The 144,179-nt window shown below is 43.9% G+C and overlaps 1 long non-coding RNA gene across 1 annotated transcript; it reads left to right on the top strand.

The window, feature by feature from the left end:
- The first annotated feature begins 3,624 nt into the window (after window positions 1-3,624).
- LOC137324246 (uncharacterized) lies at window positions 3,625-115,624 on the top strand. The gene is made up of 3 exons (XR_010963568.1): window positions 3,625-3,715; window positions 114,649-114,766; window positions 115,308-115,624. It is a non-coding gene; the product is annotated as an uncharacterized lncRNA (long non-coding RNA).
- Window positions 115,625-144,179: the final 28,555 nt, after the last annotated feature.

A 144,179-nucleotide genomic window follows, 5' to 3' on the forward strand; every position in this document is an offset into this window, starting at 1 on the left:
CATAGAAACAGGCTATTCAGCCCCTTCAGCATGTTCTGCCATTCAATTAGATCATGGCTGATCCGAGGTCAGTGAGGGGGCACTCACACCGGGAGACCGCCCCTGCTCTTCTTCAAATAGCAGCATGGGATATTTTACATCCACCTGACAGGGCAGATGAGACCCGGTTTAACGTCTCATCCAAAAGACAGCACCTCCGACAGTGCAGTACTCCCTCAGTACTGCACTGGAGTGTCAGCCAAGGTTATATGCTCAAGCCCTGAAGGGGGGCTTGGACCCACAGCCTTTATAACTCAGAGGCAAGAGTGCTACCACTGAGCCAAGGCTGATAATTTCATTACTGTCTGTATCAGGTGCTTAACACGTAAAAAGTGAACTCTTTCGGTTACATGTATCATCTAGATTATCCAAATATCGGGTAAAAGAAGTATATTTTAAGAATTAAATGTATAATATAAAGAGAGACAGAGATAGAGAGAAACGGAGAGAAGGAATTCAGAAAGATTTAGATAAATCTGGAGAAGAGTACAGAAAGTTAAAGGAAAGAATAGCTTGTGAAGCAAGACTTTGAACTTTAGCCAAAAATAGACAAATCTTTAAGTGTATCATGAGCATATAAGAATTGCATTTCCCTGAGAATAAAGGAACAGAACAGAATAGAGTTTTAGTCCAAATATAGCTACCAATGTACAAGTTTGATCTACCCAAGAGAGACAAACAACCCAGGAAGGAACAGATACCACACCTACGGCAGAGAGCTTTGCACCGACATCCCAGGAGGTGAACCTGGGTGACCAGAGGGAGGCAAGTCAAACAACTCGACTACAATAATTGGGAAGGACGATGTTGCGTGAAATTAGGAATCATTTAGTTAAAGCTAGAAGTTTATCATCAATATGCTGAACTACACTTTAATATATCTGGCACACTTGATTTCAAGGCTGTTAACTTGTCAGCTATACAAGAAATCTAATTGTAAACCTAACTTACCAATTTTGGACATTGAGTGTAACTGAATTTTATTTATAATAAGTAATGAGCAGTTGATGCAGAGTTATGGGGATATGCTTGAACTGCCTTTCTAACCTTAAGCTTAATGATTTTGTCAGTTAATTATATTGTCTTAAGATCCTTACATATTTTTAATGTTTCATATTAAAATGTTACTAATTGTGTTAGCATAAGTGTTGATAAAAAATATTAATTCATGATTTCATTGCCTGACTTCTTCATAAATGATTTGGCAAGAAGCAGTTCATGTAATTGCATTCCCTGTATCTTAAAAGGGAGAATGGTTTGTGTAACTGTTAATTTAACTTGGACCAGTTAATGTAAGATGGTTCAAGTGAGCAAGACCTCTGATAAACCCTAGAGTGGACAGTAAAGTCCCTAATTACCCCTTGAAAAGAAGTTAAGAACAAGGGGTTAAGGATTCATCAGGTGCCTTTTAATTAAGGTTCTTTAATTATCCTTACGTGCCCCAATTCAAGTGTTTCCTTGCTGGTAAGAAAATTAAGAATAAAAAAAGATAATAATTAAAATTCTTCTGAGGCTCACATTGTTTTTCTGTTTAAAAAAAGGTTCTTTTTAGATTTTCCTTACCCTTTATGAACCATTTCCCTTTAAGATAGTGCTGACGCACACAAATCTATTATATTACCATGGTTTTAAAATGATTTATTAGCATGAATAAACATCTGGATTCTAATCTACTAAGATCCAAAAAAAATTTGCACAGTTATTAAAGTTGCAAATAACACATTCATTTTAAATGAAGCTAAATTACCTCAGGGAGGTACCTAATCTGAATGTTCCATTGTCATTAATATATTACACAATTAAATCCATTTGTAATTCTGAAGTCAACCTTTCAAGCAATTGTATTATTATCATCATACACGCATGCAGCTAAATTCTATCTCGGTCCCATGAGGAAGTAATATTTACCATCACTAAAGAAAGTATTTACAGGCTAAATAAGTCAACATTTTTTGTACATTACTTAGAGTAAGGATTCTATTTGATTTATATCAGGAGAAATTAGGAGCCTTGAAAAGCTAATTATTTTCGCCAGGGTACAATAGCATTGACTCTTTGAGAGGTCTCACTGTTGCCCAGTCTCAAGAGTCAAAGGATCAGATTGTGTGAGGACATCTCTGTTTTGAAAGCATGTGTAAACTGGAGCTTTAATATTACTGCTTTAACCATTGTTCCCCCAGCTCTCCATAAACGTTGGGAACGTAGGAATGTAGGAAGCTAAGAGACACAAGTTAAAATTAGGAAATTAGGAGGAATAAGGGAATCAGGTGGAACTGTTTAACCAAAAGGGTAATAGAATTGTGAAATTAGTTGCTGGAAAAGGATGCTGAAGCAGACAATATGAATGGTTCAAAAGGCAATTGATGCATTTCTGGAGAGAGATGGGATGGAGGAATATGGTGAGAAGACGGTAATCATCTGTGGAAAAGAGATAGGCTTATTTGGGCCTAGCTATGTTCCTTAAAAATCTCATATCCATATCTTAACAAAATAATAATTTGATTTTTGTTTTATAAAGTGACTTAATTGACAGATAAATCAAAAAGGAATATAAGCAAAAAAAAAACAAATTAGGTTGTATTTTTTGCGATCATCAAAGTGATGCTAATGCTATTGAATGGAACAGTTTCCATTTCAGGCACTCAGTGTCACCATCAAACACTGTCAGGTCAGGTTTGGAATGTGTAGGAATAGAGTTCCCTCTACTCTTCCTCAACAATAGCCCCAACCTCAGAAGAGAACCCCCTATTACACCGCTGTGGGTTATTTTTTTCATTTCCGACACCACTCATTCTTAGGCCTGTCTGAGTGATATTGCCAATGACTTACAAATTAGGGCTAGTTTTGTGCTATAGGCTGATGCTCACTAGGAACTGGAGTGAGATTGCCTAGACTCCTTTTACATAGGATCCTTACAGCCAGAGGAGACTGTCAACCTGTCACTTTGGGCTGGATTTGAGCCCAAGTCCCCGAGGTGAATGGCAAGTATCTAACCCACTGCACCACCTCCATATGTTTCCAAGTGGATGGTACCAAATATATTTTGGTATAAGGTAAGCTTAGCTGCTGAATGTGGAAATGTAATAGTACTGTGAAAGCTACATTTTTGCATGGCTTGAAATTACCCTACGTTGGCAAAGGAATTCCATTTAAACTGTAAAACATTCGCGTGCTAATATTGCACAGTGTGATTTCAACATTTTTATCTTCTTCAAACTCTAGAAATCAAAAGATATTTTTAAACCCTTAGTCCATTTCAATTGAAATAAAGTGTTTTATTTATGCAATAAAGCTTTTATGGATAATAGCTTTTGACAAAATAACTCAACCACATTTGATCGGAAAGGGGCAGTGCATAGAATGCCAAACCTTCCTGATTCTCCGCAGTTTCAAGAATTTTGTTTTGGTTTATTTCCTGATTGGTTTTCTGCCTATTTGGATTATTTTCCTGCAGCTGGTTATATTTTCACATCCTCTGGTGATTTTTTTTTTTGACTGTTCATTGGCTATTTTTCGCTATCTAGTTAACCCACTCCTCCACAAGTGGTTTTCCTGTTTTTAATCAATTGCAAAGCCTGTTGATGTTAAAAGAAACATTCAGTCTGATGGCAAAACTCAGCTGAATAGCAGGAGTGTTGGGATGAACAATTTGTGGGCTGGAAACAACTCCAGACAGGTAGGGAGCAGCTTGTTAGGATTTTCAATAGAAGCCTATTGCAAAACTATCATTTTCACCACCCTCCTGCACAGGAACAGATGGCAGGAAACGGATTGCATGTGCCAAGTAGAAATCCCCCAACTCAGAACAAGAAGTAGATTCTTATTTTTAAAAAAAAAACCTGCACAGATATAGCTCATGGGGAATACGGTTCTTCATTTTTAACATAAATGTCCATTGGGCTTGTCTGAAATAGCTGCTCACGGCTGTGTGCTTCTCTAATTCCAGATTAGAATTATCAGTGTTAATTACAGTCCATTTCTCTTAATTAAAAGTTGTGTAATCCAAATGACCTGTTAATTTGAATTGAAACCTTGTAAAAAGCATAATGTGAACTTTTTTTTGAGCAAGAAATTAATTTAAATTAACAATCTGTATGACAATAAGAAATATTTTGCATGTATTGTATACTAAAAATCCTCGAAATACGGAAGATCCTGAGAGTGATGCACTTTAGAAATTTAATATGAGTTATCTGACCAAGTAACACATGAGTAAATTCTGTCGAGTCACTAATTATGAGAAACATTCTATCACTCCAATCCTGAGCCAGTATACTAATTATCCTGTGAATATAGTTAGAAATATCAGCTCTTTTAAGATATTTGATAGTTTTTAACCAATGTTTCTTTTACATTAAGTTAGTGTGGGCCATTTCTTTGGATTGTAATCCAACACAGGCCCCACTGTGCCATTGCCATGATGTGTTGCCAAGATTGAAATGGCCCTGCAAGGGCTATCACAGCAGTGGCATCACTTTGGTAGTGTCACATCTGGTGTTTAAAATTACGTTCAAGTGGTTGGTAAAATAAATATTAGACTGCAAAGCAGATCTTATCAGACTTATTAGAAAAAATCAATTTTCTGTTTCTCGTACAACAAATTTGAACTGAGCAGTGTAGTTTGTCACGTTACCTTGGAAGTTGTATACTTTTTCCAGCACAGAAAATTATATCAAGATGTCTATTCAATGGAGACCATGAAGAGATTTTGAAATTCATGGAAATATTTTTTTAGTTGCCTTAATTTAGTGTTGAGTATGAGAAATAAATAACTATTTTTTTATTCCTGGTAAGAAGCTTCTCAATCTTGTTGAAAAATCAAATGATAATATTTAAGATAATACTTGTGCAAATAGTGAAAAGGTAGAAATTCTTTACTATCAAGAGACTTATATATATATCCTTCTGATCTGTAACACCGTGCAAAAACAGCTAGACATCTATCTCTATTTGAATTAATCTAGTTGTTTTTAACCTGATGTGGGACTTCGAATAACATTCGGAATGGGCCAGGTGATAACTGTTGATGTGAGAACCTGGATAGCCAAAAAAGATGCTTGAATACAAGTTTCTGTCTATATCCCTGTATATTATTCAGTGCTAGGTTTCCCTTTAAATTATTCAGCTTTTTACACATTTTGCTAGATAAAGAATGTTCTACATTGCACACTACGGTTTGTCTTTTTTTAAACTGATAATTGCAATTATGTGATCTGAGAGAAGTTCAAACTATTAGTTTTATATTTAATTTTTTTTGCCAGAGGAGATAATTAGACTTTCAAACCACTAACCTAGGTTTAGTGTCAAATGAAAATCCAGGTTATATTAATCAATGATTCCCATTTGAAGGGATTTTATTTATTGTGCTAACTTGAAGGATTAACATCCGACAATGGCACTTGGAATGTATGTAGTGACCATACTCGATCAGTTGTCAAAGGATCGAGAAAAAACAGGGGTCTGAAGGGAATATATATTATAAAACTTAAAAGCGCATTTTGACAAAAGTCCAACTAGAATAAAGTTGAGAAACATCCATTGTGGGTCCAGCTGAAGACACAAATAGGCTGTATTCTGGGGATATAAAACAGGATTAAAGGAACATGAAACTAGATCTCTGTAATGAGTGTATGAATACTGTTTACAATTTCCTTCACTGATTTTGATACATTGATTTCTAACTATTTTTCTGTGTCTGCATGGTCCTAACATTTTAATCTGTGCCAAAAGATATTGCTGGTTTATATAAAGACTCCTCCAGTTCCAAGAAAAAATAACCATTGAGATGTTACTCACTGCTGGTGTTTGAGAATTGGATGGTGCAATGTTCTTGACCCAAGAGAGAACACCATGGGTACAATTTTATTCTAAAATAAGAAGCTTATTGATTGCAAGATGACTACCTCATGTGATCTTAGGAGCTCTTACATCTCAGGAGTAAAAGTGTGACATTTCAATGGATATTGTGTTATGTTGGAAAAAATTAACTTCCAAAAATGTATAATGAAAAAAAGCTGAAGGAACTGAAAGTAGAAAATTCACCAGGTTCAGACAGTATGAATCTCAGAATACCGAGGGAGGTGAAGGAAGAGATAGCAGAGGCACTAGCCATAATTTTCTAAAAGCCATTGGAAATAAGAATTGTGCCAAGGGATTGGAGGCTAATGTTATGCTCTTATTCAAGATAAAGAAAAGGGATAAGCTAGGAAATTATGGGCCTGTTAGTCATACCTTGGTTGCAGATAAGCTTCGACACCAGTAATTTCCGTTGGGCTCTCCTCATATCCTGCCATAACTTCTGCAGATATCAGAGGGGAAACCCTGGAGAAATGGCATAAATAGCCTTTTATACCGTTTCTGCATGGTTCTTGCCAATCTTCCGCCAAAGACCCTGCAGAAATTCTGCCCTCTAGAGTCCATAAAATAGGTTAAAATCCTACCAACTGCACAGACTGATGATATTAAATTAAGGTACATGGAAAACTGGGGAAGTATGCAGGAGATTGCAGGAAGACACAGTTAGGTCAATGAAATGGTCAAATAGGTGGCTTATGCAGTTCAATACAATGTGACATGGTATATTTTGAGAAAAAGAACAGTGAAAGGAATTTTTTCCTAAATGCCAAAATTCTTAACAGTGAAAGAGCAGGGAGGTGCAGATACATAGATCTTCAAAAGTAGAGCTACAGGTAGAAAAGGCCAGAAAAAGGCAAGTGGGATACTGGAGGAAAAATTCGATAGGGCCTATTATTGGGCAGTAGGTAGAGTGATCTGTTATTAACCAGTGCCCAATGGCCCCTGCGTAGGTAGGATGAGAACTTCGTCCAGCCTCAGTACTCACCGTCAATCTGCGTTGAAACCCAGGCCTTGCATGTCGACTCAATGAAATTTGCACTTTCCACCAGCATGGGGAGCCCCAATCACTTAAAGGGAGGATGTCTCTTCAAATCTCTTAAAGGTAGCTAGTACCTGTTATTTGCTAAGAATAACAGTCTGCTGTCTGCGCAGTCTGAATGGGGATAAGATATAGCACACGTAAAACACAGATGCAGGTCCCAACCCTATGCTTACACACTGATGAGTTGTGTTAAAACGTTGACTAAAGGTTGCACACTACTAAATCCCACATCCTCCAGTCTGCATGCCAGACCTCACCAATCTGTCGATCTGAGTTGGTACCAGGCCTGTGAGAGTGCATGCACCAAGGTTCTCTGCTGATGCACTACAGGTCTTAGTACAAGAGGTGGACAGAAGGAGGGACATCCTATAGTGGGGGGTGAGGGGGGGGTGGGGGGACAACAGGCCCTCCAGACATGTGGCCAAAAGGCTGTGGGAGGCAGCGGGGGATGAAGTCAATGCCAGGCGCACAGCACCACGAACATGGATGCAGTGCAGGAAGAAGTTCAATGCTTTGACACGAGTGGTCAAGGTGAATGAGGTCAACTGTCAAGAGGCATCTCCTACCAACTGCACCACTAGCCACATCCACTGTTCCATGGATTACAACCCCATGACCCACATACCAATCAGATGCTTCCTCTCACCCTTACACATTACCACTGTTGCAAGCCGCCCACCCACAACTCACAGACCACACACAATAGCAGCTATTCAACCATGACAGGCACATCACCCAGACACATGTCCTGTTTTCTTGCAGAAGAAGGTGGCGTATAACAGGAGACAGCAAGTGCCAGTGGCATTTAGCCCCTCAAGCATGTTCCTCCATTCAATGAGATCATGCTGGACCTGTGACCTCACTCCATATACCTACCTGAGCCCCATATCCCGTAATACCCTTGGTTCACAGAAATCTATCAATCTCAGATTTAGAATTCACAATTGAGCTAGCACCAACTGCCGTTTGCAGAAGAGCGTTCCAAAATTCTATCACCCTTTGCGTGTAGAAGCGTTTCCTAACTTCATTCCTGCATGTCCTGGCTCTAAATAATAGGCAACAGCCTGACATAGCCATACTCACAGAATCATACCTTTCAGCCAACGTCCCAGACTCTTCCATCACCATCCCTGGGTATGTTCCGTCCCACCGGCAGGACAGACCCACCAGAGGTAGTGGTACAGTGATATACAGCCAGGAGGGAGTGGCCCTGGGAGTCCTCAACATTAACTCTGGATCCCATGAAATATCATGGCATCAGGTCAAACATGGGCAAGGTAACCTCCTGCTGATTACCACCTACCGTCCTCCCTCAGCTGATGAATCAGTCCTCCTCCATGTTGAGCACCACTTGGAGGAAGCACTGAGGGTAACAAGGGCACCAAATGTACTCTGGGTGGGGGACTTCAATGTCCATCACCAAGAGTGGCACGGTAGCACCATGACTGACCGAGCTGGCTGAGTCCTGAAGGACATAGCTGCCAGACTGGGCCTGCGACAGGTGGTGAGCGAACCAACACGAGGGAAAAACTTACTTGAACTCGTCCTCACCAATCTACCTGTTGCAAATGCATCTATCCATGACAGTATTGGTAGGAGTGACCACCGCACAGTCCTCGTGGAGACGAAGTCCCGTCTTCACACTGAGGACACCATCCAACGTGTTGTGTGGCACTACCACTGTGCTAAATGGGATAGATTCAGAACAGATCTAGCAGCTCAAAACTAGGCATCCATGAGGCACTGTGGGCCATCAGCAGCAGCAGAATTGTATTCCAGCACAATCTGTAACCTCATGGCCCGGCATATTCCTCACTCTATCATTACCAACAAGCCAGAGGATCAACCCTGGTTCAATGAGGAGTGTAGAAGAGCATGCCAGGAGCAGCACCAGGCGTACCTAAAAATGAGGTGCCAACCTGGTGAAGCTATAACTCGGGACTACATGCATGCTAAACAGCGGAAGCAACATGCTATAGACAGAGCTAAGCGATTCCATAACCAACGGATCAGATCAAAGCTCTGCAGTCCTGCCACATCCAGTCGTGAATGGTGGTGGACAATTAAACAACTAATGGGGGGAGGAGGCTCTGTAAACATCCCCATCCTCCATGATGGCGGAGTCCAGCACGTGAGTGCAAAAGACAAGGCTGAAGCTTTTCCAACCATCTTCAGCCAGAAGTGCCGAGTGGATAATCCATCTCGGCCTCCTCCCGATATCCCCACCATCACAGAAGCCAGTCTTCAGCCAATTCGATTCACTCCACATGATATCAAGAAACGGCTGAGTGCATTGGATACAGCAAAGGCTATGGGCCCCGACAACATCCCAGCTGTAGTGCTGAAGACTTGTGCTCCAGAACTAGCTGCGCCTCTAGCCAAGCTGTTCCAATACAGCTACAACACTGGCATTTACCCGACAATGTGGAAAATTGCCCAGGTATGTCCTGTCCACAAAAAGCAGGACAAATCCAATCCAGCCAATTACCGCCCCATCAGTCTGCTCTCAATCATCAGCAAAGTGACAGAAGGTGTCGTCGACAGTGCTATCAAGCGGCACTTACTCACCAATAACCTGCTCACCGATGCTCAGTTTTGGTTCCGCCAGGACCACTCAGCTCCAGACCTCATTACAGCCTTGGTCCAAACATGGATAAAAGAGCTGAATTCCAGAGGTGAGGTGAGAGTGACTGCCCTTGACATCAAGGCAGCATTTGACCGAGTGTGGCACCAAGGAGCCCTAGTAAAATTGAAGTCAATGGGAATCAGGGGGAAAACTTTCCAGTGGCTGGAGTCATACCTAGCACAAAGGAAGATGGCAATGGTTGTTGGAGGCCAATCATTTCAGCCGCTGAGCATTGCTGCAGGAGTTCCTCAGGGCAGTGTCCAAGGCCCAACCATCTTCAGCTGCTTCATCAATGACCTTCCCTCCATCATAAGGTCAGAAATGGGGATGTTCGCTGATGATTGCACAGTGTTCAGTCCCATTCGCAACCCCTCAAATAATGAAGCAGTCCGAGCCCGCATGCAGCAAAACCTGGACAACATCCAGGCTTGGGCTCATAAGTGGCAAGTAACATTCGCGCCAGATAAGTGCCAGGCAATGAGCATCTCCAACAAGAGAGAGTCTAACCACCAACCTTGACATTCAATGGCATTACCATCGCCGAATCCCCCACCATCAACATCATGGGGGTCACCATTGATCAGAAACTTAACTGGACCAGCCATATAAATATTGTGGCTACGAGAGCAGGTCAGAGGCTGGGTATTCTGCGGCAAGTGACTCACCTCCTGCCTCCAAAAGCCTTTCCACCATCTACAAGGCACAAGTCAGGAGTGTGATGGAATACTCTCCACTTGCTTGGATGAGTGCAGTTCCAACAACACTCAAGAAGCTCGACACCATCCAAGATAAAGCAGCATACTTGATTGGCATCCCATCCACCACCCTAAACATTCACTCCCTTCACCACCAGCGCACATTGGCTGCAGTGTGTACCATCCACAGGATGCACTGAAGCAACTCGCCAAGGCTTCTTCGACAGCACCTCCCAAACCCGCGACCTCTACCACCTAGAAGGACAAGAGCAGCAGGCACATGGGAACAATACCACCTGCACATTCCCCTCCAAGTCACACACCATCCCAACTTGGAAATATATCGCCGTTCCTTCATCGTCACTGGGTCAAAATCCTGGAACTCCCTTCCTAACAGCACTGTGGGAGAACCGTCACCACACGGACTGCAGCGGTTCAAGAAGGCGGCTCACCACCACCTTCTCAAGGGCAATTAGGGATCGGCAATAAATGCTGGCCTCGCCAGCGACGCCCACATCCCATGAACAAATGAAAAAAAATGTCCCCTAGTCCTAGTATTCAAGTATAGGAGACCTCCAAAAACAGTTACAAATGTCTCGGCAGCCATAAGCAATAATCCAGCCACTAACCTGTAACTCCTGCATGGTCCCTTTAAATAGCACTGGTGGGGATCCTCCAGGCACCCTAAGACACGGTCAGATGGTCATGGTTAAGACCGTGCGTTGAGTTGAGCGTTAAGTCCCAAAATGGTGTCTATCACTTTAAATCTGCATTGCACCTGATTGCATCCATTTTCTCCTTACTTTACATGCTTCTGGCATTTGGTATTTGTGCATGCACTAACTCCTATACCAAGATGGCGTCCGGTGCATATCACGCTGGAAATGTGCGTGCGCAGCCAAGGCGCCATCTTGGATGTTCGAGGCCGCCGAGCGCTGTAACAACGTGCTGTACATGGCCTAATTTAGCACTCACAATGTTTTATACAAACAACAACTTGTATTTATACAAAGGAGCATTGAAGGCAAAAGCAAAGAAGCTATGTTGAATTTGTAGCAGATAATGGATAGGCCAAAGTTGGAGTATTATATACAGTTCATTATAGAATGGATATTAGACCCCTAGAAAAGATACAGTGATGATTTGCTAAAAATAAAAATTATAGTTTTGAAGAAAGGCTTGAAAAATTAAGGCATTTTCCTTTGGAACAAAAAAGCTTAATGGGATCTGAATAGAGATTTATAATAATATGAAAGGTTTTGAAAGGGTAGATAGTGAAAGACTGTTTGCACTGGTTAACAGATTGAATACAAAGAGGCACAAACTCAGAATTTTCATTTGAAGAAGGAAGTTAGGAGAATTTTTTTCTCAGAGGCTTACTAGAACATGGAGTGTTTTACCACAAATGGCTCTTGAGGCAGAGATTATAATATTGTTTAAAAGGGAATTGGATAAGTATTTCAAGGGGAAGAACATAAAAAGATATGGAAAAAAGGTAAAGCTATAGGATTGGGGTAGATAGCGCTAGATTAACATCGAGCACCAGCAAGGGTGCAAAGATTTAAATGGCCTCCTTCTGAGCTGTAATCTTGATGTTTCTGTTACATTATGCAAGTTGGGTGGATTGTGAGTACCACATTTTTTTTCAGAGAAACAAATAGTTTATTAAACTAACCTTTAACTTGATTAATATCCAGGCATCAGATAGGGCTGACAGGAGCTTGCATGTATTGCAATCCTGAGAGACAGCAGCATCATACGACCATATTCCAGCCGTGCCACTAGCACTGGGCACTGCCTCTACTTGGCCACTGATCAGCAAGAGAGCTGACCGAATGGTAGCAAGAAGCTCATTAAAGCCCTGAAATATGGTTGTCCACTGAAATGGCCGATCAAGCCACTCAGTTGTACAATCTCGCTAAAAAAAGTTATAATAAGAATAAAACCGGACGGACCACTCGGCATCGGACCACTAGGCACCGGACATGACAAAGGCAAATCAAGCCCAGTCGACCCTGCAAGGTCCTCCTCACTAACATCAGGGGACTTGTGCCAAAATTGGGAGAGCTGTCCCACAGACTAGTCAAGCAACAGCCTGACATAGCCATACTCAGAGAATCATACCTTTCAGCCAACGTCCCAGACTCTTCCATCACCATCCCTGGGTATGTCCTGTCCCACCGGCAGGACAGACCCACCAGAGGTGGCGGTACAGTGATATACAGTCAAGAGGGAGTGGCCCTGGGAGTCCTCAACATTGACTCTGGACCCCATGAAATCTCATGGCATCAGGTCAAACATGGGCAAGGAAACCTCCTGCTGATTACCACCTACCGCCCTCCCTCAGCTGATGAATCAGTCCTCCTCCATGTTGAATACCACTTGGAGGAAGCACTGAGGGTAGCAAGGGCACAGAATGTACTCTGGATGGGGGACTTCAATGTCCATCACCAAGAGTGGCTCGGTAGCACCACTACTGACCGAGCTGGCCGAGTCCTGAAGGACATAGCTGCCAGATTGGGCCTGCGGCAGGTGGTGTGTGAACCAACACGAGGGAAAAACCTACTTGACCTCGTCCTCACCAATCTACCTGTCGCAAATGCATCTGTCCATGACAGTATTGGTAGGAGTGACCACCGCAGAGTCCTTGTGGAGACAAAGTCCTGTCTTCACACTGAGGACACCATCCAATGTGTTGTGTGGCACCATCACTGTGCTAAATGGGATAGATTCCGAACAGATCTAGCAGCTCAAAAATGGGCATCCGTGAGGCGCTGTGGGCCATCAGCAGCAGCAGAATTGTATTCCAGCACAATCTGTAACCTCATGGCCCGGCATATTCCTCACTCTACCATTACCAACAAGCCAGGGGATCAACCCTGGTTCAATGAGGAGTGTAGAAGAGCATGCCAGGAGCAGCACCGGGCGTACATAAAAATGAGGTGCCAACCTGGTGAGGCTACAACTCAGGACTACATGCATGCTAAACAGCGGGAGCAACATGCTATAGACAGAGCTAAGCTATTCCACAACCAACAGATCAGATCAAAGCTCTGCAGTCCTGCCACATCCAGTCGTGAATGGTGGTGGATAATTAAACAACTAACGGGAAGAGGAGGCTCTGTAAACATCCCCATCCTCAATGATGGCGGGGTCCAGCACGTGAGTGCAAAAGACAAGGCTGAAGCGTTTGCAACCATCTTCAGCCAGAAGTGCCGAGTGGATGATCCATCTCGGCCTCCTCCCAATATCCCCACCATCACAGAAACCAGTCTTCAGCCAATTCGATTCACTCCACGTGATATCAAGAAACAGCTGAGTGCATTGGATATAGCAAAGGCTATGGGCCCCGACAACATCCTGGCTGTAGTGCTGAAGCCTTGTGCTCCAGAATTAGCTGCGCCTCTAGCCAAGCTGTTCCAGTACAGCTACAACGCTGGCATCTACCCGACAATGTGGAAAATTGCCCAGGTATGTCCTGTCCACAAAAAGCAGGACAAATCCAATCCGGCCAATCACCGCCCCATCAGTCTACTCTCAATCATCAGCAAAGTGATGGAAGGTGTCGTCAACAGTGCTATCAAGTGGCACTTACTCACCAATAACCTGCTCACCGATGCTCAGTTTGGGTTCCGCCAGGACTACTTGGCTCCAGACCTCATTACAGCCTTAGTCCAAACATGGACAAAAGAGCTGAATTCCAGAGGTGAGGTGAGAGTGACTGCCCTTGACATCAAGGCAGCATTTGACCGAGTGTGGCACCAAGGAGCCCAAGTAAAATTGAAGTCAATGGGAATCAGGGGGAAAACTCTCCAGTGGCTGGAGTCATACCTAGCACAAAGGAAGATGGTAGTGGTTGTTGGAGGCCAATCATCTCAGCCCCAGGACATTGCTGCAGGAGTTCCTCAGGGCAGTGTCCTAGGCCTAACAATCTTCAGCTGCTTCATCAATGACCTTCCCTCCATCATAAGGTCAGAAATGGGGATGTTTGCTGATGATTGCACAGTGTTCAGTTCTGTTCACAACCCCTCAGATAATGAAGCAATCTGTGCCCCCAAGCAGCAAGACCTGGACAACATCCAGGCTTGGACTGATAAGTGGCAAGTAACATTCACGCCAGACAAGTGCCAGGCAATGACTATCTCCAACAAGAGAGAGTCTAACCACCTCCCCCTGACATTCTACGGCATTACCATCGCCGAATCCCCCACCATCAACATCCTGGGGGTCACCATTGACCAGAAACTTAACTGGACCAGCCATATAAATACTGTGACTACAAGAGCAGGTCAGAGGCTGGGTATTCTGTGGCGAGTGACTCACCTCCTGACTGCCCAAAGCCTTTCCACCATCTACAAGGCACAAGTCAGGAGTGTGATGGAATACTCTCCACTTCCCTGGATGAGTGCAGCTCCAACAACACTCAAGAAGCTCGACACCATCCAGGACAAAGCAGCCCGCTTAATTGGCACCCCATCCACCACCCTAAACTTTCACTCCCTTCACCACCGGCGCACAGTGTGTACCATCCACAGGATGCACTGCAGCAACTCGCAGCAACTCGCCAAGGCTTCTTCGACAGCACCTCCCAAACCCGCGACCTCCACCACCTAGAAGGACAAGAGCAGCAGGCACATGGGAATAACACCACCTGCACATTCCTCTCCAAGTCACACACCATCCCAACTTGGAAATATATCGCCGTTCCTTCATCGTCGCTGGGTCAAAATCCTGGAACTCCCTTCCTAACAGCACTGTGGGAGAGCCTTCACCACACGGACTGCAGTGGTTCAAGAAGGCGGCTCACCACCATCTTCTCAAAGACAATTAGGGATGGGCAATAAATGCAGGCCTCACCAATGACGCCCACATCCCATGAACGAATAAAAAAAATCAAGGCGCCAAAGCTACTGGAGACAGCCCTCTCTGATCTGGTACCCCAGGCCTCAATGACAGTAGTCTGAGCAGCCATGTCAGTAGCTAAGACTGCACTTAGGACCTCTGGGAGGAAAAAATTAATGCTCTCTGGCTTCCATGATATGTAATCTATCCAGTTGACATCAAGCAAATCATTTTGGGGGTGAGAATAGATAGCTGGAACAAACAAGCCCAATCACATGAGGCTTTTAGTGTAAGGTTGTGAGGGAAGAGATGGTTGAAGGTAAATGAAGGGTTTTATATTGCCTCTTGTGCATTGGTGAAGCACTTTTAAACAGTGAAGGGAAGTTGGTTTTAACTGTAAAGCATGGTTATTATACTACATTTGTATAAGATCTCACAGCCAGGTTATATCTTGGCTGTCCTGGTGAGGTCATTGCATTTCCTGGGCACTGTATTGCACTGTGGGGGGTGAAGGAGGAGGTACTCACTGTCACCACCTCCTTGCACTGAGACTGGAAGCTTCTTTGGATGAACACCTGTGTTAAGTCCAAATATTTGATCTCTCCTCTGTCTTATTTGGGCCAGTAATTGCTCCACAGATGAGTCTGAGAATTTTGCCGATACGTTTTCATGAAATTTTCAGGTAGGGCTCTATGTATTGTGGTCCTTTAAGTTGGTGCAGTGTTTTAAATGGTGCAGCAGCTTCAGATATTTCCTCTACCCTTGTGACAAGCTCCTAGTAACAGGCAGTATTAACACACAAAACTCTGGTATTAACATCAGAATGTGCAGAATATCAGAATCTCTTGTTTCACCCCAAGAGTCCATATCAAAAACAAGTCATAATCTCTCACCCCTCAAGAAAGAACTTTAGATGTATCCCCCCACCAACCCCGCTTTGTAAACATTGAGAGACCTCACAACTTCCTATGTCACCGATAAATAAAGAAAGACAGAACTTGCATTTAAATAGCGCCTTTCATGATCTCAGGACGTCCCAAAGTACTTTATAACCAATAAAGTAGTTTTGAAGTGGAATCACCATTGTAATGTAAGGAAACACAGCAGCCAGATAGGTCGCACATAAAGCAATGACCAGATATTATTTTTTGGGGTTTCTAAGTGTTGATTGAGGGATAAATATTGGCTGGGACACCAGGAGAACTCCCCTGCTCGTCTTAGAATAGAGCCATTGGCTCTTTCACCTGGGGTCTCAGTTAAATATCTCATCCAAAAGATGGCACTTCTGACAGTGCAGAACTCCCTCAGTAAGCGTCAGCCTCGATTATGTGCTGAAGTCTCCGGACTGGTACTTGAACCCAAGGTGCCCTTGACCCAGAGGCTCGTGTGCTACCAGTATGCCAAGGCTGACACCTAAATTCTTTTTCTTCACTCTGGATGCTTCCTTCACCAACTAAACTGTGTTGCGTAACAGTCAAGGAATTTAGGGAGTAAAGTTCGATACTTGAGGAAGGGGGGAGGATTTTCGGGGGAGAACCTCCATAGAAGTTCAACATGGACTCCAGGCCCCAGCTTCACTACATTTTGGTAAGTGGATCTCTTGTCAAACTAATCGAGTATTCCTGCCTCACACCATCTCTTTAAGCTTTACTTGGAATCTATAAGAAGTTTCACTTCTATAACAACAAACTCAGTCAAAATATAATGCGACATAAATTAAAAATTAGGAAATTAGAAGTAGGAAGCTGACACCATACTAGGCTCTGCCCCTGACAAGGCCCGGTGTAGTTCACAACCTCAAGCAAGGACCTGGTGTATGTAGGTCCTGGCATAATTGTTGGCTAGTCCAGCACATTGCCACTGGCATTACAGCATGAGTGAGCTGGAAGGACCAAGGGTTTTCAGCCCTAAGTTGTTTAGACAGGTATGGGGCAGGGTGCAGGGTTTGCTGGGAGTGGATGTAGAAAACCTACATCCCTTCTAGCTCCCATCTTCCATAATGAGAAGTAAATGCTGGGGATGTGGCTTCACAAGAAGCTATAATAAACTTATTAAATTTAAGAATGAAACGTTTGAACAAGTAGCAATCATAAAGTAGCCACTTGAGGACAGTGCCTCTAATTTCAATTTCAAAGCCCAGAAAAGTCTCCATATTACTTACTGTGCTTAAAAAAATATATAATTAAAAAACACACAGTCCCAGAACTAACTGGATGCTGAGAGGGGAATGGAGACCTCTGCTCTTTTTTTACTCCATTTGTTACAGAAAACGTTCTTTCCTGATGACCCTGGATCCTCTGTAGAAGCACAACCTCTTAACAAGGCAACCAGCCTTTTCACAATCAGAATGAAGGAGGTGAAATTGGCCTTCATCAAGGTAAGGAAAATCAGGTGTGGTGTAAAGCAGGCTGCCAATTTGCTGTGAGCCTGTTTCATGCTACTGGCGAAAACCAATTTCACTCCCGATATCTCTAATTGGCCCCAATGGAAGGATCTAATCTATTACATTTAAGCACTGAAAGTGTGGTGAAATTCCTGCTCCATCGATTTTGGCCAACCTTCTGCTGGTGTATAGGAAATCCTACAAACAGGACTTATTTGCAAATTCATATCATTTAAATTATAGATGATTTATTCGCATTAATGTTTGAAGATGCGGGAGCTCCATACAGCGAGCAACAGAATTGGAAACCCAAGGGTACAGTTTCCTTTCTTTTCAAATATTGGGTGAAATGTCATTTCCATAGACGTTAACAAACAAAAATCAAAATGCAATTTTGCTGAAAATGATTTTGTGCTCACTCATTTGTTAGCGGGAATAAAAGAAAAAGGGTCAATCATGACTCATCTGTAATAAAGTTGCTAACAAGAGACTTAGCTGGTATAAATGGTGACTATTCCATCATCTAACTTTGGTATGGCTAAATCCATCAAAAAAATGGACCAACACCTAATGCTTTGCCAGCATTGTTCTTTTGAATGCCAAGCCTTGAAGCCACAGATCTCCAGGGCTATGGACAAAAAAGACTCAATGTCTATTTTATAGAATCATAGAATGATACATCACAGAAGGAGGCCATTTGGCCCATCATGCCTGTACCGGCTTTTTGAAAGAGCTCTCCAATTAGTCCCACCCCCCTGCTCTTTCCCCATAGCCTTGCATATTGCATCTCCTCATTCTTCCTACAAAAATGAATCACTTCACACTTCTCTGTGTTAAATTTCAACTTCCGTTTTATTGAATTGGATCTGGAGGACCTATGAGACCACATCTTTTGGCACAGGGTGGGGAGGGGGTGGGGGTGGAGGAAGGGGTTGCCTACAAACTTTCACCAGACTCAAGGAGCTTGACAGTGCGTTATGGACCAGACTAACTTGACATTCCTGACATACTTGTTGAGTCTTTTTTGTCCATAGCCCTGGAGATCTGTGGCTTCAAGGCTTGGCATTCAAAAGAACAATGCTGGCAAAGCATTAGGTGTTGGTGCTGTACCAGACAGAGTGTTTCAAATGGCAACTCAGGTGGAGGAGTCCACCAGCAGCATGTGCAGTAGAGGACCATTTAACAGCATTGCAGCCTACAGAGCACATGGCAGCTCCAGGAACATCTGCATGGAAGACCCCATGATTGAGAGCCTGTCTGCAATCTTTGCTTCCTGTGTGGAGCCTTAAACTGCTCCCTCTGAGGTCTCAGGTGCCAGATTGCAGAGGGCTGTCTCTTCCACTTTGGACAGGTTTGGCGAACAAGCATTACACAAGAGCTTCACTGATCTCATTGGGACCATTAGGCCTGTTTTCTCCCTGATCAATGGCTATGCAGAGCTAACGCCCAATACCGGTAGCATGGCAGGAAGGCACACAGTTGATAGTGCTGTCTTTCGGGAAAGCAGCATGTGCAGGCCCTCCAACCAGGCCCCATCCAATTCCTGCACACATGGCAGAGAGGAGGCAGAGCCAGATTACTTGTGTGGCTGCACAAGAGGTGCATCCTGTAGAGGGTTCAGACCAGAACTTAGCTACTTCAGAACCCAGAGGCTTCCCTAATGCTCAGAAACCAGCCACTGTGTCCACTTTCTTTGTGAAGTGAAGTGTCCACTGTTCCTTAGTTAAGTGCAGGGAAGAATGCCTCTGCCTGTATACTCTGGTGTCGAAATAACTTTGAGCAAGTGCCAAGTGCCTCAACAGTCTGGTTTCCCTCTGTTGCTTCCGAGAAGGAAGATGGAGTTGAATCCCCAATGGGAAACCCTGTCTAATTATACCCTGTCTAAAGGCACAGAGGTAGTTAGCAAAATAGCTGGCAACAGTGCAAAAAACCAAAAAGCCAACAAAAATAACAAAATAATCTAGTTTTAACGGCAGCAATCACTCAGTGCCCCGGTGGAGGGACATCAGTCAGGGTCCTAGCACCTAATCTGTATCCAGTGACCCATGTTGGAAGTGGATGTTGGCTGGGAACCAGACTGAGATCAGTTGTCATGTTCCCCACAGTCAAATAGCCATGGCTGACACATGAATAACAACCATTTGAGAAAAATATCAGAGGTTGCCCAGCAGAACTAGTGCCAAGCAACAGGTCAACAACTCCAGGAGAGAAGGGGCGGGGGTGGGAGGTGGGGTGGGGTGGGGGGAGGAGTGGCGGGGGTGGGCGGAGAGAGGAAACTGGCAAGAAAAGAGAATTTTTAAAAATGAAATAAAGATTCAGCTCTTCAGATGTGTAAAAAATTGGTACCACAGCTTCTCTAAAATATTCAGTGTTCCAGACCAAGGCAATTGGCTTCAATCCATTTCTATCCACATAAGTACAATACTCTACAGATTACAAAAATATTCCATGGTAGTTTTCCAAAGAATACAATTTACTCTTTGCAAAAATCTTTACCGCAAACCCTGAACAATAAACACTGAAGCTGTAGAAATCTAATGTAAATTAGACTCAAATGTATAACATCAAACATTTTACATTGATTTAAACAAAGTGTAAGTATTGTAGGCTCCTTATGCACAACATATGATTAATGGATAGAGTAGAATAAATAAATCAATTTTAAAAACATTTGGAAATACTGAACAATTTTGGAGATTTCTTGAAAACCTGACATTTACTTTTGTGGTAAAACGGACCAGGAAATATTTCAAACCTCCTGGATGTGTTTTCTGTCCTTCTCATTCTCCCATGTATTTTCTCTTTGTATCTATTTACATTGGAGCTATGTGTCTGAGTCAGGGTTTCTCCACAGGCGCATAGAGCTGTCCCTTCTCACAACTCCAACGTGCTTGTCCTTAACTTAGAACAATGACAAATTTGACTAAATTTGACTTTGGAAATGTTTCTTTCTAAGCAGATTTTTCTGCTTGCCAAACATATTTTTTTAATTGTCTAATGACTCATTATGCCAACTCATCAGCATCTGAACTATTTCTTCTGCCACATCAGTCATTTCAGCAGAGAGAATTCATTACGTCTTGGAGGCTTCATACATCCTGGGACTGTCATACTTAAATGACAACACAAATGACAAAAGCTCGAGATTTGGTTCCCAAAATGTGAGTGCTTCAATCCCTGTGGGAGTTCCTTGTATTTTACAAGATTCCTGGTGAAAATACAAACATAGACAGAAAATTCCCCAAATCGCCCCATCTGTGGGATCCCTGGTACTCATGCAAGCTGTCCTTTAAGAATCTGAGGGCCTATTTTGTTCCAGTGTGGGAGCACTCCTTAGCTCAGGGTCCTGCAGCAACAGGGATTTGAGGGCTTAAAACAAAAAGGAAAGGGGAAGATAAGGAAGAGAAAGAGCAGGACAGGAAGAGAACAGAAGCTAAAGAACAAGAGGAATAAATGCAACCGGCGGGAGAAGCAGCAGAAAGAAGCAAAAAAAGCACAGAAGTAGCAGAGAGAATTCAGAAACAGTAGAGAGTAACAAAAAACAGAGAAAAAACATAAATTAAAAAAGAAGCAGCAGAGAAAAACCAGAAAACAACTGACAGAAACCAGAAACAGGAGAGAAACAAAAGGAAAAACAGGAATAACAGAGATAAACTAGGGACAGCAGAAGAAAAGCATCAAAGCCAAAAGAAAAATAATCAGGAAGGAAAAGCAGAGAAGAAAGCCATTAAGGGAGTAAACAGTCAGATATTGTTATAATAGAACATGGGATTTTAAAATTCCTGCAAGCATAGAAGCTGAAATATGTAAAGTATAAGAATAGTTAATTTTTTTACTAGATGCTAACTAGTAAACAGAAAAGTATACAGAGGAAAACAGAACAAAAATACAGAGAAACTATGCTTACAGGAAACTCTGATCACAATATGGAAACACTGAAATTTTAAGGTGGTCGTCTTTGAATTGCCAACATGAAACTGATGTTAAGTAAACAGCACAGACTTGTCTCTAATTCATCTCTCCTGTATCCATTTGAAGAAAACATTAAATTAGCCAAATACAGCAGAGGATTGCTAATTTATTGGCCTGGATTTTGCTGGAGTGGGGCATCTCCTGGTGTGCCCCGTTTGTTAGATATTTTTTCTTCAGCTGGAAATATTTTTTGGCCGTAAATTGCTAGAATTGTGAGTTAATAACAAGGTCAATGGGGCATCTGGGACTTTGACGAATGGCAGGACCAACAGTCCAATTAAATTTAAGGATAGAGAAAGAAACAGAGGAAAGACTGAGAAAGAAATGGCGTGAATTAGAGTCAAATTAGTTATAGAAAGAGAAATAAAGAGAGGGAAAGAAAGATTGGATTAAGAGAGAGAGAAAAAGAAACAGATAGGAAAGTTAAGAACAAAACAATTAAAATTTTTAATTTTTAATTTTAAAAACCTCTAGGAGCAAATTGCTACCTGCAGGAATGAGACTCAACAGTTTTAGTTCCATTTTTTGTTCCATTTCTAGACCGGAGAGGTTGAGTGGCATTGCAGGAACATAAATCTCGTCATTAAAAGAGTCCTTACGTTGTTAAGTACCAGCCCTAACTTTCTGTGGCGAGTTTAATTCGTATTTATGGCGCAAATGCAGAAATTTCTTGAACCTCGCGGGGAGGTTAACGACGAACTCTGGGTTTTGCGAGGCCAACAGTGCAAATCGTCCAGTAATTTGTGGTGATTCGCAACTCATGACATATCTCTTCCTCGTCACAAATTGCTGGGTTATTTACATACTAATAATGGCGTGTGCATTAAACTCGTCGTTATTTTACCAGGAAATTCTAGTCTGTTGTATTTTCAGATGGATAAAATACTAAATCATTTTTTTTTTAAATTTGGAATCTTCTACTTCTACGATTAATTAACTCCCTAAGTGTTAGGGTAGCTGAACCCTGAAATCAGCTGACACTCACTTTCCAGATTCATGAATGAAGAATGATCATTTGGGCAAGGTACAGGAGGGCAACCATCAGATAGAATCATACTCTAGATACGTCAGGTCTTCAGGAGAGATAAGTGATTTTGCACTGAGAAAAGATTAGTACCAAGATTACCCCAGCAATTTATATTTTATTATGTTTTTCCTGTTTTCTCCTTCCTGCCATCTCCTCATGCTGTGCTTTATCCCCTTTTAATGTTTTAACTTGACACTGTGAGGTATAACAGGAGAGTCTGAAGTGATTAGGCCTCAGATTTTCTTCTCTCCATGCTAGCAAACTGCTAAATACCTCTTCATTAAGGGCTAGCACCATCAAAGTCATAGTGGACTGAATGGCCTCCTTCGATGCTGTAATTTCTTTGATTCTATGGCAGCATGGCCAAGGTCTTGTGTGGAGGTCTGAGCATAAACTCAAACCTTACTACTCTGTGGCACTGGCACAGTCTGTGGTAGCTGCAAAGGCCAGGTCCAAAAGGGCTATTCTTTTTTCTGCTTGATCTGAGCTTTACCTATCCATTTTCCCACAATACCTCTCCATCTTTCGTCCCTCCAGAATTGCATTTAATTCCCTTATGAACTTAGTTACACATCATGTCAGCTCCAGTGATCATCCCTGATAACTTATTGCAAAACTCTTAATCTTTGGATGAAATGTTTACTCTCAAATTGTGATAAGAGCAAATTTGGAATCATGGACACCATTTAGAAAGGAATGCTCTGTATTACCTCCAAAATTAGCTTTCTGCAAACTGTTTCTTAATTGAAATGTAACTTACATAGAAATTAGCCTCATTGCTGTTGAATTAACTGTGATGGAGGATATGCACTAAACATTTTCAAATGTGACATTAATCGAGTTTTTATCTTATCTGCTCGAAGAAGCATTTTGTTGACAAATTAAATCTTCCAAAACTAGACAGGGAGTCTCGCAATCGGTTTGCCTTTAAAAAAAATATGATTAACAAGAACTCTTTTGCCTTTTCTGCCTGTCCATATCTGTTGACGGGCAGATATGGTTTGTTAAAACAATGCACGTTGATTACATCTTTTGACAACTGAGAAAATGTGTGGGAAGCAAATTAACACAGAGTAGAATAACAGATAATTGAGATGTAGGTGAAATTTAGAGAGTTGTGTACAATTAAAGGTAAGTGTCAGAACCGGGTGTCAAAAGTACTTGCAGCCTTAAGAAAGGCTCAAAAGGCATTTCAATTTTGCCAAGGCTGAAAGAGGGAGCAGGTGAAGAGATGTTAGGCAAAAATGAAGTGAAAGGAAAGCTAATGTGCAGACACGAATTTAAAGGCTTACACAATGCAAGGAAATCTAAAAATTTAGCAGACTGGAAGAGCAATAAAAAGCAACAAAGGGATACAAAGAAAGTAATAAGAGGTGAAAAGAAAAAACTTGCAAGGGATATCAAAACTGTCCGCAAAAGTTTTAATAAATACATTGAGAAAGAGAGTGGTAAAAGGGGAATGTTGGCCCATTAAATAAAGTTGCAAGCGAGATTGTAATGGATAATACGAAAAAGAGCACTTGGGCAAACATGAACTGATCAGAGAGGGCCAGTATGGATTTGTAAAGGGTAATCATGTCGAACGAACCTATTGACATGGGTAGGGAATTGGTTAGGAGGTGGGAGACAGAGTAGGAATAATGATTATGTACTCAATTTGGCAGCATGTGATTAGTGGTGTCCCCCACTGATCCGTACTGCGGCTTCAGCTTTTCACTATATTTATAAATAAATGACTTAGATGAAAGAATAGAGAGCCCATATATCCAAGTTTGCTGATGACACCAAGTTAGGTGGCACACTAGCGTAGGTAGGAGCAGAAAGTTGCAAAGGGATATTGATAGATTAAGTGAGTGGGCAAAACTGTGGCAGATGGAGTTCAATGTGGGGAAGGGCAAGATCATCCACTTTAGACCTAAGAAAGATAGATCAGCGTATTTTCTAAATGGTGAGAAGCTAGGAACTATGGAGGAACAGAGCGATTCGGGGACAAGTACAGAAACCATTAAAAGCTAGTGGACAGGTACAAAAAATAATTAAAAATTTGAGGTTAAGTCCACTGAAAATTTCAAAACTAAGATTGATAGATTTTTGTTGGCAATGGTATTAAGGGTTACGGACCCAAAGCGGGTAGATGGAGTTAAAATACAGATCAGACATGATCTCATTGAATGGCAGAACTGGCTAAATGGGCTGAATAGCTTACTCCTATTCCTAGGTCCCAAAAAGCAGAGTTGTTAAATTAATACTTTGTATCTGTTTTCACATTGGAGGAAGAGGGCAAAATACCAGTACAAGGAACTAAAAATAGGTCTGGGGGAAGAACTTATTGGATTTAATATAAGTTTTAAAAAATGGCAATGGTGAAAATAATGGGACTTGAGATTTAAAAATTCTCCAGGAGCTGATGGGTTCTACCCCAGGGTATTAAAAGAAATAGATGAGGAAATTGAAGATGCTTGACTCATAATTTTCCAAAGATCTTTAGATTCGGGGATTGTGCCTTAGGATTGGAAAATTGCAAATGTCACCCCATTGTTTAAGATGGGAGGAAGGGAAAAACCAGATAACTACAGACCAGTCAGTTTAACATCAATTGTGGGGAAGTTACTGGAATCTATCATCAGAAAGAGGGTGACTGAACACTTGGCCATGTGTCAGTTAATCAAAGAGAGTCAGCATGGATTTGTGAAAGGTAGGTCATGTCTGACTAAGCTACTTGAATTTTTTGAGGAAGTCACTAACATGATGGATAAGGGATGTTACCAATATGGACTTCCAGGAGGCATTTGGTAATGTTCTGCACAAGAGATTACTATCAAAAATGATAATTGGTTGGGAAATAGGAGACAGAGGGTAGGGATAAAGAGTTCGTTATTTGAATGGTGGGATGTGACAAGTAGTTTTCCTCAGGGACTTGTACTACAGCCTCAGCTTTTCACCATATATATGAATGACTCGGATGAAAGAATATTGTATATTCAATTTTGCAGATGACACTAAGTTAGGAGGGATAGTAAGTTGAGTGGATGGGAGCAGGAAGTTACAAAAGGGACATAGACAGACTAAGGGAGTGAGCAAAACTAGGGCAGATGGAGTTCAATGTGGGGAAATGTCAGATCTGAGAAATACATATTGGAATATTTTCTTAATGGTGAGAGGCTAAGAGCTGTGGAGGAGCAAAGGGATTGAGGTTTCCATGTTCACAAATCACTAAAAGCAAGTGCACAGGTACAAAAAGTAATCAAAAAGGCTAGTGGAATGTTGGCCTTTATTTTAAGCGGTTGGAATACAAAAATGGGGAAGTGATGCTTCAGTTGTTTAGAACTTTGATAAGACCCCATCTGGAGTACTGTGTTCAGTTTTGGGCACAGAACCTCAGGAAAGATATATTGGTCTTGGAGAGGACACAGAGAAGATTCACCAGAATGATAAATTATAAGAATAGGTTTAATATACTTGCTCTGTATTCCCTTGTTTGGAATGTTGAAGGGTGATCAAATAGAGTTGGTTAAAATGAGAAAGGGATTCGATAGGGTAGATACACAGAAACTATTTTGTCTGGTGGGGGAATTCAGAACAAGGGGGCATAATCTTAAAATTAAAACTAGGCCATTTAGGAGTGAAATCAGGAAGCACTTTTTCACGCAAAGGGCAGTGGAAACCTGGAACTCGTTCCCCCGAAACGCTGTTGGTGCTGGGCCAATTCAAATTTTCAAGACTCAGATCAATAGATTTTTGTTGGGTATCAAGGGATATGGAGCAAAGGTGGTTAAATGGACTTGAGGTACACATCAGCCATGGTCTAATTTAATGGTGGAACAGGCTCGAGGGATTGAAATGCCTATCCTGTTCCAATGGCTGAAAGCCTATCCTGATTGTTTGAAATGGAGGTAGTGCTGCATGAGTTGGCTAGAATTAAAAGTATTACAGCATGACTGGAAGGAAGATAGCGACAGGTTTGAAGCAGTCTCTGACTTTTCTTGTCACCTGGTCTGCCAGCCCTAATCTGCATGTTGGCTGGAGGTGCACAGCTCTGCACCTAGCATACTGTGAAGACAGTTCCTCATAGTCATGGCCAGGTAGGTGCACCAATACCTACAGATATGATTGTTAGCATCTTGATATATGTGCCCAATCAATTTGTGTTGGCTGCTGCTCACCTTGGCATGCCTTCTTTCATGCAGTACCACTGAAAGCATGACAAACTGTGGATTTGGGATGTTCCTTAAGAACCTTCTGGCCATACTAATAGGCAGGTATTCTTATATTGCAGTTGTGGCATTGGGCCTACTGACATGGTTTACCATGGCAATTGGAGCTTGCGCATGCGTTAAACCATTGCCGTTGGAAGATGCAGGTGTGGATGCACCTGATACAGCTGACCAGCCTGCTGTCCTTAGTCAGAACTTCCACACCTTCCTCTAGAAAGCTGAGATGGAGGGATTCCCATTGGGAAACCCATTGGCGGCAGTAATGGATGTGTAGGAGCATTTATGACAAAGGTTCCTCAAATCCTAGCATAAGGTAACGTCTTCAGAAGAGGAGCGGAGCAAATTAGGGGGAAAAGGTGAGTTGTACCAAGAAAAGATTAGTACCAAGATTAACCCAGCAATTTTTATTTTATTATTTTATTTTTTTCCTGTTGCTCCTTCCTGCAGTCTCCCCTTTTGACTAGATTCTGTGAGGTACAACAGGACAGTTTGGAGTGATTAGGCCTAAGATTTTCCTCTCTCCACGCTACTAAACACTTGCCACTTGCTAAACACCTCATAATGAAAAGATAGCAACATAACAGGTGCAGTGGACTGAATGGCCTCCTTCTGTGCTGTATGATTCTATGGCACTCTCTTTCTCACTCTAGAGTTTTTTTGGGGGGCTCAACATAATTGTCCATTCTCGTAGTTGGGTCTTTGCTCCCTATGACCCAGAAAGTGCTTTCAATCACCTGGATATCTAGCTAAATGTGTAACCTGCCCAGGGATCAAACAGAGAGCCCTCCTCATTTTGTTTTGGCTTATTGGTTTTGCCACATGTCCTCACGTGACTTTGAAAGGTGGCAGAATAACACTATCCTTTAAATGACAATAAAATTATTAAACAGTAACGAATGGGTATAGGGTAGCAATAAAGCAGCATCCATTTTGTAATAGTTATTTTAGTTAATTATCTCCTCGAGTAGGTAGAAAATAACATATAGTTCACGATTGCTGCACTAAACTCTGTCTTCTGACATGACAGTTCTTTCCCTTCTCTCCACATCCACAAAAACTACCTGGACTTCCTATCGCTCACCAAAGGCCTCAGACAGAATCTCTGATTTGAACCAGCCAGGCTGAGAAATAAACCAGGCCCAAACAAATTTTAAATAACTGTCCTTTAAATTCAAAAATAGATGATAATCAAACACATATTTGAAAAAGAATTCCACCGAGATGCTTGTATTAATTTAAATGTAATGTTTGGCTTCCCTTTTGGACACCAGGCTCAGGCAAAAGACTGATTGCATCAATCGTATAAGTTAAACTCGGTCATTTTCTCTCCTATGAGCGAAGCTGGTTTTTAACCCTTTGTATACCATGAGCATTAAAGAAGCCAATACCATGATGCATTTAAGGCAAAAATGCTTTTTTTTGTCACACGGGAATCAGAGGCTATTTCCATGGAAATTTCCTTCAGGACATTAAATGAGTTCGACAGAGTTGATGAGAGGAAAGAACTGTGTCTGATTCGTGGAAGGATGGACTTGTTAAGCTGAATGGCTTTTTTGCCTCTTCCATGCTTCTTAACTTTCAGGATAAAATGCTGGAAACACACAGAATTTTTTTTCACTATCAGCATGTGGAATAAAGTGTCTGATTTTACATGAAAATGTGTTGAGACAGTAACAATGGAAACATAAATTCAGACATGTAAGGCAGTGGTGTGTGTGAGGTCTTGGAACAGGAGCAGGTTCTAGGTCAAACCCATCCAGGGTTTATTGTGGCCAATAAAAATCTGACATCAAATAGGCTGAATGTCGAGTTCCCACTCTCCTGACTTCACCATTATTCCTGGCTCTCAATTAAGATAAATCTCATTTTAAGCATATATTGTTTTCTCAGCCAGCATTCCTCAAAAGCTCCCTTTTAGAACCATTCTGTTGCTGATGGCCTAACTTTCAGTAGCCTTCCATTAAAACAGGTTATTACTGCCCTCTCGTGGTAGGGATGTGTAGCTGCAACAATTAGAAAGAAAAATTGCTATTTCTGTTGCTCTGTAAGGGCACATTATTTTGGTCAAAGATCACACAGTGCCTTTTAATTGTGATGCACAGTAGAAATTTTACTACTATGTGGTAATGAGCATCGTAGCAAGCTTTCACGGTTGCATCATTTGGTTTGCAAATGTGCACCATGATTTTATAAGAGAATATCATACTGAGTACATATCACGAAGATACAATATACTGTCTGCATTGTTCACGTCCTAGATTTTTCAGTTATAGTATATAGAAATGATTGAAATGCTCTGACATTGCTTCTAAATCTAAATGCTTCTGCAAATATAGTGAGAAATGTCTTCACTATTATCCGGGTGTGCTCCTTCATTTTCTCGATGTTTGAGAGGAGCCTGCTTTGATTCTGCAGGCCATCCCACCGAAGCTTGTTTGAAGTTGATTTTTTTTTCAAATTGCACAGGAAAGGCGAAGGTTATGACAGTAGCCTGGGGCTAACTGCCACCAGCTGACAGAACAGACTGAGTTATCTTGTAAGTAATGGATAATGATACTTTAAACATCTGTCAGGAACCTCGGACACAGAGGGACTGATTTTCATTTTTCAGGTCTAAGTTGGTTCTAAATTGTTTAAAACGGGTGCTAATCTTGCCCGGAAGATCAAGTGGCAAGTACCACTCAATTCTCTGGTCCAAGCTAATTTGAATAATTAGTCACAACTCCAGGTGCAAGCTCGGGTGGTTTACAGGCAAGACACAAGTGAGGAAAATTGTATGTAAGTTAAATTTAAGGGGAAGAGGACAATTAAAGAGGAGTGCCACATTGGTATGGGGATAAAAATTCAGCAGGCTTTTGAAGACCATTCATTTAAAACTATCAGCAGCCTTTGCCAATGCTAATGGGTTGGTGGATGAGGTAGAGGTGAGCAAAAGTGAAGGAAAAGAGAACCATAAATGTATGCACGAGTCTGCGGACAAGTAACAAAGCACTTGGCCCCCTGTTGGCTGGCCAATGAGGTGGTGCTGCATGAGATGCTTGCATGAAAGGCCGCTCTCTGTGCCGCTCCACAGCACCAACCCCGCCGGTCAGCATTGCAATATTTCTGCAAGGAAGTGCAGCTAATTTTCAGGTCACTGTTTATTGTCACCACATGTGCCAGGCCTCTGCTGCAAGGTAGCCATATAGTCCTTACAGCAGATGGCGACAGTTCGGCAACTGCCACTCTGACCCAGATCCTAAAAAGACAAACCCCCTCCCACCAAGGTCATTGGCAGAAAAGTGTGCCCGGGCCTACGGAAATGGTTGGTGACCTCTTGGCAAGCTGTGGCAATTAGGCAGTGAGCCTGGCTTGCCTTTTCTCATGCGGTGCAACATAAAGCATGACATGCTGTGATTAGGGTGTTTCTAAGGAGCATCAATCATAACAACTAGTCAAACACTACGGCATGTCACTGTTTAACCGTGTGCAGATACGGATGCCGACTGGGCATTGGGGGCAGGGAGCACAGAGCTCTTCTTGGACAGCTTGACCTCTATGTAGGTTCCCCTCTTCTTCTAAACATGTCAGCTGGGTGGACTCCATTGCCAAACCCATTGGTGGCAGGAAAGGGAGCTGGGTGCAACAATTAGACAATAACTGATACTTTTTTTTTGCCTGTGTAACAAGAAGGGTTCAAATGGTCTAAAGGCACTTATTTGAAATATTGTGGGCCTTTTAAATGCTCCCCCCCCCCCACCCAGAAAGATCTACCATGGCCCCCTTCCCAGCAGGTTTCCTCAGCATCCAGCAAGCTCACAGGCCATGAAAAGGAGCGACACCCTTCCCAATCTGTTTTTAATATAGTAATGAAACACGCTCCTGCTTCTGATAGGAGGTTGCAGTGCATGTTCCGCTACCCAACTGGAAATTGATGTGGGGTCGAAATTAGGCCTCAATCCTGTTCTGTCCAGAGAAGTGGAGAGAGCTTCTTGAAGTTGTTGCAGCTGCACCCGTGCAGGCAAATGGCGAGTGTTCCATCACACTCCTGACTTGTAGATGGTGGAGGAGCTTTTGAGGGGTCAGGAGGTGAGCCACGCATTGCGCAGCACCCAGCCTCTGCCCTGCTCTTGTAGCCATATTGTTGATGTGGAGTTCTCTTTAAGCTTCTAGCCAATGGTGACTCCCAGGATGTTGATGGTGGGGGACCCGGTGATGGTGGTACTGTTGAAGGTCAGGAGAGGTGACTGGGCCTCATTGGGCACCTGATGAGAGGGAGGTGGCCCATGCCTCTTTATGCTGGGCTACGATATGGCCCTGAAACTGGTGCTGCCACTTCTAATGATGACTGGTTGCTCCTGCCTGCTTTCTGGCACATCTATTGTCATTTGAGCAGGGAAGCTGGATGGGCCTGATGGGACACTGAGAGATAGTAGCCTCATCTATGCCTATTCAGCCATGCCCCTGCTGCTGGGCATTCCTCAACATGTCCACTGACCTCTGGGCAGCAACTAGGCTTGCGAAGTCCTGCATAACGGCTCTCTCCATTCAATCCCCGTGTATGTTAAAGCCAGATAAGAGAGCCTTTGTTACTGGAGCCCAAAGCCTCTATAGATTCAAAGTACTTGAAGGACCTGTGTCACTGGTGGCTCTGTTTCGGATTCTTTTAAAACGTCCACGGCGGGCTGTAGTTCCGTTAAGCGATCAGACATGACTGCATAGATGTGGGCAGTGGAATGGTCCATAGTCACCACTCGGGTGCTTTGCACACTCTCAAGTGACTGCATAAAAGCTTTGTACTCTTGTGAAGGGGGTGGAGGAAGAGGCAGAGGCAGAAATGGAGGGTCATGATGTTGAGGTAGGGAGAGTGCTTCAAAACTCAGAGAGAACTACTTCTGGTACGTGATGCTACTCCCACCTACGATTTTCCATGAAACTATGATATCTCACACAAAGAAGGATCCACAAATGGCATATTCTCTCCTCGTGCTGACCTGGAAAGATGCCGACACAAGATGTAGCTAACCCTACTTTCGGTAGATATTTTGATTGAGCCAGAAAGGGGTGGAGACCAGCTATCCCACCCCATATTCCTCCTGACACCACACACAATGGCAGCTTTGCACTACCAGCATCCTAAGAATTTCAGGGCTCAGTGTTCCCCCCCAAAACCAGAAGCAGCAGCATTCTTTTAAATGGTGGCCAGATTTTGTGACTGGCAGCCAATTAACTTGCAGGCCTAACTCCCTCTGCAGAAGGCTTGGGTAAATGAAGGGGCAGAACTTAGATTGCAAAATTTGGTGGAGCCACCCTCTGTGCTACAGTACAGATGTGCCTGTGACATGAACGTGTGCAGGCCCACTTTTTCTCTGGCTGCGACTGGGTGGGTAAGAGTGGAACCAATGCTGTGGGAAGGGCAGAAACATGATTCAGATATAGAGTTATGGGAAAGTTGGGAATGCTTTTGGGAGGCAACAACATGCTCAAGGACTTTGGAGAGGGAAGGGAGATTGGAGATGGGGCATTGTTTGCAAGGACAGCGGGGTCAAGTGTTGGTATTTTGAGGAAGGGGTGATGACGGCAGATTTGAAGGGGAGGGGGACAGCACCTGAGGAGAGGGACCAATGTCAGCTGGCATGGGGCCAGGAAGGGAAATTGGGTGGATTAGTGGAAATAGAATCAAGAGAGTAGGAGGTGGGCCTCCCAGAATCGAATTTTGCAAAGGGCATGTGAAACAGGCATTGGGCCCTTTGCGTCCTTTGAGCCCTTGGTGTTTGTAGCAGGCACGTGCCCTGAACGCCTATGGAGGAGCCCTAACCAATATGGCGGGCGTCGCACTTCCAGCGCAGAATGAGCGCACACACAGCACTGGAATATTGGACCCTTAGGCGCTTGTTTTATGCCTGTAAAACAGGCACAGCGTGATCCAATTTTTAGGCCATAGTCCCTTCATTGTTGCAATGTAGCGCTGTTGATTTACTCCAGAAGTTCAGATCTAAGGCAGCCATTTATCATTCTCCCAAGGTAAGGCTTTAAAAAGGTAAACCCTGTGAAGCTTCACCCCTGCTTTAACGGTAAAGAAACAGATTTCTGGGAGATTAATCCAACATTACAACTCACACCTATAGCACTAAGGAGTTCCATTTCCTAGGTGATTCATCTATAGTCGGAGTTAGCTGCATCACTTTCAGTAATGTTCTTAAAGGAGTTCATCAACAAAGCATTAACTGAATTATCTGGGCAATCCACCTATGTGCTATTTTGTATTTTCCCTTAAAGTAGGAAAATAGAGTACAAAGCTTTGGGACTGAACTAAGATCTTCTGGCATACAGAAAGATAAAGAATTTCTGCTTGTTTTTGGGCCAGATAATCTGCAAAAAAAGCCAGAGGGAAAGTAAAATCTATGAAATGTGTTAAAATTCAATGCGCTGTGCATTGAATGATAGAATGCAGGTTCGTGCCTGTAATTCCCTATATGGTGAGTTCCTTATCTCAGCTGTGTTGTCAAAGGGAGATGCTTCCCTTGAGAGGAAGGAAGGAACAAATTGGTGAAAGAGGCTTTTATCACACACCTTTTAACAGCAAGGCGTATGTTGACATTTGGCAGAGGCTTTAGAGCAAAGCACTGAGAAACTCAAAATAAAAATGGGGGGCAAAAACAATTGTTTTCTTCTGGCCCTGCCTTCATTGCAAAATTTCTACAATATCGTCATTTCCTGGTGAACTGATTCAATGTGAATGCTGATGGGGAGCAGTGACATCAAACAATGTGGCCGTCTGTACAGTTGAAATCATCTTTACATTGCTCGTACTGTCAATCCAACGAAAGTGATCGAAGACTTCCAGTTCTTTTCTGTCTCCGTGGTGAGCACAGTGCTCCTTTAAAAGGATTCCCCCCCCCCCAACCTTCTCCATTTTTTTTAAAGAATGAAATAGATACCCAATTTTCCGTTTTATTTATGCTACTTTCTCCAATTTTCTAAAGTCTCTTTGTGTCACAAATGTTCTTAACTGGAAAGAACAGGCTTTCCTGTTAAGAACAGGCCTGCTCCGAGGCCTAGCCAGTTGCTAGGGGGTGCATAAAGGTGACTGGTCTTTTGATTTCCCCTCCTTCTCTGTCAGGCCTTCCCACAATGGCATGACTGACAAATACTTACGGTGTGGGAAACCAGGAGCAATTCTGTTTGAATCCTTTCAGGACAGCAATAATTTGGTGAGGAGAATAAAATGCACTGTCAAGGAAAATTGATTGTGAAGTTATACTGCTTACTTGGTGTTATTACATTTTAAAAAATGTTCGGCATTAGAATCGTACAAAATGTTGCAACTGTTATGTTTGTTATAAGTTGGGAAATGTCTGTAACTTGAAGGCTAAAGGTGGGTCAATACTCAAAGGAATAGGCTAACACTTTAGTTCGAAGGAATGAGAGCTGCTGGCTCTTGCTGTATATTTTTGTATGCCTGGTTTAAAATAGTTAATCGTTGTTGCACCCACAATTTCTCTTTCAACGGGGAAAATGCCAATTTTTTTTCTGCTCATGTACATGTGGTCTACCAGATAGCTATCACATTTTGTAGAATCATTTGTTTGTAGACTTTTTTTTTCTGGTGACCACCCATGTTAAGCAGAGGTCTTGGCCTGGCTCGCACTGATGAGATTTCCAAACCTCATCATTAGTCAGGCAGATGCACGGCCTGCCTTAAAAGTCCCAGCCATTGAGGCCATGATATTTTTCCAGTTTGTGCTGGTTTCCCTTCCTCACCTTGATTCCTGTCAAAGTCACACATCTGCTGTTCAGGTCAGACAGAAAGGAAATGGTATTCCCATCTGCAGACTAAACTCTAGATGTAAACATTGAAAATGCAACGCACGCCATGAGCGGGATTTGCGATCTTACTCTGCTCTCTTCAGTTTGATTTTCATGTTTTGAACAACTTTGAGGTAGAAACACATTTTTACACAGTTGACTAAAATTCGATGGCCAGTTAACTGTGATTTTAAGGACTGAACTGCATCACTGTTGAGAATTAGACTGGAAATAATCCTGATTGGAAATCCAAATTAGGAAAAGGTATTGCAACATGATTGATAGATTTTATGTAAAATGGAGTGACATGGTGGTCCAATGTACTGGAACTCCAGCATGCTGTGCAACATGGAGGTGGGCTGGTGGGGGGGGGCGGGTGTTGGTTGCTGGCATAGGATATGGTGGGGGAGAGGGGAATTGGGGTTGCTCCCACAGTGATTTTGGATCTCATCCATGGTGTTTTTGGAGCTGCTAAGGCCAAACAGAGAGGGAGGCGTCCAAGGAATAGGCATCTGGTCCACTTCATAAAGAGTTGCTTATGAGGGCACTAGCAGCACGATGGGTGCAAATTTCTTAACTTCAGCTGCGAGTAATTTGTGCAGCAGGGAGATCAGAGGAGAAAATTATTAATGTCTAAAATAATTTTTAAATGTAACGTGGGATTTTAGGACCACAAGATGATTAACTCTTCAAATTAACTCTTCTTTTGTACAGCTTTCAAAACATACAGACTTCTCCTAACACACTATGAGCTGGATTCCTCTCTGCAATCCCACCCATAAATCAATGGAGAATGAGGGAATGTTCAGACGACAAGGTCAAATGCCACCTCACCGTCCTGACATTTGCCTCTCCCCGGCCCCACTGCTGGTTGCTCCTTCCCCCAGCGCTGCATGCGAATGGCAATAGGGGTGCGAGGCCCAAGTTCCCATGGGGATTTGCCATTGCTTCCCGGAGCCACCATTTGGAAGTGGCGGTAGCCCCCGAGAAGCAGCGGTGAAGGCCCCAAGATTCCTCAACCCTTGCAGAGGCCTCCTTGCCCTCTAATTTGGGCCAAGCACTTACCCGCTGGAGGTCTACATCTCGACCGAGATCCTCTGTGGGAACCTTAATGTAGTCATCGGGGTCCTACTTGCCCTGTAAGGTCTCTCGCCATCTCTTGTGCTGCAGAGAAGAGTTGAATAAGAGGCAGGTGCTTCCCCATATGGAGGAAGGGAGATCTTATAGCTGAGTTACCCTGGCCACTCTTGTGATAGGAAGCAGGTCACTTGGTTAGGGAATGAAACGGGACTTACAATCATTTAAAATGTACAATAATGTAAAAACGTTGAATTGGAAAGGTGGATGACGGTACCAATCATTGAAACAGATTACAACAAGATTAATAGAGGAATTTGGGGGGACAAGTTTTACATTTCTGGACAAAACAATTCAAAGCAAGATGAGACATGTAATAAAATACCATTGCTTAGGAGGAATGACTTCCAGGGTTCCTTTAGTCAGACTCTGCTTACTGTCTCTTTGGTAGGTTTTGACAAGCATATGCTTGTACTAATACTTCTTGCAGGCATTCAGAAATCTACCTTTTAAAAATAAATGTAAGAAAGTTTAGCAAAGCTACAGATTGTTTAGGATCCTTGCCCAGAGATTGTATAAAGTTAACAAACCCTACCGGTTAAAATGAGTGTCTGTAAATTGAAACTCCATTGGCCTACAACAATGCATAATATGTCTGTTCACTTTTTTTTAATTAGAAGGGTTCTTTTCTCCTCCAACTTTCTTCCTCCTCTCCTGAAGCCACTAACTCGTGCTTAGGTACAGGTCTACAGGTGCTACCCACCCCTCCAGTCCCTCACACAATTGGCAACCCTTCACCCATGAGTCTACGCAGTAGGGATAATTTTCCGACTTGGCACTGCCGTTGTGTAGCCTTGCCCGCTCGGAGTGCATATCAGAAATTCGGAAGCGGCTCTCCACAGTAGGAGCATGAAGCTGGAGCCTAGTCGTGCTGTTACCTGATGTCCACTATGGCGCACCTTCCAGCATGAGTCACTGGCTCGCGATTTTTCCTCTCTCTCTTGCCCAGAAGTGCTGAGTAAAATTGGAGCTCCCTTATCAACACCCTAACTGCAATCAGCATCCAACATGAGAACTTCCTGATCTGTAGCATTTCGTTCCACGCTGGGCAGTGCATTTACTAACAAGAGTCTTTGGAATGGCACATCTATGCTCCTTTATCCACCTAAAAGAAAAGCTTCATAATGGGAAAAGCTGCAGTAAATATACACCAACCAGCTGCAATACTGCGTTCAGAAAAAAACCTGTTTAATATTTCAATGGCTGATTTTATCCTATCATTGTGAATATAATTTTCTTTAAACCTCAGACATAAAAAAGACTTTAATCCGCTAACAATCTTTACTGCCAGAGTCAATGAAAGGTTTCTGTTTTGGAATCGTTTGCTTTGAAGTCATTCCTTTCCAAATAAGATCAGGCATTTGGTGATGATTTATTTCTATTTAGACAAGTGGTGAGCAGAGAAAGAGAAATGGAGGATTTGGATACACAGCATTCATATGAAATCACTGAGATTTTCAGCTGGGCTTTAGTGACCATTTGTTATATTGGCAGTGCCTCATGCTCCTGTTTATTTTATATTAGTGTTAGAAAGACATTATCTCACTTCTCCAGCCCACGAGGCTGTGGTTCATATTCTTAAGAAATAAAAAGTACTAAAACAACACAGTAAAGTCCATTTACTTAAAGATTTATGTGTTTTTCTTTCATTTTAGATTCTATCCTGAAACACTTACCTGGCCAATAAGAAATTAGGGGGTAGATTTTCGTGCCCCGGTTTTTTTGGTAGCGGGCCAGCAGAGGCGGGAATGTGATGGGCAATTGTTCTGCTGGCTCCCTGAGGCTCATCGCCACTCCTGGCGTTGCTATGGCAGCCAGGGCTATTTAAATTTGAAATCCTCCCAAGGGAATTGTGGGGTGAGCGACTCGTTTCTGCAACCCGCCGCAGACATTTTCCTCACGCGCTCTTGAGGCAGGCTCTCCTGCAAGGCCAGGAATACCATGAGCTCGCCAAAATCATGCAGCTAGTGCTGACTCCGGTAGATCCGCCAAGGTTAGTGGTCCAAAAGATGGATGGGCACGAAGCCAGGCCCCATCGCTTATTTGGCGGGATTCGCACCAGTTCGGAACACGTAGGCCCAGGAGTTCCTGGGGAGATGGCTGTAAACTTATTTTCTCATCAGTTTATAATACAGCATTAATAGATCCAAAGACATTCTCATTAATTTGCAAATTTGTGATCGCAAAGTCACAAAATAATTACGGATGAGGAAGGCCATTCAGCCCACCTTCTTAGACTCATACTGCATAGAAGGAGGCCATTCAGCCCATTGTGCCTGTGCTAGCTCTTTGAAAGAGCTATCCAATTAGTCCCACTTCCCTGCTCTATCCAGAGAGATCCTAACTTCACCCCATTATAGCATCCAATTATTTTTTATATGATTCCTACATGTTGATCACTCTGTGTGAAGAAGAATTTTCTGGTTATCAGTCCTAAAATTACCTTTTACTAATTTGAACCTGTGTCCCTTGGATCTACTCCCACAATTTAATTTAAAGTAATATTTTATGTTAACTTTCTCTAATGGTATATAATAAATTCAAAATCCAATGTAGATTTTGCTTTCTTATTTTATGAGAGTTTTCCTATATAATTATCTGCACTTTCAAAGTTACTGGGCAAAAAATCTAGTCCTGGGTTCAAAAATGCATTGACCCAAATTGTGTAGCATTATTTGGATGCAAAATCACCTGAACTACACTCAGACAAGAGGTGTGAGACCAGTTTAGGGAGATGAACTCACATAGTTTTGGCTTCACATTGCTGTATACAGTACTTGTGGTATAGCAATGCCCTTTTAGCCTTCTTAGCACAGATCCTGTAAATTATACTTGTTTGTAATGCACATGTGTATGAAGGCAGGGTCTTGATACTACAGTAAGTTGATCTATAGATTACTAAAAGAAAAGCAATAACGTTAAATTTTCAAAGCGATTCTGGCATATTTTCAGTCTGAATTATGATGGGTTTTCATAACTTGAGTCTTGAAACTGCATTATATTTCAAACTGTGTGACAAAACTGTATGCTAAACAATGTAAGATAGTGTGAGTGTGTACAGTATTGACAGTGATACCTATACATTGAAACAGGAACAATGTTGTCATCTTGCAGCTGAAACAATATAGACCAGCGGTAATAATAGATTTTATTCCCAATTAATACTTACATTATTATATCCCCGTTACTCAAATTTTCAGTTCAGTGCTACTTGCTCACTTCAGAGATTTGTCCTCATCAACTGTACTCACATATCCATTCAGTGAAAAATTTGTTGGTGATTAATTTTTATCGGGTTTACTGGTGAGTTTGCTGGACTATGCCAATAGCAAATGGTGACAATTGGGGAAGATTGATTGATTTATTTTAGTCGGTTATTGGGGAAAGAGATTTACTTCAGTTGGTTGGGAAGGCATGGTTGGGGGACGGGGGTCAAGTGCAGAAGGAAAATAATTATACATAGATGGGACGGTTTTGCGATCTATCAAATGTTCACTTCACTGCATAACTGGCGATATAAGATATCGCAAGGTAAATTGTTATGTTGAAGCAGCGAACAGCAGCTTAAATATGTGGATTTCTTAAACAGGGCCATCTGGTGAACAGACTGCGCAATTATCTCTATCTATGTATATACAGCCATTATGTAGCTGTGAGTCAGCAAGCAGTGAGATTACCAAAAAAAGGGTCTGAAATTCTACAACTCCCGAGAATTGACGATCTCCAGCCAGAGTTATGGTGGGAGACCAGAAGGACCTGCCCTCCACCCCTCCCCCCCACTCCCAGAATTTCAGGGCCAAATTGTTCACCTTTGAAATACAGCCTTAAGATTTCTCCTCAATGATTTAGTGAATCAGAGCAGTAAAACAGTTTCAGATTTTGCACAAAATGTCAACTCTTTGAGGCTGAAGCAAATCCAGCAAAAAGCAAGTTACTTTAAAACTTGAAAACTGTGATCTTTTTTGCCTCTGCTGCAGAAAGCATAGCAAAAAAAAATAGCTTAGAACTCATTCCTTAATCACTAATTTCTGTAGCCATGGTCACCGGCCCGCATTGCTCTCTCTGTGGTTATGAAGGTGATTACTGCACTCAACCTTTGTGGCACAAGCTCATTTCAGGCGGCCACAAGGGGATCTCTGTAATATCAACCAGGCTGCAACATGGGAATACATTCATCAGGTGACTGATGTACTCCACACGCGAGCTAGCAAATTTATCACCTTTAGCATCGCAGCAAGGCAGTAGCAAGTTAGGGTCATACAGTTTCACAGGGTTGCTGGACTCTAAAGACACCCAAATTGCTTTGTGAGCTCCTACAGAAAACCCCCTGAACCAACTCAACAGGAAGGACTTCCATTGCCTGAGTGGAGAGATTGTGTGTGACATCAAGTAAAGGCTCCCACATATGCCATATTCTACAATGCAAGATATGCTGGAAGTTACCACGATGCATTCATACTTCAAATTTTGGACCTCACTAAAGAAAATCAGGTGAACGGGTTAGTTGTGGGTGATAAGGCCTACCCTCTGCTCCTACGGATAATGACCCCACTAAGAGTGCCCTGAAGAGCAAAGGATGAGCGCAATAATGAGGCACATGCCTCTATAAGAGTGGTTGTCAAGAGGAACACCGGGGCCTTAAAGTGACACTTTCTCTGTCTAGACAGGCCTAGAGGGCTTTGCAGTATGTGTGCCATGCATAGTTGTAGTCTGCTGTGCTCTGCACAACATAGCCATACAAAAAGGCCTGAGCTTGGACGTCGCTGGAGATGTGGTCCTAGCTGCAGAACCACATGGAGGAGAGCATCGCAATGACCTGCACTCAGAGGACTCCTCAGTGACTGTTGCAAAGGGCATCAGAACACATCTCATCACTGAATCCTTCTCTTCTGGTTAACACAGTCTACCTTTGACACCAATGGCCGACCGCCATCTCCCCCAACTTCAAGTAAAGGAACAATCCTTCAATCCAGTACCCATTCAACAACAACACATCAGCCCTCTTTGCCCCTCCATGACTGTTCCAATAATCATCACCTGATTAAGACAGCATCAAGTAGGTACACCCTTTCCTTTGCGACCCTAACCTTCGTGAATAACAAAGCACAACATAATTGCACATTCGGTTTTATTATACCAAAGTGAACACAAACCAACCTACTCTTTTATAACATTATGCTTCCCCTGAGTGGCTACACATGCCTTTCTTTCACCTATCCTAGTGTTTCTCCTCTGTGCAACCTAAGGGTCAGTATTACAAGGAGTGGTTGGCTGCTCATGTTCTACAAAAGGCTCATTGGACTGAGCGGGCCTTCACTCATGACAGCTTGCTTTTGGCAGGGAGCCACTGGTGGCTGCATCTCTGGAGCTTGTTCCTGGGGAGCCTGGTGTCACTTCCTATGCTCCACTGGAGTGGTGTTCTGAGGGGGAAGGCCAAAGGCCTAGCATATACTGCTGTCCTGAGAGAAGGCAATGTAAAGAAGGGGTTAATTAGACTGTTCTGAAGTCTACTAGCGTTATGCTACTTGATTTCTCTTTATATTGTAGTAATGCTAACCTTTAGCGTTTGCCTGTTAAGCAAGGAGGTATAAGTCAATTTAAAGTACCACTGGGCTATTGGGCCAGAGCTGACCCTGTAGCAATGGTCAGTTTCAGGATGAAGTAATAAGAGGTTTAATTAAAGATGTACCAGTGCATTCTGGTTCCTACATTTCAGAGAACTTTAATCATTTGGTAACAAGTGCGGAGAAATAAGTTTAGTTTGGAAAAGGAAAATATCTGGGCGTATATTATCTTTTTAATTGGTACGAATGATTGGTACAAAGACAGACTTATAATTAAAGGTTTTACTTGGTAGAATAGCAATTACATGGAACAAGAGTGTAACTATCGATAAGATAACAAAGTAAGGGAGTTATACTTGTTAGCTCAACAGAAAAAGAGTTTGTTAAGTAAGGAAATCTAAAGTTATTGATAAGGGATAAGTCAATTAAATTATCCTTATATAGGAGTTGTATTTTAAATTTTATATAATTATGTAATGCAGAATTGTGTGGATAGTCACTAGAGTGAGAGAAATGTATGAAACCAAACTTTTTTTCAATGAATATTTGGATTCGCTAAGGTCTGATCAACCTGTATACCAACTGTGGAGTACAGTCAACTGTGACGTGTTTGAGTCCCTCAACTAAACCATTAGGTTTAGTTGTATGTATTATCTTTTAGTGTATGTTTAAGTATTATCGCGGATACTGTATGCTTAATAATGACACCTGATTTTCAATGTTAAAGAACCTTATTGAGAGGTGTAGAGGAATGTAGGGACCTTGGAGTGCATGTCCAAAGATCCCTGAAGGTAGCATGCAAGGTGATAAGGTAGTTAAGAAGGCATATGGAATACTTTTCTTTATTAGCCGAGGCATAGAATATAAGGGAAGTTATGCTAGAACTGTATAAAACATTGGTTAGGCCTCAGCTTGAGTACTGCGTACAGTTCTGGTCACCACATTACCGGAAAGATATGATTGCACTGGGGAAGGTACAGAGGAGATTTACAAGGGTGTTGCCAGGGCTGGAAAATTTTAGCTATAAGAAAAGATTGGATAGGCCGGGGTTGTTTACTTTGAAACAAAGGAGGCTGAGGGAAGATTTAATTGAGGTATATAAAATTATGACTGGACTAGATAGATTGGATAGGGAGGACCTATTTTCCTTAGCAGATGGGTCAGTGACCAGGGGGCATAGATTTAAAGTAATTGGTAGAAAGATTAGAGGGGAGCTGAGGAGAATTTTTTTCACCCAGAGGGTGGTGGGGGTCTGGAACTCACTGCCTGAAAGGGTGATAGAGGCAGAAACCCTCAACTCATTTAAAAAGTACTAGGATGTGCACTTGAAGTGCCGATACCTACAGGGCTATGGACCAAGTGCTGGAAAGTGGGATTAAGCTGGATAGCTCTTTCTCGGCTGGCACGGACATGATAGGCCGAATGGCCTCCTTCTGTGCCATGACTTTCTATGATTCTATGATTCTCTATGATTTGAGGAGTAAATTCAAAATGAGAACTGATCCTCTAACAGCAGCACCAGGCAGGTCGACTCCAACCATTGCTATTCTGCTGGGCCACTGATCAGTGTCTCCACTGATCAGTGGTCTAATGATGGTTATCAGATCCTGAAAGCTCTGAGAGACAGCGGCATGCATCACGGTTCCTAGAGTCTGGAAGCCGCTATGCAGGGTGCTGTCTATTCTCTCCTCTACTTCCACCAGTGTTGCAGTCTGTGCTCCTGCGGAGTGGGAGGCACGGACTGGTCCCTGGCCGTTTCTTAGGTGCAGTTTGCAAAGTAGCTGCCACATGCTCCATTGATGCCTGCAATGAAGTAAAAGCTTCCCCAATGTTGCCAAAAACGAGAGCCGCAGACGTGCCAGTTGCTGCACCTCCACAGGGACTGATCTCAGAGCCTGCACGTAGCAAAGATCTTCCTCAAACATCCTTCTTTTCAGGTGAGTACCCATTGGCTTTGGGTCCCATGACTCCAAAGCCATGGGCAGCCTTCTCCTCAGCCTCTGCTGGAAAGGTGGCATATCCTTACCCATTTACTACTCCTCCAGCTCCCTTGTGCTCTGTGACTCACCTTCTGCCACTTCCTCACTAAAACTACCTCATTCCCTCTGGGTGAAAGTAACTGAGTTGGCGTGTGGGAATGAAGAAGCAAGTGACGCAGGGAGTTAGTTCGAGGTGTTGGGGCAGAGGAACACGGGGATAGGAGATCTTTGCAGGAAATAATGGGTGGGTTTGCTTCTCCTTCATCTCTCTCTTCATCATCTTCCTCCTTGTCTTCTCCCTTGTCATTAACAATATTTATTCTGCATCCTGTAAACCTGCAATGTGAGGAAGACTTATTAAATTAAAAGCTCTATGTTTGTAGTGATGGGGAGGGAGTTGCTAGGGTAGGTGTTAAGTTTCTTTCTGTATTCCTCATGAAAGTGTCTCAAAGAGCCTTTAACTGATCTTTGTCTCATCCCGTCTCTGTTTTTAGATTTCTATTTCTGCTTTATGCTTTCCTGCCGTTTCCTTTCTTTCTCCCTGTAGATTTTTGTTTCTTTCTCTCTTCCTTTTATGTGCTTTTTTTGTGCTCTCTACTTTTGCCTTTCTTTCTGTTTTTTTGTTTTGCTTCGTCCTCTGTGTCCTCTTCCTTAAGGTGCTATCTCTAGCCCGCTGTGCAATAGTAGAACAGAGAGCAGGAGAAATGTTTTTACACTCAGGATTGTGAGGCACTACTAGAGTTAATTGAAACAAAGACCATGTCAAACTTTATGACTAAAGTTAGACAGGTGGTTGAAGGAAGGGAGAATATATTTGGTGGAGGATAAACACCAACACAGACTGGTTGGGCTGAACATCCTGTTTCCATGTTGTAATTTTATGTAATACAAGTTTCCCTTCAATCTGTGCTATCATCAAATGGAGAAGGAACTCTCCCCCCCCCCACCACCAAATAGGGGATGGCGGGTGAAAAATGTGCCTTAAAAATGGGTTGAAAATCAGGGGTGGGGCAGCTTGGCTGCCCCTTTGACGCCCAAGGCCCACCTGATGCGATATTCAGGCGGGTCAGTTAATGAGCGAGCAGCCCGCCCACCCAGATCAGGTGGGTTGGGCTGCTTAAATATGCTAATTTATGCTAAGAGGTTGTTAGCTGTGGCTCAATGGGTAGCACTCTCGCCTCTGCGTTAGAAGGTTGTGAGTTCAAATCCCACACCAGAGACTTGAGCACAAAATCTAGGCTGACACCCCAGTGCAGTACTGAGGGAGTGCTGCACTGTCGGAAGTGACGTCTTTCACATGAACTGAGGTCACGTCTGTCCTCTCAGGTGGACGCAAAAGATCCCATGACACTATTTCAAAGAAAAGCGGGGGGAGTTCTCCCCAGTATCCTGGCCAATATTTATCCCTCAACCAACAGATTATCTGGTCATTATCATATTGCTGTTTATGGGACATTGCTGTGCACAAATTGTCTGCTGCGTTTTCCCACAGAATAACAGTGACTACACTTCAAGAAGTACTTTGATTGCTGTAAACCGCTTTGGGACATCCTGAGGTCATGAAAGGCGCTATATAAATGCAAGTCTTTCTTTTTTAGGTGGTTAGTTGTAGGACTCTGATTGCAAAATTCAGGTACAAATGGGCACACGGTGTAACATGCATGCTCTGCCTAAATGTACCAGGCGATGAGCGGCCTAACCAGAAATCCTTAAAGGGACTGCTGGAGGCCACGAAAAAGAAGGCCAGGGAATTTTGAGCTTTTAGTTTTGGGGGCCCAGGAGAAGCAAGAGTGCTCCTCCTGGGCCCACAGAAATCTCCGGCCCTCTGCCGGCCCTATCAAAACCCCTTCCCCAGAGATTGCCTCCCCACCATCCAGACCCAACCTATCGGCTGGCTCAGCCTAGGAGAAGGCCAATTTCCAGCATCCACAGCCGTTTGGCATCCACAACTCACCGGCGGCATTTAAAAGAGGCCTCAACCCCAATTTGGTTCAGGCCTCGTGCCAGCACACACGGTTAGGTGGAGCGGTTGGCCGCTGACTTAGTGCCCATTTCAGTTGACTTCTCACTACCACTACGCTAGCAGGTAACCAGTTGTATTTGGGACATGAGTGTGCATTTAAATATTGTAAACAATTTTACAACACCAAGTTATAGTCCAGCAATTTTATTTTAAATTCACAAGCTTTCGGAGGCTTCCTCCTTCGTCAGGTGAACGATGTGAAAAACGATGCTGGACTATAACTTGGTGTTGTAAAATTGTTTACAATTGTCAACCCCAGTCCATCACCGGCATCTCCACATCATGCATTTAAATAGGTTGAACTCTTACTTGTTATTGTCACAAGTTTCATGTCTAGTCCAGATATTCTGCTCCGTCCGGTAACCACATAACAATACATAGAAGTTACAACAGGGAAACAGGCCATTCGGCCCAACCAGTCTGTGTCGGTGTTTGCCCTCCTTGCAAGCAAATAGTTCCAATCACATTTACTCGCCCTGTTCCCATATTCCTTCAACCCCTTTTCCTTCATCCACCTATCCATAGTTTCTACTTCAATCACTAACCTTGGAAGTGAATTCCACAGCCTCACAACTCTTTGTGTGAAGATGTTTCTCCTGCCTCAATTCTAAATTTCTAATATTCAATCTTGAATCTTTGACCTCTCAATTTTGACCCCTGAATTTCTGGAAACAGCCAGCTTCTAACTACCCTGCCCCATCCTTTCATGATTTTAAACATTTCGATCATATCGGTCCATAACTTGTGTTGTTCAAAGGAATTAAGACCCAATTTTTCAAGTTTCGCATTTGTATTTCCTAATACCAGGCAGCATCGTAGTGATTTGAGTGGTCTGAGCATCTTACATCTAAGAGTATGCCCAATATCTAATTATATAATAGCATAGCCCGTGTGTATGTGTGTAGAACAATAGCACCCCCTTAGGATCATGTATTTCACATGGACCCTCACATGCACTGCCCCCTAAATTTTGGAAGACGGACTAAGAAACACTTGTTGAGACAAATCCAATCCTTGAGCTGCTTTATTTCACAGAAAGCAAGTTATGTAACAAAATCCCACTTACTCCAACCAAATTCCGTTCCCTGGTCATGAATAAGAAAAATAATGAACCAGTTATTGAGTTAAATACACTTGCTTTTAGTCTGTCTTAGCGTTGGATCAGATCAAGGTCAGGTCTGGTCAGATTTCTTCTTAAGGCAACCTGCCTGGATCTTACTGGCCTCCCTTTCAGCAAACCTCACCAACTGACCTCTCAACATGTGGGTCTTTGTTCTCTTCTTTCCTGTCCCACAGGAAGTTGGGGCTTGGTTGCTGACCGCTCCCCCAGTCCAAGGGTTGGCCATAAATGCTGCTAATCAAGGCTGCTACCCTTTGAAATTAGTTTTGTGGAAAGCACGACAGGATTATTCCGACCCCCCTATGGTGTGAATGCTTACTGGGAGCACCTGAGATGAAATACTGACTCCCCTATTGTTCCCGATCGTCATGGGTAACAGTATCAAGATCTGGCTCATTAACATTTTAATCCCCTCTTTGTTCCAGCAGCTTTATGTTGGAGGAGCATTTCTAACCTTGGTGAACTCCCTTCTAAATTAAAACCTGAACATTAAGCATAACCATTTCCATGAAGAAAAACACATCAAAAATCTCAAAATGTGACTGTTATAAGAACATAAGAAATAGGAGCAGGAGTAGGCCAATCGGCCCCTCGAGCCTGCTCCGCCATTTAATAAGATCAAGAAATGTTCATAAACTGTTCTGGACTATTCAAATCAAATGCTACATTTTATTATATTTCTGGTAAAAAAATGTGCTCTATAGGGACAATTTTCCAATCATCTGTGCCACGACAGGAGGCATGCAACCAATGCAAGAGGATCATAAAATTGAGAGACCAGGCCCTTTATCCAGTTCCCACTGGGCTGCAATGTTGTGACCTTATGTGCATGTGTCCGTTTCATGCCTTTATCTCACCAAAGCTCCAGATTTGATGGAAAAACATTCAACAGAAGAAATGTTGCCACTCATGTGCTGGGTTTGCTCTTTTTCCTTTGAGTGCCCATTTGGACTGGCAGCAAGAAAAGCTCCACTTGCGTAAGAGTTCATAAATTTTTTTGTATTTTTTAATGTTTATATTACCTTTTTATCATTGTGTTTTTAGTGGAGGTTCTTTCCACATTGTTGAAATTCTTATACTTATTTTTGGAATAACATTTTGGAGACCAATTTTTATGAAGTTCTTCTGGTAAAATTGTTTTTAAAATGCCTCCTATACTGTAATTCATGGTTTAAGTAGTAAAAGATGAAGCAAGTCATTCGAGGGAGATCAGAAGGCATCTGCAGACCTTGGCACAACCAACTGCCAATGACTGAGGACATCTGCCTCAGCTTGTTCCAAGTTAGCAGAGAATCAGTTACAGAGCTTGGTTCAGTTAGAGGCAAATATGCTAATTGAACATTTTAGTATGTGTTACCTTTGCTGCAAACTATGACTTTTTATAAGTTCATTTTTTTTTCCCTCACCAGTTTTCTCTCCTTCCTTCCTCTCCTGTAAGTGTTGACTCATGTTGAGTTGCCAGGTACCATCTGGTAGCTTGGCTATTCTTCATATGTGGATCACAACGGTGAGTGTTATTCAAACAGAGAGGACATCACAGCCAAGCCTGATCCTTTTCTCATCCAATAAATTACTGGTTAGGCCTCAGCTGGAGTATTGTGTCCAATTCTGGGCATCAAGCAATAGGAAAGAAGTCAAAGCTTTGGAGAGGGCACAGAGGAGATTTACTAGAATGGTATCAGGGTTAAGTTATGTGGAGAGACTAGAGAAGCTGGGATTGTTCTCTTTAAAGCAGAGAAGGTTAAGGGGAGATTTAATTGTGTTCAAAATTTTGAGGAGTTTTGATAGGGTATTTAGGGAGAAACTGCTTCCACTGGCAGAAGGGTCGGTAACCAAAGGAGACAGGTTTAAGGTAATTGGCAAAAGAACCAGGGGGGAGATGAGGGGAATTTTTTTTTACGCAGCATGTTGTTATAATCTGGAAGGCACTACCTGAAAGGGTGTTGGAAGCAGATTCAATGGTAACTTTCAAGAGGGAATTGGATAAATACTTGAAAAGGAAAAATTTGCAGGACTGTGGGGAAAGAGCAGGGGCGTGTGACTAATTAGACAGCTCTTTCAAAGAACTAGCACAGGCATGATGGGCCGAATGGCGTCCTTCTATGCTGTATGATTCTATGAATATGCATACACATGCAGGTGCAGCAAGGCTTGCTGGATAACAGGTAGCAATCAGGAATAGGAACTCTGACCAAAATCTAACCCAGAGGAACTGAGGACCATTTGTGGGGCCTATACCACTACCCTGGCTGATATCAGCTAACTCAGCACAGAGCTGGGATCAAACCAAGGACCTTCTTAGTTTGTATGGATCAATGCTAGCAACCGAAGTCTAAGGGTATGGTTATGTGACCTGGACTAATAATCCAGGAGAATGTGAGTTCAAATCCCACCACGGCTGTTTGAGAATATGAATTCAATTTTAAAAAAGCTGTAGAAAGTGACGACAAAGCTGTCGTTTTGTCGTAAAAACCAACTGGTTCACTAATGTCCTTTAGGGAAGGAAACCTGCCATCCTTACCCGGTCTGGCTTATATGTGACTCCAGTCCCACACCAACCTGGTTGACTCTGACGTGGCCTAGTGTGCCACTCAATTGAATCAAACTCTTCAAGAAGGATCAAGAAGGCCCACCTAGGGATGGGCAATAAATGCCAGCCTTGCCAGCGACGCCCACATCCCAAGAATGCCCTTTGCCCATCAATATTTTTGTTGTTTTCTGCTTACATGGCCCAGAACGAGGGTCCGCAGAACTTGGTAGAGTTATTACAATTCCACGACTGCAGTTTTATAATGACAAATAATTTAATCATGCTGCGCGTACTTCATTGTAATGATTTGAGTAGCTGGTTAAATATTCATATTGGAATATTACTCTTATGTTTGTTATGCCAAGATGCTGGAGTGGTATTAGCTGACTTCCTGTAATATAAATAGGCATTGTCATAGGAGCATCTGCTTTGCTCTGTTTGATAAGGCTGAACTCCATTTTTGTATGCTCTCCTATTTACACTTCCTCAAATTATTTTTGTCTTCAGTTGACAGAGATGAATGAAGGGATTAATATATATTGGAAAAGTCCTATGAACAGTTTGCCAGCAAAGAGAAAGGATTGATATTATTTCCCACAGGTAACCAGACACAGACAAAGTGGATTAGAAGTAATTTGCTGTGGGGCTCAAATGTGATCATGAACCATTAGCACGACAGCATTTATGGGAGCCTTTAATTGCTTTTCTCAAATTAAAAACTCCCGTATCCTGCATAAAAGGTAATGTAACTCTGGATGTATGACATCCTGATCTGGATATATTCCTAGATCTCAAAATACAAGTTAAACAGAATGTTTTCTAGATGCTGCCCCAGCCTTTGGTGTGTCAGTTTGCACTTTGCAAATAGTACTTTAATTTTTATTTAAACACTTTTTTTTCTTTGGTTCTGTGTTTGTGTCGGCCTGCTAATATAATTGTATCTTTGTTTTTCATGCAGGCAAAATAAAATTAAGCGGCTTACATGCTAACAGGCAAATAACAAGAATGGATGCAGAAGTCTGACCTTTTATTGCATTTTTCTTATCTGTGTAAATAATTTATTGCAAGTTAATCAGGATTTATGTCGAAGCCCCAAAATATTAAACCCAGCATCATTCTCCTTGATGTGTGAATAATAGCGTCTGACTGGCAGAAATGGTTACATTTTTTTCCAAATACCACCAGTGTTTTATTTTTGCTTTTATTTTGAAGGATGTTTATTAGGGGAAATGTTTATTTTTGTGTATTTATCCCCTCCTTTGTCCAGTTGCTTTGCCTGATGGATCTGGGAAGGTGAGCAATGGCCTACTTCCAGGCTGCCACTACCGTAGTTAGAGACCAGGGACTCACCAGGTAAGACTGTCCCCTCCCTTTTCCCCTCAGCTCTGCTGTAAAATGCCTCCATGTCACATGCAGTTCATGTCAGGAATTGAATGGAGAGGGCCTTTGCCTCTTGTTAACCAGAATTATTAACACATGGTGCTATTAGTGATAGAACTGTCTGACTGGGCTGCATTTCCAGTTAATTATAGAATTGTTAGCTTCCAGAAATAAGATTCAGTGACTATTTCCCCATCCCCCAACTCTCAATCATCCAACAACAAATGAGGTGAGGGAGGGTGGTTCTTTAGCAGAATTGCCAAATTTTATATAACAAATGCAGTTTAGTAGAAAAACTACAAAGGTTCCACTTTAGGTGATATGCATTGTGTCATTTCATGATTTCAAATCGTCAGTCAGATTTGAGATACTTTCAGTGTGAACAGCTCGTTCACAGTGAGAGGTACCAAACATGAGTGAGACTTGGCAGACTTGTACGGTGTGGATATTTAGCTTTGGGGAGCTTTCAACTTGGAAAAGCCTGTTTTATCTCCAAAAAAATGAGAGCTAAGGAACTGAAACTCAGGTCCCGATCTCACACGCCTGTTTCGTGCACAGAATTCGCCCGTTGCCATTTTGAATTGGGGTTTTATTTTCGGTGTCCAGCGCGTCTGCCTGAAATTGGTGGGCGCCAATTTCAGCTTGCTAATTAGGGTCCTACGCTTGTTTTAGGACCCAAACGCCATTTTGAACAGCTCTTGTGTCCTTTCACCAATTCTAAATCAGTCACGGAAATCATTGGCGGGAACGACAAGGAGGCCACCATTTCTATTGATATTTAAAGCAATCATCATCTGCCCTGAGGTAAATCAATGGTTAATTTCTTTGGACCTGCAGAGTGCTGCTTTTAAGCTTTTTAGGACTTCCTGGATTTGACAGTAATTGTTTCTGAAAGTCATTTGGTGAGTCAGCAGAGGGGTTTTGACCAAGGGGCTTCTGGCAAACTTCCGACTAGTTTCCGACTAGGGGTTTGCTGCTTACGCTGCCATTATGGCTGGAACAGGAGGAGGAGGATAAGCAGGCTAGAGTCCAGGGTGACTGCAGCTGCAGCTGCAGCGAGAAGAGGCAGAAGCTCGTACCCTACATCAGCGTACAGGTGCAGAACATCGTACCTGCTGTTCAGTGAGGAGCAGTCTGTGAGGAGGCTGCACATTACCAGGCAGGCTGTCACAGCATTGGTTTGTCCTACAAGAGGAAAGATAGTGTGTGAGTGAGTGGTGTGCTGAAGAGTTTTGAACATCTGTGCATGAGGGTAGAATATATTGGGCTAGAATACATTCAGCCGCCTAGTGCCCACTGTTACGATGCTTTGCGGCCTCCTGAAGTGCCAAGATAGTGTCTTGGCTGCGCACGCATGTTTCCAGCATGACATGTGCCGGATGCCATCTTGGTATACATATTAGCGCATGCGCAAATAACGAACGCCGGAAGCTTGTAAAGTAAGGAGAAAATGGATACAATCAGTGTGGAATGCTGATTTAAATTGATAGACACCATTTTGGGACTTAACGCTCAACTCAATGCACTCAAACCACGACCATCTGAACGTGTCTCAGAGTGCCTGGAGGACCCCCACCACCGCCATTTAAAGGGACTATGCAGGATTTACAGTTGCTGGATTATTGCTTCTGGCTGATGATACATTTGTAACTGTTTTTGGGGGTCTTCTATACTTGAATAGTAGGACGAGGGGACATAGACTAACATTTAGAGCCAGGACATGCAGGAGTGAAGTTAGGAAACGCTGCTACATGCAAAGGGTGGGAAAAGTTTGGAACGCTCTTCTGCAAACAGCAGCTGATGCTAGCTCAATTGTGAATTCTAAATCTGAGACTGATAGATTTCTGTAAACCAAGGGTTTTAAGGGATATGGGGCTAAGGCGGGTAGATGGAGTTAGGTCACGGGTCCACCATGATCTCATTAATGGCGGAACAGACTCGAGGGGTTAAATGCCACTGCCACTTGCTGCCTCCTGTTATGCGCCACCTTCTCCTGTAAGCAAGAGGGACGTGTGTCTGGGTGACGTGCCTGTCATGGTTGAATAGCTGCCAGTGTGTGTGGCTTGTGAGTTGTGGGTGGGTGGCTTGCAACAGTGGTAATGTGTAAGGGTGAGATGAAGCATCTGATTGGAAGAGTTGAGTACTGATTGAAAGAGTTTGTTGGTATGTGGGTGATGGGAGGTGTAGTCCGTGGAGCAGTGGATGCGGCTAGTGGTGCAGTTGGTGGGAGACGCCACTTGACAGTTGACCTCACTCACCTTGACCACTCGTGTCAAAGCATTGAACTTCTTCCTGCACTGCATCCATATTCATAACTTATAAAACATAGCAAATAACAGTAACTGGCTACCTTTAAGAGATTTTAATAGTTAGCCTGCCTTTTAAGAGATTTGGGCTCCCCCTGGTGGAGGAAAGTGCGAATTGTATTGAATCCTCATGTCAATGCTGATTTCCAATGTAGCTTGAATGTAAGTCCACAGGTCTGACCAAAGTCTCGTCCTGCCTGCGCAGGAAGCACTGGGTGTGGGTTAATAGCAGATCGCACTATCCGGGCCCGGTTTTTGGGGTTATTCAATTTAATCCCCGTTGTCTGGTGTTATGAAGAAGCATCAGGTGTGTGCAAGAGAAGGCATTAATAGTGAGAGCAGTGGCAGTGTCAGAGTGTGGAAGTGGCAGAAGGAGAAGGGCCGCTGAAGGGTGTTGCAATGGTTGATGAAAGGAAAGTGAAGCAGGGGAGGTCAACATTATCATTGATGCTGTTACAGTAAAGTAGTGCAGGCCTGTGCTGACAATGACAACAAGACTGTGAATGGGAGTCTTACCTTAACAGTCCAGGTCAGATCATTGAACTTCTTTCTGCAATGCTTCCAGTCCAAGGGCTGAAAGACTAAATTGCAGGATTTACATGTTCAGCCATCTTGGATCATGCTTCCCTGGCAGTGTGGCAGAGGTGCGGGCCACCAGGAACTGACATTGGGCCCCACCAAAATCCCTCTCCCAATGGGCAAGCTGTCCAATTACCAGCCCGATTCGCGTTGACAGCTCGCCTATCAAACTTAAATGAGGCACAAACTTAAGAACATATGAACATACAACCAATGACGGACAGGAAAAAGACCCTCTGGTCCATTCAGCCTGTCCCACCCAATTGTGATACCTTGTGTATCACAATATATACACTCTCTACCCCACACCATGTGATCTCGTGGGAGAGGCTCAAAACCAGATTAAAACCCGGGCCAATTTGGGGGAAAAAATCTGGGAAATTCCTCTTCGACCCCTTTGCCGATAGAAAACACATCCATGAGATCACTCTGGCCCTGATAATTCTATGCATTATATTACCTGCCTTTTGTAAGACGTGATTTCAGGCCCAGACAGAAACAGGTACAGTTCTCACTTGAAAGAATTCAGTGAATCGGCGTCTACTGCACGAGGGGGCAGCATTATTCTCTGGGAAAAGAACCACCTCCTAACATCTAACCTAGATCTGATCTTGTACAACTTAAAGTTGTGATCCCTGGTCCTCCCTAATGTATTTGATTGGCACAAATGGTCAACTGGAACACAATCTATCCCTTTCATCATCTTATGAATCTCGATCAGATCACCCCTAAGTCTATGCTTCTCTAAAGTGTAGACTCCCAGCTTCTTTAGCCTATCTTGATAACTAAAAAGCTTTAAGCTGGGTATTAGTCTAGTGGCCTTTCTCTGCACCCTTTTCAAAAGCCTCAATATCACCCACCATGTGAGGAGACCAAAACTGGACACAGTATTCCAAATGAGGCCTGACCAAGGATAAAATAGTGTGTTTTGTCTTATAGTCAATTGTCCTATAAATGCACCCCAACACCCTATTTGCTCTAGCTAACACTTCATGGCATTGCTGATGAACATTTAGAGACCTATGCACTAGAACTTGCAGATCTCTTTCTTTCTCCACCTGCTTTTATGGTTTTCTCTGATGCCCACATGCATGACACTGCACCTCTCCAAATTAAACATCATTTGCTAGTCATGAGCCTAGTCCCCCAACACATCAAGATCCGCCTGAAGCAGCCGAGCATCATCTATAGTCCTGACACTCACCCAGATCTTGGCATCATTAATAAAAATAGTAAAGAGCAATGGTCCCAACACTGATCTCTGCGAGACACCACTGGTGACCGGTCTCCAAACAGATCCAAATCCATCTATAACTACCTTCTGCTACGTCCTTCCAGCCAGTTCTCAATCCAGCTCAATGTATTACCACTAATAGCGGATATGTCATTAATTTAATGCCCCAATGACAAGCACTCTTTTACTATAAAGGACAGTGCTGATTATCACTTGGCCAATATTATTGTGCATTAACATGTCCAGATATAACTTTACTATTGAGTTACATGGGGTAATTTTGGAAGAGAGCTCATTTAAACGATGATATTACAAGTATTTGACAGGTACAGTAATAGATGTACAAGAGTAAGAGAATTTTCTTTCCTTCCCAATTTTCTTCCTTCCTTCCCTGAAGGCACTGGCTTATACTGGGTACAGTTCCGTGAGTAGCCACTCATCACGTGTGAGCCTAGGCAGTAATGGGTGGCAGGCTATCTGACCATGGGGAGCATCACAGCCAAACCCAATCCTATCCTCACCCAATATCTGTAGGTGCACACTTTCTAACACAGGTCACTGGATGGAGATCAGGAAGGGGATCAACTGGCTGATTTTCCCTCTCTTTAGCCCCTGGGGCATAGTGTCAATTTGTAACACTCCTAATGCCACTGCCACTAAGATAGGCTAACCAGCACTAAACTTGAGATTTACCTGAACCCCTGCTCTGTATGGTTCAATACCATCTTGGTTGCCACATTAACCCACCAGCACTGGAATAGCTCAAGGCTTAATAAACATAAACAATTATAATGGTACTCACGTTATATATTCATAGTGTAGGAGCACAGTTTGTATGCTATAGCCTACCATATCATACTGGTGTGCACTAAACTAAGTCAGTGGATTCTGCACATGGATTTTATTCAATCACTCTTGAGAATGTTCGTGATAGGTTTAATATAGAAGCATTCCCGAAGGACAGAACTACTCTGCTGGCATTAATAATAGAATCAAATTCTATTTTATGAGGTCAACACCTACCAACACCTTTATGTTTTAATAACAGGCTTGAAGGACATAACTCCAAAGGGTTGATGATAACAGAATTCAGAGATGTTGAAGTCAGGCATATGACAGATGTTATCCCTAGAAGACTCACAGAGTGAATGATCTCTCTAATCTGCACAAATATTTGGACATTCTGCAATTCATGCTGTAATTTTCACCATTTTAAATGGTGCCACCTGTTTAACATTGTGGCTTTAACAGATGGCTAAAAAAATGAAGGAAAGCACACATTGACTGGCAAAGTTTCTTCTCTACTTAATTTTCAATGCCTGCATGATTCATCCATTGGAGCTTGTGTGACACTGTTAAATGTCAGTGTCAAAGCTGTTTGAAAATAAATCAATGGATGGTTCTGATTTTTCTCTCGTTTACAAGAATCAGAGCGTTTGCTGGAAATGTCAATGTTTTCCTCATCTTGACTTTTTATAAACTAATTTTCTGACGTAGAATTGTTTGCCTGAGGGGTTGTAGACATCTTGATGCTTCCACTAAATCCTTGCCATGGACATGCTGATGTCTGATGAAGGTTGTTAAAGCAATCAATGCCATAACTTAGTGCCGCTTTAAAACCAAGCACTGCAGAATATAATTTGGATCAGTTGGCCTGGGAGAGGGAGGGGGAGGGGTGAGGAGATTGTTGGGGGATGGGCGCAGGTAAATGGTTGACATTGAGTGTAGAACTCCAATTTAATTTTCTTTTTTACTAGACAACTAATTTTGAAATGTTACTTGTTTAACTCTGCTGCCAATATTAGTAATTCTTCCTAATTTCCTGGGTTTGGCAGTTAACTAGAACATTCTACTATTAATTAGGACAGGACTGCCCATTAATCGCAGTTAACGTCTGCGATTAACGCACGTGTTTTTTGGCAATTTATTGGGCCGTTAGATACCCTGCGACAGCAAATTATGGCTGAATGTTTGTTAATCGCAGAAGTTACAGAAATAACAGCGGGTTCCGAAAAAAAGCAGCTCTGACATTCAATACTTTGTTTTCAAACATCACCTAGCCTTCCTCTTGTGATTTCAAATGAAAACTATAAAATTATTTTAGTTTACCTGACAATGAATCATCTGGTGTCCTGCTCTTGATGCTACTGCTTCATAGCCATTCATCCGACTCCTACTGGCAGGAAATGTAGGAACAGGGGATATGAAAAACATAAAGGAGGCTGTCAGTCAGGGAGCAATAGCACTTGCCTCTTGATGTTGGGGTGGGGTTGGGTTGGGTTGGAGTGAATTGGATTGGATTGGGTTGGGGTGGGTTGGGGTTGATTGGGTTGAGTTGGGGTGGGGTGGGGTGGGTTTGGTTGGGTTGGGTTGGGGTGGGAGGTGTGTGTCACTCCAGGTCAGGTAGTCAGACGGAAAAACACCAGGTTGGGTGGGATGTGGCAGAGTAGGGCAAAGAGCGATCCTTAAAAAAAGGAAAGAGAGCTAAAAATAAAAGTAGAAAATAGAGCTGTCAAACAAACCAAGGATAATAATCGTGGTTAACATGGACCAATATTCAACAGAAAGCAATCGAAAGCAAAAAAAGTAAACTAAAATATTATGGAGTGAAGCACTTAAAGAGAACGACTTGTGAATGGAAAGTTTATTTTTAAAATGGTTCATTTGATAGAAAAATGGTTAATTGTATCTACTGTCAAACTGAGATCAGTATCACAGAAGTGCTCTTCACAGTAAACAGTTCAGTTTGTGTTTTTCTATATAATTCCATGTAATGGGACCACTGTTGTTCACAATTTAGGTTAACAATTTGCACTGGGGAATCGGAAGTATCATTTGAAAATTTGCGGACAACACCAAATTGGGAAGAATGCGTCAAATGCAAGAAGGCTTTAATAAACTTGCAGAATGGATGTGTAATTGGCAAATGAATTTCAATATAGATCAGTGTGAGGTGGTGCATTTTGGTAGAAAAAATAAGGAGGCCACATACTGCTTGGGTAATAAGGGTCTAAATGGGGTAAAGAAGCACAGGGATCTCGGGGTACAGATATACAAATCACTAAAAGTAGCGACGCAGGTTAATAAGGCCACAAAAAAAGGTAAACCAAGCACTGGGGTTCATTTCTAGAGGGATAGAATTAAAAAGCAGGGAAGTTATGTTAAACTTGTATAGAACCTTGGAGTACTGTGAACAGTTCTGGTCTCCATATTATAAAAAGAATATAGAGGCATTGGAGAAGGTGCAAAAAAGATTCACAAGGATGATGCCAGAACTGAGAGGATATAATTATCCAGAAAGACTAACTAGGCTGGGGCTCTTTCTCTAGAAAAGAGAAGGCTGAGGGGTGATCTGATAGAGGTCTTTAAAATAATGAAAGGGTTTGATAGGGTAGATATAGAGAAAATGTTTCCACTTGCAGGGGAGTCCAAAACTAGAGGTCACAAATATAAGATAGTCGCTAATAAATCCAATAGGGAATTCAGGAGAAACTTCTTTACCCAAAGAGTGGTAAGAATGTTGAACCTGCTACCACAAGGAATAGTTGAGGCAAATAACATAGATGCATTTAAGGGGAAGCAAGATAAGTACATGAGGGAGAAAGGAATAGAAGGATATGCTGATAGGCTGAGATGAAATAGGGAGGGAGGAAGCTTGTTTAGAGCGTAAACGCTGGCATAGACTAATTGGGCCGAAAGGCCTGTTTCTGTGCTAGACTCGATGTAACTCGATGTAATAGTATCAGTAATAAAACTAACTCCAATGAGATGGATGCAGTAATTGATTAAAACAAAGATTAACTGAGATTAAAATTTTTAATCGAGAGATTAATCGCGATTAATTTGTAATCATTTGACAGCCCTGCTATTAATGGTAAGATAGAGTTTACAAAAATAAAATAAATATATCAGTACCATTATATAATCAAATAATATTCATTGTTGTTTATCAAAATCTTGTCTACAGATTGGTTCAATTTTTGGATCAAACCTGACTTGTTTCCTAGAAGTCTGTTATAGAATGTCAATTGCAATGAGGGAATTCTGAACATATGGCTAATATTTTTGTTGTTTATGGAGATTAAAGACATTAAACTCCAATTAATTTCAGGTTAACCCTACACAGTGTCTAACTTTGTGCTAAATTATTGACTATCAAATGCAATGTTTCCTCAAATCAGAACCACTGCACATTTTACAACAGTTCAGTAATTTGCCTTTCTCAGTACTGTACCTGGAACAATGTAAATAATTTTAATATTTCGTATTTTTCTCATATTTTCTGTTTTTTGTTACAATGGCATGTGTCCAGTCTGAACTAGCATGCGTTCAATTAGAAGGCTGTTTCATGTATGTGTGAAAACCCAGAATTACAATTAGTGGCAGCTGAACGAATTCCTTTGGATGAACTTGTTACAGCAGTAGAAAGTCAGGTGGGCAGAAATAAATAGGGGGCAAAAACAAGTTTGAATTTAAAACAAAATTGATTTTGGAAATGTTTTAAAAACCATAAGTAATAGATAAAACTGGAATACTATACAGTCAAAAGAAACATTGATTGGGTTACTCAGAAATATCAACCAACGTGTACAAAAAGCTATAACTTGCCTTCAAAAATATTGCACTCTTACAGCATCCGGATAAGCCTTCTTACAAAAAAACGCTAGACCCTACACTAAGTTGCTGTTTGCCCACAGTAGTCATTACTCACTATTAATATATTTGGTGCTACTCATCCTTTAGTATTTATGTGGCGTAAATTGCTGGGAAAACCATTACTGTTTCAATAATATTTACTTTGGAACCCTTGTTCTCAGTATGTTTGACTAATGTTATAAAAGACCAAAAGGCCTTTGATTGACAGAGACATCATATTTTCTCTTATGAGACATTACAGTATTCCCCAGAAAGTAGATAAAAGCAGCTGGACAAAATGATGACTCGAACAGCGATGTTCTTATAGATGGCTGGCTTGCTGGAGAGTTCAAAATTTTGGCAAGTGATCTTCAGGGAGATGTCCTGGCTCCGTTCCTCTTTATCATTTTCGTTGACTGTTGACTGCATACTACGTTGGTCAAAGCTAGAGTATAGTTTTACTTCCCACCCGCCAAATAAGGTCCAGAAGATGATCTTGAAAATGTTCTGAACCATTTTGACTTTGTGGAGAGACTTGTTCTCCTAGAAAATAGGCTAGATGGAGCACAAGAAGAGGTTGCAGTATTGTGGAGGCTGGTCCAGTGTGAAGCACGGAGAATTATGGCACTGGCTCATGCATCAAAGGCATTTAACAATGAAGTCAAACAGGAAGTCAACTACTTCACATATATCAGCTCACAACTGGCATTTAATGGAAATGACATAAACAGATACAAATCACCTGCTTTGGTTGTATTTGGAAAACTTAAGAACATATAGAATGCTACTACAATTTAATTATACCTCAATTTAAACAATTTCAACGTTTGTATCACTAACCAAAATCGAATGAAACAGCAACTCTTACCAGGGTATTTATCAGTTACCAACTACTTACCAGAATGCAGGCAGGTGCAGATCTCTGCCAGCTTTGTTGAATCAGGCACATTCTAAGGAAACCAGAAGAGAGCCAATGAATGTCTATGGACTTGAACTATTCACCCATGGGAAGTGATGCCAAGGAATGTCCAAGCTCCACTACGCCATATACATTTCAGGGCTGATATGGGAGAGCAAAAGATAAGAGGTTGTCAACACCTGAGCCAGATGGAAAAAAAATCGTGGTTGTCTGCAGCTGAATGACTGTCCATTTTGTCTATCATATTGATGTCAGATTTATAAAAGCTCTGTTTTTAACACTCAGTGGGTCTTGGGTGAGGTCGATGTAAAGGCATTCTCCGGGCTGAATTCGAAGATAGCTAGCGAACATCATAACACACTCAGGAAACCTCAAGCTACAAGTAACTGGAGCAGTAAGGATTTCATACTTGCATCATACTGCTTTTTGCAATTCCCTAATGACGTTTTCTACAATTTTACATTTGCTATCTAACAGCACCTACATCAGTAAGAGGCTCTTTCTATTCAGGATTAATAGGAGAGGGTATGCAGGCAGTGCAGATTTGTTTGCAGGTAGTATATTTGCAAAGCTTTGTTGACTTGCACGTTGTGAAGTAGAATTACGTGAGACTCCAATTCCCATTAATTGTTTGCAAACAGTATAAAGCCGCACAAACTGATTACATTCCTGGCAACACGCCTGTTGCAAAGAAGATGACAGGGTGTGAGATGCAGGGAAAACCCCTTAGAGAGGTTGTTCATCCACAAATTGTTTTCCTGGGCCAGATGGACACCCAGGTGAACTGAAACGACTGGCTTAATAAGCAACAGTGGTGAACCTGGATGAGCTCAAGATGGAGTCCTAACATCAGCCAGCTTTTAAAAAACAGAAGGAATTACGATTAAGTTGAATGGCCACTTAGAATCATAGAATCACACAGCACAGAAGGAGGCCATTGAGCCCATCATGTCTGTGCCAGCTCTTTGAAAGAGCTATTCAATTAGTTCCACTAACTTGCTTTTTCTCCATAGCCCTGCAAATTTTTCCTTTTCAAGTATTTAATTCCCTTTTGAAAGTTATTATTGAATCTGCTTCCACCGCCCTTTCAGGCAGTGAATTCCAGATCATAGCAACTCCTCTGTTTTTTTGTTGTTGTTGATTTATCACTTTGGTTCAAATAGTGAATGCTGATGACCTGATCAGTGGGACTATTAGGAGGAATTATTGAACCTGACCGTGTGAGGAAACTGAATTAACGAGCTGACCTCATGGGCTCCATTTTGGCACCCGCTATCGGGTGCGTTCCTGGCGGGGGGGCTCCGAAAATCGGGGAATCCCGGAGCGGGTCGGGAGCCCGGCTCCAACCCGTCCACTTCCGGGTTCCCCACTGACGCGCCAACGTGTGCGCGCAGCCCCCGCATGTGGGACTCCCGCAGGCACTTAACAGTATTTATCTTGCTATTTCAGGTCATTAACAGACCTGATTAAGGGAATATGTCAGGAGGGGTGGGATTTTAGAAACAACTGAGACTGTTTCCCATACTGGACGTATTGCAGCTATCAGCCTATGGCAGCTGCAAAGGTCCATTTGACAGGTGGGGGGGGGAGACCCTCACTCATTGCAGGAGGCCACTCTGTCACTTGGGACAAAGTTTGGCCTCCACCACCCTTCTCCTGACAATTAAATTCACCAACTTGCGCACTTACCTCGTGGTCCAGAGACATGTACCTACCTTGCGGACCCCCTCAGATGTACATCTTCCGGATGGGGACCGCCGTAGCTGCAGTCATGACCTCCTCGGAGGGCGAACAGCATCACCAGCCTCACCGGCCAAGCCATCCACCTCTGACACGTGGAGCTCCACAATACAGTGCTGTAACACATCCACCTGCACAGCAGGAGGGAGGGCAGCCGCAGAGAGAGATGCGTCGCAGGGGGCACTACCCTTGCCACAGGGTCCACAGACCGAGGCTCAGTTTCCTGGACCTCTCTGAGCAGCAGTGCACACGGAGGCTCAGAGTCACTCGACATGTAGTCGTGGACTTCTGCAGCCTCCTTCATGCTGAGCTGCTCCCAGCTGGCCCGATCACCATCTTCTTACCTGTCGCTGTCAAAGTCACCACTGCCCTCAACAACTTCTCCTTCGCATCCTTCCAGGGTGCCACCGGGGACATCACCGACATCTCTCAGTCGTCTGCACAAAAGAGCCCTGTAAATACACCTACACCCACTCTGCAGTGACACAATGGGTGGCATCAGGTGTGGGTCTTCATTGTGATCCTCAGGAAAGGACATTATTGCACAAACCAGACAAGATTCGCAAAGACGTGGCAGTAGTGGTGACAATATAATATGTGATGTGAGTTGGTCAGAAATTCAATAGAAGTAAAAACCATGACAAACCCTCAAACACCCTTGTGCATCCCCTTCATGCTCACAACACGTTTGCCTTACGCTTCCTACTGCACATATGTGATGCACGCCCTGTGGCTGCAGCACAGGTAGTGGCAGGTTGAGTGAGGCTGACCGTGAAAGAGATGCATGAGAGGGTGAGTATGAGATAGAGCCATGAGATTGTATGAGGATTGGGTTGAGTGGTAGTGGTGGGATGAGTACTGGCGAGGTGAGTAAGTGCAGGTAAGATGAGGATGAGGTTTGAGTGGGTATGTGACAGAGTAGTGTTGGCAGTGCTTCTAATAGTACTGCACCTGGAAGGGGTGCTGTAAACTTAACGTTACATGACTAATTGACTGCAATGGGGCAGCACCTAACATTACGTGACTGCCCCTAATTTTGCAGAAAGCAAAGATTTCAGTGTGATGCATTACAACATAATTTAGAAATCAAAGCAAGTCTGGGTAACACATTTCCTCAGCTGTTTTTGGTTTACTCTGAAATTTGTTTCTCTCCTGAGTGAGAACCTTCCACTGTTCCAAATCCCTTTGTCCTCACATACACTGTGTTCCTCTCACATTTCCTGTTTCCCCTCGCATTCCCTATTTTTCCCTCGAGTTACCTGTATTTTCCATCACTTCTCACTGCCGCTGCCCTTTGCCTTTGTCCGTTATCCCGGCTCTGCCCCTCTCCCTTCCTGTCAACCAATTCCCCCCGCATGACCCACCTGGCCCAATCCCCTTTTCCGGATTCCACCCGGGTAATTTAAATTGAGGGAAGAATTTTAATGCTGCAGGGCCAAAAATTAGTTTTTCAGCTTTAAATTCATACCCTCCCCCCCACATCGTGCAGGGCCCTTCCCACCCTCCCGGTTATCAGGTGGATTTTACCATCTTTGCGGTGATATTTCCCAGGATTTCTCCCCTCTTGAATTTATCCAAGGGGCACAGCCACAAAGTTCCACTTTTCTCCCAGGTTGCTAGCAGCAGTTGTTTTTGGCAATCCTGCCAGAAACAGGCAGGAGCTTTGGGTGCCCAGCTGTATGCCCCTTTCAAAATGGCGCCAGCCGCATCGTCAGGGTTAAGGTGGCGGTAAGGCCCCCATTAATGGCCAAGCAAAACAAGTTAAAATCGACCCCAGGGAAGGAAAATTATATGTTCCAGCTACACAAATTCAGAGTTCACGCTGTATCTCCTAACTGTGCTGATACAAAGGCCCAGATTTTGCTGCAAGTTTAATGCGCGAGCCATTATCAATGTGTAAATCGTCCAGCTACTTGTGTTGAGAAAGAGATACCCCGTGAGTTGCGAATCGCCACGAGTTGCTAGACGATTTACGCCGCTCCGCTGTTAGCTTCACGAAAATGGCAGCTCGCCCTCAACCTCCCCGTGAGTTTCAAGAAATTGCTGCATTTGCGCGTTAATTGCCAATTAAACTCGCCGCAGAAAGTTAGGGCTAGTACTTAACATCGTAAGTACCTTTTTAATGATGAGATTTATGTTCCTGCAATGCCACTCAACCTCTCCAGCCCAGAAAGGGAACAATTTTAACTGTGGAGTCTCAGTCCTGCAGGTAGTAAATTGTTGTTACAGATTTTTTAAATTTTAATTTTTTTTCTTACTTTTCCTTTCTCTCTTTTTTCTCTCTCATAATCCAATCTTTCCTTCCCTCTCTTTATTTCTCTATCTGTGCCTGGTTTGACTCTAATTCACCCTATTTCCTTCTCCGTCTGTTTCTGTCTCAATCCTTAAATCTCATTGTTTAAGGAGATAGACTGTTGGTCCCGTTGATCACTGAGGTCCCAGACGCCCCATTCCTGTCGTCGAGCTGTTGTCAGCTCGCACTTCCAGCATCTTACAGCACAAGAAAACTTTCGAGCTGAAGGGTGAGGGAGAAACTTTAACTAACGGGACATGCCGCGAGATGCTCCACTCCAGCAAAATCTGGGCCAAACAATTTAGAGGATACTCAGCTTTAACGATGAACATGTTTTACTTTTGCCCCTAGTAAGCAAGTTTATTTTTCCATGCAATAATTATGACGTCATTGTACATTTTATTATTTACACTTAAATGAATTGGGATAGAATTTTCTGAACAAAATTTTACCATGTAATGGTTTAGCAGCAGATCACTTTTGTTCACATTCTCAACAAGTAGTTTAGCTTCATAGAATCTAAATAACGCTAATAAACATTGAGCTGTTGCGTTGGTCCGATTAGTTGCAAAATTGTGCTCTATATTTCTCCTCAGACCATCATTGATTTTTAAGCAGATCTCTAGTGCAGTATAATGTTGAAGCAGTCGTGACATGATCTGCAATCATATATTGCAAATTACATACAGTTGATTCAAAAAAAGTCTCAAAAAAAGAGCATGTTTTTTCTCTGACATTGGTATAAGAGACCGATCACTCCTTCGTACGACCCTCACGGAGGTGGCGGAGGCACGAACCGCACACACAACATACTTTCCTTCCCCGGTTGCCAGCAGCGGGGCACCCGGGAGATCGATCGGCAATTCTGGGAGACTCCCAGACAATCCGGGGGGCTTGGCAGTCCTATTCAAAAGAGTCGTAGCTGGCTTTGATGGCCTCTCAGATTTTGACCCCGTAGTCTCCATAGCAACAGTGGGACCACTCATTAGAGATGCAGCTGCCATGCCTATGGCCAGTGTAACTGTGCCCTCACTGCGACCACTATTGGCGTCTATAATGTTCCCAATGTCCTTAACCTTTTCTCATTCTTGGAACTTAGAATTATCTTCTGTATCATCCCTTCTGTACGCTCGCTTAAGGGCAATGATATCCTTCCCACGATTAGGTGATCAGAACTGCACCCAGTACATCCAGAAATGTGAACAGCAGAATGATTTTATAAAAGTTGACACTTGTGAAAATGCAATTATTTTCAGCCGAAATAATTTAAATAAAACGCAGAAAATGATGGAAATAGGCAGTTGGTACATCAGCACCTGTAAAGAGAAAAGACAGATAAATGCATTGGGTCCAGACCCTTCAATGGAAAAGGGCTTTTTTAAAACACAATGTTTGCATCTACATTAGTCATCAAGCAGTAGAAATTGGAGCTCGTTGCAATTTCGGGGACTGATGTCCTCGGATGTCTGAGAAAACATTCGACCTGAAATTGGTTCAGGCCATTTTTCAGGCATTCAAGATGGCCACCTAAAACAGGCATTCGGTCCCTTGCAGACACGAAAAAGGGGACTAATGCCTATTTTAGGACCCCTCGGTGATATTCGGCTGCTCTGCTCGGTTTTTCTTGACATGGATGCGGCCTAGCCAACGAAAAGGTAAGGTTAAGCTTTTTAAAAATCTGATAGGGAGCCCAGAGGAGCGGGAGCGCTCCTCCCAGCTCCACAGTACTCCTAACAGCCGTTGCCGGCCGCAAGTCCCCCCCCCACCCCGACACTCCCCCGAGCACCCCTCTTCCCCGTCCTTTCCACTTACCTGAGGGCCGCTACTGGTGAGACAGGTGGCCTGAAATTCACTTATTCAGTCGGGAGGCATGACTAGTGACGGCAGCTCGCGCGATTATTTAGATAAGGCCTGAGGAACAATTTCTCATGATCCTCGAGCCTCCGGCTTATCCATCCCTGCGCCCATTGGACGCCTGAAAACTGGCCTAAACTAGTTTCTAGGTCCATAGTAGCTCTGAACACACAGATTAAAGTACATAAACCAGTCATAGAGCACAGAAGCAAAATCATTATTGGTACTTATCCTGTCCTGTAGGATTATACCTTTCTTTAGTGCAGCATTTACAACCAGTTTATTACTGGAATAAATGTAGCAGTTTATGTTATGCAGAATATTCCAGATTTATAACTGAATCCCATGAGTTTAAGAGCTTGATTTATGTATTAGAGGCACTTATTGGAGAGTAGTGTTTAAACTCTGCTTCAAATTTTATTGGCAATATCCTGCTTGCTGAGCCCAATGTGTCCCACATGTATTCAGCGATTTATAAAAAATACTGGAAAGTTTCACCAAAAGTTTATGCTTTGTTACATCCTATTCCCCACTCCCTCAAATGATCATTTCTTCACTCCTCCATCGACATCACCAGATTTTGTATATCCCTGCCCTCCGAGAAAGAAAAGAGCATTTCTTAAAACATTTAGCATTTTAAAAAAAACTGTTTGAATAATTTATACTGTGCACTCCCTAATCCATAGGGAGACCCTACCCCTCCACACTAAAATAAAGAGGGCAAGGAAAGTATAGGGGGAATCGGTTTTTTTTGTTCAATGTACTTCCCTATTTTACAGAAGATGGTATGGAGTCTGGCAGCAGCTTTGTAATGTTGATGGGATTGTGTTATCTGCTCCTCCAGAAGAAGCAGGTGCACACTCACCTCTGAGTCAGAAGGTTGTGGGTTCAAGTCCCACTCCGGAGACTTGAGCACAAAATCTCGGCTGACTCTCCAGCACTGATGGAGTGCTGCACTGTCAGAGGTGCCGTCTTTTGGATGAGACCTTAAACCGAGGCCCCGTCTGCCCTCTTGGGTGCTATTGCACTATTTCAAAGAAGAGCAGGGGAGTTCTCAATATTGATCCCTCGAACAACATCACTAAAACAGATTATTTGGTCATTATTGCTGTTTAATGGGACCTTGCTGTGCGCAAATTGACTGCCGCGTTTCCTACATTACAACAGTGACTACACTTCAAAAGTACTTCATCGGCTGTAAAGTGCTTTGGGACATCATGAAAGGTGCTACATAAATGCAAGTTCTTTTTTATTTGCCGTGTGCGCTTCAATATTTTCCCCCTGATCATAACTGGGCTGAGCGCTCAGCTCACCTGTACAGGACCGGAATGTGGTTTTTGCATTTCTGGCCTGTGTGGACCATTTCCAGCCACCCTGGAAGTTTCAACGTCTAGAAACTGTGGCTGCAACCATGGTTTGCAAGTAGCTACCGCTGAAGCTCTTTGCCTTCAGCCGCTGGAACCCACTGTTCAATGGGACGTGAAAGAAAAACGAAAACTTGCATTTATATAACGCCTTTCAGGGCCTCAGGATGTCCCAAAGTGCTTTACAAGGGAATGAAGTACTTTTGAAGTGTATTTACTGGTGTAATTTTGTGGTGTGAGTCCTTAACTGTGGTCGGGAGGGTGATGTAAAAAATAAACCTCACGTACCTTATGGTGAGTTGTGCTGCTCACCATGCCGCTCATTAGAAGCTCCTGGTACCTGATGCCCACTTAGGGAGGGCTCAACCCCATGCCTGATGATCAATTCTTGGCTATTCATCTTGGGGTGGGTGGGTGGATAAGTGATATGTCTTTGTAAGTGATATGTAAGTGGTGTGCCTAAATAACACACCAGGCAATAGAAGTTTGCAACTAAGTCAACTCTTTGTGGTGGACTTGGTAATCTTATACCCGAACCAAGCTGCTCTACAGGACTCCAGAGCACTGTTAATGGTTGACCAGCCAAGCTAGCCCACCATTGGAAACTGAAAGGGTAGACCCATAACAGCGATGGGTGGGATTCATCCCACTTGGCTTGAGATTGTTAATTGTATGATTTGTATCAATTGTGGTTAATTGTATTCAGGTGGTACGTATCGTTTTGGGACTCTCTTCAATCCTTTTTATAGGAGAGCTTAGCTAGGGTGGGAGGTGTGCAAGAGGAAACTCTGTGAATGAAGGCTTGGAAGCAACTAAAGATCAGGCTGTAGTATTCTTACCTTCACCACATGACTATCCAGTTTTAACACAGATAACAAAGCTCTTCCGGGTAGGATGGTCCTAGCTGGTACAATTCTGGAACACTGAGCATTTTAACTGGTTAAACTCCAGAAGTACTCCTGCACACCTTTGGGTGAGGATCGATCAATCTATGCCTAAACTCCCTGGGCTTGAGTAAGCGTGAGAGGGTGTGCACTCTGTAATGGGCAAACAGAAACCTTACAGGTGGATGTTGGTTTCTCAGTAGCTTCATTTGGAGACTCCTAAACATTGTGATGTGTTTCTACACAAATGGGACATAACCCATTGCACCTGGGAGCTACAGCATATTATAGAACTGCTTCTCCGCAGGACAGTTTTGCAATATAATGGGGACATTAACTTCCTTTTGATTTACATTATCTGTAGGCTATACCAATCTGAATTCATGAACAATAATGAAGCCAGATCTGTGAATACTGTCAAGTGACATTATCGATAATGCTAAACAAATCTCAAAGTAGTCCCAAAGTAAAACAGCATCACCTCTAGAGGTTAGTCTAAATAATAGTGCCTCAAAATGAGATTAAATCCCTCCATGGCCTTGCGCCTCCTTATCTATGTAACCTCCTCCAGCCCTACAATGCTCCGAGATCTCGGCGCTCCTCCAATCCTGGCCTCTAGCACTTTCCCGATTTTCATTGCTCCACTATTGGTTGTCGCACCTTCAGCTGCCTAATTCCTAATCTGTGGAATTCCCTCCCGAAAACTTTCCATCTCTCTATCTCTCTCTCCTCCTTTAAGACACTCCTTAAAACCTACCTCTTTGGCCAAGCTTTTGGTCACCTGTCCTGATATCTCTTTATGTGCCTTGGTGTCAAATATTTTTTGATAATGCTCCTGTGAAGCACCTTGGGACGTTTTACTATGGTATAGGCGCTTCATAAATGCAAGTTGTTGTTATTGTTGTTATATATCCATTTGTGAAATTGTTTATTACTGTAGCTCATTCCGGAGTTGTTGTATGTGCGACTCTGAGATCACAAAGGAGCTCCGAGCAGTTTCGTTTGACTGAAGTAAAAGGCAAAAAGAAACTTTACAAACAGTCTATAAGACATTTCAACAGCTGTTTCGTGACTGTAGTGCAAATTATTTTGCATTAAAGGAATGTGACTTGGTAAGGCTTTACAATGGCCCCGTCTTTGAGAATGCAAAAATACCAGTTCTCATATTTTATTTACAAAAGACCGTTTACGAGCAGGTTTGTAATGGATGTTGTGCTGGTTGGAGTTCTTGTACTGGTGCCATTTCTGAGGCTGGGATGCTGAATATAAGAAATCGAAGCATGAGTAGGCCATACGGCCCCTCGAGACTGCTCCACCATTAAATCAGATGATGGCTGATCTTCAACCTCAACTCCACTTTCCTGCCCGATCCCCATATCCCTTGATTCCCTAGAGTCCAAAAATCTATCTATCTCAGCTTTGAATATACTCAATGACTCAGCAACCACAGCCCTCTGGGGTAGAGAATTCCAAAGATTCACAACCCTCTGAGTGAAGAAATTCCTCCTCATCTCAGTCTTAACTGGCCGACCCCTTATCCTGCGACTATGCCCTCTAGTTCTGGACTCTCCAGTCAAGGGAAACAACCTCTCAGCATTTACCCTGTCAAGCCCCCTCAGAATCTTATATGTTTCAATTAGATCACCTCTCATTCTTCTAAACTCCAGTGAGTATAGGCCCATTCTACTCAACCTCTCCTCATAGGACAACCCTCTCATCCCAGGAATTAATCTAGTGAAGCTTCGTTGCACCACCTTTAAGGCAAGTAAATCCTTCCTTAGATAAGGAGCCAAAAGATAAGGTGCTCACCTGGAGCACACAGTACTCCAGGTGAGGTCTTGCTAAAGTCCTGTACAATTGTAGTAAGACTTCCTTACTCTTGTACTCCAACCCCCTTGCAATAAAGGCCAACATGCCATTTGCTTTCCTAATTGCCTGCTGTACCTGCATGCTAGCTTTTTGTGTTTCTTGTGCCAGAACACCCAAGTCTCTCTGGACACCAACATTTAATAAGTTCTCACCATTTAAAAATGTTCTGTTTTTCTATTCTTCCTTCCAAAGTGAATAACCTCACATTATACTCCATCTGCCACCTTGCTCACTCACATAACCTGTCTATATCCCTCTGCAGAATCTTTGTGTCCTCCTCACAGCTTACTTTTCCACCTAGCTTTGTATTCTCATCAAACTTGAATACATTACACTTGGTCCCTTCATCCAAGTCAATAATATAGATTGTAAATAGCTGAGGCCCAAGCACCGATCCTTGTGGTACCCCACTAGTTACAGTCTGCCAACCTGAAAATGACCCGTTTATCCCTACTCTCTGTTTTCTGACTATTAACCAATCCTCTATCCTTGCTAATATGTTACCCCCAACCCCATGAGTCCTTATCTTGCGGGACAACCTTTTATGTGGCACCTTATCGAATGCCTTTTGAAAATCCAAATATACTACATCCACTGGTTCCCCTTTATCTACCCTGTTAGTTACATCCTCAAAAAACTCTAATAAATTTGTCAAACACGATTTCCCTTTCATAAAACCATGTTGACTCTGCCTAATCATATTATGATGATCTAAGTGCCCTGTTACCACGTCCTTAATAATAGATTCCATCATTTTCCCGATGACTGATGTCAGGCTAACTGAACTGTAGTTCCCTGTTTTCTCTCTTAACTTCTTTCTTGAATAGTGGGGTTTCATTTGTTACTTCCAATCCGCTGGGACCATTCTAGAATCTAGAGAATTCTGGAAGATCATAACCAATGCATCCACTATCTCTGCAGACACCTCTTTTACAACCCTCGTACATAGGCCATCAAGTCCAGGGGATTTATTGGCTTTTAGTCCCATTAGTTTCTCAAGTACTTTTTCTCTACTGATAATAATTACTTTAAGTTCCTCAGGCTCATTAGCCCCTTGGTTCCCTATTACTTTTGGTAAGCTTTTTGTGACTTCTACTGTGAAGACAGATACAAATTATTTGTTTAATGCATCTGCCATTTCCTGATTCCCCATTATAATTTCTCCTGTCTCAGCCTCTATGGGACCAACATTTACTTTTGCTACTCTCTTCCTTTTTCATTACTTGTAGAAGCTCGTACAATCTGTTTACTTTCATGTTATAAATTCTCCCTCTTTATCAATTTTTTGGTCATCCTTTACTGGTTTCTGAAACTCACCCAATCCTCAGGCTTACTAGTCTTCTTGGCAGCATTATAGGCCTCTTCTTTTAATCTAATGCTGTAAGACTAACTTCTTTAGTTAGCCATGGGTGGATCGCTTGCCCATGGAGTTTTTATTTTTCAATGGAATGTATATTCGTTGAGAATATTGAAATATTTCTTTAATTATTTGCCATTGCTTTTCAACCGTCATACCCTTTAATTCCCCAATCTACCTTAGCCAACTCGCCCCTCATAACTATGTAATTGGCTTTATATAAGTTTAGGACTCTAGCTTCAGACTTAAGTAGGTCATTCTCAAACTCAATGCGAAATTCTACCATATTGTGATCAGTCTTCCCCAGAGGATCCTTTACTGTGAGATTACTAATTAACCCTGTCTCATTACACTAAGCAAGGTCTAAAATAGCCTGTTCCCTGATTGGTTCCATGACATATTGCTCTAGGAAACCATTTTGAATGCATTCCATGAACTCATCCTCCAAACTACCTTTGCCAATTTGATTTGCCCAGTCTATATGAAGATTAAAGTCCCCCATGATTATTGCATTACCTTTGTTACAAGCTCCTATTATTTCATGATTAATACTCTGTCCAATGATATAGCTACTAATAGGGGGCATATAAACTATTCCCACCAACGTTTTCTGCCCCTTGTTATTTCTTATTTCCACCCATACTGATTCTACTTCCTGATCTTCCGAGCCAAGATCCTTTCTCACTACTGTCCTTATCTCATCATTTTATTATTAGGGCTATACCCCCTCCTTTTCCATTCTGCCTGACTTTTCTAAACGTCATGTACCCTGGACTATTTAGTTCCCAATCTTGAATATTTTTTTGGTGACCCCACCTCCCCTTATCTGCCTGCTATTCATTGATTTAGTGCAGCAGCAGGAGATGCTGGGAACAATGGGTGAAGGCAGGACCTTCAGGTTTGATTGGCCAAACCTTCAAGAACAGTGCAAAGATAGTGAGTCCCATCAGGAGAACTGCCACAGTGAGGCAATGCTTCTTTAATTTATAGGCTTAACAAGTGCAGGGTATATTATTTGGGCAAGTACTTGAGAGCCTTGAAGGGGTTCTATTTAAAGGCATGCAATGCACTAAGACTCACTGTAGGCCCTTACCTCACAGTATTTCTTTAGAAGGATTGATTGGCCAAGGAGCCCAAACTAGCCGATGGTGGCAGACACTGGATCAGTCCTTCATATTGTCAAGTTCCTGTCACTAAAATTGCACTGGTGGAAGCCAGGGAACAAATCAGCCACCTGCTATCTTGGTTACAGAATGTACATGGCCTGGGGGAAATGGATGGCTAGGAAGGGATATAAAGGCCACTGTCTTCATCAACAGGGAGAAAGAAGAGCTGTAATAGTTGTGTAACTCTGTTAGCAGCATCCTAACTCACACCAAGTCCGGTTCACCCATCAATCCTGTGCTCGTTGACCTACATTGGCTCCCGGTCTGGCAACGGCTCTGTTTTAAAATTCTCATCCTTGTTTCAAATCCCTCCATGGCCCCGCCCCTCCCCATCTCTGTAACCTCCTCCAGCCCTACAACCCTCCGAGATCTCTGCGCGCCTCCAATTCTGGCCGCTTGCTCATCATCGATTTTAAATGTTCCACCATTGGCGGCCGTGCCTTCAGCTGCCTAGGCCCTAAATTTTGGAACTCCCTCTCTAAACCTCTCTGCCTCTCTACCTCTCTCTTCTCTTTTAAGACGCCCCTTAAAACATACCTTTTGACCAAGTTGTTTCATGACTGTATATTGGATAGTGCAAATGATTTTGCATTAAAGGAATATGACAGGGTAAGGCTTTACAATAGCCCCATCTTTGAGAATGCAAAAATACCAGTTCTCATATTTTATTTATGATAGACTATTTACAAGCAGGTATGTAATGGACGTCGTGTTCATGTACTGGTGCCATTTCTGAGGCTGGGATGCTGAATGTTTTATTGTTGACCCCTTATCTGCCTGCTGTTCATTGATTTAGTGCAGCAGCAGGAGATGCTGGGAGCGATAGCTGAAGGCTGGACCTTCAGATTTGATTGGCCAAACCTTCAAGAACAGTGCAAAGATAGCGAGTCCCATCAGGAGAACTGCCACTGCTTTTGGTCACCTGTCCTAGTATCTCCTTATGTGGCTCGGTGTCAAATTTTAATTGATAATGCTCCTGTGAAGCGCCGTGGGACGTTTTACTAGGTTAAAGGCGCTATATAAATGCAAATTGTTGTTGTGGTTGTGTGACATTGCCATTATGTTTGCATCTTATGCCAAAGATGCTTGCTGCTCCTCTTCCCACCTTCAAAAGACTTCACAAAACCTATCTCCTCAACCAGTTCTTGGCTCGCCTCCCCTAATTCTTCTGCTACCAAACAGTGACTATTTCCTCCTCCCTTAGTTTCTTTCCAGTGGAATGCCCTGAGGTACTTACCATGTTAAAGGCGTTATCAGTGTATTATTGCTGTTGTTGTTGGAGATACCAGACTGGGTGAAAGGATCAGACACCCTAAGACAGATGTGTCAGGATGCAGTATTTGACTTCAATTAACAATGCGTCTGCTTGTACTGGTGTGTTCTTTGAAGTTTGTATCACCCATGTTGAACCTGTCAATAAGGTGTCTATTGACTCCCAATCTCATCAACAACAACAACAACTTGCATTTATATAGCGCCTTTAACGTTGTAAAACATCCCAAGATGCTTCACAGGAGCGATTATCAAACAAAACTTGACACCGAGCCACATAAGGAGATATTAGGACAGGTGACCAAAAACTTGGTCGAAGAGGTAGGTCTTAAGGAGCATCTTAAAGGAGGAGAGAGAAGTAGAGAGGTTTAGGGAGGGAATTCCAGAGCTTAGGGTCTAGGCAGCTGAAGGCATGGCCGCTAATGGTGGAGTGATTAAAATCGGGGATTCGCAAGAAGCAAGAATTGAAGGAGCGCAGAGATCTCGGAGGGTTGTAGGGTTGGAGAAATTTACAGAAATAGGGAGGGGGCAAGGCCATGGAGGGATTTGAAAACAAGTAAGGGGTCTGTTCTTTACAATTGTTACAGAGTACCATAATACAAAACACAAAGACCTGTGAAAGATATTTGATAGTGTGGCTCTACACGGTTTCATTTTGTAACTTAATCATCAAAGGTCAAGTCCATATTTATTGGCTTGGGACAGAATTCGTTGCCCAAATTCATTTCTTCAAGTTAGTTGCAGTCAGAGAAAGTTATACTAAAATTACTTGCTACACTTTCATAAACAGGATAGATTAGAGAATAGTTCACAGTAGTCATTTCTCGTTGACAGTTTAGGTGACAGCGACACCTTTGCATCAGAGAACCTTTGTGTCGCTATTAAGTTTGAACAATTTTAACATTGTCACTATTGGCGGTAGACTGCAAGACAAACACAAGGAATGGATTGCTTTGAAAGTCGACAGCAGATGGTGCTGCTCATGTCAAAAAGCTGCCATGGCATACATGCAACAGTAGGGGGCGGCACAGGCCTTACAGTCAAGTCCACCAGGGCTGAAGTCAACCTCTGGAGCCACTTGGAAAAGTTTCAATTTTGCTGCTTGGAAGGGGCAAATAAAACAGCAGTGTAGACATGCACAAAAGACTCTCAGCTGTGTTTTCTGCATTCTCTCCTACAATAAAATCAGTCATCTGTGCAGGTCTCACCTGTTTTAGCGGAAACTTTCCTGCTCATAGGGCTTCCTATCTGTAATCTCAGTGTTGGATTCTGAAAATCTGATTTACCCTTTTGACTCTCTGTATCAAAACCCCAAACCAACAGCTGGCTGAATTTCTTTGTATACATCGATATAAACCCTCCTTCCCCATCCCCCCGCCTCCCCCTCACCCCCCGCATTCACTGTGTAAAAGTGAGATATCCTATTCCTGCTCCCATAAAACTTGTGCAAATCCCAACAATAGCAATCCATATGGTTCAGTCATTGGAGTTACATCGCTTCAGCTCAAGGCATGGAGGAGATTTAGCAGAAGGCGGATGGAACCGTGAAGGACCACATTTTTTCATGTAAGTGGAAGAACTGGTCAATACAGAGTGGACAAATTGGTAGCATCAGATGCACATCATTACATGCATTCTAGGGTTGATTGCACAGAGGTGCGCTCAGGACTCAGCCCCTCGCCAGTAACACGTAATCAGGAAGGTAGGCCTCAGTGCACTTGGCACTGAGCTCCCATTTCCACTGGAGAAGAAGAATAAGAAAGAAGAAAGAATTTGTATTGATATAGTGTCTTTCACGACCTGAGGATGTCCCAAAGCGCTTTACAGCCAATGAAATACTTTTGAAGTGTAGTCACTGTTGTAATACAGGAAACGCAGCAGCCAATTTGCACACAGCAAGCCCCCACAAACAGCAATGTGATAATGACCAGATAATCTGTTTCATTGATGTTGACCAGGATATCAGGGAAAACTCCCCTGCTTGTCTTCAAAATAGTGCTATCGGATCTTTTACGTCCACCTGAGAGGGCAGACAGGGCCTAGGTTTAACGTCTCATCAGAAGGACGGTACCTCTGACAGTGCAGCACTCCCTCAGTACTGCACAGGAATGTCAGCCTAGGTTTTATGCTCAAGTCTTTGGAGTGTGTCTTGAACCCACAACCTTCTGACTCATAGAGACAAGAGCGCTATCAACTGAGCCACGGTTGACAGAATTAAAGTCTTTTGAGACTCTGCTATGTGCATGCGCTGGCCTCATTACACATTTCGGCCCCGAATTTCCACGTGTTGAGTTGCACCGCTGTTCCGCCAGTGAAAAAAGATTTGCACCCACTGGTGGTCTGGAGAGGTAGTTACACGAGAATTCCCTGGGTCAGCTCGTTTGCATACCCAATGGGTATAATTAGCTGAAGTTTCAGGCCTTTAAAAATACAATTCAGCCTGAAAACTTCAGCAGCTGACTGGGGGACAACAAGATAAGGAAGAAACAATACTTGACTCCCTCACTTCACTCTCAGATAACTTCATTGCATGTCTCCTCAATCTTTTTATCGTCCTTTTCCAGAATTATGTCTACCAGGACCATCTGGACAGAGAAGACAGCAGGGCAAGGCCCCAAGCAGGAGAACTATTCCCAGAACTTTTCTAATGCAAATCTCCAAGCTCCCCGGGAGAAGATAGAAGGAAGGAGGAACAGACTCTTGGGTGTTGATGCCAGCCAGCCACTCTGGAATATCACTCGCTCTACCTGGAGGGAAGTGCTACTGACACTGAGTGTCAATTCCTTCACTCACAGGACTGCAGAACTGCGCCGGAAAGTGTTCACCGACCTCACCAGGGCAGGTGAGGTAACACAATGGACACTCTGCCTTTTCTTCTTTGCCCACCCTGAGCACCAGTACACTCTTCAGTGTCTTGAAGCAACTCTTTCACAACTAACCCTTCACAAAGCACTCCCGTTAAAGATGGCTGTAACTCTGCATCTTGCACTATGGCTTCCCAGCTCCCTTAACAGCAATTACTTGCACGCACAATCTTAAAACCCATTCCTCCAATTTAACAGCTTTTCTTACTTCATTTCTCCCATGCCACATGGTGCACATTCCTGAACTGCTAACCTTTTACCATCATTTTCTCTATCGTGCTGGACTAATTAATGCATAATGCACGGCAGAAGAAGTCGACTGAGGGGGTGTCCCTAGTTTTAAACACCTCACCCTCTTCCAGGATAAGGCCATAGAGCTATTGAGGTCAGTGGCATCTTGCCAGTTCCTAGTTAGTGACTGAACACCTGCACTGTCATCCTGGAATCCGTGTAAAGCATCAAACAGACATACCCATCCACCCGCGCCCCCCCCTCCTTTTTCTGTCTCCTTATTCCCAAGGTGGTAATACTCACCATTCTTAGCATCTACCCTCCTTTTCTGGTTGATGTTGCACAGATTGCCTGTGGCTGCCTGAAATGACCCTGTGCCATAAAAGGTGAGTACGGTGGTCATCATAGCCACAGAGCGAGCAGTGCGGCCAGATGAGCTGTGCTATTGCCTCTTTGGTAAAGGGCACTCTTCTTATGCAAGAGTCCTCAGAAAGGTCCTCATATGAGCTGTGATACCTGTATATTCTATGGGAGGGAGGTTTAATATTTGGTAGGCCACATCCTCCTGAAATGCTGCTTGACTCTTTTGTTTCATCCACAACAACAACAACTTGCATTATATACCGCCTTTAACATAGTAAAACAGCCCAAGGTGCTTCACAGGAACGTAACCAGACAAAAATTGACACTGAGCCAAAGAGAGAGACATTAGGACAGGAAGAGGTAGGTTTTAAGGAGCGTCTTATGGAGGAGAGTGGGATAAAGAGACAGAGAGTTTTATACAGGGAATTCCAGAGCTTAGGGTCTAGATGACTGAAGGCTCGGCTGCTAATGGTGGGGTGAAGAAAGTGGGGGATCCACAAGAGGCCAGAGTTGGAGCAACGCAGAGTTCTTGGAAGGTTGTAGGGTCGGAGAAGATGTCAGTCGATAATAAATCTTGACCTCGCACCTAATTCGGAAATGAAGCTTGGAGTGAGCAGGGGTGGATTCCGTGGACAGAAAGGCAGTCCCGTCAGCGTTTGAAGGCTCAAATGATGTCTGTTGTCAACTCCACGAGTACCCACAATGTAAATACAAATGGAATGTTTTTCTTGACTATTGCCCAGTCTGTTGCCATTTTACTGTTGACTTGCTTCAACTAAAGATGGCAGTTTCAGCAATTGTGTTTGAACAAGCCTGCTTACTCTATCGCAAGGAACAGGCATTCGGATGTTAAAGTTCTAAAACTAGTTGACAAAACTACTCAACAGTAGTTTAGCTGCAAGATAATGCCTCCATGTTAACAGGGCCAGTGTGAGCGAAATTTCTCACAGCTGCATACAGTGAAAAGGCTTACCCAAGGTAAATAATTTGTTCTGTGAACACAATCACGCTGAAGGAAGGTGGTGATTCTTCTGACCGTGTGATAATGGAATTACTTACTCTTTTAAGTTTGTCCCACCTACTGTTTCCCTTACAATGTGGGAGCTATAGGACAACACATAATGCGTTACCCCAAAGCACATTGAAGGATTTGGATGATAGCTGCTTTAATATTACGTCAGACCTGTGCTACAGTTGCTCGTTCCCAATCTTGCTGACTGGGATTCGCTACCTCCATCGCCAGGAAGACCTGCTAAAAGTTAGACTGAAGGGCTGCCAGTTATAGATGTTTTACGTTCAGCTTGTAGATGCTGCGTGAAGCCTGTGCTTCTGGAAAGCCAGCAGCACCGACACGAGAAAGCCATCCATGAGCCATTGGAGAAACGCTTGAGTGGTTTGTTGATGCCATTTGAATCCAGAGGTACGTTACTGCTTGGATACACACTCCTGGATGAGCTATAATGTGCTTTCAGTTCCTTGTCAAATACGCCGCGATTTTAAATTTCTCATCCTTGTTCAAATCCCTCCATGGCCTCGCCCCTCCTTACCTCTGTAACCTCCTCCAGCCCTACAACCCTCAGAGGTCTCTGCTGTCCTCCATTTCCGGCCTCTTGCACATCCCTGATTTTCATCGCTGCTCCATTGGCAGTCGTGCCTTCAGCTGCCTAGGCCCTAAGCTCTGGAATTCCCTCCCTAAACCTCTCCACCTCTCTCTCCTCCTATAAGACGCTCCTTAAAACCTAGCTCTTTGACCAAGCTTTTGGTCACCTGTCCTAATGTCTCCTTATGTGACTTAGTGTCAAATTTTATTTGATAATGCTCCTGTGAAGTGACTTGAGACGTTTTACTATGTTAGAGGCACTATATAAAATGCAAGTTGTTGTATAATTGATTAGTAATAGTTTGAATAGATAACGCATCTGTATAAAATTCCTTTTGTTCGCTGTTATAATGGTGTTAACCTGCTTATTTTAATTTAAATGGGTTCACACCATTGCTAAAATAACTGAGAGGAATTTAATATGAATGCATTAATGTGTTTGATATTAGTATCGCAAAACACAATTAGGGCCAATTTTCCACTTGCTCCGACCCCTCCTTCCACCAGTGTCAGGCAGAGGGAGAAATACATCCACATTTCCTGACCCTTCCAGTGCAGATCCACCCGCTGCCAGAGCCTTTTGCTGGGATCAGGGGGCAGACACAGGAATGTAGCAGGAGGCCTGAGAGGCCTGCAGCTGTGTTCTGTGCCACCTGCACCAGAGCCTGCTCGAGGGCCAAGCATTGCGCTGCGGGGATGGTAAACTCACCTGCTGTCACCAAGGATCTTCAGGATAGTCCCTCGACCTCCGTGGATGCTCCAGTCTGTGGAGGGACCCAGCGCTGATCACACTGCTTTACAAATCTACGTACTTTGTGACCAAAGGTAAGATTGAAATCTCCTATTTTATTAAAAGAAAAAGAAAGAACTTGCATTTATATAGCACCTCTCATGACCCCAGGACGATCCAAAGCGCTTTACAGCCAATTAAGTATTTTGAAGTGTACTCACTGTTATAATGTAGAAAATGTGGCAGCCAATTTGCACACAGCAAGGTCCCACAAACAGCAATGTGATAATGTTCAGATAATCTGTTTTATTTTGTGATGTTGGTTGAGGGTTAAATATTGGCCAGCATACCAGGGAGAACTCCCCTGCTCCTCTTCGAATCATGCCTTGGGAGCTTTTACATTCACCTGAGAAGGCAGACTGAGCCTCGGTTTAATGTCTCATTCGAAAGACTGCACCTCCTACAGTGCAGCACTCCCTCAGTACTGCGCTGGAGTGTCGGCCTAGATATTACTTGTTATTTAACAGCTCAGAGGTTACAATACTCCTGGTTTTAAAAGCAACAGGATTGCAAGTTGGATCAGCAAAACTACTTTCTGAAGCAGTCCTGCAATATAAAAGCAGCACTATCAATTCTTTGTTATTGTTTGCAATTCAACTGCAATGTCATTTGCTCTGGTGCATCTGTCCTGCTGTATTTTTAATACAATGCCTCTTTTAGCCACATGGTGGCTCTGTCTATTAGTTTTGATTTTATTGACGAAGAAATGGTCGCAGAAAGGTCTGGAATGAGTTGCAGCTACTGAAATGTGAGTGATGATTTTCCTCCTCCCTCCCCCTGTCCAGGCACCAGTCAAGTGGAGTACATCTGAAGTGCGTTCTACCTGACACGATCTGTTCTGCCTGGATTCCTAAATCCAGTCCATATGTGTAGACCCCCTGCAGGGTCTAGCTGCTGGAAGTGAGAGGCCTACAGCAGTTGGCAATGGCCTCTGGAAAGCTGCGGGGCCATCTGGTCTCTGCCCAAACAACACGATGAAGGCAGGTAACTCAGTTCACTGGAATAGGCTTGTATTCCCATTGACAGATACATTACTATTTTCTCCAACAGAGGGAGTGAATGAGCTGCCTGATTTCATGTTAATGATTGAACTGCATCGGTTTAAAATACCCCAAAAATAGATGAACCTTTGTAATGCATACAATTATGTTTGTCAATTAGATTCATTTTTAAAAGGGTTCATAAAAAGTTATGTTTGTAAACATGAGAGCTCGTACTGTGGCTTCACATTGGGTGTCAGCTCATCACATTATGGGATGCTTTTGCCTCAGGCCTGTTCAATGCCCCAATTGCAAGTGCACGATTCCCCACCAGTGACACTTGGAACCTGTGCACCCGTTGCACCCATGTCACGCTATGAGCTCCTTCACATGACCCCACTTGTGCATTGCAAGGACTTCCACTCTGTTAATGTGTGCAGATCTGTGCTCACTTTACTGGCAGCTGGCATGACACCTTTTATATTGCGCCCATCCTCCATCCCCCAGCTCTTTGCCCCTGCATTGCAAGTAAATGGCTACCCCTTGTAAACTGGACTCATGACTCCTCTCAGGAACCAATGCTCGGCAGCTGAACTGTGCAACAATCTGACCCATGATCGTAGAGCTGTCATTGAGCTGGCCATCGAACTCCTCAAGCAATGGTTCTGCTGCCTGGACAGGTCTGGTGATGTCCCGCAATAGAGCCAAGAAAGAGTGTCCAGTATGGTAGTGGTTTCCTGTAAGCTGCATAACTTTTCTCTGCAATGGGGACAACACATGGAGCTACCATGGGATGAGGATCTTCAGCATGATGAGGGAAAGGACACTGATAACATAGAGGATGACGAGGAAGTAGGAGAGCTCTTTGGTTGCAACTCATGGAAGAGCGCTTCAGGTGAACAATCCCTGCTTCCATGGATTAACAGTCATGGACAACATCTCTGCCAGTTCTTCCACCTTCAAATAAACTGCATCTACCCAAAGGCCAACATTGATCTTCATGACAAGTAACATTGCAGGGCACCAGGTACACACTCTGCACATAAAGATTTCAAATAGGTTTATCATTTTACTGACTTACACACATGCCTACTCACTAATTCTCATCCTGGTGTGAACCCATAGTGCTTGTCTTAAGTGCTCTCCAGTGCTTCTATGACATGCCTCCCCCACCCCACCCAGTGGCTGCAGCATGGGATGTGGAAAACTGCTGTGGCTCAGTCAAGGACTCATGAGATGCTCATGGTCGGCGACTTCTAGGAGCTTGGGACCGAGAGGGTCCAGTTGCAGACTGCAGCAACTCAGCATCTGTCAGGGTAGTCTGGCCTGGCTGCTTTTCTGGCACCAGGGCTGACATTGGTTCAGGGGTTTGCGAGGGTGCAGATGTAATGTTCCATTCCAATTACGTGACCGCCCCCGTTATTGGGCTGCAGCTCAGAACTCCTACTGATCTGTGGGAGAGCAGACTGAAAGACTTCAGTGATCCGATTTGAGCCTCTATTCATCTGGTCTCCCAGTTTTTCCTACATTACAAGACTTCAGAAGTACTTCATTGGCTGTAAAGCACTTTGGGACATCCTGAGATCATGAAAGGCGCTACATGTAAATGCAACTTCTTTCTTAAGGCAGAGGAGATGATTGAGTCTAGAGCCTCCAGAATTTATCCCTGATAGATGGTATGACTGGTGCCACAGACTCCTGCAGGGAGGTGACCACACACTCCTAGGTTGACTGCAGAGTGTCGATGCCATGTGCCACACAAGTTGACACTGGAATCTTCCACACTCTCTGACATGTTGCAGAAGCTCCCTGACAGGTTGTGCAATACATTAGCAATCACCTTTCTTTTAAAGGCTGGTCTCCTAAAATCTGCATCTCTGCCCTCTTCAGCAGAGCAAAGATGGGAGCTGGCCCTCTGGTGAGCTGTTTCCTGGGCCACCCTTTCCACTTGCTCCTGCTTATTTGCACTCAGCGAATCACTCAATGCAGACCCCTCTAACTCACTATCTATGCCACATGGGGTGCTGAATTCACTGCCGGTGCTTGGAAGGGTGAGAATGAGTGGTGGTGCATTAACTGGAGGGTTCTCTTCCCCCCTCAGTCTGTGTGACTACGAGGCCTGAACCATCTAATGGACCTAGAAAAATGGGAGAGAGACAAGTGTTAGCATGTAACGGCAAAGGTAAACAGCAGCAGATGAGTGGCAGTGCAACCCACCACCAGGTAGTCGTACTGAGTGTGTGACTGTGTAAGGAGGAGAGATAAGTAGAAAGGGAAAAGGGAGGTAAAATGCCCAAGCACCCTGTTGTGCCTGGCCTCTGGCCTGACCATCTCTGATGCTGTGTGCCATCTCTGTGCCAGGGCCTATTAATACCCACTATCCCAGCAGTTGCCATGTTTCATTCATTTTGCGGCAATCCATGGTTCCACCATTATTTGAAGGGCCAGGACGACTGGATAGATGGCTGATGGAGGCGGGGGGTGGGGGGGGGGAGCTATTGGCCTTCATTGCAAGAGGATTTGAGTACAGGAGCAAGGATGTCTTACTGCAGTTATACAGGGCCTTGGTGAGACCACATCTGGAGTATTGTGTGCAGTTTTGGTCTCCTTATCTGAGGAAGGATGTTCCTTGCCATGGAGGGAGTGCAACGAAGGTTCACCAGACTGATTTCTGGGATGCCAAGACTGACATATGAGGAGAGATTGGGTCGACTAGGCCTATATTCACTAGAGTTTAGAAGAATGAGAGGTGATCTCATTGAAACATATAAAATTCTAACAGGACTAGACAGACTAGATGCAGGGAGGATGTTCCCGATGGCTGGGGAGTCCAGAACCAGGGGTCACAGTCTCAGGATACGGGGTATACCATTTAGAACCGAGATGAGGAGAAATTTCTTCACTTAGAGGGTGGTGAACCTGTGGAATTCTCTACCACAGAAGGCAGTGGAGGCCAAGTCATTAGATGTATTCAAGAAGGAGATAGATATATTTCTTAATGCTAAAGGGATCAAGGGATATGGGGAAAAAGCAGGAACAGGGTACTGAGTTAGACGATCGGCCATGATCATTTTGAATGGCGGAGCAGGCCCGAAGGGCCGAATGGCCTACTCTTGTTCCTATTTTCTATGTTTCTATGTTTCCACACTAACCACTGCAGCCATGGCTACTTGCCGAATTGAGGAAGCCAAAGTCAAGAGGGAAAGAGTCATATAATGAGGTTATGGGGGAATCAAACCATCACCACCCTAAAGAAAAAGTTCAGAGGCCAAAACCGATTGGGGAAATGCTGCATTTTACACGGTCTGTAGATGGTCTGTCAACAACAGGAACTAAGAGTGTTAACATGGTGCTACCCAGTCTATATGCAAGATAACACATCAGTACTCGTTTGACTAGGGTGGCTGAGTGTTATGTATATGGTGTCACACTAAGAGACACCTCCATTGTCTATGCTGAATTCTGTCATTCCCTTGCTGCTGGGTACCATCTTAGAATGGCCAAAGATCTGTGTCAGAGCAAACCACTGGACAGCAATGAGGTTGTTGAAGCCCAGCGTTATCTGCCTCCCCAACATGATGAAAACAGACAGGACAGACTGTTGCAAATTGAAGGCCAAGGTCTCTAGAGCCCCAGTCAAAGAACTTTGTGATGGAAAAAATACCTCAGTTTAGCACCTCTGCCAAAGGGGTTCCACTGCCAAGGGCTCTGGAGTGGCCACATTCTGCATGGTGGTCTGCAGCTTGCAGCTGGGTGAGACGATCAGGCGGCACTGCACAGACATGGGTTGTGGACTTGACTATAGACAGCAACCGCCCCACCCCCCAACCCCTCCAAGTCTGTATATCCTGCTTGTCACACACTCAGAAAACGGCATGAAGTGCTAATCTGAAGCTATCAAACTGCAGTTCCCTGGGCTCAGCAGCTGGAAGAGGCCTGGAGCTGTCCCTTAGGCTAGCAGGTTGTGCCTCCTCCACATCTACCTTTACGTGCTCTTCCTCGCTTAAGCTCTGTGCTTCATCAAGTGCTCCCTTCTGTGACTGACTAACTGACCCGCTCAGAGTATATTCTGGCTGACTTCCTGTCTTCCACTCTCCATAAACTTGAGCTCATCCAAATCTCTGCTGCCAGTATCCTAACTCGCACCAAGTCGTGTTCACCCATCACCCATGTGCTTGCTGACCTACATTGGCTCCCGGTCCAGCAATGTCTTGATTTTAAAATTCTTATCCTTGTTTTCAAATCCCTCCATGGCCTCGCCCCTCCCTATCTCTGTAACCTCCTCCAGCCCTACAACCCTTCAAGATCTCTGCGCTCCTCCAATTCTGGCCACCATTGGCGGCCATGCCTTCAGCTGCCTAGGCCCCAAGCTTTGGCATTCCCTCCCTAAACCTCTTTGCCTCTCTACCTCTCTCTCTTCCTTTAAGACACTCCTTAAAACCTATCTCTTTGACCAAGCTTTTAGTCACCTGTCCAAATATCTCCTTATGTGGCTCGGTATCAAATTTTGTTTGATAACACTCCTGTGAAGTGCCTTGGGATGTTTTACTACATTAAAGGCATTATATAAATGTAAGTTATTGTTGCAAGAGTGGATGCTGCCACACACTGTAAGGTGCTTGGTTTAGGGCAGATATTTGCCTAACCCATTTCCTAGAGGAACAGAAGAAGAACATTTTCTGAGAATGGAATCACAAAGGCATCCCTTGCTACAGAACGTTCATGTCAAGACACTGAAGTATGTCATGCTGTATTGCAGTGAAAGCTCTTGCGTGAGCAAGTGAACTCCGCATTACCATCACCGAATCTCCCACCATCAACATCCTGGGGGTCACCATTGACCAGAAACTTAACTGCACCAACCACATAAATACTGTGGTTACAAGAGCAGGTCAGAGGCTGGGTGTTCTGCGGTGAGTGACTCACCTCCTGACTCCCCAAAGCCTTTCCACCATCTACAAGGCACAAGTCAGGAGTATGATGGAATAATCTCCACTTGCCCGGATGAGTGCAGCTCCAACAACACTCAAGAAGCTCAACACCATCCAGGACAAAGCAGCCCGCTTGATTGGAACCCCATCCACCACCTAAACATTCACTCCCTTCACCACCGGTGCACTGTGGCTGCAGTGTGCACCATCCACAGGATGCACTGCAGCCACTCGCTAAGGCAGCTCACCACCGCCTTCTCAAGGGTAATTAGGGATGGGCAATAAATGCCGGCCTTGCCAGCGACGCTCATATCCCATGAATGAATAAAAAAAATGAGTGAGCAAGGAAATTAAGAGTAAAAACAAAGGACAGTACCTTCCCCCACTTTCCCTATTGCCTCCAGGCTCCAAATCTCCAGCCCTCTAATGGTAAGGAGAAAACAATTGCAGACTAGATGACCCTACTATTTGCAGATGCTGCCTTCTCTTGTTATGTGTTGCCTTCTCCTGCAAGCAGATAGAAAAGGAACATATGTTGTTACAAGGAATGTGACAGAAGATGTGTGTGACTTAAGTGTGCAGGCCAGACACCACCTTATGGTCATGCAGCATGCAGGTATCTTGGTGTTTGTTGCTTGCCACGTTTAATGGCCCACAAAGCAATTGCTTTATCCTACCTGCAATACATCGTGCCCTGGATGAAGATGGGTACGGTAGCATAGTGGTTATGTTACTGGGCTAGTAATCCAGAGGCCGAGACTAAAATCCAGAGTCATGAGTTCAAATCCCGCCACGGCAGCTGGCGAATTTAAATTCAATTAATTAATTAAATTCAATTAATTAAAATAAAATCTGGAATTAAAATACTAGTATCAGTAATGATAGCCATGAAACTACCGGATTGTCGTAAAAACCCATCTGGTTCACTAATGTCCTTTCGGGAAGGAAGCCTGCTGCCCTGACCTGGTCTGGCCTATATGTGACTCCAGACCCACAGCAATGTGGTTGATTCTTAATTACCCTCTGAAATGGCCTAGCAAGCCACTCAGTTCTAAAATCTCGCTACGAAAAGTCATAATAAGAATAAAACCGGACGGACCACCCGGCATCGGACCACTAGGCACCGGACACGACAACGGCAAAACACCAAGCCCAGTCGACCCTGCAAGGTCCTCCTTACTAACATCTGGGGACTTGTGCCAAAATTGGGAGAGCTGTCCCACAGACTAGTCAAGCAACAGCCTGACATAGCCATACTCACAGAATCATATCTTTCAGCCAACGTCCCAGACTCTTCCATCACCATCCCTGGGTATGTCCTTTCCCACCGGCAGGACAGACCCACCAGAGGTGGCGGTAACAGTGATATACAGTCAGGAGGGAGTGGCCCTGGGAGCCCTCAACATTGTCTCTGGACCCCATGAAATCTCATGGCATCAGGTCAAACATGGGCAAGGAAACCTCCTGCTGATTACCACCTACCGTCCTCCCTCAGCTGATGAATCAGTCCTCCTCCATGTTGAACACCACTTGGAGGAAGCACTAAGGGCACAAAATGTACTCTGGGTGGGGGACTTCAATGTCCATCACCAAGAGTGGCTCGGTAGCACCACTGCTGACCGAGCTGGCCGAGTCCTGAAGGACATAGCTGCTAGACTGGGCCTGCGGCAGGTGGTGAGCGAACCAACACGAGGGAAAAACTTACTTGACCTCGTCCTCACCAATCCACCTGTCGCAAATGCATCTGTCCATGACAGTATTGGTAGGAGTGACCACCGCACAGTCCTCGTGGAGATGAAATCCCGTCTTCGCACTGAGGACACCATCCAACGTGTTGAGTGGCACTACCACCGTGCTAAATGGGATAGATTCAGAACAGATCTAGCAGCTCAAAACTGGGCATCCATGAGGCGCTGTGGGCCATCAGCAGCAGCAGAATTGTATTCCAGCACAATCTGTAACCTCATGGCCCGGCATATTCCTCACTCTACCATTACCAACAAGCCAGGGGATCAACCCTGGTTCAATGAGGAGTGTAGAAGAGCATGCCAGGAGCAGCACCAGGCGTACCTAAAAATGAGGTGCCAACCTGGTGAAGCTACAACTCAGGACTACATGCATGCTAAACAGCGGAAGCAACATGCTATAGACAGAGCTAAGCGATTCCACAACCAACGGATCAGATCAAAGCTCTGCAGTCCTGCCACATCCAGTCGTGAATGGTGGTGGACAATTAAACAACTAACGGGAGGAGGAGGCTCTGCAAACATCCCCATTCTCAATGATGGCAGAGTCCAGCACCTGAGTGCGAAAGACAAGGCTGAAGCGTTTGCAACCTTCTTCAGCCAGAAGTGCCGAGTGGATAATCCATCTCAGCCTCCTCCCGATATCCCCACCATCACGGAAGCCAGTCTTCGGCCAATTCGATTCACTCCACGTGATATCAAGAAACGGCTGAGTGCACTGGATACAGCAAAGGCTATGGGCTCCGACAACATCCCAGCTGTAGTGCTGAAGACTTGTGCTCCAGAACTAGCTGCGCCTCTAGCCAAGCTGTTCCAGTACAGCTACAACACTGGCATCCATCCGACAATGTGGAAAATTGCCCAGGTATGTCCTGTCCACAAAAAGCAGGACAAATCCAATCCGGCCAATTACCGCCCCATCAGTCTACTCTCAATCATCAGCAAAGTGATGGAAGGTGTCGTCGACAGTGCTATCAAGCAGCACTTACTCACCAATAACCTGCTCACTGATGCTCAGTTTGGGTTCCGCCAGGACCACTCGGCTCCAGACCTCATTACAGCCTTGGTCCAAACATGGACAAAAGAGCTGAATTCTAGAGGTGAGGTGAGAGTGACTGCCCTTGACATCAAGGCAGCATTTGACCGAGTGTGGCACCAAGGAGCCCTAGTAAAATTGAAGTCAATGGGAATCAGGGGGAAAACTCTCCAGTGGCTGGAGTCATACCTAGCACAAAGGAAGATGGTAGTGGTTGTTGGAGGCCAATCATCTCAGCCCCAGGGCATTGCTGCAGGAGTTCCTCAGGGCAGTGTCCTAGGCCCAACCATCTTCAGCTGCTTCATCAATGACCTTCCCTCCATCATAAGGTCAGAAATGGGGATGTTCGCTGATGACTGCACAGTGTTCAGTTCCATTCGCAACCCCTCAGATAATGAAGCAGTCCGAGCCTGCATGCAGCAAGACCTGGACAACATCCAGGCTTGGGCTCATAAGTGGCAAGTAACATTCGCGCCAGATAAGTGCCAGGCAATGACCATCTCCAACAAGAGAGAGTCTAACCACCTCCCCTTGACATTCAACGGCATTACCATCGCCGAATCCCCCACCATCAACATCCTGGGGGTCACCATTGACCAGAAACTTAACTGGACCAGCCATATAAATACTGTGGCTACGAGAGCAGGTCAGAGGCTGGGTATTCTGCGGCGAGTGACTTACCTCCTGACTCCCCAAAGCCTTTCCACCATCTACAAGGCACAAGTCAGGAGTGTGATGGAATACTCTCCACTTGCCTGGATGAGTGCAGCTCCAACAACACTCAAGAAGCTCGACACCATCCAAGATAAAGCAGCCCGCTTGATTGACACCCCATCCACCACCCTAAACATTCACTCCCTTCACCACCGGCGCACTGTGGCTGCAGTGTGCACCATCCACAGGATGCACTGCAGCAACTCGCCAAGGCTTCTTCGACAGCACCTCCCAAACCCGCGACCTCTACCACCTAGAAGGACAAGGGCAGCAGGCGCATGGGAACAACACCACCTGCACGTTCCCCTCCAAGTCACACACCATCCCGACTTGGAAATATATCGCCGTTCCTTCATTGTCGCTGGGTCAAAATCCTGGAACTCCCTTCCTAACAGCACTGTGGGAGAACCGTCACCACACGGACTGCAGCGGTTCAAGAAGGCAGCTCACCACCACCTTCTCGAGGGCAATTAGGGATGGGCAATAAATGCCGGCCTTGCCAGCGACGCCTACATCCCGTGAACGAATAAAAATTGGCAGAGTGCTGTGCATTCTTCCTCAGTGGTTACAGTAAATGCTAGTAAGATGCATTGTCAGGTAAATTGAAAGGAGACAAAATGTGAGTGGCACTTACCCTGGCAAACCTCCTGGAACCATCAAATTTCATCTCGACCTGCTCCCAGGTTCTGCACACAGCTGATACAGCATTGAACCCTTCCGTCACCTCCATCCACATTGCTCTGATGCTTGACACCTCACAGGACCCTGTGCAGCAGCACTTCAAAACTGCTTCATTAAATGGACCTGTTCGCCTTATTGTCTTCTTGTGGCCATTTCTTCCCCCTGCAGCAACAGGTCGGCTTTATGAGCAAGCAGTAGCAGCCCTGTGGATACCCCACTCTTCGACCTTGTGTGTACCCAGCAAGATATGCGATGTGAACCAGGAGCAACCCACTAAAATGTATATGAGCCAGTTTCGCATTGTAGTGCAAGGAAATAACTGCAGGACAGTAATTTAATTGAGGGTATTCAGATGCCATCATAAACGTCAATATAGCTATTATCTGAACCTTAAAATGAGTTCAATGCCTTGAAACTACTGGTGCGCACAATGCTTGTGGAGCAGTGGTCCCACCAACACTGCACAGGGACTGTAATATCAGCTCATGATTTTGCATACATGCCAACTTAATTATTTCTCTGATTTTTCTTCCCCCCCACACTTCCCTTTCTCCTCAAGCCATTGAATCATGCTGGGTTTTACTGCCATAATCACTAGCATCCTTCCCAAGACTTCATCTAAGGGCCGTTCTTCATTTATGGGCTTTGATAGTAAAGCCCTAAATTTGCAAGATTTTGATGGCTGCAATAGTGAGTGCTGCGAATCGGCCGAGTTGACCTCTGCACTCGATTCTCCAATCTTTGACGTCCTGTGGGGTGAGACTCAGCACCAGGAGAAAGGTCTCGCCAATTTGGGACTTGAGTGTCAGTAGGCTGTTCAGTCACAAAGGACATCACAACCAAGCCTGAACTTGTTTGCAGCCAACATTCGCACCGAAGGGGGAGTTTAACAATTCTGCGCTCTTAGCTACATGTTTAAATCCCCGAAATGTGCTCCACATGCCCAATCTGGAAACACATTGCTCCTATACACTTTACAGCAGGATACATTAAATAGCGATGTGGAATCCAGGCTGATATTTCCTTGCGTTAATCTGGGTTTATTATACATTTAACCCTACATTTCAAAAGGAACTAACTGGGGTAAAGTTACTTGGGAACGCTGCGCTGCAGTACACACAACCATAGATTACTCTCCAGTGGTTTTGTGGTTCAAATTTGTTTCCTAGTTTGTCCGCACCTCCCAAGAATGACAGCATGCATCCTTCAATAAAATATTTTTAAGATTGCAGCATATACATTTTTATCATAACTGAACAGATAAATACCATAGGAATCATTCTCTGATCTTATGCATCCAGCAGGGATCCTCACTCTCCCAGAGCGCATATCAGAAATTTGAGAATGCACTGCCCACAATTTCTGACCATTACTGTTCTTGGAAATGATTTCGGGGCAGTAATTTAATTGCCGGGATTCAGAAACCATCGTAAACTACACTATAGTTATCATCCGCACCTTAAAATGAAATGATTGCCTTAAAACCAATTGGTCGTATGTGCTGCTTTTAACAAAACACATTAGTAGAACTCCCATGATGTTGCTCATGGGTAGTTTGGACCATGGAAGATGGCGTTCTATATGTAAATTCACTGAGCTGATGTGACCACTTTACTTCTCACTGATATCTTGCAGTTGCCTTTTGAGGGCTTAGAGATGGGAGCACTTGGGGGCAGGCTTTGGGAATGCATGGTTGAGATCAAACTAATTTCACTGGTGCTGGTTGTGAAGTGCTTTGTACTTTCTGAATGGTGAACCTTTGATGGTTGGGGGAGCTTCACTGCGGTTCATGTGACCATCTTGGAGGCACTATGTATGAAGTGTTGCATGGAGATGTGTTGGAGCCTACTAGAAGAGCTGCTCTTTGGTCCTTGTGTATTTGAGTTACTCTCTCCTTTTTGTATTTTTTTTTGCTCTGTTACTCTTGGCCATTCTTTCTGTTACTCTCCTCATACCTCTGTTACCCTACCTTTCTCTCTGTGCTTTTCTTTCCGTTACTCTCCTCCTATGTCTGTTATTCTTCGTTTCTCTGTCCTTGTGTCTGTTATTCACTGTTTTTCCTTAATTCATTCTCAGAATATAAGCATCAATACAAGTTTATAACAGTTAGATACCTGAAATTAGATTACATCAATCAAAAGTAACATTGAAAGATCATATAAAGTAAGACATGGGGTATGATATTAAAAAGACTGTGCAGGGTCTAGTCAGGCCTAATATTGGCATGGATGGTTGGGACGAGGATGACGTCACAGATTTTACACTAGGAAAGGCCTTAGGCATGATGACCAAAGCTTGAAAGGATTGTGGAGGGGAATAATAATCAGCTGGGGCAAATGCCATCCCCAGAATAATAAGGTGGAGGAAGGGGATGAATATTGAATGCTCTAGAATCCTAGTATCAAGTCCAAGGATCAACTGATAACATTGGCAATAGTGCAACTTACCCATTCCTCAACGACAGTACTCCAAATTGGAGACCAAACATGAATAAATTTAGTCTGCGATAGTTGAAGGGAACACATCTCTTTGACTGAGCCACCTTCCATAATGGCTCTTTCTGCACCGAGCAAGATGGTATCATCATCTGACTCTAGGGAACTTCAAGACAACGGCATACCGCATTCTGGGGTCCAACAGATTGGGTCTGGTAGAGATACTTGGAGTGGACTTCAGTTCCTGAAAATATTAGGGGGAATATGATTAGATTAAGGGCCGGGTACAGAAGATATCCAAGCGGATGCTAACTACTCCACAGCCCCTTCAAAACTAATCCACAATCTTCGACTGCCAATGATGCAACTGCACTGATGCCCGAGGGGCGATTTTCCGGTTATCCTTCCTATACACAGTTGCTCATTGATAGATTAGAAACTCCAGACAAAATCATCCTGCAGTTAATGGGGGTGAATTGCCGTTGGTGTTCTCCGCTCGCTCGCCGGAACTTGGGCGGGAAGAGCCGCTGAAACCCGGGATTAACGGCCGTTTCTTCGCCTTTTTTCCAGGTTTTCTGCGCCTCCTCCGCCGAAGTTATGGGGCCTGAACAGGACAACCCCTGCAGAAATCCACCCCCTTACGCCTTTTGTAAATGAGGTGAATAAGCCGTATTCGTGGAAATCAATCAGATTAGAAAGGAGGAAATGAAGCCACCTCTTCACATCCTCACAATACCATCCGAAGTGGATGGTGGGTAGTTAGCAACCTTTAAGTGGTGCAAATCGGGAATAATCTGCCCTCCTAGATAAGCAAGGGGATGATTCCTGCGGGGGTTTTGCCTGATTGTCCGCCGTAACTTTGGCGGAAGAGGTGCGGAAACCCAGGAAAAATGGCGGAAATGCCGCTTACGCCGTCTTTCTGAATTTTCCGCGAAGTTACGGCAGACAATCAGGAGAACGTCGCCCAGAAACTCACCCCCCCCCCAAACCCCCACTTTCAAAAGAAAAACCTGAGTAAGTCCAACAGAATGAGAACGATTCTTAAATGAAGGAGAGTAAGGGGTGGAAAATTGTCTCGGATGGTGGCGCTAAACACGGGGTATCTTATCAGCCGCCTGTTATACGTCCCGTCTGATATTCCGTTCTGTTGAAGTCAATGGAGATGTATATCGGGCGTGAAGTATAACAGGCAGCTCATAGGATACCATCCGTTTTACACTATTGTCTGAGATGAGTATCTACTCCTAAAGCATCACCCAGGACATGGCTTCTGATTTAACATAATTGATCTTACAACCTGATGCCAAATAAACGCCAGCACAACGGAGAGGGAAATCTTGGGGGGGGGGGGGGGGGGGGGCGGGGGATTGTGCTGGAGACATACAAAAGAACATTAGCACATAAAGAGAAACCTGCCACTGAATTCACTTGATTTCCTATTTTGCCATTAATTAATAATAACATTACCCTGGGCTCTATTTTGACTTATCAAGTGATCACTGACAAGCTGAAGCAGTCAACTGTCTAAATAAAAATTTAACATAATAACATACCTTACTATAAAAATGCAAGGAAATGATTTATAATGTACTGAAACATACAGAAATTAGAAGTTAATTTTAAAAAAATTTTAAATGTATTTTTTAATGATCAAAAAATATTAAAATAAGGATAGTTAGACATTCCATATTTTCTAAATTTAATTTTTTGTTGTTTTGCAGTCAATATAAGTCACTGCGCTTTTAAAAAGCGGTGTAGGGCTGGTATTTTCAGCCGTACCTGCTCGTGATGTAAGTATCTTCGTTCCAGCTGGGCAGATGGGTAAGTTTACAGATGTTTGCTGATTGTATTGATTGTAGCGCAGGTGGCCCTTTAATTCGTAACTGTCAAAACGCCGGTGAACCAATAGGAGCAAGTTCGCGATGTCGAGGTTTTACTGCGCGTGTGCGCATTCGCGAAAATACTCCGATGGATTCGATGGCGGTTGGGATGGACTCCAAGGTAAGTCATTTCTGGGTCATTGTTCATACTATCAAATAACAATCTTGTTGCCCGTGCCAAACTGGACACAACATCTTACTGAAGAAAGTATGGGTCTGATACCTGATTAACAATGAAATCCCAAGTGTGCACTAAAGGACAATGTGGTTATATTACAGTTAGTATGTTTTTAATATTAAGATGCCAGCATAATTTGGATTTATCAAAACCCCCAGTTTAAGTACACACAATAAAGAAATGTTATTCTTCCCAATAGTGATATACAAAATGCTAATTCCAAGTACACATTCAAGGCGTTTGTACATGTGCATGGAACATTTATCATTGAAGTCTTCCTGAATTATGAATAAAAGCTTTGCTTTTTTGTACTTTGTACGACAGTCAATTTTAATCAGAGGTAAGTCTAGGTTGGGATGCAGGGCAATTGAGAAGATTACATACAGCATGGAACAAAAAAAGGCCATTCAACCCATCAAGTCCACAGTTTCCACAGACTGCGTACAATCTACTCCATCATGGCCTCTACCAAACCTGTGCTGCAGAAAAACCTTCCTTATCTCCAAAGATTTTGAAACAAATCTCCAAACTATTCATTCATTCCCACATTCCCACTATCCAACTATGACCTGCTGGCCACCACAAACATTCTGGCTCCTCCCTCCCTCATGTCTGACACCACATCACCACGTGCATCATTGTGTCCAGCATTGCATTTGTTCCTCTCAATCTATACTTTTTCTTCTAATCTCCAACTCTAATCCCAAACGGATATTTATACAGATCCTTTCTGAAGTTCAACAAACTATTATGTTGCTTAGATTCATTTCCCATGTTACGTGACTTCTGCATTTTCTAATAATTTAGTTACCATCGGCGGTGTGCACCAGATGGGCAATATTAGCCAATTGTCTGGTGAGCAGCAATAATTTTGGTCCAAAAGATTGATACAAGAAGCAGTCTGACATACTTTTCATTAAAAATGGGAATAAAAGCAAGTCTTCTTCTAACAATGATGAACTGTGAATTAAACCATGAGAACCTGTGACTTTAAGAATGTGCAGTTTGTGAAAATGTGATTTTGTTAATGGCGAGGAAAAAGTAGCAGCCAGTAATGAGGTAGCTATATTAACGATCATTTAATGCTTCCCAAGCATCCATGAGCCATTAAACCAGTGTAAACGTCAAAGAGTTCGATAATCTGGCTGTGCAGCAAATGTGCGAATACTGACAGACAAATGAACACTGAGGCACTGCAAGTGCCAGTAATGGAGCAATGCAAGTACATTTTTGGTGGGAAGGACAGCCCCATAGCAAGAAGTGTATCAGTGCATGACCAACATGGTGAACACTGTCTCCACGATTCCAGCTGGTGCTCCAGAAGAAGGTGCAAAACTTAAAGAACACAAAGTTAAGGGATGGATTTTACTGCTGCACAGAACATCTATAGACATGATGGAAAGTAGGAGTTAAAAATATCTACAACAAAAAAAATCAGTCAACATTTTTTTTTAGAAAGACTCCACTTCTTCGGAGGTCCCGGCCATCTGCCTGCCCTAGACCCCACCGGTGGAGCCCACATCTGCTCTTGTGGAGGCCAGTACACCTCACCTGACTGGGCGTACTGGCCTCCACAGAAATGCCAGGCCCCCAGTGAGCTTGAGGAGTGGGAAGTCCTGGTATAGAGAGACCACCGCCTAGCTCTGCACTCTTTTCATTATTTGCCTTGTAAGGGATGGACGTTGGTTCCATCATTTAAAAGGCAATCAAGAAACTCTGAGAAACGGTGCTGACCCAGCACAACCAGGTTCTCTGACATTTTGCTGGGAGTTCCGCTGGTCTCCCGCCAGAACTATGGCAGCAGACCAACAAGAGCCCTCGAGGAATTGTGCAGCCGAGATCTGCAAAGAGACTTCTAAAATACCAATATTCATTCCACGTCAGGCAGTGCCAGGGCAACCAACTCCAGTGCCCAATGACTTTTTACTCCAGTGTTTCTTAGATATCATGCCTTTGGAACAAGCTTACGATCACTTCTGGTTTACACAGCTGGAGTTTGCTCAGAATGTGCAATGAGGCCTGATTCTAGAAGATTCATTGGGGTCAGTAGTGTGTACTTTGGGCAGCCACAATGTCTGCACCGCAACATTCCCAGCACTTGCTCAGTTTGGAAAATCCTTGTTAATCTGTGCGTTTTACATTGTGTTGCCACAATGTGTCCACACACACTGAGAATAGAGCGTGTAATGATAATACTGTGCCCACGTGGCAAGCGTTTGTACTCGTAATGTACCATAGAACAAAAAGAACTCAGTGGGCCACCATTGGAGTAGTAGCTACTGTGAGTCCATGACTCACATACCCACTGTGATCTGAGACCTCCTCCCCTTCTCATTCTGCTCCGCTGTGATATACTGGCCAATTAGTCTCCGTGCTATTCACTGCTCTCACTGCTGTGGTGATACGACAAAATTTTACTCTTTGTAGAGCACAGATCCTGCAGGTCTGACTGGAGTTAAACACTCACTTTTCAATGTGACTCTAGCTGCGCAGTGCTGCACAAGCTCATCGTTAGTGACCTTTAAGAAGTTTTCGAACTCCGGTGTTGGACTGGTGGGAATGCTCAGAGTAAGAGTCACTGCAGAGGATCATCCATTGACACTTTCTTGCAATGTTTCACCAGTCTTGACTCATGTCTACTTTTTTTTACTAAGATTAGCAAACACGGGAATGTTGGCCCTAATAATTTCTTCTCACTTGGATCTAATGGAGCTGTTTAAAATCTGGGAGAAGTAAATAAAAAATTTTGAAAGATTTATGTGTTACCTGATGAGCTCTGGGTTGACACTGTAGTGTCCATATATCATGAGTGTAGGGAAATCTACTGTCAGAATAAAATATTAAAAATAACAAAGAAAAAAGTTAAAACAAATATACTTTCCTCTCCATGCTGATAAAATCATTATCAAAATTGGAATAGCAGTTGTAGTTACTAAAACTGGAAGCTTTCTAAAAAGTCAACATTGCCTGTGTTTTGTTATTCATTCTGTTAATAGATTTTTTATCATTTAACTGTAGTGTACCTCTTTACTACTTGTTTGCATACTTTCTCTATTCAGCTCTCTAGCACTCTTTCAAATGTAAAATGCCTCATTTTTATTTTAGGACCCGGTTAAAAACAATAGTTACACAGATTCCTGTGTGGTTTCTGTGGTTAAGGCTGATTCATGTTTGCCACATTCTGTGGCTTTCAATTGCTAAACGTAAATGGGAGTACAGCTGTTGCATCTTTCTTTACATACTAGATGGTGACTGGTAGACACAATAAATATTATCACTGTGCATCTACACTGCACTTAAAATGCCAGTCGCTGGATTCTAGGCCGTGCATTAAATCATCTACTGCATGAGAAGGCTCAAATGCTAAATGCTTACAGTAGACAATCATTATCAGTCTGCTTTTGAGAGCCATGCAAACCTGTTTGAAAAGAAATATCTTACTTAGAGATTTTAAAGTTATATATCAATGGCCATAACATATTCAAGAGCCTTGTAATAGGGTTGTGCTGCATTGTAATTTTGCTTTAGAAAGTAAAGAAGGTTCCAAGGTTTTTATCCTTTCCCTACAATAAAGCCAGTCGGTCTAGAGAATGGATTGCTTATGTAATAAACTGGCAGCAGAAACATGGCAATGTACAATCACATTGTTACATACTTGTCAATGAAGCGTTTAAAATTATTAGTACATTTGAGTATTAAAAAAACATAAACAAGGGCTCTTATTTTCTAGTGCATTTCATACATGTGATTTTTCTAAATATGCAGAGTACAGCACTGCTCACAGTATTATGGTGTAAAATATGTGCAAGGCTACCTCTTTAATTTCAAAACATGATTCAACTTTAACATTCAAACTCATAAAAACTATTAAAATACCAACTCCGAAGGGTGGGTGAGATGTAAGACTAGAAACTGCTGTTGGCGATAATAGTGGGCAAACATTTAACACATTTGTATGGCATTCCTCCTTCCATTATTTTAAAATAGACATTTGCCTGTTTATTTTAAATGAGTTAACACCTCCACTAAAATAGCGGACAGTGGAATACGAATGGGTTAATCCGTTAGTAGCACCAGCAACAACTTCCAGGCTATAATTTCAATGGCTGTGGAAGATACCTGCTTTACAATGACTGCAGTTGACATCACTTTGTACTTCATATTTGGGATTGGCGCTGCGTTGGCAGCTGCTGAAGTCCAGTCTGAAAAATGTAACGCAAGGACTATGAACAGCGCTGTACCCGGACAAGCAAAGAAATGTGGTAGATTTGCACTTGTGCCATATGGAGCCAGCCGCAGTATAATTACAAGCTGGTCTGGGCCTGTGGATTGTGCACCACATAAAGCTTTGACGATGCGCTTGATATCATCATGTTGTTGCATTAATGGAGTGACCCACCCATGCATCCTAAAGTTAAAAAGAAATATTATAGCCAGCCTTAGCTTGGTAAATCTATTTATTTGAAATCAGTGGTAGGAAATGGTACTGCAGTGGCCCTGGTAAGTACAACTGGGGTATCAGAGGCACCTCTTTGAAATGGCGAAGGCAAAACATTTTCATCTAAATAATGGCTAAATGACCATAACAAATACGCAATCAAATGAGAAGTCAAATAAGCAACGACTATAGCGAAATCGGTTTAAATTCTATTATTGTTTTGGACAAATTTTAAATGGCACATTGTAAATGATGTAAATGTTCCTTTTGATTCAACACAACGGCTACGTTAAAATTTTGACTATGCAGTGAATAGGAAAATAACCTACGGTTTAAAAAGGCCTGCTGCACGTTAACCCTTTGTCACCCATGCCATTTCAGAGAGAGCCTGATTGTCCCAGAATAGCAGACTGCCACATTGCTTCATTTACTGACATTTTGTGACAATCCTGAAGCTCCTTACATTGGAGTGCTTCAGTACACAGGGGTTGAAATTCACAGTAATCTGGCAGCCCCAATATTAATGGTGGTGCCAACTGAAATCCAACTATCTCCTAGTTCATACCTTGTAATGATCACCATTCTGGTACTGTTTGGCTGCTCTGATTTCCATGGGATAACAAACATGTTGCAGGCGGTTACCTGGATACCATATTAAAATTGGAACAGATGTGTTGCTACCACAGTGGTGATGCTTTGATTTCTATGTGAGAAAGCCTTGTTGAAATTCTGATGTCCAAAACCAAGAGTGGAAATAATTGGATAGCTCTTTCAAAGAGCCGGTACAGTTATGATGGGCTGAATGGCCTCCTGAGCTGTATCATTCTATGAAGATTGCTCCTGACACTAGGAGAAGAGCACGTGTAGGACAGGGGGAGCAGAAGCACCCAATGGACCTGAGTTTAGGCTATCAATACTTTGGAAGGGCTATCAGATTTGATGAGCATATAGCCTATCTGAAATAGACTGGGTGTGGTAGGGTAGTGGTTATGGTAAAAGACATGTAACCCTGAGTTGCAATCCCATTATGGTAAGTTATGAAACTGAATTCAATAGATCTTCTAATTTGGGGGCTAGCACCAGAGATAGCCTAATTGGCTACCAGTGCAAGATTACTACAGCAATGTCTGCATTGTTCTCAATCCTTTTAGTTAAGACATTCTTGAACTGTCAATCAATGAAGAGAGCCAAAGGCCACTGGAGCTATTTAGAAGTGGTTGAAGTAGAACTGGGACAATATATTAAGTTACTATAATAGATGTGTACATATCATTTTTTCTATTACATAGACTGTTTTGTATAAATCTTGACAGAAACTCTTCAAATCCTGAACTTTCTTTGTATAATTCAAAATAAATCTATGATTAAAGTGATGCAACAACAGGAAAAACGAGCTAATGTGAAAACCTAACATGAGTTGCATAAAATAAATGGAATGGTGTAATATTTCTTCATTGGAGGTATTGAAGCACATTGACACTAGATTATTGATCATGTCTATTTAACTCAAACTGCTGTGTTAGATGATCATCTCATCACGTTCACTTCCACCAGATGATGAGCTGCATTGATCCAATGAGTTTGATGAGATGGGCTAAGAATAACATTGAAAATAACTTGAAGTAATAGTCTAAAATATTACCTTTTTAATGCTGCCTAATCTGCTGATCTAGCATCTTGTTTCTTTTACTTACTGACCAAGTGGAAAATCGTGAGGTAGAATGCAGTGTGTACCACTCAGTGGTACATTGTATTGGAATCCCAGTGTGCTGTCCTCAGACCCACAAAAGAATGTTACATTTCATGGATGTCTTTGAAGTAACATTTTAAGAAGTCAATTACTCTAAAACACCGAGTGAGTTGTGAAATATCCCCCTAACTTTTATGGCAAGTTGTTAAGGATTATTCATCCAGGACATCCCAAACCTGAGTTTGAATAGTGTACCAAGGAATGTTACTGAGTCAACTGTGTCATCAAAGTCAGTTTACTCTTAAGCCTACCTTACCTATGGACATATGAAAGAGTAAAGACCACCAGACCCATCAATACATACCCAGTTCGTTAAACAGTGCAATCTTGTGCACAACCTTTCCTTGTCGCTAGTAATATTGATTCCTTGGGAGGAAAAATTTGAGGAAATACTTTGAGGCCAATTCCTCGAGAAATCTTGAGAAATTCCTCCCCAACTCCCTAAGGCAATCTAGCAAACTCCTGGAGACCAAGGTTACTCATGATGCATGACTACATAACTAATCTCTCCTCCTCGGAGATATTTCCCAGTGTCCTTATCAAGAAAGAACTGTACAGGACTAGAAAAGATCATTTCTCTCCATTGGGCCTGTTCCAATGGTCACAGACTTCATATCCTGCTTTGTCTCTCTTATACATCAGTAGCCCTATCTGCCAAAAATACAATTATCACCTTCTTGAACTTTACAACATCCTCCACTTGCAATGCTTCCCAGGATAGTCTATTCCACATATTTACTGCCCTCTGCATATTCAACATTTCTTGTCTAAGTTTGAATCTATGTCCTCTAGAACTTGTATTAATATTGAACATTTCTCTGGGATCCAACTTATCTGTTGCCTTTAAAATGTTAAATACATCAATAAAGTTACCTCTGAGCTGTCTTTTACCAATGTAAATATCTCTAGTACCTGTAGTCTTCCCTCATAACACAGATGCCCAGTCCCACATCAGTTATAGCTGCTTTTATATCATGTTTCAATGGAGTGTTTGTGCCACCAGTTCCCATAGAATAAGCCTTTCACAGCAGGCAGCAGCCTCGCTGTAAACTTACTGGATTCACTCGAGACCCATTCATAATAGATGCTCTTCTTTGTACTCACTCCAAAGCCAGGATATGGCGCAGTGCCCAGCGCTGTACACAATTCCCAAAGTAGGAGAGGGCCAGTGATTTGTACAAAGCAACTATCACTTCCTGGGACTTGGGGCATGATTTTAACCCTGAAGAACGGGTGGGTTGGGGGTTGGGGGGGCCAGTAAAAATTTTAAAAATTTGGAGCAGGAACGAGTCCCGGCTCCAAGGCATTGATAAATGAGTTTCACTCAGACGCATCTGGGCGTGTGTGCGCTTCAGAAACCCAGAAGTCCCGCCGGCAATTAAAACCGGTGAGATGCCATTTAAAGAGGCAGTTAACATCGTTGAAGTACTTAAATCAATTAAATTTGCGGGGATTGAGGCAGAGAAACGATTTTAACTCTGCCTGAACGTGTCTCCCGTGGCTTCTGAAACATGCCACGGAAACGGAGGCGAGTTGCAGCCGGCAGCCATTTGAACATTTAAACCAGTGATTGACAAATGGGGATAAAAGGTGAGTTTTTGCAACAGGGCAAGCAGTTCTTTCAGACAAACATTTGTCTGGAAGTTCTTTATATTTAGACTCAGATTTCTTTGTTCACACTCAGAATTCTATTTGCCTGCATTTTGGACCCCCTCAAACTGACACCATCAGGATAAGGGGGCACAATGGATGTATTCAGCAGTATATCTGAGGAGGTGTCACATCACCATCCGCGCCAGGCCTGGCCTGCAGTTCTGGGAGTTGCAGCTCCACAAGACAGATATGCGCCACAGAGACCTGCAGAAGAGCAGAGAGGGGACTAACGGAGGGGCCAACGTCGCAGGAGGCACTACCCTCGTGAGAGGGTCTACAGGCAGAGGCTGAGCTTCCTGGACCTCTCTAAAGAGCAGTGCCTACGAAGGCTCAGATTGAGTCACCAGGTGGTCGCAGACATCTGCAGGCTGCTTCATGCAGAGCTGCTCCTGGCTGGGCCTGGTGGCCACGCATTGCCCGTCGCAGTTAAAGTCACCACTGCCCTCAACTTCTTCACCTCTGGATACTTCCAGGGCACCACCGGTGACAGCACCAGGATCTCTCAATCGTCTGCCCATAAGTGTATATGACAGGTCACAGGTGGCTTGTTTGCCAGGGCATCCGGCTACGTCAACTTCCCCATCGACGACATCAGCCAGACTGAGAGGGCAGTGGGTTTCCACTCTCTGGCTGGTTTCCCATGGGTACGGGGAGCAATTGATGCACACACATAGCATTCCGAGGACCTCCACATGAGCCAGGACTGCTCATCAACCAAAAGGGATATCACTCCATCAATGCACAGCTGGTTTGCGACCACCAGGAGAGGTTTCTGTAGGTGTGTGCCAAATTCCCGGGCAGCTGCCATGATTCCTTCATTTTGCGCGAATTCAACATCCCGGCCCTCTTCCACGTTCAAGACACTTAAGGGCTGGCTCCTTGGAGACAAGGGATAACCCCTGCAGATGTGGCTCATGACACCTGTGAGGAACCCCATCAGCGAGGCACAGAAGCGTTACAACGACAGTCACATCACCACCAGGTTTGTCATAGAGCAAGCCATAGGACTGCTGAAGATGTGCATCAGGTGGCTGAATCAATCTGGGGGATCCCTTCACTACTCACCGGTGAGGGTGTGTAGAATAATAGTCGTGTGCTGCGTCCTGCACAACATCGCTCAACAGAGAGGGTTACCGGTGGATGAGGTCCCATGCGCTCCACAAGCAGCCGCATCTGCATTCAATATTGAAGAAGAAGGCGAGGAGGAGGATGAGGAAGATGAGGAGGATGACGATGTGCCAAGCATCGGCAGAGCAGCGTCTCACCTGGCTGCTCATCATGCCAGTGAGTCATTCATATTTGATAGATTCTCATAGGGAAATCTTCAAAGTTACTACTTAGACCACCTGTAAGGACCAGCACAACCACATCCCCCACCCCCACCATCCCAGGTTGCACCAAACAATCCCACAACGACACATACACCCATTGCAATTGCACCCAATGGGTGGCAACAAGTCTCATCATTCATGAGCAAACACATGTAAGGGCGCTTTCACAAAGGGACTCATAAATGGGCAAGACGTGGCAGTGGTGGTGATAATCATAACATTTAGTATGAAGTTAACATAAACCAAATATAAATGAAAAACATGACCGTCTGTCAGACACCCTTGTGCATACCCTTGGTGACTACAAAACCTTTGACTTCCTCTTCCTACAGCTTCTACATGGTGCATCCCCTGTGGCTGCAGCAGACATAGTGGCAGGTGGCTCAGATTCATGCCTGGACTGCTTAGATACTTTTGGCCTATAACCTCTGGGTTTTGGAGCCAGTGAGAGCCCCTCCAAAGACTGCTGCACCTGCACATGTGCAGGGGCGGAATCAGACATCTAGAGAGGTGGCAGCATTGCGGGTACTGGCAGGAGGTCGGCGGGGGGTGGGGTTGGAATGGGTGAGATGTGGGAGCGCTTTGAGTGGCATCCCCACTTCCATGTCTCCTTATGCCATCATCCCTCTCCTGGACCAGGGCCACATCACTCGTTCTACTCTGCTGGACAACAGTTTGGAGCACATGTGTGAAGCCTTGTAAGGCCAGTGCTAATGTTTCTGTCCGCCTGTTTAAGGCAGCAGAATGAAATTTGCCCTGAGTCCGCATGGCCGCTGTCAGGGCCTGAATGGGCTCATTTATGAGCCGTTCTCGAAGCTCAACGGAGGCTGCCATTCTCCCCATTGCAGACATTTCCGCACTTACCTGCGCCACCAATCCACTGACGATGGAGTTGGACTCCTCCATCCTCTCCATTATTGTGGTGAGTGTGCATGGCACGTTTTCCATTGCCTCGCAAAGTTGCTCCTGTACCTCTATCATTCTATTTCTCAAGGATGGCCCCCGGGATTCAGCATCTGTGTCAAGCTGAGCAGATCTTGGAGAGGAGTGCACCCACTGACACGGCCCCTGCCACCAGTGTCTGCTCATGCTCATTTGTGTGTGTTGATTCACCAGGTGACAACCCACCTACCTCTCTAATAGGACCCACCGAGGTGTGAGTATCTGCACTGATGGATGGCTCGCTCAGAGGCAGGGAGCTCCTCTTCAGTCTGTGACGCCCCTGGAAGAGAACATACAGCAATATTAATAATCATCGCAGAAGTAATGTTGCGATGAGCATACTGAGGTGTGCAACAGATCAATCATTGATAACATCAGTCCATGTTGTGTGTGAGGGATGTTAAAGGTCTGTCACCAGATGTTTGCGAGGTCCCAGTCTCGACATCCCTGATGGGCAGGCACTCCGCCGTATGACTTATCTCCATGGCCACCTTCTCTGCCTCTGTGAGGGCCACGATTTGTGGTGGTCCCCCTCCAGTCCTCGCCCCCTCTCTTGCATTTTGCACTGTCTACTCCTACAAGGGGATAAGGTACAGATGTATGAGTGAATGAGGGTGAAGTGGTCACCCGATGTATCGCTTTGGGTCAGGATGCCAATGAAGCAGATGCTTCAGGATTTTGGTGAGTGGGAGAGGTGGGTGCACAAATGGGGAGGTGAAGAAGTGCACAGAAATTGAAGGTTACTTGACACTGAGCCTTAAGTAGGTGTGAGGAGCTTTGCAGGGCAGTGTGAGGGGGGAATGTTCACCACAAAATGCAGGTCAATCAGTAACTGTACTCACTTTTCCTGACCTGGTTAGGTCATTAAATTTCTTTCTGCATTGCAGCCACAACCGGGGCACCGTGCTCCTGCTGCTGACCTGTTCTGCCACCTCCAGCCACTCCTTCTTTGTGACAGACCCAGGTTTCTTCCTCCTATCTGCTGGATAAAGCACCTCCCTCCTGCTTCTTACTGCGCCCAGCAATGTCTCCAGGGTAGGGTCTGAGAACCTAGGTGCAGGCTTGGCTCTGGAACATTGAATATTGATTGTAGCCTCTTTTCTCCTTCAAAATGCATTGTTGGAGTGGCCTTTTAAATAGTGGGATTTAAACACAAGAAACCCGGAAGTTCAGTTAAGTGGCTTCAACTTAGTCATGATCGCTCGGGAAACTGCAGGATTTTTTTCACCGGGTTTCCTACCTGATTATTCACTCCCTGCTGAGATCCCGTTAAAATCATGCTGTTGCACTCTACTCCTGAAGCTTTATAGCCTAAGATTCTGTTTGCCTTTGAGGCTGAATGCACAGCCATGGAGGTAGGTTTTTAGGAGGATTTTAAAGACAGCAAAGGGCTCCAAGGTAGAGCGGTCCAGCAGAGAGAAAATCTCGGAAGTATGGGTGTAATAGCTGAAAGATCAGCTTCTAACAGTGGAGGGAGGAGAGAACAAGCAGTAAATCAAAGGCAGGGAAATAGAGGATTTGGGCTGGGATGTATGTTGGAGAAGATTCCCTAGACAGGACGTGGTAAGGCTGTGAAAGAATTTAACAATGTAGAGGAGAAACTTGAAATCAATTTGTTAATGCAAAAAGAGCTAGCGGAGCTTGCCAGGCAGGGGTAACAGGTGTGTAGGACTTTATGTAGGAGAGAACTCAGGCAACAGATTTCAGGATTAGTTCCAGTTTGCGAAGAGTGGAAGTGGGAAGTATAATGAGGACACCTTTTGAAAAAAATCAATCCTCAAGTGATGAAGATGGTGATAAGGGTTTCAGCAGTTGAGGGGGTGGGTTGAGGCATAGGTAGGCAATGCTGTGGAAATGAAAGAAAGTGGCCAGATGTGGTGTTGAGAACTCAGCCCAGGATCAAAACAGACAGCACATTGCACATCACCTGCCTCAGCCAGACTATGCAACCAGGAAGGTTGATGGTATTGGAGACAACAGCCAAGCAGGATGGCTTCGGCTTTACTAATGATGAGCTGTAGGAACTTTCAACTCATCCAGGACTTCGTGTCAGGCAGAAAGTTGAATAATACAGGAGCAATAACAGGCTTGAAGTCAGTGGTAATGGTGAAGAGACGCTGTTGCGTATGTGAATTCAGGAGCAAAAAAAAAGGGAGAATAATAAGTAAAAGTAGCCTGCCAAAAAAAATTGATTGCAGAACATCCATCACCGTGACACCACTGTAATTGCATCCTTTTGCTTTTTAACTGTTTATAAGTAGGTGACGTCATTTTCTGACTGCTTTGGAAGGCCGTTTGATAGAAAAAGATTGCACAAATCTATTCTGCAAAAACCCTAGGAGAGCCCATCTGACGATTTTAACGTTAATGGAAGCCTTTATGTACAGATATTATTCCATCCCTTGGTAGCTTTAAATACTGGACATTCTAATTCCGATTTCATCAGAGGGAAATGGCAGTTCAGGTTTGTGAATAATCTTGTGCGTTTAGCACAAATACCAGCAGGCTTCTGAAATTTAAAGTGAGATATGATGGGGCAGACCTCTAAAAACATTTATAAAATGAAGATGACCTTTGAACTACCATTCTACCTCTGAAAGACGGGAGATGATGTTCCTTAATGATACCGCAGTGGTAAGGATTCTAGTTCCCATGGTACAATACATGAGAGTATTGCTACTAAATCAACTTTCCTTGCTTACAGACAGGCTATATGTAAGGGATTCAAACAAGCACTTAACATTTACCTCACAAAGACTTAGCTGTACTTCCTGAAACAAAAGTTTTTTTTAAAAAAAGAAACCCCAGTTCTTTATTTGTAAACCTATCTGAAGGAGAAAGTATGGCATTCACAGATAATGCATATCCATAAGCGGTGAGTTAAAGAAAATGACCAAAGAAACAGCGCAGACCATATGGTTTATTTTCCATCATCTAAAAAAGAGAACGACTTGCATTTATATCATAGAATCATAGAAAGTTATGGCACAGAAAGAGGCCATTCAGCCCAGCGTGTCTGTGCTGGCCGAAAAAGAGCTATTAATCTCATTTTCCAGCACTTGGTCCATAACCCTGTAGGTTACGGCACTTCTAGTGCACATCCAAGTACTTTTTAAATGAATTGAGGGTTTCTGCCTCTACCACCTTTTCAGGCAGTGAGTTTCAGACTCCCACCACCTTCTGGGTGAAAAAATTTCTCCTCAGCTCCCCTCTAATCCTTCTACCAATTACTTTAAATCTACGACCCCTGGTCACTGACCCCTCTGCTAAGGGAAATAGGTCCTTCCTATCCACTCTATCTAGTCCCATCATAATTTTATATACCGCAATTAAATCTCCCCTCAGCCTCCTTTATTCCAAAGAAGACAGCCCCAGCCTATCCAATCTTTTCTCATAGCTAAAGTTCTCCAGTCCTGGCAACATCCTCGTAAATCTCCTCTGTACCCTATCTAGTGCAATATGGTGACCAGAACTGTACGCAGTACTCAAGCTGCGGTCTAACCAATGTTTTATATAGTTCTAGCATAACCTCCCTGCTCTTATATTGTATGCCTCGGCTAATAAAGGAAAGTATCCCGTATGCCTTTTTAACCACATTTTAACCACTGTTCTGCTACCTTCAGGGATCTGTGGACATGCATTCCAAGGTCCCTTTGTTCCTCTACGCCTCTCAATATCCTCCCATTTATTGTGTACTCCCTTGCCCTTGTTTGCCCTCTCTAAATGCATTACCTCACACTTCTCTGGATTGAATTCCATTTGCCACCTTTTTGCCCACCTGACCAGTCCATCGATATCTTCCTGCAGTCTACAGCTTTCCTTTTCACTATCAACCATATGACCAATTTTTGTATCATCTGCAAACTTCTTGATCAAGCCCCCCACATTCAAATCCAAATCATTAATGTATACCATAAAAAGCAAAGGACCTAGTACTGAGCCTTGCGGGACCCCACTCGAAACAGCCTTCCAGTCACAAAAACACCCGTCAACCTTTATCCTTTGCTTCCTACCACTGAGCCAATTTTGGATCCAACATGCCACTTTCCCTTGGATCCCATGGGCTTTTACCTTTTTGACCAGTTTGCCATGTGGAACCTTGTCAAAAGCCTTGCTAAAATCCATGTAGACTACATCAAATGCGTTACCCTCATCAACCCTCCTTGTTACCTCCTCAAAAAATTCAATCAAGTCAGACTCGACCTTCACTTAACAAATCCATGTTGACTGTCGTTGATTAACCCGTGCCTTTCTAAATGCCGATTTATGCTGTCCCTCCAAATCGATTCCAATAATTTGCCCACCACCGACTGGCCTATGATTACTCAGTCTATCTCTTTGTCCCTTTTTAAACAATGGTACAACGTTAGCAGTCCTCCAATCCTCCAACATCACACCTGTAGCCAGGGAAGATTGGAAAATGATGGTCAGAGCCTCTGCAATGTCCACCCTTGCTTCTCTTAGCAGCTTGGGATACATTTCATCCGGGCCTGGCGATTTAAACCCCTCTCTCACTCCTCTCTCACTATGTTTATCCCATCCAATATTTCACACTCCTCTTCCTTAACTACAATCTCTGCATCATCCCTCTCTTTTGTGAAGACAGACACAAAATATTCATTAAGAATCATACCCACATCTTCCGCCTCCACACATAGGTTACCTTTTTGTGCTTATATAGCGCTTTTCATGACTTCAGGAAGTCCCAAAGCGCTTTACAGCCAATAAAGTACTTTTGAAGTGTAGTCACTGTTGTAATGTAGGAAACGCGGCAGCCAATCTGCACACAGCAAGGTCCCACAAACAGCAAAGTGATAATGACAAGATAATCTGCTTTAGTGGTGTTGGTTGAGGGATGAATATTGGCCAGGACACCAGGGAGAACTCCCCTGCTCTTCTTCGAAATGGAGCCACGGGATCTTTTACATCCACCTGAAAGGGCAGATGGGAGGGCCTCAGTTTAATGCCTCATTCGGAAGACGGCATCTCTGACAGTGCTGCACTCCCTCAGTACTGCACCAGAATGTCAGCCTAGATTTTGTGCTTAAGCCTCTGGAATGGGACTTGAACCCAGGACTTTTTGAGTCTGAATGCAGATGAGGAATAAGTTTAATAGCCTCATGATGCCTGCTAAGGTAGGGTAGCCAGTGGAAGGGCAAACTATGCTTGTCGCCAAAGGGCTGTTCCTGTAATCGGGAATTCCCGATAAGGGTGTCTGATCACAGGGAGCACTGGTTAGAAAATCATGGGCCCTGAGACCATGATTTTCTGTCCATTTAAATTAATGGATGAAAAATCTGGGACTGGGGCCAGGAACTTACACACTTCTCATTGTGAGTGCCTGATTTGCACGCTCCGTGCTGTCGTGAGTGCCTGATTTGCACGCTCCGTGCTGTCGTGAGTGCCTGATTTGCACGCTCTGTGCTGTCGTGAGTGCCTGATTTGCACGCTCTGTGCTGTCGTGAGTGCCTGATTTGCACGCTCTGTACTGTCGTGAGTGCCTGATTTGCACGCTCCGTGCTGTCATGAGTGCCTGCTTGGGGAATCCGCCATATAGAATGTTCCAGCACATAAACAAATCATTTGGCCTGTCAAGTCAGCACTGGTGCTTTTCCACTGGTCTGGTTCCATCCTCCGGCTCGCTCTCCCTGCCCTTTAACTTCTATTCCAAGCAACTGTCAAATTCCCTTTTACAAGACTTTATGCACTCTGATGCAACAACGGTTTGTGGCAGAGAATTCCACGTCGTAACCACCCGCTGCACAAAGACAATTTTTTTCCTAATCTCTCCTTTCGTTCTTTTTGTAATTATCTTTAAGTTGTATCTTCTTGTTACTGTCTTGCCGACTAGTGGAAACAATTTATCACTATTCTCCTCCACGAGATCAACCCTCAGCCTTTTCAACTGTCTAAGATTACTGCTATAGAGGCTTCAGCTTCCAATCTCCTTATAGGCTCAATTGCCTGGTTTCAGCATGCTAGGGGATAGTTTGGAGAGAGCCATTATGTAAAGCTTCTCTGCTCTTATTGTTGCCCAGAGTTCTGCTCTTACTCAGTTCAGTGGACATGTTGAGGAAGTGTCCAGCGGTAGAGTGATTGCTGGGGTAGCCATGGATGACTCTCAGAGTTACACCACATCCATCCCTTCCATCCCCACCTCCGCACGGTGAAAGATAGCAGGCAGAAGGAGGTAACCATTGTATCATCGGACGTGGAACAAGTAATTGCAAGGCCATTTCATCACCCAACACAAGGGATTCAGGGTTAACCCAATCCCAAACTGTCACCCAGCAGCCAGCCAGCCACCTCACTTACTCCTGCCGCTTGGAAAACACCTAAAAAGAGCACAAGAGTGTGCTCTATAGCATATCAGTGCATACACTTTTACCAAAGGGGAGTATCAGGGCAAAGAACAAGCCACATTCAGAGTATTAGCTTTGGTTGCAGTTTGTATTAGCTGTATTCAGAGAGGTTTCTTCTGCAGGTATCGAATAAGGTATTTGCAAGTCAAAGGATTTGCATCCATGGTGGTTGAATTAATGCAGCAGTGTTATGGTAAAGGTGCTTTGGACCACTGTCACTGTAGTGTGCATGGATGATGAGCACTGGATACTCGTCACCTCTTCACTCTGGGCTGCATTCAAACTCAGGCCCCAGAGAGGAGTGTCTAATTCACGAAGGGTAATTTTCCAACTTGGCACTGCTGGTAGGAAACCTTGCCTGCCAACAGCAGATATCGCCAACCCAGGCATAAATGATTGAAAAATGATGCATAACATATGCTTGGATTTCCCTTACGCATTTCTGGCAGGCAAAGCTGCTGCTTCCAGTATCGACAAGTCAGTAAATTACCCCTACTGTATCACCCAGCATCCTATTTCTGTTTCTGTATGAAAACCCTTTCTAGTTGAAACTGTGATGTTTGAGTGCTGCACTCTGCGCCAGTGTTCTGGGGCTTGGAATGGTATAGCCAGCTTCTACATATAGCCAGCTTCTTGCCTCAGGCACATTGCCAGAGGAAAAGACCAGTTCGAGGCTAGAGGATTTTCCACTGGAGTGGAAGTTAAAGACTGATGCATCGACTTAGAATCATGGAATGTTACAGACAGAGGGAGCCAATTTGGCCTAATGCACCTCTGCTGCCTTTCTGAAAGAGCTATCCACTCATTTCCATTTCCATGTCCTTTTCCAATACCCTTTTAATTTTTTCTTTTTCAGTCACTTTCCCTTTAAAAACTATTGTGAATTCTGCTTCGACCACTCTTTTAGGTGGGGCAGTCCGTGTCCTGATAATCCTCTGCATTAAAAAAATGTCCTAACCTCTTCCTTCATTCTTTTGGTGCTGATCGTAAATTTATGCCCTCTAGTCACTGAATCACCACCCAGTGGACATAGTTCTTCCCAAGTTAGCTTATCAAAACCACTGATAACTTTGAATCAGATCTCCTCATGACCCAATGCCATCCATATCCCAATAAGAAATTGCTGGTTTCTTACAATAACGAAGTAGCCTTTCAAAGGTCAGAGAGTTACTTGATTCTGGTGACTGACTGTTTTAGTTGGGGACAACTTCTGTGAGAGGCCAGGATAGTGAAATGTGAGACAGGCACTGAGCAGAAGAATGATGGTGAAGAAGGGGAGAGAGCCAGTGGAAATGGAGAGCATTACAGTGTAGTAGCAGCGACTACTAGTAGCACTCGGGGAATGCTTATTAAGGTCTCAAAGTAATTCTTGTGGTGGTACTTGAGACCCCATAAATCACTGATTGTAAATCAGGGCTACTTAACCCTTTCATAAAGGGTAAAAACATTTTCCCTTTGTGCTAATCTGTGCGTCAGTAGGTTGAGAGGTCGGTGGCTGCATCTTTTCTGCTCGAGCCTTAGAGGAATGGGGTGACACTCCTGTCAGTGAAGTCCTTGCAGGTCCTGCTTCTGGCTGCATCTCACCTCCTTGAACTGGGTTCTTGGCACCACGGGCAGCATTGGTTGAGGGGGTAGTGACGTGCTGTCATCCCGAGAGAGGGTACCATGTTCCACTCTCATTGCACATCTGTCCCTGATATGAGGCTGCAGCTCAGCATTCCCACTGATCTGCAGGAGAGGAGATTGTAGCACATCCGTGATGAGACTGAAGACTGAAGTCCCTATCCATTCAATCTCCCAGCCTGTCCAATGTGAAGGGGATGGATGGGGCACAGAACCTCTATGGTGCCAGTATGAGCTTCCCTGAGAGATGCTGCTACTGGTGCCACAGAACCCTGGAAGGAGACCCAAGCCTCAGCATCCATTAAGTTGACCACACATCGATGGCATGTGCCAGAGCCCCACACAAGTTGGCTGTGGACTCCTCCACCATCTCCAAGGCATCGTGGTAGCTTCATGGCAGGCAGTCCAATACAGTCATCAATTGCTGGTTTGCAGAAAATATTTTTCCTTTTAAGGCTGCTTTCCCTCAACCAACATCACTAAAAGAAGCAGATTATCTGATCATTATCTCATTGCTGTTTTTGGGAGCTTGCTGTGTGCAAATTTCCGACATCATTACAGCGCTTTGGAACATCCTGAGGTCATGAAAAGCGCTATATAAATGCAAATAATTTTAAATGCAAGTTATTATCACCATCTACACATGTTCCCTCACACACTTTAATGCAGACACTGAATTGGAATGTATATAACCCTAATGTGAAAGGGAAAGAGATTGCCGTAATATAACTGCATGTGGTAAATATTTCTTTTATGCACAGCAAGCAAAATATTTGTGATAAGACATTAGAAAGGCTTGACTTTGATGATCAAATGTTGGAGACATACTTATTTACTGTAGGCCAGTTTAAAAATGAGTTTCGTTCACTGTTTTTGTTGCTGCTGAGAATGACACACCTGCAGCATGAGTTTAGTGTCACTTGGCCTTCATTCACGCAGCTTGTAATGATCTGTTTGTTTTTGAGGGGTTATAAGAGGCTGCTAGCCTTCTGCTTTGCAGCAATGGGTAATAAAGGCAGGTGCAGACAGGCAGGGTATGGGCTGCATTTGACCTTTAAGGTTTTTGTTTCATGACATGTTATATTACTGTACCATTCACAGCACATTGACTTGCTGTCTTAACAACTTTTAACCTTTGCTCTCCTTATGTGTGACTGAGTATCAGCACATTTATCTTTCAAAGTGTCATTCCCGTTTTCTGAAAAACAACCCTGTGCCATTTGGTCATGTAAGATACCAATTGTTCGTTGCACTTTACAACATAGCAACAGATTTGCATTGTGTAGTAGAATGAAGAATGCACTGGGGGGAGAAAAAGCAGCACAGAATACCAAATGGATTCAAATTATACAGTTAGTACTGTTACAAAGTGGCAAAGTGGCTTGAAACATTTATCAGGTCAATGCATTGAAGCCTGATTAAAAGGAGGTGTTTAAAAATCAGCTGGAGTTCCTGTTGCTGGTTGTTATGCAGTGATTCCTGCTGGAAAATGTGCCTGTGCGGAGGCTGTGTGAGGACGGGATCGGGCTCAGCTGTGATGCCCCATGTGGTTGAATAGCCGACCGATACTCGCTCTCTGAAGTCTACATGAAGAATGGCCACTTGAGTGAGGTATCGACGAGTCAGCGTCACCTATGATAACCATGTGGCAGCATGAGTCGGCGCCTACAGAACAGGGAGGGAGATCATTGGAGGGGAAGGAAGTTTCTTAAAAGGGGAGGGGGGCATTTGACGAAGAAGCAGTAACAAAAATCCGAGAAGTAAAATCACTCCCGTTTAATCAGTATTTAATTTTAAAAAGTGTTATCAGCAGCATTATAATATTTGGGAGCAGTAACAACAACAGCAATAACAATTTGCATTTATATAGCGCCTTTAACATAGTTAAAAGTCCCAAGGTGCTTTGCAGGAGCGATTATCAAACAAAATTTGACACTGAGCCACATAGGGAGATACTAGGACAGGAAGAGGTAGATTTTAAGGAGCTTCTTAAAGGAGGAGAGAGTAATAGAGAGGCGGAGAGGTTTAGCGAGGGAATTCCAGAGCTTAGAACCTAGGCAGCTGAAGGCAGGGTTGCTAATGGTGGAACGAAGAAAATCGTAGCTGCGCAAGAGGCCAGAATTGGAGGAGCGCAAAAATCCGGAGGGTTGTAGGGCTGGAAGAGGTTACAGAGATAGGGAGGGGCGAGGCCATGGAGGGATTTGAAAACAAGGATAAGAATTTTTAAAAATGCAACCAGAGTATTTAATTGCCTGTACTGCTTGAAGTGGTTACTATTACTTTTCAGATGCACTTCTGTGTTATGTTGTTTCAACTGCGGCATCACAAGCTGTCCTGTTAATACCTTTATATTGAGTGATAGGCAAATGAAATCAGAACTGAAGAGATGTATTAAAGGGAAATAATTCAAATTTTGTTTACTTTTCTTAAAGGAATTAATCAACCGAACATTATTTCATTCCAATTCTGTAACAATGACACAAAACCAGCCAAGAGCATTCCACAATCAATGTAGTATGGAGTCAAGTGGAGAATAACAGATTCCTCAAGGTGATTACTAGACTGCAGTTTCTCAGTCTTCCTTTTCTGTTACAATCTTCAGGCTTTTGAGACCCAGGTTCAGCATCACCTGATGACTGCTTTACCTGTTTCTTACCCATGCTCGTATTAATCGTGATCAAGTCCTGCACCAGGGCCCTTGGCCCTTCATCTTGCTTTCTCAATTTAAATAAAAAGGTTAATGAAAAGAGAATATATCACAAGAACATCTGTACAGATGCAATCAGATTACAGCTACCTCCCTCCTATTTGTCACTATATCTAATACTGACTGTTTTATTTTCATTTGGCAAATTTATTCTGGTTTCGGTTCGTTTTTGTGTTGGTAGTGTCAATTTAGGTCCATTTACTCTATTTGATGAAATGTATGCAAGGAGATTAATGTTCACAGCATCATTCATTGAGGATTATTGAGAAACAATATGCATCTTGATTAATATGCCCAGTATCTATTGTATTTTGTTCACCTGTATAGATCAATTTATAAAAGCTCTCTCAATTTTGCTTTTCTCACTTTTCAACATGTCAGCAGATCATGTAATTTAGTCAAGAATGTGACTGCAGCTCCAACAACACTCAAGAAGCTCGACACCATCCAGGACAAAGCAGCCCGCTTGATTGGCACCCCATCCACCACCCTAAACATTCACTCCCTTCACCACCGGCACACAGTGGCTGCAGTGTGTACCATCCACAGGATGCACTGCAGCAACTCGCCAAGGTTTCTTCAACAGCACCTCCCAAACCCACGACCTCTACCACCTAGAAGGACAAGAGCAGCAGGTACATGAGAACAACACCACCTGCACGTTCCCCTCCAAGTCACACACCATCCTGACTTGGAAATATATCGCCGTTCCTTTATCGTTGCTGGGTCAAAATCCTAGAACTCCCTATCTAACAGCACTGTGGGAGAACCTTCACCACACGGACTGCAGCGGTTCAAGAAGGCGGCTCACCACCACCTTCTCAAGGGCAATTAGGGATGGGCAATAAATGCCGGCCTCGCCAGCAACGCCCACATCCCATGAACGAATAGAAAAAATACCTGCGAGTGGATGTGGACTGTTAGTAAATACAATTGTAGAGAATTTAATGTTTTATTTTGTCCTTTTTTAGTGTATTTTCTTCCCAGCAGTCTGTGGACTGATACTTCTTTGAGTGGCGATGATGATGATGTTCTGAGACTATCCAGCAGGGGGTGCTGAAGTGCGACTTTGAAGTATTTCTCCAGATAAATTTGTCTTATTTCCCAGTTGCTTGTTCTCTATCTTCTGCTTGTTGGTGGTGTACCTCAAGCCACATTCTGAAGTAGCAGTTTACTGCCATTAAAAAGCTCAACTTTAAATAAAGTGTGGGGTTCTATCTCAGGTTCTTTAGTGTGTGGAATATTTCAGTGTGCCTGAAGACATCTGGTGGCAGCTCATGGGTCCTGCACCAACATTTTTAGATATTTATTATTATGCAATTCAAGAACCGCTGAATATCATTGGAGTATTTGATCACCTCTATTGATACTTCTCTGTGCAATCTTCCATCCTGAGCAAACCAGGTGATTATCCAGCTCTTTTCTTAAAAGGAATTAATCAAGGCAACGTAAGTGCTTTTGCTGGGAGTCTGCTCCCATTGCGCTGCCAAGAGGAAAAAAATCTTCTAATCCCCAGACTCGCTTGTTAATTTTGTACTTGTGTCCTTTGGTTATGCATTCACAACTCAAATTAAATACTAATTACATCTGTGTGATCTGTACCTTTAATTTGAAATCATCAAAGACTGAGGGGAAATGCAGGGGAGAGGGGTGGGAATTGTTTATCTGGGAGCACTGAATTACAAATTGGGGTGTATTAAGGTTTGTAATCCTGACTGAGACTGAGGAACACTTTGTTACAAAACCCCATAAATCACAATGTGGTATATGTTTGGGCAATAAAAGATTTGAATTTGAGCCTGCTAATGAGGGCATTAAATAGATTAATGCTCAATATTCCCTCGTTTTACTAGTTCTGTTCAAAAAAAACTTTTTAAACCAATAATGTCACAGAAAAAGAATACATTTGCCATAGTTAAGTGCTTAAGTAATCTTTTAAAAAGCTCCGGTGTGTGTTTCGTATGTCATTTTGGATTTACAGAAGATAGTGCCTGGGCAGATGCAAGTTGATTTAGATGTGGTTAGGTCTTTTAAGGGTGATGAAGAATATCACAGCTGTAAAGAAACAGCCTGTGAAGAGAACAGCTGCTCGACAAGTCAGTGGCACAAAGAACACCTAAAGAATGCTGCGAAAGCATTTCTTTTCAACTATGCATTGAAACAAAAAGCAACCAGTAAAGAGAGTGATTCACCTCGCAGATGTTTTAAAAAAAACACTTTTGAATTTTTATATTTCTTGAAAAGACATGGACGTTTTCCAAAATGCTTTTTGGAAGAGTTTAATACCCTGTAGGAATGGAGCCAAACACCTGGGACATTCTAAGGCTGGGTTTCGTGCAATACCTTAAACCTGTAGAACGTTGAAGGGTTGCTGTGGGGCAAAATGATTTGTTTAAGTCTCCAGATGAACTAGCTCAACTGATGGAGGTGAGGCTCTCATGTATAAGCTGCCATCAGAAATTCTTTCAAGTTAAAAGAGCTATGTGCTTTACGTGTGGGCCTAACTAAGGCCTTGTTAATGAAAGGATTTTCCAGAATGCTTTTCCATATCAATTGGTAGCAGTAGAATGGACATCTTCTAAATTAAAAATATGAATGAATGTGTGATGACTGGGCTGCAGCCCTCAGTGCCACAGAATGACACAGATTGGGCCAGTACCTATAATTCCCTATGTGGCGATCTCAGCCATGTTATAGTTAGATGTGAGATTCCAGTGGTAGGTTCAAAGTCACATTAGTAAAGACCTGGAACATCCTTCCTGCCTGCCTTCTTGGCCATAGTTTGGAAAAATAAAGTATTACCCTCCTCCCTCCTCTATTGCTGAATCCAGACAGCAGTCAAGACAATGTTTGGATAAAAGCCATTCAGTAGAATCCATTTATTTAGAAGAGCTACTTTAAATATCTTTTTTGTGAAGTTATCAACTCACTTTCTCTCCCCACCCCCAACCTGTGGTCAAGAGGGTGGACTGGTGACCTGCTCACAGGTGTCACCTAAAGCCTCTGTGTGGGCTGTTGCAAGGAGACATGATCCCTGATTTTAACTGGGGACAAGGGGTGAGGGTGGGGCTCATGAGGTGAGCATCAGGCTCTCCCCAACTCACCGACACAAGGCCCGGGCCGTTTTTACTACCGGGCCTCATTTAATTAAGTTAGGCCCGACTCCCAACTAAATGCAGCATCAACGATGTGGTGACGACGAGTGGGAGCAGGTGAACAGGGCAGAAGGCTGCCACCTGGGACCCGTGGAAACAGTCCCCAGCAAAGATAAGTCTGGACGGGGGGTGGTCCGGAGACAACCGCGGGGGAGAGGGAAGCCCAGGGCGGGAGAGAGGGAAGCCCAGGGCAGGGAAGGCCCGAGGTTTCCTTGTGGATAATAGTTGATGAATATTAAAACCAAATTGACTGCTTTTGTGCATTACTTCCAGCATTAAATAATATACACCAACAAGGCAACTGTCCTAACTGCAATGAGAGCTGATTAGATAGCCTAAGTGTTGACTGGAGACTGAAATATTTCTTAGATTTCTGAAGTCAAAGTTTGGATGGATTTGTTGAGCACTTCCTTTTGTCAAAGGTCACTTCTGTCCAATTTCTTATGAAACCATTGGCATCAGGTATTATTTTTAATTTTACCAATAGATGTTGATTCCTTTTCTTTTAAATAAGCTCGACTAGGTGTTCCATTCTAGATATAGAACCTACTTTTGTGGAAATATCACGTAACAGCAATGGCTGCTTATCAGTCACACTGAGAATATAGTAAGGATGTGGCTCCATTTCTAATAGATTTGTATTCAGGAACAATCCTATCATGCCAATAATTTTTGCGACTCATGTTTTGGATTTTTCTTGACTATTTGATCAGAAAGTTTTTTGGGGAAAAAAAGTTACTTTAAATATTAGGTTTGTAAAGCAAAGTGTATCCACACAAGTTTTCAGTAAGTAATTTGCTGGCCTGTCGTGGCAATCGGTACATACCTCACACCCATTATGCTGGGAAATCTCTGGTCCCGGATGCTCGATAAGGGTTGTCCAGCAGGTCTTCTGTTCTGGCTGTGATTACCAAGACATAAAAATAGACAGAGATAAGGGCAGTCAGACAGGTTTTTAAACACAAAGCTGTGCGAGCTTTCCCCAGGATGAGAAGGAGAATGTAGAAGGGTGGTTGGGAATTATTTTGATTAAGTCAAGCAAGACAACTGCTGATGTGGGGAAGTATAGCATGTTCATTATTTTGTATTATTATAAGAATACTTATTAAATTAAGTAAGTCCAATCATAACTGTTGTTCTGTATATTCATTTCCTAGGAAATAAAAAAGCTATGCTTGTCTTAACAATTGTCCTTTCAGTCCACCTTCAAAAAGAATTTGAGGGTCATGTGGGGGCTAGGGCAGAAGACAGGTACTGATTACAAAGAGGTATTATTGTTACAACTTAGGATTATGCTAAGTAGATTGTGGGCAGTGTGAGTTTTCTCCTGCATGTAAGAGGTGTGGGGTCATCTTGGAGTACTGTGTCCAGTTTTGGGCACCACACTTTAGGAAAGATGTGAAGGCCTTAGAGAGGGTGCAGAAGAGATTTACTAGAATGATTCCAGGGATGAGGGACTTTAGTTACATGGATAGACTGGAGAAGCTGGGGTTGTTCTCCTTGGAACAGAGAAGATTGCGAGGAGATTTGATAGAGGTATTTAAAATCATGAAGGGCCTAGACAGAGTAGATAGAGAAACTGTTCCCAGTTGCAGAAGGGTCAAGAACCAGAGGGCATAGATTTAAGGCGATTTGCCAAAGAACTAAAAGTGACATGAGGAAAAACTTTTTTACACAGCGAGTGGTTAGGATCTGGAATGCACTGCCCGAGGGGGTGGTGGAGGCAGATTCAATCATGGCCTTCAAATGGGAATTGGGTAAGTACTTGAAAGTAAAAAATTTGCAGGGCTACGGGGATAGGGCAGGGGAGTGGGACTAGCTGGATTGCTCTTGCATAGAACTGACACGGACTCGATGGGCCAAATGGCCTCCTTCTGTGCTGTAACGTTTGTATGATTCTTTGATTCTAACTTATAGGAGTGACTGATGCCATTGATCTCAAAAGTATCTACAGCAAACCCTCAACTTGGAACAGTGACTTATCAGTCTTTTATTAACTTACACCACTGGTGTTCTAGTGGACTGATACAATTTTGTGCAAAGAAACTGAAAAGAAGCAGGGGGGCCCTAGATCATGCAAAGACATTATCAAAGAGAAGGGCCAAGGCTACTGTGCATTGTAGTAGTTGACTCAATGTTGAATAACTTTGCTTGTACAAGATATCTGATGACTGTCTACTCGTCCATTACCAATCCCACATCAAGGGGCCGATTTTCGGATGGCCGAGCGGGTGCATTGGGAGCAGGGGGGCTCCAAAAATGACGGAATCCCGGAGCGGGTTCAGAGCCCAGCTCCAACCCGCTCACTTCTGGGTTCCCCAATGACGCGTTCGGGTGCGTGCATTCGCGCCAGACAAGTGCCAGGCAATGACCATCGCCAACAAGAGAGAGTCTAACCACCTCCCCTTGACATTCAATGGCATTACCATCGCAGAATCCCCCACCATCAACATCCTGGGGGTCACCATTGACCAGAAACTTAACAGGGCCAGCCATATAAATACTGTGGCTACAAGAGCAGGTCAGAGGCTGGGTATTCTGCGGCGAGTGACTCACCTCCTGACTCCCCAAAGCCTTTCCACCATCTACAAGGCACATGGCGGGTACTGGTTGAGAGGGGGGCAACGGGTTAGACGTGGGAGCGCTAAAAATAAATGGCATTACTAATGCCAGCAATCAATCTGCAGGAATCCCTCACTAACCAAGTGTACTTTAACTGTTGTGCTAGGCGAGAGTTATTTTAAACATCCAAGCTATCAATCAAATTGAGATTCAGTAGTCAAGTTGCATTTTCGCTCTAAGCAGTCTCAGGCAATGTATTTTATTTCTGTATGGAACCAAAGTAATTAAAACATAAATTAAGTACAAAAAATACAACATCCTTGAATGATGGAAACATGTTGTTCGTTGTCTGGTATTGTCAAATTGATTTTTAAAATTATATTGGTACTACTTACAGCTGGCAGAGGCTTCCTTGTCTATCAGTACCTTTTTGCAGTTCTCTCTATTAGCCAGCTCCCTGCTTGAAATGTGAACTGATTTGCCTGCCAGCCCTGGCTGACATAACACCTGCCCTGTGTTTTGGCAGGTGGAACATTGTTGGAAATACTACACCACTCCGGGTCTTATTTGTTCTCAGATCTACACAGAGCATCTGTAACACTGGGTTATTCCGCCATTGTGAATATTCTGCCAATTATTCTACCATCTCTACCCATTCGGATTTCAAAATGCACTGAGGGAGATAACGTCTCATGTTGCTAAGCAGAAAATGGCTTTTCATTTGTTACTGAAACTTTGACAATGTTGTTTGCTGAACAAGGGTCATAATTGTATTCTGCTGAATAAGACACCTTAAGAAGCTCATTTTGTGATGCAGCATGTGAGTTTACTCATTTCTGGCTGCAGTTAGGCTTTGGGAGCTGCCAATGAGTTTATTCATTAGGAGCAAGCACCATGACATGACCCAGACAATCTATGGCCATTAACACCTATTGTGTAGTATATGACCATATCTGTGTCTCTTATAGTCCATTTTCCCAGTGGAAAAGTAAGGCAACCAGCAGAGGGAGTTTGTGCCCAATCTTTGGTATCTGTCGCCAATCTCTACCAACTCAGCGGTGAGCAGATGCCCCTATTTCCTTGTGATATAGGGTGGGTGGGGATCCTTCCATTTTTCCTGGCAATCCAGGATGGATTGTGCACCAGCCTAGCAGAATTTAGATTGGACTTTAACCTTCAACATACCAAGTGCGCAAATATTATGAACCCCCTAAGTTGAAAACTAAATAGAAGTGAACACTCATTCATAAACAATAGACTCAAAGCAGGTTTATGACTAAATAGCTTCAATAACTGGAGAAGCAACTGTAAATATAGGCAAGAAATTTAATTACTCGAAGATAGGGTATAATAAAATGAAAGGAAGATAGTGGAAATAAATTGGCGGCTGCCAGTCTATAGTAGGTGCTGGTGTGGTCCCATTCTTGCTGTCACATGTTCGTAATGTCATATTTAAAGCAGGTGGGCTTATAGTCCACCCGCAGTGCTCACAATATACTAATTGGATATTACTGTAAATTTTTGGAAATCCCAGACATAAAATCATACCGGTTCTATTTCTTTTTGATAGCACAAGCCCTCACCAAATTTGACCTATGTTTTTTCTTTTTTTTATTCGTTCACGGGATGTGGGCGTCGCTGGCGAGGCTAGCATTTATTGCCCATCCCTAATTGCCCTCGAGAAGGTGGTGGTGAGCCGCCTTCTTGAACCGCTGCAGTCCGTGTGGTGACGGTTCTCCCACAGTGCTGTTAGGAAGGGAGTTCCAGGATTTTGACCCAGCGACGATGAAGGAACGGCGATATATTTCCAAGTCGGGATGGTGTGTGACTTGGAGGGGAACGTGCAGGTGGTGTTGTTCCCATGTGCCTGCTGCTCTTGTCCTTCTAGGTGGTAGAGGTCGCGGGTTTGGGAGGTGCTGTCGAAGAAGCCTTGGCGAGTTGCTGCAGTGCATCCTGTGGATGGTACACACTGCAGCCACAGTGCGCCGGTGGTGAAGGGAGTGAATGTTTAGGGTGATGGATGGGGTGCCAATCAAGCGGGCTGCTTTATCTTGGATGGTGTCGAGCTTCTTGAGTGTTGTTGGAGCTGCACTCATCCAGGCAAGTGGAGAGTATTCCATCACACTCCTGACTTGTGCCTTGTAGATGGTGGAAAGGCTTTGGGGAGTCAGGAGTTGAGTCACTCGGCACAGAATACCCAGCCTCTGACCTGCTCTTGTAGCCACAGTATTTATATGGCTGGTCCAGTTAAGTTTCTGGTCAATGGTGACCCCCAGGATGTTGATAGTGGGGGATTCGGCGATGGTAATGCCGTTGAATGTCAAGGGGAGGTGGTTAGACTTTCTCTTGTTGGAGATGGTCATTGCCTGGCACTTATCTGGCGTGAATGTTACTTGCCACTTATGAGCCCAAGCCTGGATGTTGTCCAGGTCTTGCTGCATGCGGGCTCGGACTGCTTCATTATCTGAGGGGTTGCGAATGGAACTGAACACTGTGCAGTCATCAGCGAACATCCCCATTTCTGACCTTATGATGGAGGGAAGGTCATTGATGAAGCAGCTGAAGATGGTTGGGCCTAGGACACTGCCCTGAGGAACTCCTGCAGCAATGCCCTGGGGCTGAGATGATTGGCCTCCAACAACCACTACCATCTTCCTTTGTGCTAGGTATGACTCCAGCCACTGGAGAGTTTTCCCCCTGATTCCCATGGACTTCAATTTTACTAGGGCTCCTTGGTGCCACACTCGGTCAAATGCTGCCTTGATGTCAAGAAACATAATGTTCTCATCCTCAGCATATACAGGGAGCAGTCTTTCTCTCCCTCTCTCTCTCATATACACAAACACCTCCCCAGTGGTCATTACATCAATTCAGGTACTATATACTGTCGAATTTTGAAGAAATTTTGATGCCTACAGTCATAGACCTCAAAACTGCAGAACTCCATATTTCCTTTAGTCTTCCCTCTTTAAAACCCATGTCTGATATCACCTAACCAACATTTTCTGATCTACCTCTTACTCTTTTCAATCATGATGGTGTCCTACACTATGGGGGTGTAACTCAACTACAGCCAGGGAGCAAAATGAGCAGTAGTGGATTGGCGGCCTGTTATAAACCGCACCTTGATCTACAGACCTGTTACATTCAGTGTGAAGGACTCCAGGGGCTGGGATCCATCATGCACAAATGGCCGGTGTTGGGGTAACTTCTCTTGTCTCTAATTGTTAAAGTGATTTGTCGAACAGCCATTGATTGTATTGTTTCTTTGTGCTGGGAGAAACGGTCCCCGGCAATCGGGAGGCGGGCAGGCTGCACATCGGGGCCTTGGTAGGGGGGGGGGAGCAGTCGGCTGTGCTCGCGGCAGGGGCAAGAGAGTGGCCGCGATCGGCAGAAGGGAGGCTGAAGGCTACCTTGGGGGGCTGGGGGGAGCACTCCTGCTGCTCCTGGCCCACAAGGAGTTCTATAAAGAGCACTTACCTTCTGGAGGCGGCCTCCATTTCACTGCTGGGTTTCCCGAGCCCTGGGAAACACGGCCGGCAGCAATTAAATTTAAATCAGGCTCCAAGTGCACTGTGGGATTTAAATATGTTAATGAAGTGTCCTGCCTCTTCAAGACGAGACACTCACACGCCTCGCAACCCGCTGCTGTACAAGTGATGGCAGGCACGTACACATTGGGATTGGGGTCTGATTTCGCATTTTTTAGGGCTCAACCTCCCCATGAATTGAATTTTATATATATATAAAAAATTCTGTATATATAAACTTTTTATATGTATATATCAAACAGTAATTTTTATGAAAATGACTCTTTTTCTAATTTTTTTTTTTACTTTTCCGAATTTTTTTCCCCGGCTCCTCTGTAGATACTGAGCCTCGAATCCCTTTTATTCTGGCACTGTTTTAGTTTGGCTTCTACCAGACCAACATCCACGATTTAGCTCCTGGCATTTACACAGCTCAATCTCTTATCCCAGTGGCAGACTCATAGGACAATGTGAAACTGGGTCTGTGAATCTGCTGCCTGCATGAGGGAGCTGAAACCTCCCATGATCCAAGTTAAACCAGTGACAGGATAAAGGTGGCTTTACTGAGGTACAGTTCTACAGGTGCCAGCAGATTTAAGGAGAGGACAGGCGAAAACTGGGGAAAAAAATAAACTTGAGGATTAGGAATCAATATGTGGGATTGAGATTATGATGACGTGAATTGTATTTGATCAATGGAAAGGGCAGGCTTGATGGGTGAATGGCCTTTCCTCATTCTGTTCTCTCTCATGTAGGTTAGGCCAGGTGCTAAACAAGGCATCAAAAACCAATCATCCTACTGCCTCTTGACCGAGTATCAGTTATGTCTGTGACATCTTTAATTTTCACAGTTGACGTGCTCAGAAGATCAGAAACGTGTCTTTGAAAGAGAAAGAGTCAGAACACAAGAGGATTAAAATGGCAGAAGGAGCAGCATTGGGGGTGGGCTAGGGTTGTCTCCTGTGACCAAATCCCGAAGATTCTCAGAAAGTTCACTGGTGGTAATGTTGGCAGAGATAAGGGCAAGAAGAGACAGGCTTGCTTTTGCCCCTAGAAAGGAAGCCCCTGAAAAAGTTGGACGGGCAGTATGAAGGGAGGTGTCTCAGTCAGTCAATCACCCGACGGATGGCAATGCAGTGCTGAAAATGTTTTTAACAATCTCACAAGATTGGCTGCGGTAAGTGAAAGAATAACTATCCACGGTCATCCTGAAACGATGCTGGAAGCATGACTCACCTTCTTCACCCACAGTGTAAATGAAGAGATGAATGAGCTATCCCCCCAAACCATACATCTCTCTCCCACCATTCCTCATCCTCAAGGATAGTTCGGTTTGAGCATTACAGTTTTGAGATTGCTGCATCACCTGCAACCTGAAAGCATTGTCACCATAGAATGTCTGCAGACACCTGTTGAAATTCCATTTTGAGTTAATGGGCTCGATTTTAGCGTCGGGTTTCCTGCGGGTTTCCAGCGGGGGGGGCCCCGAAAATCCCGATATCCGGTCACGTGACCGGATCGCGCCGCGATCCCGACCACTTCCGGGTTCCCCGATGACGTGCGGGGCTGCGTGCGTGGCCCCCGCTGGTGTGAATCCCGCATGCAATTAAAGCCAGCGGAGTTCCACTTGAGAGTACTTACCTTGCTTGTTGAGGTCATTTAATGAGCTGAATCAGCTGTCAAAAGAGGAAGTGTGGGATTTCACCTTCATCGCAGAGTGTTTCACACACTGGGGGAAACAGTCTCCCTCCAACCAGGCGTGTTGCAGCCAGCAGCCTGTGGCAGGTGCCAAGGTGCACTCCACAGGGGAGAGCCCTCACCCACGCAGGAGGCCACCGCGTCACATAGGGCAACCCCTGCCCCCCACTACCCCCCGCCAAGCCAGAGGACAGACCGACACGAAACCGCAGCCCCAGTCCGAGGAACCACCCACCTACCCTGCACAACCCCTCAGACCAACACCTGCCAGATGGGTGGTGCGTGGACACCCTCGGAGGACGAACAGCATGACCAGCCCCAGCAGCCTCGCATTCCACGCCATCCGCTGCAGAGACGTGGAGCCCCCCAACACGGTGTTGTTGCACGCCCACCTGCACAGCAGGAGGGAGGGCCACCGCAGAGAGAGACGCATCGCAGAGGGCACTACCCTCGCCACAGGGTCCACAGACCGAGGCGCAGCTCCCCGGACCTCTCCGAGCAGCAGTGCACACGGAGGCGCAGATTCGCTCGACATGTAGTCGTGGAGATCTGCAGGCTCTTTCATGCCGAGCTGCTCCTGGCTGACCCCAGCACCAACTGCTTACCTGTCGCTGTCAAAGTCACCACTGCCCTCCACAACTTCTCCTCCGCATCCTTCCAGGGTGCAGCCGGGTACACCGCCGATGTCTCTCAGTCGTCTGCGCAGAAGAGCCCTGCAAATACCCCTGCACCTACTCTGCAGTAACACGATGGGTGGCATCAGTGGTGGGTCCTCATAGTGATACCCAGGAGCGGGCATTATTGGACACAACAGACAGGATTCGCGGAGACATGGCAGTGGTGGTGCCAATATAATGTGTGCTGTTTGTTGCTCTGAAATTCAATATAGGTAACACCCATGGCAAACCCTCCGACACCCTTGTGCACCCCCTTCATGCTCACGACATGTTTGCCTTACCCTGCCTACTGCACATATGTGATGCATACCCTGTGGCTGCAGCACAGGTGGTGGCAGGTTGAGTGAGGCTGGCCGTGAGGGAGATGCACGAGAGGGTGAGTATGGGATAGAGCCATGAGATTGTATGAGGATTGGGTTGCGTGTTAGTGGCAGGATGAGTACTGGCGAGGTGAGTAGGTGGAGGTAAGATGAGGATGGGGTTTGAGTGGGTATGAAGGGTGATGTGACAGAGTAGTGTTGGCGGTGCCGAAGGAGATGTGGGGTGGGGGCAGTGTTGAGGCAGACGGAGTGTAGGGGAAAGACTTCGTGTTCTCACTGTGGCTGACCTACTGTGGTCATTGCAGCGCCTCCTGCACTGTATGCAGGTGGGTGATATGTTGGTGGCGCAGGTGACCCCCTCTGCCACCTCGAGCCAGGCCTTCTTGGTGGCAGAGGCTGGCCGCTTCCTCCCGCCCGCCGGGTGGAAGATCTCTGTCCTCCCCCTCCTCCGCACCCCATCTGATGATACCTGTGATGAGGCATCATTAAACTGGGAGCAGCCTTCCCCCTGGGCTGCTCCATGCTGCAATTTGTTCCATTGGTTGCAGCATCTGTCAGTGGAGGACTGTCCCTTTAACTAGAGAGACTCCAGCTGACAGATCGTACTGCGCATGCGCAGCCCGCCCGAAGCGCAGACCAGCAGCGCGGAGCCCGGAGGAGCAGGTAATTGATTCCTATTAGTGTGTTGCCTGCTACGATCGCGCGGGCAACCCACTAATTTCAACGGGCGTGTTGACCACGCTCCCGAAACCCAACCCGCAGGAAACCCGCAGGCCTGCTAAAATCAGGCCCAATCAGTTTGCCTTTCTAAATTTATATTTGCATCGCAAAGGAAAAGGTCAGCCATAATCAGTGGTGGAGTGACGGCAACTGCCAGGGCCGGGAAGGCCGTTTGGAGATGGAGGGGAGCTGACAGGTTTCGGTTGGCAATAGAATGAACAGTACTGGGAGTAGTTACAGACATTCTGGTCAATTCAGAAGCCTGCAGGCATTGCTCAGTCACTTCTGAATCCTCCGAAAAAGATTGTCCTTTGTATCCCTCATGGGTGATGGATGTTCAGAGAAAGAAGGAACTGACAAGCAGCCTAACAGCCCCGCAGTGCCCTCTCCTGCAGCTCATTCATTGGGTTCCATATTAACCCCCTCTCACCCCACAACGGGTATCAAAACATTACATTAAAATCCTTTAATATCACAATGAATTGTTCAGTTCCAACATAATTAAAACGTACCCTAAATGACTTACAGTACTTGAGAGCTTCAAACTCAGCTGCTGAGATCACAGGGGACTGTCTGCCCCCAGGAAATGTGCTTAAAGCAATGAGTTTCTAATTTAGAATACATTACATCGAAGAGTTTACTTGCCCCAAGGAAATTCTGCTGTACAAAAAAAACAGCTGCTAACTGCTCTCACTAAGGGATTATATGAAGAAAACAATGTATGAACAGTTTTTAGACAATACCCAGATTAGATCAGTAAGAATGAAGGATTTGATGGAGAGATTGTGCAGCTTGTTATCTGCATGCTGTGGCTGCAGAAGGAATGCTGGCTGCAGACACACAGGAATTGCATTCAATTTATCTCCACTTATAAATAAATCACTGAAGCTCATTTATGAAGTTGAATACAGCTTTTAAAAAGATACCAGTAAAAACAAATTGCGGATGCTGGAAACAAAAACAGAAAATGCTAGAAACACGCAGGAGTTCAGTCAGCAACTGGAGAGAGAACAGACAAATTGACATTTCGAGTGTTGTCCCTTCTTCGGAAATGAAGTAGCTGGATTTGGCAGAGCAAATGCCGGGAACTCAAAACATTTAACACAACTAGACAGGGCAGGGAGTTATGCTTCAGTTGTACAGAGCCTTGGTCAGACCCCACGTGGAGTACTGTGTTCAGTTCTGGGCACCGCACCTTAGGAAGGATATATTGGCCTTGGAGAAGATGCAGCGCAGATTCGCCAGAATGATACGGGGGCTTAGGGGGATAAATTATGAGGACGGGTTGCATAAACTTGGCTTGAGTGTAGAAGATTGAGGGGTGATCTGATCGAGGTGTTTAAAATGTTAAACAGATTCGATAGGGAAGATACAGAGAAACTATTTCCTCTGGTGGGAGAATCAAGAATGAGGGGACATAATCTTAAAATTAGAGCTCGGTCATTCAGGAGTGCAATCAGGAATAGTAGAAATTTGGAGATCTCTTCCACACAAAATTGTGGATGCTGGGACATTTGGAGCTGTGAAGACTGAGATTGATAGATTTTTTGCTAGGCAAGTGTATCAAGGGATATGGAACAATGGTGGTAAATAGAGTTGAGATAAACTCAGCTAATTGAATGGCAGAGCAGGCTCAAGGGGCTGAATGGCCTACACCTGTTCCTAATGTTCCAAGTCAGACATGACCACCCTTCGACAAATCCATGCTGACTCTCTTTGATCAGCTGATACTTGTCCAAATGCTCAGTCACTATGGGCTCGATATTGCCAGGGCTGCGGGTTCGCAGCGGGGGGGCTCACGCCCGGCGAAATCAGTCTGCCCCGTGCGCGATCGCAGCCTAATTGGATCCACTTACCTGGTCTTCCGGATTCCCCACTGCTGATCTGCGTGTCGGGCGGACTGCGCATGCGCAGTAAGGTCTGTCAGCTGGAGGAGCCCTATTTAAAGGGGCAGTCCTCCACTGACTGATGCTGCAAGAAATAGGAAAAATTACAGCATGGAGCAGCCCAGGGGGAAGGCTGCTCCCAGTTTAATGATGCCTCACTCCAGGTATCATTAGATGGGGTGAGGAGGAGGGGGAGGACAGAGATCTTCCCCCCGGCGGGCGGGAGGAAGCGGCCTGCCTCTGCCACCAGGAAGGCCTGGCTCGAGGTGGCAGAGGAGGTCACCTGCACCACCAACATATCGCACACCTGCATACAGTGCAGGAGGCACTTCAATGACCTAAGTAGGTCAGCCAAAGTGAGTACACTTACTCATTCCCCTACACTCCGTCTGCCACATCACCGCCCCACCCCACATCTCCTTCTGCACTGCCAACACTACTCTATCACATCACTCCTCACACCCAGTCAAAGCTCATCCTCATCTTACCTGCACTTACTCACCTCGCCAGTACTCATCCCACCACTACCACTCAACCCAATCCTCATACAATCTCATGGCTCTATCTCATACTCACCCTCTCATGCATCTCTTTCACAGTCAGCCTCACTCAACCTGCCACTACCTCTGCTGCAGCCACAGGGCATGCATCACATATGTGCAGTAGGAAGTGTAAGGCAAACGTATCGTGAGCATGAAGGGGATGCACAAGGGTGTTTGAGGGTTTGTCATGGTTTTTACTTATATTGAATTTCTGACCAACTCACATTACATATTATATTGTCACCACTACTGCCAGGTCTTTGCGAATCTCGTCTGGTTTGTGCAATAATGCCCTTTCCTGAGGATCACTATGAAGACCCACAACTGATGCCACCCATTGTGTCACTGCAGAGTGGGTGTAGGTGTATTTGCAGGGCTCTTTTGTGCAGACGACTGAGAGACGTCGGCGATGTCCCCGGTGGCACCCTGGAAGGATGCGGAGGAGAAGTTGTTGAGGGCAGTGGTGACTTTGACAGCGACAGGTAAGAAGATGGTGATCGGGCCAACCGGGAGCAGCTCGGCATAAAGGAGGCTGCAGATGTCCACGACTACATGTCGAGTGACTCTGAGCCTCCGTGTGCACTGCTGCTCAGAGAGGTCCAGGAAGCTGAGCCTCGGTCTGTGGACCCTGTGGCAAGGGTAGTGCCCTCTGCGACACATCTCTCTCTGCAGTTGCCCTCCCTCCTGCTGTACAGGTGGATGTGTCACAGCGCTGTGTTGTGGAGCTCCACATGTCAGAAGTGGATGGCATGGACGGCTTGGCCGGCGAGGCTGGTGATGCTGTTCGCCCTCCGAGGAGGTCATGACTGCAGCTACGGCGGCCCCCATCCGGAAGATGTAGATCTGAGGGGGTCCGCAAGGTAGGTACATGTCTCTGGACCCCGGGGTAAATGTGCAAGTTGGTGAATTTGATTGTCAGGAGGAGGGTGGTGGAGGCCAAACTTTGTCCCATGTGACAGAGTGGCCTCCTGCAATGGGTGAGGGTCTCCCACCCCCACCTGTCAATTGGACCTTTGCAGCTGCCACAGGCTAATGGCTGCAACACGTCCATTTCAACTGGGAGTGTTTCCCCCAGTATGGGAAACAGTCCCAGTTGTCTCTAAAATCCCACCCCTCCTCACATATTCCCTTAATCAGGTCTGTTAATGACCTGAAATACCTAAGTAAATACTGTCAAGTGGCACCCCGCTGGCTTTAATTGCCTGTGGGAGTCCCACATGCGGGGGCTGCGCGCGCACGTTGGCACATCTGTGGGGAACCCGGAAGTGGGCGGGTCGGAGCCGTGCTCCGGAACCGCTCCGGGATTCCCCGATTTTCGGAGCCCCCCCCGCCAGGAACGCACCCGATAGCAGGTGCTAAAATAGAGCGCTATGTCTCTGATGATAGATTCCAGTAACTTCCGCACAACTAATGTTAAACTGATAGGTCTGTAGTTTCTTAGTTTTTCCTTCCTTCCCTTCCTAAATAATGGAGTGACATTTGCAATTTCCCAATCAAAGGGCACAATTCCTGAATCTAGAAAGCTTTGTAAAATTATGACTAATGCATCTGCAATTTCCTTACCTATTTCTTGTAATATCCTGGAGTGGAAATCATCAGGATCTGGAGATGTATCTATCTTAAGTCCCGTTATTTTCTTTATTTATATTAAATCCTCCAAGTTTTTCCCCTTGACATACTTTTAGGTTCTCTTGTACTGTTAGTATTTTGTCCTCATCCTCCACTGTGAAAAAGGACAAAGTATTAATTTAACGAGTCTATAATTTCCTTATAATCCATTAAAGTCTCGCCTGCACCATCTTTAATGGGCCCGCATTCCCCTGTACCACTTTCTTTCTCTTAATATATTTGTAAAAACGTTTTAATATTCCTTGCAAGTTTCTTTTCATATTCCATTTCTGTACCTTGCATTATTTTCTTTGTATCCCTTTGTTGCTTTTTATAGCTCTCTCAGTCCATTGGATCTCCACTTTTCCCTGCATTTGTGTAAGCCTGTCCTTTTAGCTTGCTGTCTCTTACCTCATTGTTTGACCAAGGTTGCCTAACTGCACAAGTGGAGTCTTTGCCTTTTAGGGATCTGTATTGGTTTTGTATCATACCAAATATATCGAGTTACATCGAAACTACAGCACAGAAACAAGCCATTCGGTCCAACTGGTCTATGCTCCACACAATCCTCCTCCCTCCCTACTTCATCTAACCCTATCAGGATACCCTATTATTCCTTTCTCCCTCATGTGCTTATCTAGCTTCCCCTTAAATGCAGCTATGCTATTTCCCTCAACTGTTCCTTGTGGTAACGCATTCCACATTCTTACCACTCTTTGGGTAAAACATTTCCTCTTGATTTCCCTATTGGATTCTTTGAATACTTCCTACTGTTTGTCTGTAGGTTTACCATTAACAGGTCAGCCCCATCTACTGCAGTTAATTCATTTCTCATGCCTTCAGAGTTTGCCTTACTTAGATTTAAAACCTTGGTTTGTGAAACTATCTTCTCCCTCTTCAACGTAATATCAAATTCAATCATATTATGGACACTATTTGCAAGATACTCTCTTACCGTTAGATTGTTAACTAATTCTAGTTTGTTATTCGTCATTAAATCTAGTGGGGCCCGTTTCCTCGTCGGTTCTAAAGAATTGTTTTAGAAAATGGTTCTGATTACACTCTAGAAATTCATTGCCTCTACTGAGCTGTTCTGCTTTTCCCAGTCTATGTGAAAATCGAAATCTTCCATTATAACCACATTGTTTTCGAGAGATGCTTTTGATCTCCTGATCTCCGTATTTATACATCCTCCCACAATATCACTACTATCAGGAGGTTTGTATACAATTCCTATCAGAGTCTTGCATCCTTTGTATAGTGTTTCCACTGCCTGATCACCTTTACTGAAATCCTTTCTTTCTGCTGTATCTTTTATCAATATTGCTACTCCCCCTCCTTTCCCAATTTCCCTGTCCTTTCTAAAGATCCTATAGCCTGAAATACTTAGATCCCAATCATGCTCAGGTTGTAGCCAGGCCTCTGTAATGACTAATACATCATACCTTTTGAGCTGAATTTGTGCTTCTAAGTCACTTGTTTAATTTCTTCTTCTACGTGCATTCATGTACAGAACTCTTACCTGGGTAACTGTTCTGACCCTGCCCATATGCCCTGCTGGTCCTTTTCTCACATTTTTTGAATTAATGTAGTTTTTCAGCTTGCACCCCCTAACTTATCCCACTGTCCCATTTAACCTTTCTTCAAGACACGGGCACCTTTGGTTTAGCTGAAGGCCATCCCATTTGTACAGCCTTCCCTGGCCCCGAAAGTTGTTCCAATGTTCTAGGAATCTGAAACCCTCCATTCCTACAATGTAATTCATTGGCTGTAAAGCACCTTGAAACATCCTGAGGTCATGAAAGGCGCTATATAAATACAAGTCTTTCTATTCTTTCTTTTTTTCTTTCTATCCTTCCAGCCATGCGTTGACAATCCTAATCTTTCTCTCCCTGCCTGATCCAGCACATTTGGTTGGGATGGGGCGAAGAACAGAGTGGAGTGCCTCAGACCTCAGTGTCAGGACCATTTTTATTTCTCATTTGCATAAATGACCTAGACAGAGAACTCAGTGCAAAGTGGTCAAATTTGCTGACGATACGATCTGGGAGGGGCAGCGGAATCAGAGGAAGCAGCTCAAAAATTATAGAGTGAGTTGGACAAAATAAATGTGTAGACAGATAAACGGCAGATGAAATTCAATGCAAACAAGTGCAAAGTACTGCACATAGAATGGAAAAATAAGCGACACACGTATATTGTGAATGATGTTGAAATAACTAAGGGTGAAGTGGAAAGAGGCCTAGAAGTCTTGGTAGAACCAACACCAAACATGTCCCACCAACGCAGAACATCAATCAACAAATGTTGAACTATATATCCAAAACAGTTTATTATAAGTCAAAGGAAGTCATGACCAAACTGTACAGAGCTCTGGTCTGACCTTACCTTCAATACTGTGCCCAGTTCTGGTTGCTGAGAAACAAGGGAGACATTCAAGCAGTGTGGGCAGTGAAGAGAAGGGCCACAAGGCTAATTCCTAGTGTCAGGGGTCTGAGTTATGAGGGAAGACTGCAAAGACTTGGGCTTTTCAACTTGGAAAAGAGGCATCTGAGAGTTGATCCTATAGAGGGATACAAAACAGTAAATGGCATGGAAAAAGTAAATCTGGAATATTACTTTAAATTAAATTGTTGAAGTAGGACAAGGGGACATAGGTTCAAACTGGTAAAAAAGTATCTTTAGGACTAATATCAGGAAGTTCTTCTTCATGCAGAGACTGTTCAATTCTACGGAATAGACTTCCAGATAGAGTGGTGGAGGCTAAACAATCAGGAGTGAGAACTGCGGTTGCTTGTTCACTTCTTAACCTAAGGCTACTGCTACTAATTGTAGGTTCTGGCAGGGCTGAGGGATCAGCTAACTCACCACAGACCACAGATTGAACCTGAGTCGTTCCTTATCTGGCCCAGCATCAGTGCAGTTACTAAGTGAGTCATCAGTGCAAATTTTTTTTCTTGTCAAGTAATTATCTACTGATGAGGAGGAGTGCAAAAGGTTTGAATAATGAGTAATTACAAGATAGTATTTTTACTGGGTAGAGTCCCTTTATTTTCTCATTTTTCTTCTCGACTAGGGCAACACAACAATTGCAGCTGAGAGGGAAGGTAATTTCTTTTAAATCTTTCACCAGTTCTGCTGTTACACGGCCAGTGGAAGATGCATGAGATTAGCCGAAGTATGAGTCTTTGAGTGAGTATTCCCTCCCTTCCTTTCGGCTTCCACTCAGTGCTTCACTTTATTCCGATAATCCAGCAGAGTGGCGAATTTAACCTGTATCCTACAATGTTATAATTCTTTGAAGCACTGCGGTCTGCCTTTGCTTTTTGTGGGTGGGAGGTGGGGGGCTACCGTTGTTATTAAATTGTAAACAATTTTACAACACCAAGTTATAGTCCAGCAATTTTATTTTAAATTCACAAGCTTTCGGAGATTTCCTCCTTCCTCAGGCAAATGGAAGGAGGAAATCTCCGAAAGCTTGTGAATTTAAAATAAAATTGCTGGACTATAACTTGGTGTTGTAAAATTGTTTACAATTGTCAACCCCAGTCCATCACCGGCATCTCCACATCGTTGTTATTAAAAATAGCTTTACACCCTCATCTGTCAATCAGTCAAGTCCTTTGCATGGAGCTTAGCGGCTGTCTGTTACCTATAGTGATTGTTACAGCTCTGGTTTGGTGTAGTGATTCTGCTTCATTGTAAGAGGCTTTTCATTAGAAGTAATTGTGTTTCCTTCTGCAGGTCAGGTTTTCTATTAGATTTCCATATAATATCTTCTATTTGTTGTGTTTTGTGAAGTACTGATTCCAATTGTGTGTTGATCAGAGATTCAGGATATATGTCCCTGAAAGGAGATTGATGTGCCTTCAGCTGCCCAGCCCCCTCACTCTGCAATTCCTCCCTAAACCCCTTTGCCCCTCCATTTCTCTCTCTTTTAAGACTCTCCTTAAAACCTACGTCTTTGACCAAGCTTTTGGTACAAGCCTCTTAATATCTCCTACTTTGGCTTGACATCTATTTTTTTAATTGCGCTTCTGTGAGTCACCTTGGAATATTTTTCTACACTTAATGTGCTATATAAATGCAAGTTGTTGTTGTATGTAATCTGTTTTTTCATTTATTATGTGTGTTTATGTTTGTGTGTGTGTGTTTGTGTGTGCATGTTTGTGTATGTGTACGCTTGTGTGTGTGTATGTTTGTGTGTGTTTGCATTTGTATGTGTGTGTATGCTATTGTGTGTGTAGGTTTGTGTGTGTGTTTGTATGTGTATGTATTTACGTCTGTATGTGTATGCTTGTGTGTGTATATGTTTGTGTATGTGTATGTTTGTGTGTCTGTATAAGTGTGTACATGCAAGCAAGCGTGTGCGTAGGGAAAGGAGAGCTCATTTTGTTGTTTAAAATTGGGGTTTGGATTGATCCTGCTGTTTGTGAGTGATGTTACTGTTGATATGCCTTTGTTGCGAGTACGTTTCATGTCATGACATGACTGACAGTTTTATCGTCATCTCTGATGAATTTGGCAGCCGCATAATGCACAACCTAAGTCCTGATCATTGCTTTTTGGAGGCCTAAACCACAACATTGTATAAATATAGTTTATTCACAGGTCACAAGAGAAAAGCCAGGTAGGGATTCCAATGCTGATTGACATGGAGCAACTACTGCTGGAAGTGTGCCTGTGTAGTCACCAGGTGAGGACAAGATCAGGCTCGACCGTGATGCTCTCCACAGTCTGATAGCCTGCCAGCACTCACTGTCAATCTTCGCAAGTGAGGAATTATGGCCACTTCAGTCAGATGCTACTGAGGAGGTAACAAGATGTTCACAACAGCTCCTGAGGGGGGAAAAAAGCAAGATACTGGAGATTGACCCTTGCCTGTGGGACCATACTCCAGTGAAGGGCTTCTGGAGAGATGAGGTGGGGATGGGAGGAAATAGGAGAGAAAAAGACGACTTATCATTGACTGTCCTCTCTAAAATGGTTCACATGTACATAGATCACTGGCCCTGTTTTGTTTTTAAATTGACCACAAATTGACAAGCAGCTGGATAGGAAAAAGGGATTGAAGCTACTGGATAAACGTGAAGGTAAAACATTAATTACTATGATTGCAGTTCACTTGGCTGTAAGGTTAGAAATTACACTGCTACTTTGACAGAAAAGTAGAAAATGATACAATTGTTATACAAGATGTTAAAAAGTGACTTCACTATTACGATGAGGAATTCCCTGCCCACCATTTATTTGGATTGTCGGAAGATTGTATGTGGCTGTTTAACAGTAGCAAGACGTACCAAGCAACTAACTCTGAGATCTGATAGTGTGCTTGACTCATACAGAATTTGTTAACAATGTTAACAACTGGCAAAGTCATTACATGCAAAAAGGGTGTGTTTCTCTGTCATTTATTTAAAACATTAAACAAGATGTCAGCTTTAAATCAGTCAGTCCAGCTGTGAAGCATACGCTAGGGACTAACCCGGGGTCTAATTATAGCCAGTGTGATGGTGAGATTGATGTACACAATTTTTTTTTGGTGTTCCTTTTGTGTCCCAGGACCAATATTACATAGAATTACACAGAATGTACAGCACAGAAACAGGCCATTCGGCCCAATAGGTCCATGCCGGTGTTTATGCTCCACACGAGCCTCCTCCAACTCTACTTCATCTAGCCCTATCAGCATATCCTTCTATTCCTTTCTCCCTCGTGTTTATCTACCTTCCCATCTATGCTAGTCACCTCAACTACTCCTTGTGGTAGCGAGTTCCACATTCTAACCACTTTCTGGGTAATAGGAGAATACACTTAACAGAAATTATTTAAAAGGAACGCGGGAGTAGATTTTCAACTTACTGGCCAGGTGTGAAACTGGTGCTGTGGATGAACCGTTCGTTAGAGAAACTGACTGATGAGAACTAGGGAGGTTCTTTACCATGCGTCTGATCTGTAACGTCAGTTTTACATCCAGGCGGCAAATTGAAAATCTACCCCATTATCCATATGAACGTGTTTAGCAAATCATTTATTTTGTTTGTGGAAATATGAACCACATGGTCCTTTTCATCATGTCGACCTTTCCCACAAGTGATGTGATGATACTTTATGTCATGTGTTTGCACACAAACCGGAAACATTTTTTTTTCCACAGAGGTAACGCTCCTTTAAGAACATTGGACACAAATATTGTTTTAATTTGAGTATCTTATTCTTTTAGCCAAAAAAAGAAATATTTTTGATCACCTGTGGCAAAAATATTAGAATTTTCTTGAACCGGGTGAGGAAATAATACTGATGGTGTGTTAACGTGTGTTAGTCAAATGGCAAATTAACAAATAAAACATAAATTATTCTGTCTATTTATCACAAGAATGGCAATGAGATCTCAGTTGAAACTACCATATGAGTTGTAGTTAATGGCTATGATGACAAATGGCATACAGCATTACCCGAAACCTTTAGACAATCATAGTTATGGTGGCATTCTACGCTCATAAGCAAGCAGGCAACAAATATCTCCTTATAGAGCTGAGTCTTATGCTTTCATGATCAGTGGAGAGGTCTAAAATACTGTTGAAACTTGTTTGCTTCTTGCAGAAAACATTTTGACAGAATTGATCCATAAAGCATTCTTTGTCTCTGTAAGAATGTTTTTGAGACATTTCTTTTATACTTCCTCAGCGATAGGAGAGTGCATGCATGCACGATGAAAAGAATTCTGTTAGCATGGAAGGGACTCGTGCAATGATTGATGACCCACCACTTTTATCACTGTGCACTTGTCCAGGGTGGTCTGTTTCTGACATTAAAGCCACAGAAACCTCATGTAGAAAAACCAGGATGTAAAATATCCATAAATACCCGCAAACTCAATTTATCAAATGAGCACAAAAGGTATTTCAGTTAAAGAAGATAAAGGAGATCATGTGGAAAGCAATTTGGCCGCCTTCCAGCGACACTCCTGTTTGTCAAAACATATATCTTTCCATATGGCAGTCTTCAGCTTTAAAGATTTGAATTATAATTTTCCTACTTACATTAAGGAAAAAGTTGATTTGAATCGGAGGAATTTTATTTTTGGTAGATTATTTACTGATTTTCTTCCCACATTTCCTTTTCTAGTTCACCCCTGGCCATGAGGACGTAGAGGCAGGGAATCTGATCCCAGGGTCTCTAGCACTCCAACTCTTCCTCTCTCCACATGGTCGAACAGGCCCGGCTTCCACTTGGCACCTCCATAAAATTGCATGGCTGAGCATGGGAACTCGAGGGCTGATTTCTTGAGTCACCCTGGCCATTGGCATCGGACTGGAACCAGTGACTGGAGGCCGGAAAATCGGGCGGCCTCCTATGTTGCCAGACCTCTGCGACTTTTGCACTATATGCGATCTTCCATGCTCTTAAAGGACCCTTACACAAAATGTGTGAGTTTCATCTGAATATTATAATAAATTTAAATTAGGCACAGTGCAATTTACAGTCTGCTTAGGATGAGATCACGTTTTGCACTTCTTTTGTCCAAATGTAGTGGCTCTGAGGAAAACTCTGCATATGATGGAGCTCTCAATGGGGCACACATTTCTTATCCTTTTTAATTTCCAGTTTCATAGAACATATTTAGTATTGCTTTTTATTCACTTTTTGATATTTTTATGATTTAAAGAAATACTTTTGGTGGAATTTTTTTTCATCATTACTATTGGTAATTTTTATCCAGAACCTAAATTGTCGAAATAGTTGAAAAAACAGGGGACAAGAGAAAGGATCTTTTATAATACAACATTTCATAGGAGATCAGGGAGTGATAGGTAAGTTATAGTGTCCTGTGGCAGTTGGCAAGTTAAGTTAAAATTAATGATTAGTTATTGGTGATTGGTTTTGATGTACCTCACTATAGTACTTTATGGTTGGATTGGTAAAAGACAAAAGAAGCCATGCCAGGGAGATCAGCTGGCACCAGATTTGGAATGCCTGTCCCCAACATTATGCCACCAACTATATCCACAGGCCTTGGCGCACCTATCTGGCAATGACCAAAGGAAACTGGCTTTGCAGAATTTGGGTCATGGGAGAACCAGTTGTAAAGCTACGCAATCTGTTGCAAGGTGACCTGCAGCCAAGTTACACCATCAGGATAGGGCTGCCAACCTGCCAGGATTGCCTTGGAGTCTCCAGGAATTAAAGATTAATCTCCAGGACAAAGCTGCGAGCAACCGTGCTAAATGGGATAGATTCAGGACAGATCGAGCAGCTCAAAACTGGGCATCCATGAGGCGCTGTGGGCCACCAGCAGCAGCAGAATTGTATTCCAGCACAATCTGTAACCTCATGGCCCTGGCATATTCCTCAAACTACCATTACCAACAAGCCAGGGAATCAACCCTGGTTCAATGAGGAATGTAGAAGAGCATGCCAGGAGCAGCACCAAGCGTACCTAAAAATGAGGTGCCAACCTGGTGAAGCTATAACTCAAGACTACATGCATGCTAAACAGCGGAAGCAACATGCTATAGACAGAGCTAAGCGATTCCACAACCAACGGATCAGATCAAAGCTCTGCAGTCCTGCCACATCCAGTCGTGAATGGTGGTGGACAATTAAACAACTCATGGGAGGAGGAGGCTCTGTAAACATCCCCATCCTCAATGATGGCAGAGCCCAGCACGTGAGTGCAAAAGACAAGGCTGAAACGTTTGCAACCATCTTCAGCCAGAAGTGCCAAGCGGATGATTCATCTCGGCCTCCTCCCGATATCCTCACCATCACAGAAGCCAGTCTTCAGCCAATTCGATTCACTCCACATGATATCAAGAAACGGCTGAGTGCACTGGATACAGCAAAAGCTATGGGCCCCGACAACATCCCAGCCGCAGTGCTGAAGACTTGTGCTCCAGAACTAGCCGAGCCTCTAGCCAAATAATTCCAATACAACTACAACACTGGCATCTATCCGACAATGTGGAAAATTGCCCAGGTATGTCCTGTCCACAAAAAGCAGGACAAATCTAATCCGGCCAATTACCGCCCCATCAATCTACTCTCAATCATCAGCAAAGTGATGGAAGGTGTCGTCGACAGTGCTATCAAGCGGCACTTACTCACTAATAACCTGCTCACCGATGGTCAGTTTGGGTTCTGCCAGGACCACCCAGCTCCAGTCCTCATTACAGCCTTAGTCCAAACATGGACAAAAGAGCTGAATTCCAGAGGTGAGGTGAGAGTGACTGCCCTTGACATCAAGGCAGCATTTGACCGAGTGTGGCATCAAGGAGCCCTAGTAAAATTGAAGTCAATGGGAATCAGGGGGAAAACTCTCCAGTGGCTGGAGTCATACCTGCTGCAAAGAAAGATGGTAGTGGTTGTTGGAGGCCAATCATCTCAGCCCCAGGACATTGTTGCAGGAGTTCCTCAGTGCAGTGCCCTAGGCCCAACCATCTTCAGCTGCTTCATCAATGACCTTCCCTCCATCATAAGGTCAGATATGGGGATGTTTGCTGATGATTGCACAGTGTTCAGTTCCATTCACAACCCCTCAAATAATAAAGCAGTCCGTGCCTCCATGCAGCAAGACCTGGACAACATCCAGGCTTGGGCTAATAAATGGCAAGTAACATTCGCGCCAGACAAGTGCCAGGCAATGACCATCTCCAACAAGAGAGAGTCTAACCACCTCCCCTTGATATTCAACGGCATTACCATTGCCGAATCCCCCACCATCAACATCCTGGGGGTCACCACTGACCAAAAACTTAACTGGACCAGCCATATAAATACTGTGGCTACAAGAGCAGGTCAGAGGCTGGGCATTCTGCGGCGAGTGACTCACCTCCTGACTCCCCAAAGCCTTTCCACCATCTACAAGGCACAAGTCAGGAGTGTGATGGAATACTCTCCACTTGCCTGGATGAGTGCAGCTCCAACAACACTCAAGAAGCTCGACACCGACCAGGACAAAGTAGCCCGCTTGATTGGCACCCCATCCACCACCCTAAATATTCACTCCCTTCACCATCGGCGCACTGTGGCTGCAGTGTGTACCATCCAAAGGATGCACTGCAGTAACTCGCCAAGGCTTCTTCGACAGCACCTCCCAAACCCGCGACCTCTACCACCTAGAAGGACAAGGGCAGCAGGCACATGGGAACAACACCACCTGCACGTTCCCCTCCAAGTCACACACCATCCCAACTTGGAAATATATCGCCATTCCTTCATGGTCACTGGGTCAAAATCCTGGAACTCCCTTCCGAACAGCACTGTGGGAGAACCTTCACCACACGGACTGCAGCGGTTCAAGAAGGCGGCTCGCCACCACCTTCTCAAGGGCAATTAGGGATGAGCAATATATGCTGGCCTCGCCAGTGACACCAACATCCCATGAATGAATTAAAAATAAACTGCAGTGTCAACCAATGTACTATGCATCAAACAGATATATCAAACCACATCCTTCCCATTGAACATTTACAAGACACAGTTACTCAATGTTACAGCCATGTGAGCATTAGGTTCTTACTCCACCTCTGCCACTACACTTGGTCCTCCCCACCTTGCACGATGATTCATCTGGTGCAATCTTCTCAAGTTCACTAATTACGCTCTTGGCGACATGTGTAGCAGTGCTGGAGCTCGCAAACGTCGCTGAGAGTGAGGCAGGGTTGCTGTAAGATGCTGTCTTGCTTTGGTCCACTGGTAAGTTTCTCTTTCAGGCACAGTGACAGGAAAGGAACAAATGTTGGCTCCAATTGTAAGTGTGTGTGATGCTTCTGTACCAATGTGGAAGCGAATGAGAAAGCGAACAAGATATAGGAGCAAAAAACAGAAAGTGCTGTAAAACGCTCAGCAGGTCAGGCAGCATCTGTGGAGAGAGGAAAACAGAGTTAACGTTTCAGGTTGATGACCTTTCATCAGAACTCAACATCTGAAGACATATGAGCTACATTGGACTCACCCTGTGCATGAGAGGGGCCTTGTTGCTTGACTTTCTTATCCTCTATGTTTTTATGTACAAGGATGTCCAGTATGACCTCCTCCATGGAAATGTAAAGCTTGGAACTTTCTAGACGTCCTGCACTTTGGGTCCGTTCCCTTGTATTTTGTGCCATCTTGTCATGCAAGCACGGTAATCCTCAGACGTTGTAAACTGAAGGAGCATATACACAGTGACAGACACCTCCCCAACCTGCATCTCAACCTGTTTGTCGGTAAGCAACGGTGCATTATGCAGCTAGGTTGTGTGACAATAATTTTATGTATAAAAACCTTGGAAGATGTGAACATGCAATTGTATGTTGCAGAGCATGCCTTTAGCTGCCTAGGCCCTAAGGTTTTTTTTAATTTGTTCACGGGATGTGGGCGTCACTGGCAAGGCCAGCATTTATTGCCCATCCCTAATTGCCCTCGAGAAGGTGTGGAATTTCCTCCCTAAACCTCTCCGTCTCTCCACCTCTCCCTCCTTTAAGGCGCTCCTTAAAACCTACCTCTTTGACCAAGCTTTTGGTCACCTGTCCTAATATCTCTTTATGTGGCTGGAATAAAATTTTGTTTGATTATCGCTCCTATGAAGCACCTAGGGGTATTCTACTACGTTAAAGGCACTATATAAATGCAAGTTGTGGTTGTTATTGAATATGTGACATGCTGGAATATGGTTATGCACGAGAAGCAATGAAGGACCTTTAAGCTTGTGTGCGGAGTCAGCGTGGGTCAGCAGTAAATATGCAACAGGTTGACAGGCAACGTTTTGTGGATACAAACTTGGGCCATCTACCTGGTAAATGGCAATGTTGGGTAAGCTTACCTTGGTGGCCTCCTTAAAGTATGTCATCTTCTGTATCTGTTTTCAGATTGTACGCGTAATGTATACAATGTTAACTTCACCTCCTGCATTGCAATCTGCAATGTTGTCCTCGGGGAGGGTGTTTTTGGGTGCCAAACAGGGCAACCCTCCTCCAACCCACCAAATACAACAGCAGCTCTAATTTGCCAGCTATTAAACAGAGGATTCAGGTGCTGTGCCATTCATCATTTGTGCACAGGTTTTGTTACCTGTCTCCTTCATTATTTTGCCTTCTTCTGGTTTTTTTCCAGCCACTTCTGTTTTCCTCATACAGGCTTTGACAAAAGCTGAAAAATACATTTAAAATATTTGCAATCTTTGGAAACACTGAAAATTAATTTTGTCTCTATATGCAGCCACTTACCTTTATTTGTTTGCATCCCGTTAAATGATGGCTTAAGGGCTAATGGGGACATCTTAATGCCAAGGTGAATCTGGGCCAAGAGCTCATCAAGCATGGCGAATTACGGTTGACCTGTAGGGGTCAGGAGTGGAAGTCATGTTGCATCCCAGCACTTACACTTGGATGTTGCCACTGTTAATCTTTGCCCCTGTTCTTTGTTACAACAGGATTTAAAGAGACGGTCACCAAACCAAAACCAGATAAAAATATTAAATTTTTGTCGCATTCAGTGGCTGCTAAGTTTACACTTCAGTGTTTGCAAAATGTGAGCCGACATCATGTCAGTCTCTGGCACAAAATTTGGAGCTGT

This window comes from Heptranchias perlo, chromosome 8, assembly GCF_035084215.1.
Source record: "Heptranchias perlo isolate sHepPer1 chromosome 8, sHepPer1.hap1, whole genome shotgun sequence".
In the NCBI taxonomy this organism is placed as follows: Eukaryota; Metazoa; Chordata; class Chondrichthyes; order Hexanchiformes; family Hexanchidae; genus Heptranchias; species Heptranchias perlo.